A 142,760-nucleotide genomic window follows, 5' to 3' on the forward strand; every position below is an offset into this window, starting at 1 on the left:
GAAAGGATAATTGGAACAATTACATTAGACTAAGCTAAAGCACAAGTTCTTCTGGATAAGGGAATTTATGAACTCAAAGGTAGAGACAGCGGGAGGGAGGTGCGGGGGGACTCTGTTCCCTGAGCAAAGTCTTTTCATAGGCCATATTCATACGGATGCTTCTGAATGTTCAGTTTACAGTCTGATTTCTATTCACGGCCTCTACGAGGCCTTATTTGGTTAACTCCACCTCACTCTGCTCTATAATCCCTCATTTAATTGAAATTGCTCATTTGCAATCCTTTCTCCTCTTTCTTCCCCTCACCCCACTTTCTTTCTTTCTACAGACATTTGTAGCACTTACAATGAGTCAGGCACTCTCCTAGGTGCATTACTTATATTAATTCATTTAATTCTTATAACAACCTTATTAGGTAGGTTTGATTATTGTTCCCATTTTATAGCGGAGAAAACTGAGGCACACAGAGGTTAAGTATCTTGCCCAAGTACAGGCTAATATGTGTTAGAGACAGGATTCCATCCCAGGCAGAATGGCTTCAGAGTCTGCTCTTCAAGCTTCCTGTTTGGGTGTACTTGGTCTCTCAAGCTTAGAAAGCAGGCTTTGAAGACAAGTATCATGGCTCTGATTCTTTTGAGTGCTTCATAGAGCCCAAATCTGTCTTTGCGGAAATCCCAGAGAAAAAATATATTACGTGCTTAAAAGGAAAGGCACAGAATCCTTGAAATTGGTTGAAGAGTAGATGTTCTCCTGTTGGCTGAATCTGAAAACTCGGAAGCAATGGAACAGATTTGGCTCTGGCAACCCAGCCCAGGACTCCTGCTCCCACTTTGTTCTCAGGAGAGAGATGCTCGTGGGCCCTCTCTTTGTTCTATTGAGAATTATCAAAAAGCTACACATCTATTTGAAGATCTGGCACTGTGAACTGGCCACATTGTCCTTTGTTCTGCTACCAACTTGAGGTCTCCATCACTTTTCTAACGGCTCTCCACCCCTCTTTCCCTGCCCTCAAAGACCCACACTTCCTTTTTACTTTCCTACCAATTTTTATGTGTCTACTTATTTGTGCCAATTTGTCTGTACATCCTCATAGTACACATCCGTGTGTGGGAGATACTTGCATACCTGGGTGGCATCGACATAAAATATGACTGTAACCGTATTTACTTATTTATCAAGAGGCAATTTTTTTCTTCCATTTAGAAAAGAGTGGCTAGGAAAAGACTGGGCTTATGAATAAGTATAGTTGCATATGTCAGATCTTCAGCTATTTATTTTTATTTTAACGATAAAACTAAAAGTAGTAATAAGCCCATTTGATTTTTCACTTACATATTAAGCAATATTTTCTTCAATAAAACTGTAGTACATATGTCACTATGTATGCCCTGGTCCTTGTTATACAGTCATTTCTAGGTGCTTTCTCACCATACAGCATAGGCTTTTGTATCAGGTAGACCTTGGTTCCGAATCCTATCTCTGCTATTTGGTAAATGTGACAGTAGGCCAGCTACTTAGTTTTCTGAGCATTTTCCTCATCTGTAAAAATAGAAAACAGCTTTCTATGGTGTTTTTGTGAGAACGAAAAATGAAAGCATCTAATGTAGTGCCAGACACATAGTATGCATTCTGTCAATGTAACTTGTCTTCCTTCCCTCCTACCTCTCTCCCATGGTCGTCCCCCTTCAGCTTCTGGTTTTGTTCTCCTATGGAAACAGAGGGGTGCCAGTTGCTGCCTTGTATCCACCGTCATCCCCAGCTGATTAGGGAATGAATCATGAGCACTGGGGCATCAGTACTGAGATTCTTAGTCTGGGAGCAGATCCCATATGTTCCAGAAGGAACTATGTTAGAGAAATGTTCTCTAGTTGATTCTTCCCTCAATACACAATGGTGACCCTGCGTTCCCTCTCAGACCCAGAGGATCATGACAAACCAAGGGGCACAGAAAGCCCCAGGGTATGGTCTAGGCAAGCCAGAAAACTTAGCTGGTGAGAAAAATTTTTTTGGTACTCATTCTGCGTGGTGGTCCCGATAACCTCCCTGTGAGCCAGAAAGCCAAAGCTCCCGCCTTGAAAACCTAGAAAAACTGGAGACAGATTGCATGGCTAATGGCCTATTGAATCATAAGAATCTATTTTCCCAAAAATAACAAGACAGCTAACAGGAATTGGGAGCCAGTGTGGTATAGGAAAAAGGATGTTGGCATTGTCATTAGATTTTACTCCCTTACTCCCTCTCTCCCACTGTTATAATCTACTGGCCCCTACATCATTTTATTTTCTTTATCCTTGATTTTAGGTCTTTGATCATTATCACTCTTTAAAAACACTTCTGTCTTAATTCTTGGAAATTTTTATATAGACATCAATGGCTCTTCTAACACCCTGGCCTCCCAGTTCTCTGAACCCTCTCCTCCAACAATCTTGTCTTCCATTCTACCGCAATACATGCTCCCATAGTCATGCTTCAGACCTTATCATTACCTGAAACTCAGTTTCATGCATTCCACACTCTGACCACTACTGCCCATCTTTCCAGCTCCCGTTCTCTAGCGTATCCAGACTCCAACAGCCTTTCGATATTGCTGGGACCTCCAATGCATTTGTTTGGATAGTCACACGTTTGCTGTCCTTCACCCAGTGATGTGCTCTCCACCCTCCATACCTACCATAAAGTGCACGGGCAGTCATCATTAGTCAACCCCCCCATCCCTCTTTGCTTTGGCACAGCCACTTGACAAAATCACAATCATGATTAAAGTCAACCTCTGCCTATTCTTCATTTGCATTCCAGTCACTGGAGTGAAGAAAAATACGTATCCTTGCTGACTCACCTTGATCTAAACTCATGACCATAAAATTCAAGTGAGATTATGAGAACTTCCACTTCTGGAAAGTGGAGTACTTTCCCCTGTTCTTCCCACTAAGTACAGCTAAGACACCTGGATGTTATATATAAAACAAACACAAGAAGACTCTGAAAGTTGGAGAGAAAAAGGAATACTGTCTTTAGGTCTGGAAGCCCAAGGAAGGATGCACCAGTGAGTTCCCTGGGTTTTCTTTTTGCCTCATATATGTCAGATTGGGTGCTGGAGAAGCTGGCAACTTGGAAACACCAATGGGCACAGACTTTAAAAAGCCACAAGAAAATCCTGTAGGAAAGGGGCAACCTAGGAAGACAGAAAACTTTTAGACAACCGCTCTACTCCAGTCAAACACTACAGAAAAAACTATGGCTCCATCCCCATCAGCAAAGGCTGAGTGGGGAGTCTGGCCTTCCACTTTCAGTGGGCTGGTATTAGTGGAGACCACGTGGGTAACCTGCACTCCCACCCTCACCCAGTGGTAACAAGGCACCCTTCATCTTCTCTACTACATGAGTATGTTTATAAAGAGAAGGAATCAATGGAAAGGAGGACATTTAACTAGAAGATAAAGTGGTGGGATATCCCAGAGACAGAAAGGAATGGTATGGAGAATGCAGGCTGTGATGTTCATCTTCGATGACAGGAACACTCCTTCCTTAGATACAGGAGGAAGGAAAGGGCAGCAGGGGAAACTGTTGATGTGGAGGAGGTAGAAATTTTAAGGACATTCTCCTCTGGTGACCTCCTGCTGTGTTTGAGGAAGGGAGAGTGAGAGAGGCAGGTGGACATGGTATCCTGTCCATTGATTCCTTCTCTTTATAAACATACTCATGCTTTCCCTATACTTAAAAACAAACAGAAAATGCTTTCCTGTGGACTTTCCTCCCTCAAAGCTTCATCTCATTTCTCTCCTCTCATTTCCAGGCAAACTTCTAACCCTTCGCTATAAGTAGCCTTCCAGTTCCAGTCCCTGTTGTAAATGCTCTTGCTAGTTACAGTGACCTGAATGGAACACAACTTTGACTCCTAGCAGTCAAAGCCCCAATCTACTCCCATTGAGAACTCCATGTCATTTCCACAGCACTCCACAAGACTTCCGCCTTTGACCATGCTTTTCTCTTTGGCTGGAATGCCCTTCCGTCCACTCTCCTTCTAGGCGCAGTTAAATGTGACTTCTTCTAGGAAGTCTTTTTCATCATTCAACTCGAAATTCATGAGCCATCCTCTTTCAAGGGCCTACAGAACCTTGTTTCTTATCTGTATTTTAATACTTTATTCTTTCTGCTGACATATTAGTTAGTTGTCATCCCCATGTCTGTCTTCCTTAAAGAGTTTAGGGAAACCCAGTAGGGTAGTAGGACCATGTTTCGGTCCTCTTTGATTGCCCCTGCAGTATCTAACACAACTTGCCAGTAGTAGCTTTGAGGGTCTTAAATTGATACTTGGAGTATTTAGGACTTTGGGAGTTCTCTGCTCCTCACCAGCTGTCCCACCCCATCCCCACCTGCCCACTCACTCCTTGGTTAGGTAAAAAGCCAGGCAAGAGGCAGGAAGGAACGTTAGGAATGACAGTAGGTGGGAGGTGGGAGATGCAAGTGGCAGGTTGAGGGTGTTTATGGCCTAGCATGTGGAAATGATGCTCTCTCAAATTAATTAGTGCCCATGGGTGATTTACAAAGGGCTGTTGTCTCTACCTGATGCCCTTTATTAGACAAAAGCCAGGCACCCTAAGGGCTCTGCCTGGATGTATGCCTGGAGAATAGAACATAGATTGTACCAACTGACAGGTGCAGCTGAGAAAAACTATTGGCACAATTATCCTAAAATAAGGGATAAGCCAAAAATTCATTTCCTTCTACTTTTGGAATGCATTTTTAACCACAGATTTTCTTTCTTAATTATATCGTATCGAGTCTAACATTAAAATGATACTACTAACATAGAGGAAAACATCAGAAGTATTTAAGACCAAGAGTTCTAATCCTGGTTGGTCAGTTTTCTCATCTGTAAAATGAAAAAATTCAACAAGATCATTTAAAAACTCCATAAAGTTTCCTAATTCCCTGGGCTCACACTGACTGGAGAGGGGACAGCCAATGAAGGCCACACGGGCTAGAAACCAGTCTCCTAACTCCGGGATCCAGTGCCTGGGCTGCAGACCCACCTCTGCATCACCCCTTTGGCATCGACCATAATGGTAAGAATCCCCCAAAAAGTTTGCACACATGGTAGATCTTCCCCCAGGACCAATGTCTGGCGTTGAGAACACTAATCATTACATCTTACGATGTATAGAGACCCTTTGCAGAACAACCTTCCATGAAAAAGAAAGCCTTGCAGCATATCTGGGCCAGTTCAGTCAGGGAGGGACAGGTCCACGACTGCACTCAGTCTCCTGACTCCTGTCTGTGGGACCTTCTGCCATCACTCACCTTCTAAGTCCAATTCGTCTCTCTTAGGACAAAAATCTTCAGTTTCAGCATCTCTAGGCCAGGGCCCAAGCGCCTCACCGCCACTTTCGCGGGAGTCCAGCACTCTTGACTTCACGCAGGCCCGCATGCGGGGCAGGCGAGGTAGGTTCGGCTGCGATTCCGGCTCCCTCTCCTCTCCTGCAGCCGACGGGCAGCGCTCCCTGGCTCGCGGCGCCAGAGGGAGGATGGGGCTGGGGGAGGAGGGAGGCGGACAGCGGGCAATGGGAGTGGGAGGAGGGGGTCCACAGGTTTACTAGACGCACTGCCCGCATTTGCTTTGTTCACACTTGCCTTGGAATTGGGTCGTAACATAAAACTCGCAGACCGACCGCTCCAGCGAGGTCCTCGGGGTGGGCGTGGGGGGACCTGCTCTCTTCCTCGGAATCACTCACTTTCTGGGCTCTCGCTTGTCTGCGATCGCGACAGTGGCCGACCCAGGGGACAACAATTCTCGCAGTTAGAGAAACGCAGGCTGGTCCTCGCGGGTCACTCGCTGGACCGGCTGACGGCGTCTGGGGACCGGGAGGAGAAGCGCCTGGGCCCCTGTGCGCCCACTCGCGCCCTAGGCGCGCCCTGCACGAGGTCTTTCTGGCCTACCTCACACCGGCGCCCGGGTGCAAGGGTTAAGGAGCGTGAGCTGGGGTGGCTGGTGGGGCAGCTCGGCGGCCCAGGCTCTGTCCACCGGCTAAGGAGGAGCTGCCTATGCCAGGGAGTCTGTTCCCGAGTGCCCTGCAGGCATGGGTCCCTGGCCCTGGACAAAGGGTGTGAGGGGAGGCTTGGATCTGCCCGGGTGCAATGCACGGTTAGCTGGCGAGTGTGGGAGACTGTGGTGATAGGGTGAAGGGCCAGGGCAGAAGAGAAAGGGAGGGCTACCTCTGTTCCTCTTGTCTGACTCAGGGTCACCAACTGCCTGAAGTGGACAGTTGATGAGTAACACTTGAGCTGGAAAACGTCCAGCTGCACTTGTGCGCCAGCAAACGGCTAAGGCCATAAACTGATGGCCCGTTGTCTGATGTGTCCAACAGATGGGTGCTGTTCGGATCCCACCAGGTTTTAACATCTTTGAGGCAACACTTAAAAATTGGGAGATTTCACATAAAAAGCTAGTTTTCGAAAGCTTTTTGAAAAGTTCTGGTGGCATGGGCCTGAATTCCCATGTGGAAGTTGCTAGAGTTCAGTCGTTGCTGCCCCTGGGTCTTCTCTCCATCGCCTGTCTGACACCGTGGCTGAATCTCAGCCTTTTATCATTGGCTGTAGCTCTGGCTTTCCAACTGCCTCCACCCATATCCTACTCATGAGCTTTACCTGCCTGGCCCCTGTGGGCATTTTAGTCTGTAAATCCTGTGTTAAGATCCCAGAAGGCAGAGATGCCTTATTTATCTTTGCAACCCAGCCTAGTGTCGTGCCTTACATACAGCAGGCTTTAGTAATTATGCATTGAACTGGTTTGAATTGAGGAGAGGTCTTTTTGCTCAGATGGGGGTGCTGCAACTGATGCAACGCTGGCATCTCCCCAAGCCTTGGTGTCCCTCAGGTGACACAGCAAAGACCCAAGACATTTAAAGCTGCAACTCTGGATCACTTGACTTCTCAGCTGACATTGAGGATCAGGGCAGCCCGCACTTTGTGAACAGCAGATCTAATCTGCCTGCTAGAAAGGCTTCATTCCACCTGGGACGCTTAAGCCCACCCTAGATCTAATCACTAAAGTAGAATATGGGATAGCGAGTACTTGGGGGGGGGGGGTGGAAGAGGGAGGGGGAAGGAAGATGTGTTCTTTTGATTACAAGTAACAACAGCAACAAAAAACCGTCAAACTTTCTTAAGCAAATGAGGGAAATGTCCCATAATTGTCAAGTCCAGGGGGATCTGGATCCTGGTGCTCAAAAGGTGTTATAATGAATTCTTCTCTTCATTTCTTGGCTCTCCTTGCCTGAGTTGGCTTCCATCTGAGGCACTGACTCTTCTAAAACAGTGACAAACCTGTCCTCTCTTTTTTTATTTTTAAAATATGTTTTTTATTGACTTTCTTCTTCTTTTTTTCTTTTGAGGAAGATTAGCCCTGAACTAACAACTGCCACCAATCCTCCTCTTTTTCCTGAGGAAGACTGGCCCTGAGCTAACATCCATGCCCATCTTCCTCCACCTTATATGAGGGACACCTGCCACAGCATGGCTTGACAAGTGGTGTGCATGTCCACACCTGGGATCCAAACCGGCGAACCACAGGCCACCGAAGCAGAACATGCAAACTTAACTGCTGTGCAACCAGGCCAGCCCCCAACCTTTCCACTGATAGCCCAAGGCTTACCTGCTAGGAACGCCAGTGAAAAGACAGCACCACTTTCCAGTGACTCAGCAAAAATTCTGGGCTGACATCCTTCGGAATAACATGAGTCACATGGTCACCATTGAACTCATTACTATGGCCAGCACAATGGAATATTCTAGCCTGAGTAACTGACCCACCGCTAGAGTCTGGATGGGAGGATGGTGAGCCTCTGTGGACTCTATGGACTGAAAATTGGGTAGAGGTGTTTCTTTACACAGAAAATGTTAATACAGGAAACAGATGCTGGCAGGTAAAAACAACCCGTCTTCACTAGAGAACTAATATTAATAAGTTAAGGAAACTGAGATGTTTCAGACTGGACTTTGAGCTGAATGCAGTATCTGGATTGGACTTTGCGTTCTTTCTCTTGGGGAAGAAGTAACTCTATTCCATGTGTGGGACAGAGGGAAGAACTGTGGTAGAGAATGCTAGATTTCTACAACCCATTCTCCCTTCTTTCATATATCCAGCTTTCCTACATCCCCGAGCCTCCCTTGCAATTAAATGTGGTCCTATAATGAAGTTCTCCTCAAAGGAATATAAGCAGAAAGTTTGTATGCAACTTGTGGCTCTAGCCTGTAAGCCTCCTGTGTACATCCTTCCACAGCCAGAGTGACCTTCAAAACCATATGTTAAAGATGACAGTGTCAGTCTGAGCCCCTGAATGACTGTATTTGAATAGAACCTACCTTCTTCTTTCAACCTGGAATGACTGTCCTGAACTATTTAGAGAACAAAACAAACTTCTATGTTATTTGGGCCATCACATGTTGGGCCTACTTATTTTGGCAGTTTGGCCTCCTCTAAGGCATTTGGTACAGGGAAGTTCTTCCTATTATGACACAAAACCTGGAAGTCATAAAGGACAAGACTGACAGATTTCACTACACTACAAAAATGTAAAACTTCTGTATGGGAACAATAAGATAAAGTTAAAGTAGACATGAAGAAAATGTCTGCACAATATATAGTAGGTAAGAGATTAATATCCATTCTAAAAAGAGAGCTTTTGCATAATAAGAAAAGGATTAAAAATGGACAAAGGATATGAATAATTCATTAAAAATGTAAATAGTAACATACATACAAAAATGCTCAATCTCACTAGTAATCAGGAATATAAAAAAATTTTTCTTAAAGCAAAATAAGTATTTTAATACCTTTTCTTTTAATTATTTTTGACTACTAGAATAGTACTTTTAGAGTGCACATAAAGTGTCAATTTGGTTTTCCCTTATTAATTAATCTTTAAAGTTTCCGAAGAAAGGGAAAATTAGAGGGAACAAGGAAAAAAAAAAAGTAAGACAGAACCAGCTTTAGATAAATAGCCATACTATTAAGAAGTCAGTACCTATTAAACTCTAAAATATAGAAACAACATAGAAGGGGATATCTTTTACATTAAGCAAAATGGTCTCTTTCAGACAAGATGGATACTCTCATGAAGGTTTCTTCCTTTCGTTTAATGCACTTCTCAAATAAACAGTCTCATTCACGTCAAGTTCCCTCAAAGTGGCCATTGCAATTCCAAACTGTCCCTGGTGAAATTGTGCTAGTGAGATACATACACTAGTTATAGTGAGAAAACACAAAGGAAGCAAGCATTTGACCCAGAAGAGGCAGGACTTTAGATTGAAAAGACCCCACAAAAACTGCCATGGGGGCCGGCCCCATGGCCAAGTGAGTAAGTTCATGCACTCTGATTCAGTGGCCCAGGGGTTGCTGGTTCAGATCCTGGGCAGGACCTATGCACAGCTCATCAAGCCACGCTGAGGCGGCGTCCCACACAGAAGTAGAACGACGTACAACTAGAATATACAACTATGTACTGGCACTTTGGGGAGAAAAAAACAAAACAAAACAAAACTGCCATGGTCCATAAGGATGGTGCTTGTGCAAACTTGTATCCTGGAACTTGGCCAAAGACTAATTGTCACCAATCAGGAGCCAAACAGACCTTGATTCTGGGCAGAGGAAACCAAACAATCCTCAAGGACACAAAGATAAGACTTGGTCTCTCTTGTCCCCATCTTGGTCAATTTGGATTCTATTTCACAGGGCCCACACTGCTCCCAGACTTTACCACCGACACCTAATGCTTACCCTCTACTGAAGTGTGCAAACGTCTCCTGGATTCAGCAGCTTTTCTCAATATAGCTTATGAGTACCCGCTGATTTTTGCATTAGGACCTGCTGATTATTTTGCACTTCTCAAGGCTGTCAGATGCTTATTCTTTCTCTCTGCTTCCTTTGACAATGTACAGAGTTCATTGACCTCCCCGCCTTCCAAGGACACTGGCCCTGGGCCCTAAGTGAAGGAATGTGTCTGGGCTTGGGGCCAAAGATGGCCACTTCAGCCCTGACTCTAGGGTACAAGTTACAAAGAATGTGTCCTGCGTCATGTTCCCTGTCTGGGCTGGCCACCCCAGAGGGCACCTGACTGAACTTTAGAAACATCCCATCTGTGGGAACAAAAAAGACAGAAGCACCCCATCCGTAGGAAGAAGAAATAACTCAAAGTATCCAAATGTCTGAAACCCTGAATCACAACCTAGAGAAACCTTAGGATAGAAGGACGTCACAGGCATAGAACAATTGGGAGTCTCACTGAGGAAAGGACACTTTGCCTCATACCCGAACAACTGGCACTCCCACCAGCCATACAAACTATTGGGACTTCCTCGGCTGATTGTGGTGTGGATGTTCTAAGTACCGATTTGTTGTTTCCCTTTATCCCCACTCCACGTTCTGTTCCCCTTTATCAATAAACTTTGATTGCTTAAACAACCAAGTAGCCTTGGCGGTACCTGTCATTCCTTGCCCTTTGCAGCTGCGGACAACAGATACAATGGCTTGAGACTATGATAGTTTTGTAGGTAGTACCCTGTTACCTGGTTTTGTTGTAGATGCTGTCTATGGATTTCAGTTTTGCTATCCTGGTTGCTCTGTATGTTTTTAAGGAGGGTTTTGGGGAGATGCGTAAGTTATGCAACCATCATCACTATCTTTTCACTTGTGTCTCTTTTTTGAAAGCAAGGGAGACCTTCCAGCAATATCCCAGTAGACTGCCCTACACATCTCATTATCTAGCTAGAATTATAACCCATGGCCATGCTTAAATAAACCCAGGGACAAGGGTGGTGGTAAACCACGATCAGCATCAAGATCCACTTCCTGGAATTAGAACAAAAAGGGAAGAGCACATAGGCACACAGATGGTGAGTAATGAAACCGAACAGGAATGGGGCTACACCTGAAAGGAAGCAGCAAGGCGGCAGCAGGGACAAGGGAACAGATTTGAGTACAAAATGGTGAAGAGTATTATTTTTCAAAATTGACAGTAATTCACAGAAATGTATTTTACATCATTACCCTACACACACACACACATTTATGTAACTAAACAAGTTTCAAAAACAATACTATATTGGGGAAAAAAGCTAGTAAATTCCAAATATTTTATTAGTATTTAAATACAATATACCAAAATACGTGTAAAAAAGCACAAAACCAAAATTCCATAAAGACTGTATTTAATGTGATGGGTGTGCTTGCTTGTTCATAAGTTCATTCCAGTCTGGGACACATGAAGATAAGGCCACACGCATGTCAGGTGCACTATTGAGCCTATTTCTTTTCTTTGTTTTCAATCGTGTCAAGATTGAAAATCCTAGTTCACACAAATAGGTAGTTGTGAATGGTAATAATAGCAATATACTCTTTCTACTTAGCAATGGAAAGTCATCTTTGATCTTAATCCAAAATGTTGATAAACTTAACGTCTTGTAATAATTCTTCAGTGTGAATGATGAACTGAGGTGCAATAATTCACTCTCTTCTTCGGGCACCAAGTTTAACTCAATTATTGATTCTGGGGTCTGAAAAGCAAATGGATCTTTCACCCAAATATTTTCCTTCAATGATTGAAATTTTTCTTCTGGAAAATAACGATTAAAGGTTTGAGACAAAGCAGTGAGATGCAATAATATCTCTAATTTTATTTCTTTTAAGCAGTCTTCATTAATGATGTTCTCTTCAATGTGTTGCAACAATGTTGGGAACATATAGTAGCTGGGGCGATTACCTTTAAGTCTCGCTTGCCACAACAATAATGTCTTTTGGAAACCTAGAATATGTTCAAGATATTGAAATATATCATTGTTTTTCCCCTGTAGTTTCAAATTTAATTCATTAAGAACGCCAAAAATATCACTTAAATATGCCAATTTTGTTACCCAAATGTCATCTTCAAAAATAGTTGCCAAATGAGATTGCTTTTCAATGAGAAAAACGTAAATCTCCTTCCTGAGTTCATATACTCTGCTCAGGATTTTTCCTTGAGACAACCAACGGACTTCGGTATGAAACAATAAATGGGTATGGTTAACTCCAATTTCCGAACAAAGCATTTCAAGGAGCCGGCTGTTCAATGAGCTTCCTTTAATAAAATTCACAATTTTCACTGCATTTCTCAATACATCCATTAGACTTGGTGGAATTTCTTTAGATACCAAAGCTTCTCGATGAATAAAACAGTGATTCCAAAGAGCATTGTTATGGGTTGCTTCCAACAATTTTTCAATAACTTTGCTATGTCTTCCAGTCATATTTGCTGCTCCATCACTTGAAATCCCTTTACAATGTTTCCAGTTTAATTTATATTGACCAACAATGCACTTCTCTAATTCAGTAAATAAGTCTAATCCGGTTACATGTGAATTTAAATTTAAACAACACAACAGATCCTCTATAAAATCATCTTGCCACACATATCTGACATAAACCAAGAGTGCTGGGCAACTTGCAATATCAGTGCTCTCATCCAGTTGGATTGCAAAATCTATACCAGACTGTAGCCGTGAAATCAGCATTGCTTCTAAATGTTTTGCAATCGTACAGATTCGGCGAGATATTGTATTATCGCTAAGAGGTATAGTTCTTAATTTATCAGCTGATTTATCATCAAAAATTGTACGTACCATATCCATACATGCTGGGAGAATAATCTTTTCAGCAGCCGTGTGAGCCATTTTCTCTCTTGCCACTCGATATGCAACTAAATATGACGATAATAAGGCTCTCTCATTCATAGTTGTGGAACGACTAAGAAATTGTGGTGATAACTTTATGTTATGTCTTTCCTTTTGAAAATGCTCTTCCTCATCTTCCTCCTCCACTTTCACTATCACTATGCCTTCCATCTCCTGTGTAGTCTGGGGACACAAATCTGTAGTATCCTCTGGTTCAGTAGTCATTGTTCAGGTTCAAAGAAACGGCTCACTTGATCCAAAGAGGCTGTGTTTGCAGGGCTGTCCTTTCTGTCCTGGATGTTTTATGAGATCTGTTTTTGCTATCCTGCAGGGTAGAAAAAATTTATGGCAGTATTAAAAAGTAACATTGTATGGCTATGCTGCTAACACCTCATACAAGTGTTCATGAAGACAATTTACTAAATCCAGTGGTGTGACATTGTAAATGATGAACTACTGCCATTTATGTACCTGTGTGCCAGGCACATTTGGTACATGACATACAGAGGTCATTTAATACCCGTGGAAACCTAATGAAGTACACATGATGATTATTCCTATCATACAAAAAGTAGAAGCTAAAAAAGATTAAACAATGTGTCTAAAAACATATAGTTCTTGTGGTAGAGCCAGTATTCAAACGTAAGTCTGAAGCCCAGGGTCCTAACCATGCTGCTACACTGCCATCTAGTCACTCTAAAAAGTGATCTGGTCACTGTTAAAAAGTGGTCACCAAAGGAGGGTTTACAAGATGATCCACTAGGACACAGGGGAAAAAATTAGACCTTGTATTTATATTTTAAAATTATTGAAATCCATTTAACCTTTCCTGATAGCCCTAACTTCTTTTTGTCCCCATCTTTTAGCATTTATAGTGTCATCATTTGTGTTGCTGCTGTTATCTTTATCTTCCAACTCTTATATTTTGTTTGCTCACTTCCTTCAATCTTAGTGATATATCTTCTGAAAATTCCATTCTGTCTCAGGTATTTTGAGGAGACTGAGGAAAATGAATCTTGGTTTTTGACATGTGTCAAAACTTTAAAGGTGGGAGGGAGGAATAAAACATTCCTAGAGGTCTTCACTCACAGTGGCAGAATGAATCAAAACGAAGGGACTCCAAGGAGGTGAAACTCAAAGGTGCAGGGCTGAGGTCAGGAGGCTGACCTGGACAGGCCTGTCTGGAGTGTATTCTTGCTCATATTCTGGGCAAGGAGCAGTAGAAAGACTGGGTTTTACTTTACATTTCTTGAATGATCCCAGCACTCAGTCATCTCCTGCCTTTAGAGTCACTGTCTCCATCACCAGTTTGGTACATAATATTTTGATAGCTTTTACCCTGAAATTTAATTTTTAATGCTTTCATGCCTTATCTTGACTAGATGACTCCTCAGGAATAAAGATTTGTTTTTTGCTTTCATTGTCACCCTTAAGTCACTTAACATAGTTCCTTGCAACCAGTAAACATTTAAAAAATATTTGTTTGCATGAATATAATGTCAACATTTTCTGCCCATTTGTGGAAAGCTCAACAAATTCATTATAGGTCTGGTATTTCAAAACTTGGAATGGAATTTATAAATTAAGAGATTTCACTGTATTGCAACTGTCAGCTTAATTATGAAACATCTGAATAAGAATGGGAAGAATATTAGAGCAGCACAGGTCAAAATACAGAAGTAAATTATGTCCATGGGGAAGTTACTTACGTCTCCCATTACACTGTGTAACCAACCTATTTCTCCAGCAAATAGTAAGGTTTCATTGATCTGCTTCTCCAAAATTTATTTGATCGCATATTATCTGTTTAGCACTGGCCTGTATAAGTGTTTCCTTTGGTCCTCTGCCACTTATCAGCCTCTGAATAATGAAAGTAACTTTCTGTATACTGGTGGCACCGCAGGAAATGGAGATAGGGCATTAGGTTTGACCTAGATGGATTTTTCACTTAAATCAATTCTATCAAAGAATTTCCTAGTTGGAAGGGCCCTTTCACATAACCCAGTTTATTTTACTCAGGACAAATTTGAGACTTGGTGGTGTTTTGTCCAAGCTCATCCTGTTAATCGGTGGCAGACAGAGTGCTTGCAACTGGTTTCCTAATGGCCCAAAGCACTTTCCATTGTGCGGCCACAAAGTCCCTTCCCTACTCACTGCTCCAAGTCAAGCACAGTTGTCTCCCACAACTGAAAAATCCGCCTAGTGTACTAAACCACTCCTTTAAAAGGCCTTCAGAAAGCTCAGAGACTGACAGGAAAAGGGTGAAGTGTATGTAATCTTCTCCCACTGCAACCAAATCACTTCATTCACTAGGCTTCAAACATTCTTTAATCACAACCATTAATGGTGGTGGTTTTGGGGCTGAGCAGATGACATCCAAAAATTTATGAGGCTTAACAAACTTGTCCACTCAAAAAAAAAAAAAAAAAAAAAAAAAAACACCCCGTGGAGCTTGGTAACGTCCACAGTCTTCGTCTTAACACCTGGGGGGCCTAGGAAGCCAGAATAAAAGCCCTTACTGGAAGGACAGGAAATGAGGACAAATGGGAAGCAGAGAAATTAGTCTAGGGTCATTCTGTCCGCGACCTCTTGGGGTGAAAACCGAGGACGAGGGGGCCCAGGCGGGGCACGCAAGCGCCTCGTCCCGGTCCCAGAGACATCTCATCTCAGTCCGGAAAACAAAACGTCATTCCCTTCCCGCGTGGATCTAGGACTGTCTCTGCAGGGAGACGCGCATCCTACGGCCTAGGCTGGGACGAAGGACAGGGTCACGGGCGCTCCTCCACCGCGTCCGGGGGCGGTGGTGGCGAGGGGGATCGCGGAACACAGCCGTCACATCCACCTCCATCCCCGCCCATCCTCCCTGGCCGGACCCACGTCTCACCGTGAACCCCGGAGAAGTCTGGGAGTGCCGGGATAGAAAGGGGAGGTGACTCTAAGGATCAAAGGCCAGTGGACTTGGAAGCAGACCCTGCGATCGCCAGAACCCACAGCCTCACAAAACCCGGAAGTGCGTCACACCTGTCTTCCGGGCCTGTGCCGTGCTTCGGGGTCCTCTCTAGCAACACAGGAGGACTTTACGTTCTTGTTCCCCAATCACTGAGTCGGGCTTTGGGGACCTCTTTCCTCGGCTCAGGTTTTCGCCTCCGGGAAAGGGGGGTTAAGCTTCCCTGATACCGTCCCCCTCAGATTCTTCTATTTCTCCTGTTTTTCTTATTGATGGCAGTAATCACAATAATTCTTATTTTCAAACAATAATAATACTTATTGATTGTGTCTGTGACAGAGGAACTGAAACCAAGATGTAGACAGAGAAAGATCGAAGTGAAGTCAAGGATGAAAGGTTTCACAAAACCCAAGTGGCTGCTTCTCTAGGGACCCTGATTATGTATTGGCACTTGAATGGGCAGTATTTTCAAATACTTGATCTATGGGCAAGAGATATTCTTTCCAATACTAAACAGTTATAAGATTCTGAGCTAGGTGAATGTTTCCAGGGAGTTTTCAGAGTAACAATAGTGGAATTACTATAAGTTGAATTTGAGGTATTGTTGCTCTCAAAGTGCTATCACAATAATTACGACTTTTGACATTACTTTGTGAGTAGTCCAGAAACCTCACCTTCTATAAAACAGTAACTGAGACCTTGAATGACTATGACATGACTCTAAGCTCTGAGACAAGTTTGAGCACAATGCAAGAGCCTACAAAAGGAACAGCCACCTGCTACAGAAGCTACCAATGATAAGGTGATGTTCTGAATAAGCTCACAAGCCCTGAATGTTCCATTCCCTATGAGGGTTGACTGTACTGCGGTTGCCATTGTTTTTCTACTTCCCATACTTCAGTTTGCTCCTTTATCAGTGGCTGGCTTGCTAACCTATGATCCTTGAAGACATCATATTCCCAGAACTTCTTCCTCCAGATACTTCCTTCCATTGTTCCAAGTCATCTCTAAGAGCCATTACATTGTTGTCCATTGTATTTTTCTTTTTTGTCTAAACCAGATTTCTGCTCTCTACCTTACCCCATTCCTACATTAAAGTGCCTAAAGGGTCCAGGAAAGTAGGTTATTGCATATAGCTGGCTCGGTATAAGTTTTATATTTATGTAGTGTGTGTGGCAGGGACTGTGGAGGCCCTTATAATAATTCCATTCTTTGCCTACTGATCTCCTGGCACAAGGAACTCAAAATGGCCTGGTGTCATTATCAATTTACACTTTAGTGGGACACTTAATGTACATCCCAGAAGAAATGTTCTTCCTAAGAATCAAGACCATAACCCACCGGACTCTAGGTTTGGAGATAGGAAGCACAAATTCCACAGGTGGGTTCTTGGGGATGATAGCAATAGAGGCCACTCCTGTTTCGACCCCTTGGTTCCTGTGCCTGTGTAGTTTTTCTATTGGAGACACAATACCATACATATGTACATTATTGGTTCAATGCATATATTGCATCCTGGAGGACAGCTCCTCAACTTCACAAGGTGCCGTATCTTATATCAGCAATTTAGCGGAGTCTTCAACATGCCATTCCACAGTTCTTTCAGGCTAGCTGCTTCTGGGTGACGAGTACGCACCATGAATTCTGTGGTTACAAGCTCAATGCCACACATCCTTGATTATAGAATGGGTTTCTTGGTTTAAGGTATGTCCAGTGGATAAGGCATCCCGTAAGCCCTCAGATGACAGTGCCGGTAGAGGCAAAGCAGTCAGGCAAGACAAATCCACATTGAGAACGTGTACCAATTTTGGGGTGATATTTTACTTCTGTATCTATCCACGCCTAGTGCAAACATGAGCATATGTATGAATGAAGTACTCAGTTCCTTGGGAATAATTGCTCATTTTTTTTTCCTGAGGAAGATTAGCCCTGAGCTAACCTCTGTTGCCAATCTTCCTCTTTTTTACGCTTGAGGAAGATCAGCCCTGAGCTAACATCTATGCCACTCTTGCTCCACTTTATATGTGGGTTGCCACCATAGTGTGGCTGATGAGTGGCGTAGGTCCACACTTGGGATCTGAACCTGCAAACCTGGGGCCACTGAAGTGGAGCATGCCAAACTTAACCACTATGCTATGGGGTGGCTCCCAGACATTTTCTTTAAAGCAATACAGTTTAAGCTAAAAATCACAAATTTTATGAGTTGGTTAATTGTTTCCACCTGTGTCATCTGAAGAACTGTTGAGAGAAATCTTGCTCAAAAGCAAAATAGTAGCTACTGTTTCTCACCACTTTGGTAGGGATTGATGCCTATTGGTGGGACGTGGACTCTTAAAGGGGTGCCTCCTATGGTCTTCTCACTGAAGCAACCTGCCTGAGTTGGCTAAAACTTAGACACAGATGCACCACTGCAATAGTTTACACTCCTCTGCTGCAGAAATGTTTTCCCACCACTTTGCAAATTGGTACAAACTGTGGGGAAATGGCAACTCAAGAAAGAACTACAAACCTATAGCTACCCTAGAATATTAGAAGAGCTGTTGCGAAAGGAGGAAGTAATGGATCATTTTTTGTCCCAGGGACCTCAAAAGGAACAAGAGATAGACATCACCAGGGGGTATATTTCTGTTCAACACAAGAAGTTTCTAACTGGAGCTGTCCAGCAAGCAATGGACTAAGCAGCGCATTTTCTCTCTCTGATGCTGACTCCATTGGGCCCCGGATACTGTGGACTAGAGAGATTGTACCACTGTAGGAAGTTGCATTACATTTATGATACTGAAGGAGCAAAGAAAGAGAAGGCATATCAGAATCTCCGACAGACTGATATAGTTTGAAAAAGCATACAGAAAGCTACACTTTGATTTTTCCTATATTTAACTTGAAATGTCAAATATCACTAAAGGCTAACACTTGATTTGTGAGCTTAAACAAAGGCATAGTATCTAAAGTCCCTTCGAAATCACTCTTTTGATTCTTTAAGAGACTTGCCTGTCCCTAGCAGATCTAGTTGCACCACAAGACATCACATTCTCTAAGGATCCCGGGGTCATAATACCCTAGGGGCTTCTGTTCTAGCACTCGGCCTGTCTCCGTGCTCCGTGGTTTACCTATCCCGGTTTCTGCGGAGTCTTCCCACCAGGAACGCAGCTTTCTTCCAGGCTGTTTCTCTCTTCCACTCCAACTTGCTCCATGTCCCTTCCTTGCCCCAAGAGCCTTAGTAGACTCCGATCCAACGACTTTCTTCGGTCCTCCTACCACCGAAGCGCCGTAATGACTGTATTCTGTAACCCTGTGCTAACTCCCGATCAGCGGACTCATGGAAGTCGGACCCCTAGGTCTGCCATTGCCCCTCACCTCCGACACACACCCACCTGCCTGGCATCACCCCGAGGGCAGTCTCGAGGGTCGGCTGGCGTCAGGGAAGGGCCAGCGGAGGCGCTTTCCCAAGTCCGGAGCTGTCGCGGTCATGATCGGCATACTGGCTACGGAAGCGCCCAGTGGGGTTAGCACGGAGGGAGGGGAAACCGGGAGAAACACACGGAGCAGCCACAGAAGCGAAGTTCCGCGACTCCGAGCCCTCATCCGGGGCCCGCGCCCCGCCCCTTCCCGCCCCCGACTCCGCCCCTTCCCGCTCCCTGGCCGTCAGACTCCGCCTCCGGAAGTGCCACCGAGAATCATCGGCCTCCAAGCGGTCTAGAGCGGCCCTTGGAAGGCTGGGGCGGCCCGGAGACGGAGGGTGTCCGCGGCGGGACGGCCGCCTGGCCCGCCCCTCCGTTCGGGTGAGTCCCCGGAAGCCCTTCTGGGGTCGAGGTGCGGACAGACGCTTGTTTCGCCTCCGAGGGAACGGGAGGAGGCGCCCGGCCCCTGGCGACGGCGGCTTCCGTCCCCAGGAGCGCGCGGGGCCGGGGTGCGAGGGCCTGTTTCTCCTCAGCTCGGGTTCGCCCCGCCGCCCCGCGGGCTCAGGGCCCCGCCGTGAGGACGCGGTGACCGTGCCCTGGGGTGAGCTGTGTCTGTGCGGCCCGCCTCGCTCTTGTGGGGCCGTGTGGTCACCTCACAGGGAAGTGGGAGGAGGGCCGCGCCGGGCGAGGCCTCCGAGGAGCGGGCGCGGGGCCCTGTGTGAGGGTGGCGGAAGGGGACGGAACCCTGTCGCGTCCTTGGCTTTGAAGGACGCCGGTCCAACCTGTTGGAGTCGCGGCTCTTGCCCGGGTTCGTGTCGGGAGTGTGGGAAACGGCCTGCCCCCTGGTCTGAGGTGGCGGAGGGTCTCGGCCCCGAGGTGGGGTTGTGTCAGTCGGGCCCCTTCCGTGCTTCAGAGGGGGCTGACGGAGCGTGCCCAGAGCTCGTATGTTTCTCTGGGTGCGAATTTGAGCCTGGAAAGAAGTTTATAAATTTCAAATATTTTAAACTTTCCACAGAAATCCTTACACCATTAAATTGTAGTCTTGGGAGGTTTTTTTTGTTTTTGTTTTTTGTTTTAAATACCACAAATTCTGAATTAGCAGAGTTCAAACAAATCTGCATACTCGGACCATGCGACTTGGTTCTTCAATATTTGAGACCGGATAGTATCCGCGTTTCCTTCTGTTGTTTGATTTGCGTGGTCCATCGTGGTCAGCTCTCTTTCTTGAGCGTCCACCGTGTGGAAGACGCTTTGTTGAGTCCTGAGGGCATCGGGTGGCGGGGTGCTGGAACTCAGCGCAGTATTTCCCCTCGTCTCACCCCGCAGTGATGGTCACTGTCCTCCAGGACAGGCATGGAGGAGCTTTCGGCCCAGGAAGCAGCGGCATCGCCAGGGGTCCAGTTTCAGTGTTTGGAGATGCCGTCGGAGGGTCTGTCCCCAGAGCCTCAGTTCGTGCAGGACACCGACATGGAACAGGGACTCGCTGGGGGTAAGGCAGAGAGATCACTTACATCCGGGAGCCTGGGGAACAGAGAGGGGCTCCTGGGCCTGGTCTGAGAGGGGCCAGGAACTTCGGTAAGAAGACGGCCCCCAGAGGGAGGTCCCGAAGGGAGGGACAGATGTGACTCAGTTCAGGCTTGGTCTGGGCCCCTCTGTTAAGGACAGCCCGTCTTTCTTACGTGTTCAGCGTGGTAGTCACTCTGCTTTGGCTCTTTTTCGTTCATACATCCTTCACTTCACCCCACTTACCCCATCCAGAATAATTTTAAGATGTGCTGCTTTTGCTGCATCTTACGATCCTCCCCTCGTTTTCACTTCCTCTTAGACTTAGGGCCTCCCCTGCCCCCCTCACCCTCCCAGTTCCCTTCACTTAGTCTCTTTCCTCCATGATGACCTTGCATGCTTTGCCACCTGCCATTCTGTTGCAATTGCAGTGTTTCGTGACTAATCTAATTTCAGTCAAGAAAACAACTCTTTAATTCGTTGGTTGAGCACAACGCCTGTATGAATGTGTACGTGTCACATCATAACTATACAGTATCATTTTCACATGTTGTGTAGATAGGTTGATCTGTCTTGTACTTCCTCCATTTTGTCTCAGATTACTTGCGGCCAACTGCAGTGCCTGAAATAACTTGTGTGTCGGCAACACTGACTGAGTGCTACAGTGTGTAGAGTGCCGTGGGGCATTGTGGGAGTGTGGAAAGGATTTTGAGGAAACTGATGACCATTCTTATTCGTGGAGGCCTACACACTGGTTGCAGAGACAGTGTCCATTCTCAAGAGAAAGGCTTCATGAAGTTTACAGAACAGTGCTTGGGGAGGGTCAGAGGTTTGCTCAATAGCCCCAGCCCCAGACAAGTCACTGCAAGTCTTTATGCTTTGCTTTGCCCATCTGCAAAACAGGTATAGCACTTACCCTTCTGTTAGAGGAATGTCACGTCATGAGGATGAAGTGAAATGTGAGATTATGAGATTGCGTAATAAAATCCTGTATCACGAGTGAGATTGCATAATAAAATCCTGTATCACGAGTCTAAACCTGTAAGGAGGGTGTGCAAGTGCTGCGAAGGAGCAGAGTAAACACATACCTGAAAAACGTTCGTTGGTTTTACTAGATGTGCAGAAGGGTCCCACTGACTTCCTCTTCTGTACGGGAGCCCTGGGGAAGGGCTGCTCTCACTCTTGGCTCCTTTCTCCTCCCTCAGCTCCACCTGTTTCCCAGGTGCCTGATCTTCCCCACGAGGGAAGCCCAGGAGACCAGGCAGCTGCGCTCCTGACAGCCAGGTACCAGGTGAGCTGAGGAACCTCTGCTTTTCAGGGACTATTCCTGCTGATTGAGTGTGGCTCTTCCCTCATCCCATCCATAAACCTTGCCTGGAATATTTTCAAAAAAGTTCCCAGTTTGGGAACTGATCCTCTTCAGAATCCTGGACTTTACATGAACCACCTTCCCATCTGTCCAACACCACCGGCAAACACTGTTCCTTTTTTATTCCTGGTGCTGTGATGGGTGCTTATTAGATGTAAAGACTTATGGAACTTACTCCCTAGATCCTCATCTGTTCTCCCTCCTCCCAGCATAAATACACACTGGAAACCCGCTCTGTATCATCTCCTTCATTCTCTGGCCATGATGTCATAGTGGCCTCATTCCCCAGAGCAGCCAGGCTGTGTTATTTCAGGAGTTTGTGACATTCGAGGATGTGGCTGTCCACCTTACTCGAGAGGAATGGGGATGCCTGGACCCTGTTCAGAGGGATCTCTACAGAGAAGTGATGTTAGAGAATTATGGGAACGTGGTCTCACTGGGTAAGGACTGTCTTTCTTGTTGTTCCGTTTACCTGTTAGGATTTCTTTACTTCCTTGTTTCTGGGTAGGTGTAAGGTCTCTGAGAAAGTAGTGCGTGGCTCAGATTGCAGGTCTTAGAACCTCCAAATCCTGCATCTTTAAGGTTGTCTCCTCTGGGAGTGGGTTTCCTTTGGGGGTTTCAAGATGATACATTCTACTCCTTATCCTCAGTTAATATTTCCTACTTTAGTGGGGCATCTGTGCCCTGTTAGAAAAGAGAAACTTCCTTGTGCTTTGCGTAAATTCTCACTTTCCCTCCCTTTCCCTTTTTTATGAGAGAGGCTCTGGGACCTCCCAACCCACAACCAGATGCTTTCCTTTCTGGTAGTTCAGTACCCCCTTATCTGAGAGTTTCCCGTTTTCTTCAGAAGAAGAAATGCCTTTTTTTAAGGTAGGCTGAAATCCTTGTTGAATAATCCCTCACCTCTTGAGATCCCTAAATTCATCTTCAAGCAGGCAGGAGTTTGAGAGATTTCACTTAAAGGCATGGCTCACTGCAGAGTACGTGTCAGTACATGTCAGTGAGTCACCCAGATGGTAATCCTAAGTAACCTCACCCTGAGCAGCAGAAGTCAGACTTAAACCCCGGTCTCTCCTTTGTTATTTGGATGGGACAGTAGGCTGTGCAATTAGGCAACCTGTAGTGCTGTAGAGAAGCACTGGTGCAGGTTGTTGGCAGCCCCCTTGATGTGAGCATTGCTCCTTTTCCTCTTTCTTTTTTTGCCTGTCTCTGCCTCTGCTCTTTTCTTTTTACATATGTATGGATTTAATCATACTTTTTTCTTTTCTCTCTTTTTTTTTGCTTTGCCTATGCTGGTGGCATCCAGGGTGTTGCTTTGTCTCCTTGATTACACTCAGGATTAAAGAGATCTTCTTATCTGTGGGGAGGCAGCCTACCCACTGGGAAGGTTTTTAGTGTGTTTTCCATTCCTGGTTCTTTGATCTTTGTAGGCATACTTCTCCGCCTTCCCACCTCCCGGATTCATAGTGTGAATTCCTGCCCGGCCCTGAGTCATACCCAAGCAAGTGCTTTCTCTGGAGAAACACTTGCAGTCCTTTCAGCAGGAATCTTCAAGAGATGGCCCAAGTATCGGCTTCCCATCGATATTGCTCGTCCCCGCTCGGAGACTCCTTTTCCACGATTGTGAGATATTACACTTGATTGATGGAATAGATACTCAGGATGCCACCACTATGTAAAATTGCAGCTCCTCAAATGACCTTTGTTACATTTCTAAAGGGGGAAGGAAGCCCTCCATTGCAACCAGATGCACTTTGAACCCTGATTTCTGAGTTCATTCAGAAGCCATGGTTGGTGGTCACCTACCTGTGTTCTAAGAAACCACGAAGTTCAACTCCAGCTCTTCAGTTATGATCTTTTCAGGTTGTTTTAGAATGTGAAACATGCTCTGTGTCCCTCCTTTTCTATAGTGAACACGACCTGCCCCTTGTGTTGCCTAACTCTCCCATGACCCTTGGGCTTTCCTCATAGTTAACATTCTAGTCTTCTCCTTCTTTTAAGTCCCTGTGGCCCCCTCCAAGATCCTACCTTCGTCCCCTTTATTCCTTGTGGTGCTATACAGATTGATGCATTTATATGACCTTTCCTGATAGAGTGTTCCTTAGCTTTGTCCTTGATGGAGGGGAAATGGGAGGGCAAAAGAGTTTAATTTCTTTATTTCAGGGTATCAAATTGAATGTATATTTAACAACTTTGTAAACTGTAAAGTGATATGTAATTGTAAACTACTGTTAATTTTATCTAATAATTACATAATTTCCAACAGTTAACCTGTGTACTTTTTGGAGTAAAGAAACTTCTTAGCAGTTCAATCAGCCTAATTGCGCAGCATGCTATTAGACTGAATTTTATCCCATTTCCTCTGTCATCTCGGTACACACACAGGGCACACATGCACACTCACACGTACAGGGCACAAGTATGTACAAGGGACCCTCCTACTCAACTTGCTTTTGGAATCAAGTCAGCAGCATCTTCTTAGTAATTATTTTTATAGTCCTTAGGAAGTCATTTTCACATTTGTGTGTTCAGCAAACTCCACCTGAGATTTAAGTTTATACACTTAATTAACTTAACGTTTGGTATTGTAAAATAAGGACTTTATAGTTCAATCCCTGACTTAGCAGCCCCACTTTACAGTCACATTGTTTTCCCGTGGCAGTAGCTCTGAGTTGTATTTGCCACAGACCGCAGAACTTTGGTCCTTTGGTTAAGGGCTTCCATTATGTAGTAGTAAATACACAGAGAATGAACAGCTGAGTAAAAAAAGTAGATAAAAAGTCATAATTTTCATGACCAAATCTAAAAGAAGCATATTCTTTTCACAATGAATGAATTACTGGCTTGACGGTATACCCAAAGGGAAGTTATCTGTGACTTAGTGCTGGAGATTAAGACCAGGAAAGAGGCCGGATTGCATTTCACATGGAACAGTGTGGCAGGTGCCCTGTTAGGTGACAGCATTAGAAACATGTTTATCAAAATTCTAATTGGTGATAAGTGAGTTGATAAATCAGGAATATTTGGCACTTAGCTCTTGCTTTTTGGAGTTGATGTCCTGAAGACAAAAATGACTTTATCTAGAATGTCTTTTACTGCCATAGCTATTTACTGTTTATTGAGCAGCCAATATGTTACTAGATGCTATAGATATCTCATGTAATCCTTACCATTACCCTGTGAGCAGGTATTATTCTATTTTATACCTGAGGAAACTGAGGCTCAGAGAAGTTAAGTGATCCACTCAGCGTTGGAGTTAGGCTTGGGACTCAGATCTGACTCTGAAGCACATGCTCTTTTTCACTGCTTTGTGCCTTAGGACAATTAGTCTAACCATCTATGGTGTTTTTTACATTTTTATGGCTCTGTACTCTGATGACAATTAAAAATAGCCATGATAAATCGGACAGACAGGCATAAGCTTATACAGTTTAGGAGCAGAAAAAGTATGCATTCAAGAAGCAGTAAAATTGTCTAGGGATGCATTCCACCATAATAGGTATCTACAGAAGAATGATATTGCTAAGGAGAGATTTTGTTTGTGTATTCATTAAGGACCAGGAAGAAAGGCATGATGCTTCCAGATGGCTAAAATCTTAGTACAACTTTGGTACAGGCCAGAAACCAAATGATGACGTAAATTTTAAATGTTATTTTTAAAGACTAGATGAAGTTAAAAAATAAAATATAATTAGAAAACTGTCAAGGTTTAAATTAAAAAATCAAAAGGTTTTAATATGTAATTTTAGATAGGAAAAATTTAAAGCACATGCATATTTTGAAAGCATGGAGTTTTGGCTTAAATTTAGGAAAAAGGCATTTAGGCCAAAGGCAAGAAAACCTGCCTTAATGCTTTGTGTGATAGATTGGAAAGAATATAAACTGTGGAGTCAGACTTGGGTTCCACTTACTGGTGGTGATACATTGAGCAAATTATTTAAAGTGACACTCATTTTCTTCATCTATAAAACAAGAAAAATAATGTTGACCTTTCTGGGTAGTGCCAAGGATTAAATTAGATTATGTATATAACTACCTGGCTCATGGTAGTTACTTAAATGTTTCTTTGGAAAGGCAGCAAGTGATAGGAGGTATAGATCAGATTTTTTTTTCTTTTTTGGAGTTAATATTGTACCACTTTATTTGAAATGTATAAAGAATGCAATTGTTTGGGTCCATTTATCCTATCTCCCTTTTTTCCCCTCTTTTTAAATTGAGTTTATCATCGTTTACAACATTGTGAAATTTCAGTTGTACATTACTACTTGTCTGTCACCATATAAGTGCTCCCTTTCATCCCCTCTGCTCACCCCCCAGCCACCTCCCCCCAGTAATCCCTGAACTGTTCTCTTTTAGACCAGATTTTTAAATAGAAACAAATTTCAGGAGAATGTTCAAATTATTTCTTTATAGTGGAATTTCCTCAAATTGAATATTGCTCAGACTGTTGCCTAGGGATTTGGATCTTTATTATAGAGAGATTTCCGTTTCTTTGACACAAAGTGATCTTTAGATCCCTTCGAATTAAAACATCCATGATTCCAAATCTGTTGGATCCTGGCTCTCCATGTTCTAATCACTATTTCTCCGTTCTTTTTATTATTTTTACCTTTTACTCCATTGTTTTCTGTTTTCTTTCTGTACATATTTTGGAGGGAGGGATGGATTTTATTCACAATCATTTTTTACTAATAGATTATTTAAAAGCCAGGTAAGCCAGGTTCTGAAATGAGTGTCTGGGTTTGAGCCCTAGTTTCACCAGTTATTATGACTTTGGGCAAGTTACTTAAACTCTCTGAATCTTAGTTTTCCCATTTGTAAAATGGGTAGAATAATAGTTCCTACCTCATAAAGTTATGCTGAGTATTAAGTGAATGAAAGCTTGTAAAGCGCTTGGCATGGTACTTTGCACCTACCAAACGTTTAGTAAACCTTAGCTTAATAGTTTGATACTGATGCTACAAATGATTTTAAGTCTCTATCTCGAACTTTATTCTCTTTTCTAAACTGCTGTCTTGTATCTCTAACTGCCTGCTAGGCATTTTCTTTCTCTTTTTTTTTTTTTTGAGGAAGATTAGCCCTGAGCTAACATCCACCACTGATCCTCCTCTTTTTGCTGAGGAAGACTGGTCCTGAGCTAACATCCGTGCCCATCCTCTTCTACTTTATATGTGGGATGCCTGCCACAGCATGGCTTGACCAGGGGTGCGTAGGTCCACACTCGGGATCTGAACCAGTGAACCCTGGGCTGCTGAAGCGGAACATGCAAACTTTGCTGCGCCGCTGGGCCAGCCCCAGCATTTTCTCTTATACCTTCCTACATTACCTTAAACACAAGTCTAAAATCAAACCCTTCATCCCACATGAAGGCGATCTTTTCTGTTGTGCATACATGATTTAAGTGTAGATATAGAGTAAATAACCAAAATTTGTCTCAGTTATCAAATACTTAGAAACACCTTAATAAATATTTCAAGGTTGAAAGTTGCAAATTATGTTAACAGAATTCTGAGCAGAGTAGTTGCTGCCTCGTACCACATTAATTTTTTTTTTAAACTTGCAGAACTATTTCATTTGAGATGGAGAATCTTAACTAAGTGTCCAAAAGGAGAATTGACTCTGTTATTGCCCAGCAGGAATTCGGAACCACAGTAAATGCCTTTCTTATGTCTGTTCTGATCTCCCTGCTCATAGGCTCTCAGATGGAATCCCAAGAGGGGAGCTGTTGGTTTATCATATTCTCCAGGCCCAATGCCCTTTTAAAAACATTGGTTATCTGTTATATGTTGACCCTTGGGCACAAAATTGGCACTCAATGCGTAGTTCTGAATCAAAAGAAGTGCATGATGCTAGATACACAGTCCATACTAGCAAAGAGTTTATACATCAAGTTGGGATGATAATACCTGAAACCAATTAAAAAAAAAATCTATAAACTTCATTATATTGTGACATGTCAGGATAAGAGGAACAAACAATAAATTTTGTAGACATTTAGTAAGTAGAAGGAGAAGCTTCTGGAGATGAGGGGCTTGAGCTAGATCTTGTATGTGTGCTACTAGGAACTTTCTGAACATGTAAAACTGCCCCTTTGATGCTGTGTTTCTGCCCCCTCAGAAGCAGACTGTCTCTTGCTTTTGTTTTGAAAGAGATTAGATTCTACCAGTCCATTATGCAAGCCAGGGAAAGACCATTTTGTGTGAAGATGCACTTTCCTCACTATGTCATGTTATAGTTAGTTGTTTATATCTGTCTCTGCAGTTAGAATGTAAGGTCTTTGAGGGGGTGGATCTTATCTGCTTGAGCTCTTTGTTCCCAACATACTTTGCATATATGAGACACCCCATAACTGTTTGTTGAATAAACAAGAGTGTAAACTCCTAATGGGTAAGAATGTGTCATGTTATTCTTTGTTTCCTCATGTGCGCTGAAACAAATTGTTTCTTGAGATTGGTCCTTGGAAAATTTTTTCAGTTTTCACTGATTGTTTTGCTGCAGTTTAGCTCACCTTACAACAGGTGCTTTGACTATTCACCTTTCTCCAGTCCAGCGGTTATATTTTGATGACCTCCATTTTGACCAGGTCTAATAGTTGTAGACCAGGTATAATATAAGGATTGATCTATAGGCAACAGATGAAAAGTAATAATGATAATTTCCATGAAGCCAGGTACACACTCATGCACGAATTCCCTTGTGCGAGTAGTGTTTAAATGAATAGTTCTGCTCCCCAAAATCGTCAGCTTGCACCTTAATACACCTCTTTCTAGAGCACAAGTATGAGCTCCTTGTAGAGAGTCTTTGCCCTTCTCACTCTCCAGTCCTTCCTGATGTCTTCTAAGGAATTATGTTCTCTCTCCATTAACTATTAGTTAAGAGAAAAAGTGACTAGTGTGGTATCTGGGGATAAATTGCCACATCCCATTTCCTTCTCTGTGAGCAGGATTTCCGATTTTCAAGCCTGATGGGATCTCCCAGCTGGAACAAGATCTACAGGTCTTTGATCTGGAAACTAAGAATAGAGAAGTCTTAAGAGATGGCTGCTCAGGTGAGTAAGGCAGAATCAATTCAGATGGAAATTTTAGGGAAGAACAGTCCAGTTCTCCAGCCAAGTTGTAGCTGCTTTGGCAGTCAGAATGAGGAGCTCTATCTGTATCCCAGAATGGAGAGCTCTTTCCTTTTCCCTTCAGTTTTTTGTTGTTTTTGTGAGAAAGATTGACCTTTAGGTAACATCCAGTGCCGATCCTCCTCGTTTTTTTGCTTGAGGAGGATTAGCCCTGAGTTAACATCTGGGCTGATCTTCCTCCACTTTGTGTGTGGGATGCCACCACAGCATGGCTGGTGAGTGGAGTAGGTCCACACCTGGGAACCGTACCTGCGAACCCAGGCCTCGTAAGTGGAGTGCGTGGAACTTTAACCACTCGGCCATGGGGCTGGCTCCTCCCTTCAGTTTTGATGAACTCTTTGCATTTATTTGGTCCCTTATTACCCACAAATTGTACTAGGTCCCTGTTCATGTAGCTTGTCCATAATTCTTTTGAACTGTTTCCCTATTATCTCCTTTGAAACACCTTAATTGGTTATCTTCTTACTCTGCTGAACGTGCCCTCTGTTTCTACCACACTGTGAATCACTTGGATCCTACCTCACTGCTCCTATTTATGCCGTTACATCTGCTGTTGAGATTTTGTGCCTGTGTTTCGGAGTAAATAAACTTCTGTTACCCTGGGAGATACTAGATTATTTAGTTTTCTTCTCTCTGAGTTTTATTTTTCTAAGCATAGGTACAGATTACATGTGCATTTTCTATTTATGTATTGAATCAGATGGAGAGACCAGAGAAGAGAACAAGCTGTTGATTCCTAAGCAGAAAACTTTGGAAGAAGTACCTTCATACAAAGTGAGAGTAGGAAGACTCAAAAAGGATATTGCCCAAGTTCCTGAGACTAGAGAAGTGTATAAACCTGAGGACAGATTAGAAAGGCTTCAGGAAATCCTAAGGAAGTTTCTTTTCCTGGAGAGAGAGTTTAGGCAAATAACAATCAGCAAGAAAACCTTCACCAGTGAGAAGAACAATGAATGTGATGAACCTGAAAAAAGCTTCAGTCTGGACTCAACCCTTGATACAGATCAGAGAGTTCTTAGAATACAGAATATTGATGACATTGATAAGTATGACATGAACCTCACCCAGAATTCAGCTTCTGGTAAACATGAACAAATAAATCTAACACAGGATTTTCAGAGTAGTGAATATAAGGAAAGCTTAATGGATCTCTCCCACTTTAGTAAATGTGAGAGCAGTCCTACCACTGAGAAATCCTATAAATGTGATGCATGTGAGAAAATCTTCCATCAGAGCTCAGCCCTTTCTCGACATCAGAGAATTCATACTAGAGAGAAACCCTACAAATGTAAAGAATGTGAAAAATCTTTCAGTCAGAGCTCCAGTCTTAGTCGACATAAAAGAATACACACTAGAGAAAAACCCTATAAATGTGAAGCATCTGATAAATCCTGTGAAGCATCTGATAAATCCTGTAGTCAGAGCTCAGACATAATTCAGCATAGGAGGATTCACACTAGAGCAAAATCTTACAAATGTAGCAATTGTGAAAGAGTCTTCAGTCGTAGTGTACATCTTACTCAACATCAGAGAATTCACAGAGAGATGCCCTGTAAGTGTACTATATGTGGTAGTGATTTCTATAATACCTCATACCTAGTCGAACATCAGAAGGTCCACTGTGAAGAGAAACCCTATGAATACAATGAATGTGGATTGACCTTTGTTAAACATCAAGGAGTTCGTCTCAGAGAAAAGCCCTATACGTGTAATGAATGTGGAAAAGACTTCAGATTGAATTCCCATCTTATTCAGCATCAAAGAATTCACACAGGAGAGAAGCCACATGAATGTAATGAATGTGGAAAAGCTTTCGGTCAAACCTCATGCCTTATTCAGCATCACAAAATTCATAGGAAAGAGAAATCCTATGAGTGTGATGATTACGAGGAAAGTTTCAATCATACCTCAGATCTTGTCCTGCAACAAGAAGTCCTCGCCACAGAAAAAGCCTTTGATTGTGACGCATGGGAAAAGAACCTCAGTCAGAGAGCACACCTTGTTCAACATCAAAGAATTCATACCAAAGAGAATCCTTATGAATGTAATGAACATGGGAAGACATTTAGTCAAGTTCAGGCCTCATTCAACATCTAAGAGTTCACAGCAGGGAGAAATTATGCATGTACTGAATGTGGTACGTCTTTCAGTCATAGCTCAACCTTTATTCAACATCAGAGAATTCACACCAGCGAGAAACCTTCTGAATGTGACAAATGTAGGAAAGCTATTAGTTGGTGTTAAACTCTTAATCAGCACCTGCAAACCCATACCAATGAGAAAACCTGCAAATATATCGAATGCGGTAAATGCTTCATGCTATTTTCGTACCTTAGTCACCATTGCAGAATTCGTACTGGAATAAAATTCCATCACTGTAATGAACGTGAAAAAGCCTTCAGTCAAAGAAACTACCTTGTTCAGCATCAAATTCATTCCATGCAGAAAGCCTATGAATATAATGAATGTGTATGTGTGTGGGAAGATTCAGTCATATTCCAACCATCATTCAACATCAAAGAATCCATACCCGACAGAAGTCATTTGAGTATAGTAAATATGATCAGTCTTTCACTTGGAGTTCACATCTTTCTCATCATCAGAATATCCACACCAAACAAGAACCTTATGTAATGCAAATGGAAAAATTTACTGCCATATTTCAGGCTTTACTCAACATCAAAATATTGGAGAGAAAATTGTTGATTATTTGTGTATGAAATCGTTAATATATAGTCTCAATCTTTGTCATTGCAGAAGAATCTAGTCTGAGGAGTGATGTGGTGAACGCAGTTTTGTTTCTCATGGCATTCTTTTATTTAACACAATAGGTGTAAGTAGGTATGTGTACTTTATTTATGAAACTCATCTAAGCTCTTTTTAATATGGCCTATAAACATTTTTATTTTTCCTGAAATTTGTTCTTATTGTTCACAGCTTCCCTAAGATATCAATACACCAATGTTAAAACATAGCAACTTCTGGAAAGTAGCTGATTTAGGTTTTTCTTGCTATTTTCAGCCTAAGTTCTCTCCAAAACAGACTCTTAAGCCTGCTCATTTCTGAGGACGTTACTTCCTATTCCTTTCTAGCCACAACACTTGAGTTCCTGTTGATTTCTACATTCCTTTAAGCACCTTCAAATGATGGTTTCCTAGTTTTAAGCTTTTCACCAGCAGGTATGCCACCCTTACTTGAGGTTGCTGTTCTGGTGTCTTCTTTCCTAAAGTGAAGCATCTTCCTTTAAAAGAATTGGATTTCCACATCCTGTCCATTCATGAATATGAGGGATTCTGTCTCCCCTGAGTTTGTGGCAGGCAGCTAAACATTTCATGTGATGCCCAAGTTCTTAGCTGCTTTGTCTGCATCCACAGACCTCTAAAAGAGATGAGAAAGACATCAGGGAGTCAAGAAGACTCCTGGTGGCCTAGCTACATTCATTCAGCGCCTATTCTGCACATCTAAATTTAGAATTTTATATACAGGCATACCTCAGACATATTGCAGGTTTGGTTCCAGACCACTGCAATAAAGCAAATATTGCAATGAAGGGAGTCATGAATTTTTTGGTTTCCCAGTGCATATTAAAAGTTATGTTTACACTACACAGTAGTCTATTAAGTGTGCCATAATAGCATTTTGTCTGAAAAAACAATGTATATGCCATAATTAAAAAATAATTTATTGCTAAAAAATGCTAACCGTCTGAATCTTCAGCGAGTCATAATCTTTTTGCTGCTGGAGGGTCCTGTAAAAAAACACAGTATCTGTGAAGCGCAATAAAATGAGGTATGCCTTTACTTCCATTGAAAGCCAGCAAAATGCTCAGGTATGCTTTTGATAGGGCAAAACATAAGAACATACAGTGAAAAATCAAAGAGCTTCATAAGGGATTGCAGCCTTCCAACAAAGGTATTGCTGTTGTGTAAAATTTCTACAGAGAATGTTTCAAGAGAGTGACAGGTCAGTTTCTGGTAAAGTTTTAACCACTACAATTACTTCTTTACCTGTTTGGATTTCCACCCCCAGTGTCCCCTCATCAATCCAAGACAGTATGTGAGGTTTGGGGGCTTTGTGTACAATTGCTTATTCATCATCGCCTATTTTTTTCTATGTGTTTTACTAGAGTCTACAGGCCATGTAAAAGAACATGGGTTTTTTTGATTGATAAAAGTGATCACAAATGTTGGCTTCAGAGATCAGGGTCACTGTCACAACACCCAGCAAGAGATCATGATTCTGTAGATGATGTCAAAGCATTTTACTATATTTTTTCCATCCTAAACTTCATAACATTTTGTGAATAAGACAATTGTTATTTAAAATTCTAGTTGTCATTCCAGCAATTGAGGCCTTCATAGTTCAGATGTTATAATATTTACTAGGGATCTTAAACAAATATATAAAAATTTATTGCTCACTCTATAAGCCTCTTATGGCTAACCTCTAGCATAGTTCTGCCACTATATTTTACCTCTTAGCTGTCAGCAAGCATAGGATCTCATCAGGGCAATGTAGGGAACTAAATGAATTGATTTAAATGTAAAAGCAAATGAAAAGTGCATGTTTATTTTTCCTGTCTATGAACGTGTATACCCTTACGTATGGAGACCAATAGTCACCTTCAGTGATTATGAAACAGATTAATCCCTAAATAACAGAAAATGTAAAAATCAAATATATGCATTTGGTTTAGGAATGTGCTTTTGTACTTCCACTTGAATAAAGGTGTGTTTGATACTCTGAGAATCTGTTTCAAATAAAATCTGAAGGCCTCAGTCAGAAGCATTTTGGAATCTTGGAATCGCCTTCCTGGCTGCAACTCAGTTCCTTCCAGAAACCTGCTTCACAACAAAAATGGATCACTCTGTTTCATACTGATATAAAGCTTACTCTTCTACAGACCTCTGGAACAAAGTCTGAATGTTTAAGATTTAAAGGGTTATTCAGTTGGGATGCTGTTGGCACATGAAATAAGAGGAAATACTTTAAGGTTTCTGTAGAACTAGGCAGAATGTGTTTTCTTAATAAATGAAATAAAACTCATTTTTAAAAATGGGAGACCAAAAGTCTTTGAAGGTAAGTAACTTTAGCTTGCTGGTATTTGATCCAATATAATAGGAGTTTGTGTTCTTGGTTTTTTTAGTCTTGAAGATTGGGTGAGGGAAGAGAAGAAATCTAATAGTTGCAGGACACCTAATTTTATCCATCTTTTTTCTGTCCACCTACCTACACATGTGTGTACATGTTCAAACTTAACCCTCACAACAACTCTGCAAGGGAACCAGCTCCATTTTACAGAGGAGGTTAAAGAACCTGGTAGAGTCACGCAGCAAGTCAGTAGCTCAAAGTCAGGTCTGTTTGACTCCAAAGCTTTCCATCATCATGATGTTGGTATTAGAAACATCCCAGAACCCAGAGACGTTTTCCTGGAGCTCTTCCCTGTTACAGTCCCTGTGATTTACTATTATCAGTTTGCAACTGATCCTAGAGCTCCCTGGGATAATAGGAAAAATCCCAATATCTTTTGAGAGTTAGTCAGAGACTCTCTGCCTTGAAGCACGCTTAGACAGTTTTGACAATGGCAGGCCACAGGTCAAAGCTCCCAAATTTCTGTCTCCTGACAAGATACCCCGACTCCCGCCACTAGATTGACATTTCCATTTTTCAGTGCCCAAATGAGCACTTGATTTTTTCTGCCAACTAGAACTTGCTGATGGACATGTGCCCTTACTAAGATTTACTGTCACCTCTAGCTATGTTATAGCAGTGGAGCAAAGCGGGTAATGGGAAAATGAAGTTTGATTGCTAGGTTTTTGGCTTGAGCCAAAGAGTGGATAGAGGTACACTGGAGAGATGGAGAACACTGGAAAAGTAGCAGGGACAGTATTTCAGGCAAAAGAGAGAGCATGTTAGGAGGCCTACAGATGAGAGGGTATGGTATTATCAAGGTTGTCAGTCAATGAGCTCTGTGGAGAAATGCCTCACTCTGGGAAATAGTATGTGAATAACTGAGGAGTTTAAGAATGAAGTTGGACAGAGGCCCCTGGGGTTTCAGCAAGGCACCATGGAATTCCCACATCTAAAAATGTAACCTTATCTGTTCTTTCTTTCGTTCAGTAATTCAAGTGCCAGGCACTACGATATTCAGCCCTAGCCAGTGGATACAGTTAACCTAATCAAATGGATTAAACCATCAATTGAGTAAATACTAAAACAGATTAGAGTAGTCAAAGCAATGACATCCAAGACTATAATTCCTGAAAGGCACTCCATTGCAGGAGTCATCTCTGACATCTGACATCTCTCTTGTTTTTCTTCTAACATTTGTATCATATGGCATCACATCTTACACTCCCTGCAAAACACAAGTGCATGAGGGGAACCAATGTTTCATCCAAGACTGTAAGAATGATTTCAAACAGATGGTGCCCTGTACAAATCAACAAGAAAATACGTATTGCAATTTTTTATTTTGCTGACATGTCCTGTCCACTCTCTCCACTCTTAGAAATGGCTAGACTCTTATATTTGTATTTCATTCATGTTTATAAGTTTACAGCTTGGGCATAAATACAAGCATCTGTCTGCCTTTTTTTCTTTTCCACAGTTGCTTATATTGCAAATCTCCACCCAGTCTTCCTCCATTATCCTTTCTGGGTGAGATTAGATGCCAGGCTCTGGTTTGAATGGACCAGGGTTCAAATGCCACCTCCAGTTGCTTACTAACTGCAGTGGCTGGCATGTAAAATCGTAACAAAGTACTAACTTCATGAGATTGTTGTGAGGATTAATGAGATAATGTCATTTTAGGTGCTCCATAATTGGTAGCTGTTATTTCTGAGTTTAGCAGGAAACTCCCCTTATCATGAACAAATCATTTCTTTAACTTTTTTCCTGCTTAAATCAAATATGCCCCTGGCAAACCTGTACTCCAGGCGCAGTAGGGTGTTTGGATCTTGACCCTATCTGTAAGGCTTTTCTTCCTTTCAGTCAATTGGTACCAATATGTTCCGCCTGCTTGTTTATATACTCCAGGCAAACCTGGGAGGGGCTGAGTTGAAGCGACATAGGGAGAGGGGGACTGGCTGGAATCAGGGCATAGATAAGGAGTTCTGCCCCAGTAGGGGTCAGCCTGGCCTGCTATCGTGAAGAAGGGAGGTGGGGATGCGTAATAAAGGCAGGAGTCGAGCAGAGGAGTCCGGGGGGCAGTGGGATGAGGAAGGAAACAAACTAGCTCCCAGGTCCACTTAGGCGGTGAAGGCCAGATAGAGAATTCTGTTCCATCCTCCCTCAATCCCTCCTTGGGGAAGGACAAACTCCGAAGGAAGCCCCCTATCCGCACGCTGCTCTGGACCCTAGAGAACCTGCGATCAAAATTAGACCTCCGAGCTGCCTAGATGGGACCCGGAAGTGCACGCCGAGAACCCGAGGTTCCAGCCATCCTCCTGGAGGCCCGGGTCGTTGACCTTGGCGGAGCGGGCGGAGCGGGCTGAACAAGTGAGTGTCCGGGCGCGGCGACCCCGGGCGCGGGAGGAGGGTGCAGGGGTTGCGTTGTCGCTGTGGGAAGCCCAGACTGCAGCGGACGACTGTGGCCGACGGGACTCCTGTGGGGTTGGGGTGGGGCTGCAGGAACCTGCTTGGTGTGCGGGTCGGGGACCCGGGCCAAAGGCCGCCCCCAGGTGCTGCCCGCCCCCAGGGCCCCGCCTGCTTGGAGAATGAAGCTCATACCTTCTCCTGGGTTGGGAGCCTTTCTTGGGAAAACTTTACCCACCGTTGCCCTATACCTGTCCCCTTCTCCCATCCTTTCCTGAAGTGACTGCTCTGACCCTTGGGGCGTGTTCTGAAGAATTTTTAGAGAAGATCTTGGCTTTGGAGTGGCAGCAGGGATTGGACCCATCCCACGGAGAAGCTGCTTGAGCAGATGTCCCCGGAGTCCCTGTATCCATCCCCTGAGCAGGAGCTTCGAAATAGCAAGGGTGAGGAGCTGCCCTAGCTGGCTTATCTTTGTCTAAACTTTGTCCTTCCAACCGCGGCCTCAGAACAGATGGACACGATTAACCTTATGCTTAGAATTGTCCTGGTGTAAGAATACTGATTATTTTTTATCATCTGAAGCTCTATTACGTGTAAGTAAAGCCTGTAACGAATGTTTCCTCTCTGACTGTGGAGCAAACCTGCAGCAGCACTATCAGGGCACATAGTCTTGAGGATCTGTCATTCCAGCACCTGCCAGCTTGCTGGCCTGTGGGGAAGCTCTGTAAGTGTTGTGTGAATCAATAAATGAATGAACCCGGCCAAGTATGTCCCATACCCCAAATAACAGGAAGAGTGGGCTCCTCCCCTTACTCTACCTAAACTGTCTTTCATCATTAGCGAAGGTACCACCCAAGGTATAAACTCCAAGAGGGTGCCTCGCCTATGGAGTATGATGGACAAGCCAGCCACCTGCTGATGGAAAATGAGGTTAAACTATAAATATCAACATTCTTATTTCAATCTGCCATCCCACTATTATCTAGTATATGTCTGGCCATTAAAAAAATGAACTTTGGATTATTTAATTGGGGACAAAGGTTTAGATAATCCACATCATGGATATTGAGGTGGCTTATGTTTGGGGAGATTTTCTTTTACACAGTTAGCCTTATAATTCTGTTTTCAGGCTAATTTTTAACTCAACAAGTATTTATTGAGTTATTAGTATGAGGTGCTGAGATTAAGTTGAAGGAAAACCTAACCTTTACACATCCACAAGCTTAGAGTTGAGTTAGAATAGTTAACTATGAGCGGCTTCAGGACGATAAACAATGTAGAAGTTCGCAAGAGGAGATCCTTGTGGATTGGTATTGGCCCAGGAAGCTTTAGAAAGTCATGAGTTTGGCCTGCAAAGAATTTCAAGTAAGAAAGGAATCAGGTTTTAGATAAGAGGAGATAGATCCTTACCAAGGCTTTCTGCTGCTAGTCTTTCTAAGAGGCCAACTGCCCGTATTCACTTTCCTAAAACACTCATTTATTCATGTTAGTTCACAGTGCCCACTGCATTCAGTCCATACTCTATACCTGGCACTCAGGGTCTTCTGCAGTGTGGCCTCAACCCAACTTTAAAGTCTTAACTTCAGTGTTCCCCAGGACAAACACAGTGAGATGAGTGTGTCTGCACAAGGTAATGCTGAAGACACTGCACTACCCACCGTTGTGCCTGTGTGTCCTTTTTCTCACATGCATCGCTGTCTCCTCCATTCCCTGCCTCTCCAAACACCACACATCCCAGCATCCCATGCTTGAAGATTCAGTGCAGGACACCATCCTCCATGAAGCTTCTGAAACAGACTTGGGGCTGTGAGGAAGGAAACTAACAGATGCAAGAGACATTTACATGTAAACCTACAGGACCTGGTGGCTGATGGAGCATCAGGGCGAAGTTGGGTACAATCACCTTTGTTCCCTTCACTGTCATACCTCTTTAGAAAAAAATCTTCACCGGTTGCTGTTATCTTTGGAATTGGCATTCACTTCTCAGTGCAGGGCACTATTTTTGGTCCATCAAAACTGATTATATCCAAGTTGGCAGTGGCTTAACTAAGGAATCCACTGGACACATTTTTTCAGCCCTAATTTTTTTGACCCCTTAGTGTTTTTTTGTTGATGTGATCACTCTTCGTTGCAACTCTTGTTCTTTGGTTTTGGAAGCACCATTTTCTCCTGGTCTGCCTCTTGCTTCCTCAGGGCCTTTCCCACTCCTGTTCCTCCATCTGTTTCTTAAACAATGATTTTCCCCAAGGCTGTTCTCAGCCCTCTTCTCTTCTCACTTCTGTGGGTGATCCTATCCCCTTCCATGCCTTTAGTTACTACTATATGCTTCTCTTGCTTCCAGCTGACTCCTGAATACCAGGTATTCATAGGTATACATCTTTTTTTTTCTTTTTTTGCTGAGGAAGATTTGCCCTGAGCTAATGTCTGTTGTCAATCTTCCTCTTTTTGTATGTGAGCCACAGCCACAGCATGGCTGCTGATGAGTGATGTAGGTCCATGCCCAGGAACCAAACCCGGGCTGCCTAAATGTAGTGTACCAAACTTAACACTAGGCCACTGGGGCTGGCCCCATAGGTGCACTTCTGCACTCATCCTTTTCTGCCATCCCCCACCTCCCTACCTTCTAATGACCACCTTGGTTAATTTTAGTAACTGGTTTTCCCAAGCTGGAAAACCTGGAGTCATCCTCTACTATTCTCCTCCCTCTATTCGGTCAGCCACCAAATCCTGTCAGTTTTTATTCAGAAAGGACTGATTCTGTTGCCTGTCACTGCCGCATCCTCAGGTTATGCCCATATTTTTCTTGGATTGTTGACACATCACATTGTTGACACTCTACATTGTCCTCCCCACTACTGCCAGATGAACTTCCTGGGAAACAGATTTGGTGATATTATTCTCCACCTGTAGAATAAAGCCCAATTCCTGAGTGTGGCTTGTATGTCTCTTCATTATCTGGCTCTCCTCTATTTTTCTGCCACATCTCCTGCTTCCTGCCCACGCATAGCATACATTTCAGTCAGACTGAAGTTTTTTCACTACTCCTTAAACTTAGTATTCCCTTTTATGATTCTGAGCCTTAGCATATGCTATTATTTTTATCTGGAATACTCTACCTTGTTGATCTTGATCAAAGTTCAAGACCCAGCTCAACGTCATTCCTTGAGGGTGCCATCCCCAAGTCACCGAGGTAGGGGTTGTCATTCCTAATTGTGCTTTGAAGCACTGTTTTAATCTCTTTACCAGTATCTTGCACATAGTAGGTAGTATATGTGTTTGTTGATTGGTTAGATCAAATAGGAAGTCTGTTAGTTTCCTAGGGCTGCTGTGACAAATCACCACGACTGCGTGTCTCAAAACAACAGCTGTATTCTCTCACAGTCCAAGAGGGCCACGCTTCCTCTGAAGGCTCTGGGGAAGAATCCTTGCTTGACTCTTCCTAGCTCCTGGTGGCTCCCAGCAATCCTTGGTGCTCCTTGGCTTGTAGCTGCATCACTGCAGTCTCTGCGTCTATTATTACGTGGCCTTCTTCCCCGTGTGTTTCTGTGTCTGAATCTTCCTTTCTTTTCCCTCATAAAGATACCAGTCATTGAACTTAAGGCCCACCCTAATCCACTATGACCTCACCTTAACTAATTACCTCTGCAAAGACCTTATTTCCAAATAAGGTCACATTCTGAGGTTCCAGGTGGATATGAATTTTGGGGGCACTATTTGACCCAGTACAGGAAGCATTGCTCATTTCTTCTGCTATTAGAAGTAAATGCACTTGGGATCACACAGCTTTGTAGTTAAACTACTTGAAGAACTGCATAAATTTCCCCCTCCCTTTAAATTAGAAGCAGATCAATGAAGAAACTTTTTTTTAAACCTTCATCCACAGGGACACATTTCATTTGCCTATTACTTTAGAAGGCAGCTGCTCTCTTCTTCTGCTTCTCCAGCTGTGTCTCAGACTGGCCCCTGTCTGCTGAGGCATTCCAGGGGGTCCTGCCATTTGCCAGAGTTTGGATCCAAGTTTTTGATATTTCTTTTATAAGTGGCTCAGACCCATGAGGAGATATACCTCTCTGAATTCTATTTGAGTCTCAGTCCTAAAGACTCTTTATAAATGGTCTATTTGGGACCCCCAGTGATTTATAGATTCTTCTCTCAATGGAGTAGAACCTCCTTTTAATGGATTGCTGGGAAATAATCAGGAGCATTTTAAAGCACCTAATGTGTGCAGAGTTCTTTGCATAGTACTGGGGTTGGAGAAAAATGGAAGACATTTTTTACTCTAGAGATGCTTTCAATATAAATTGAAGAGAATACACACACGAAACTAAAAATATTTATAAGGAGAGGACCGAAGACAATGTGATTAAGTGCCGGGAGGGAGGCAGGAACTGTATCCTTTAGAGATTCAAAGGAAAGAGATCACTTCTGGCTTGGGATTGGAGCAGGGTTAGGTTTCAGGGAGGAGGCTGCCTTTGAGCTGGACCTTGAAGGGTGAATAGGGTTTCGATAGGTGAAGTTGGAAGGGAGGTTGTTCAGAGGTGGAGGGAGAAGGAAATGCCTGGGGATATAATGGTCAGGAAACAGTTCAAATTAACTGGAGCATGGAGAAAATGTGATAGAGGATGAGACTGAAAAGGTAGAGTGGAGTAAGATTGTGGCAAATGAGTGCAGGCCAAAGAGTCCAGATTTTATTTGGCAGATATTGAGGTATATTAGCTTTCTTTAACAGGAGGCTAGCAGCTGAGCATTGTATATTAAGGAAGAGAATCTGATTTGTTTAGTGTGATGCAGGAAGTGAAAGGAGATTAGGATCTGACTTTAGGACATTAACAGTGATAACAGGAAGGCAGGGACAAAAGCAAGAAGTCTGTTGTACTAGAAGCAATAGTACTTGTTTACTGAGTGCATATGTGTGGGGGCAGAGAAGGGACTCACTGCTTGTTGTCGCCTCCCCGCCCTTTATTTTGAAAAATGTTAAAGTTACAGGAGAGTTGCAAGAATATTATACCAAATACTCATACAACAAAAGGAGGAGCAGGTTTGGACATGTTGATCTCAAGAGACTGGTATGAGAGCCATGTGGAAATGTCTTTTAGATTATTGGAGATGCTGCAGCTGGTTTACAAATATCCCCCATCTCAGTAGATGGGAACATAATCCCTCCAGCTACTCAAGCCAGAGAGAAACCTTTGTTTCTCTCATATTCATATCCATATCCATCAGTAGATGCGACCATCAACATTTTTTTCTGAATCCAAGTACTTCTTACTACCTCCGCTGCCACCATCTTGGTCCAGGTCGCGATCATCTCTCACCTGGATTGTTGCAGTTGCTTCCTGGCTAGTTGTCCTGCTTCTCCCGTTGCTCCCTACAGGCTCTACCCACTAGCAGCCAGCGTGATCCTGTTAAAATGTCAGATCTTGTCTTCTGGTCAAAACCCTCCAGTGGCTTCCCATCTCACTCAGTAAAAGCAGACCTCTTATAGCAGCCTACAAGGTCGTGTGTTCTCTGATCCCCTTGTTATGTCTCTGATCTCATTTCTTACTACTCTCCCCCTTGCTCGTTCTGCTCCAATTACACTTGCCTCCTTGAACGCCCAGGGCCTTAGCACTTGCTAGTTCTGTGTGTAATGCTCTTTCCCAGATACCCTTATCTCCTTCGAGTCTGCTTAAATGTCATTTTTTTTATCCTTCTTTGACCATGGTATTTAAAATTGCACCCCTTCTGCCCACTCCCTGCCCTGGGCACTCTAATCTTTGTTTGCCCTATAGCGTGTTTGTCACCTTCTGATAGTATGTAATTAACACAGTCTATTATCCATCTGCCCTACTAAAATGAAAGGCCTTAGAGGGCAGGATTTTTGTCTTTTTTGCTCACTGATGTATCTCAGAGCCTGGAACTGTACCTGGCATTTTGGCGATCAGTGAAATGTACTGAATGAGTGAAGTGTCATAGGACTCTTAAAGATGAGAAGTATTACAGGAGCTATAGAAGGGTCACCTTCAGCTTCATGGAGAAGGTGATGCTGAACAGGCCTGAGAGCAGTAGGATTTACATTCTTGAATTTGTCAGGCGGCCTGTTAAATCTCTGGCAGTGGGCCAGATAAAAGGCACATCTTCTAGAACATCTAAGCCTTCACATGTTGTGGAGAGAATGAATAGAGTGGTTCAACAGACAGTAGAAAAGGCTTTGTAGGGGAGAAGATCAGAAGGAGGCTGGAAAGACAGGTAGGGGCCAGGCCAGGGAGATAGAAGAAACGCTCATTTTAATATTTGCCTAAGCTGAGTACAGAAGGCACACCTACTGCTTTATGAAGAATTCCAAATCCAAGTCCTGTGGAGGCATGCCAGGGTACCGCTCTCACTTGTACATGAGCCGATGGAGACACTGTCTGTTATCTGCTCTTTCTGGTGTTTCATCTTATTTAATGAATCCAGTTTTGAAGGGCTTCTCACTTTAGCTGCTCCAAGCCCTGTGGGACAGATCTGGCAAATTAGAAAGCTCTAGAGTTGTGCTGTCCAATAAGATAGCCATTAGCCACAAGCAGCTAATAAATTGAATTGGATTAAATTAAATGCAATTAAAAGTTCAGCTCCTCAGTTGTGCTAGCCACATATCAAGTGCTCAGTAGCCACATGTGGCTGTTTGCTACTGTGTTGGGTAGGGCAGATGTGGAACATTTCCATAACCACAGAAAGTTCTATTGGATTGTGCTGTTCTAGGTATCAGTGGGTGACCCGAGTTCATTATGGTATCTTGCTAAAAAGATTTGGCCAGCCTAGCTAGCATTTAGACCTGATTAATGTCTTTATCAGTCTTTGAGTACCTAACTTGTTAGACCTAGTCCCTGCTCTCCAGGAGCTTGCAGTCTGTCTAACACATCAGGTAAACACATGTGCATGGGGATGTAAAAACACGAAACCAGTAATCCTCTCACATCTGTTAGAATGGCTGTCATCAAAAAGACAAGAAATACGTGTGTTGGCGAGGATATGGAGAAAAGGGAATGCTTGTGCACTGGTGGTGAGAATGTAAATTGGTGCAGCCACTATGGAAAACAGTAGGGAGGTTCCTCAAAAAATTAGAAATAGAACTACCATATGATCCAGCAATCCTGCTTCTGGGTATTTATCCAAAGGAAATGAAATTACTATCTTGTAAAGATATCTGCACCTCCATGTTCACAGCAGCATCATTCACAATAGCCAAGACATGGAAGCAACCTAATGGATGAATAGATAAAGAAGATGTGGTATCTATACACAATGGAATATTATTCAGCCATAAAAAGAAGGAAGTTTTGCCATTTGCGACAACATGGATGGACCTTGAGGGCATTATGCTAAATGAAATAACTCAAACAGAAAGACAGGTACTGTATGATCTCACTTATATCTGGAATCTAAAAAAAACAAAAACAAAAACAAAACTGAATTTATGGATACAGAGAACAGATTGGTAGTTGCCAGAGGTGAGGGGTAGAGGGTGGGTGAATTGGGTGAAGGTGGTCAAAAGGTACAAATTTCTAGTTATAAAATAATTAAGCCCTGGGGATGTAATATATAGCATGGTAACTATATTTAGCAATAATATATTGTATATTTGATAGTTGCTAAGAGAGTAGATATTAAAAGTTTTCATCACAGGAAAAAAAAACCCCAATATCCAAATTCAACCTACAGAAGATGAAGGCATATCTGGAGGTGGAGAACAAGTATAAATATGGTTCTGTGATGATATCACAAATAATTACTAAATCCCTTAAAAGCAATAACATTTCCTAGTAAAATCAGGGCTGTGCATGTTTCAGGCTTTCACTGCTGATGGAAATGCTGCATTGGGTATTCCTCACCACCCCTTTCTTCCAGAAAGATCCCTCTAAGCAGAGGACCTACTTTCTCTAATATCACTGCAAAACAATCTTTCTAGCTTCAGTAAGCCATATCTAGTAAGTATAAATGAGAGGAGAAATGTGTCAAAGTAAACAGGAGATGTTTTTCTATCATGTCTCCCTTAGATGCAGCTAGGATGCAGATTTTTTTTTTTTTTTTTTTTTTTTTGCAGAGGAAGATTCACCCTGAGCTAACATCTGTGCCTATCTTCCTCTATTTTTCAGTATGTGGGCCACCAGCACAGCATGACCACTAACAGAGTGTTGTAGTTCTGTGCTTTGGAGCTGAACCCGGGCCACTGAGGCTCAGCACGCTGAACTTAACCACTAGGCCACTGCGGCTGCCCCCAGAATTTGTATTTTCTTTGAAGAAGAAGATGATTATCCCTGAGCTAACATCTGCCACCAAACCTCCTCTTTTTGCTGAGGAAGATTGGCCCTGAGCGAACATCTGTGCCCATCTTCCTCTACTTTATATGTGGGACACCTGCCACAGCATGGCTTGATAAATGGTACGTAGGTCTGCACCTGGGATCTAAACTGGCGAACCCCAGGCCACTGAAACAGAGTACATGAACTTAACTGCTACGCCACTGGGCCGGCGCCTAGAATTTGTTTTAATATTCTCTGAGAGTTGAAATCGATTTGGAAATATTTCTCTCTACCCCGTGCTTTATATTTTAAACAACTTTTCCTTTTATTCTTCCCTCCCCTCTGCTTTATCAGATCCTCTTGATTTGCACTATTATAAAGGTGCATGTGACGTCTGAGTGTGTCTCTGTTTGTGAGTGAGCATGTGAGGCATCTGTGTGTAGAGAGAGATTCTCCACAGGAGTGAGGAAGGTCTTGGTGTCCGATTATGTGAAGGAGTCTTCCATTACAGCAGAGACAATCCATGTGGCCAGGGTACCGTGTGGACAGAACCTCTGGGGTGAGGTTCTCTTCTGTTTATCCTCTTCAGTCCCTGCCACTCCCCACACCTAGTCCCCATCACCCTTCCTAGGTTCTGAAATGATCCCACTTCCCTCAAACTCTGCTTTCCTTTTCTGCTGATCCCAGTGTATCTGTCTGGTTAGCTCCTTCATATATAAATCCTAACTTCAGCTTCCCCACCACTTTCCCCCAATTTGCTCAACTTGTATCCATCTTTTCCCTATATGGCAGGGCCATTTTTCATACTTTTTTGAATTAGTTACTTGTGGAATTCTTTGATGATCCAGTTTTCCACCAGGAGTTTTTCTTGTTACATTTATCTTTTTTTATACTTTCTGTCAGATGGTGAGAACTGGATTGAGGATCAGTTAATTATAAAGCAGAAAACTCTTGAAGTGGGGATACGACTGCATGAAGGATATGAATGTGAACAAAAATGAGAGGGAGCCTGTGAATGTGGACAAAACTTTGGTAATATCGCAAACCTTATCCAACAGCCACAAACTCTTACTGAAATCTCCAGTGTGTAACATATGTGGAAAATTATTCAGGCGGAACTCTTACCTTGCTCAGCATGAAAAAATCCACAGACAAGAGAAACCTTATGAGTGTCATGAATGTGGAAAAGCCTTTGGCCACAGTTCAAACCTTTTTCAGCATCAAAGAATATACTGAAGAGAAACCCTATGAATGTAGTGAGTGTGGGAAGACCTTCCGGCGCACCTCACACCTCACCCAGCATCAGATAATTCATACAGGAGAGATGCCTTACATGTGTAACGAATGTGGAAAAGCTTTTGGTCGGAGCTCAAGTCTTCTTCGACATCAGAGAATCCACACTCGGGAGAAACCCTATAAATGTACTGCATGTGGGAACGCCTTTAGTCAGAGCTCAAATCTAATAGAACATCAGCGAGTTCACACCAAAGAGAGACCATATGAATGTAATGACTGTGGGGAAACTTACAGTCGTAACTCGCACCTTCTTGAGCATCAGAGAGTCCGCACAGGGGAGGCTCCTTATGATTGTAATGAGTGTGGGAAATCTTTTAGTAGGAGTTCACTCCTTATTAAACATCATAGAATTCACACTGGAGAGAGACCCTATGAATGTCGTGAATGTGGGAAGGCCTTTAGTCGGAACTCCCACCTTGTTCAGCATCAGAAAACTTAGTGGAGTCAAACCCTTTGAATGCAAAGAATGTGGAAAAACCTTCAAGTGTAGTTCCTACCTTATTGATCATCTGGGAATCCATACAAGGGAGAAACCATGAATGAAATGAAGGGGGTCAAGCCTTTGATCAGAGTTCACCTCTTATTGAACATCAGAGAACTTGCGCTGGCGAGACACCCTTTGGGTGCAGTGAGTGTGGACGGCCTTCAGTCCTAGTTCAACTCTTATTCAGGCCCGAAAGTCTGCATAGTGGACAAATCTCATGTGTGTGTTCAGTGTATGAAAACCGTTAGGAGTTCTCGCTTTGTTCAGCATCAGCAGCTTCACTTTGGAGGAATGATGGATAAGGGAAGAGCCTCTTTTGTGTTGAGAGTCTACACGAAAGGGGCATTAATGCAGCACCACAGAGGTGATGACTAAAGTGGAACCTTTCGCACTTCTTTTATTTGATATGGATGATCTACATCAGAGGGAGATTCTATGCTTTGCATTTCAAATCTCCATAGACATCCTTCGAAAATGGGATGAGTTAGGTCCATTCCAGGGGAGAAAGAATCAGAGAATTCTGGATTCAGACTCATAGATCAGGGAAGCAGTAGGGTGACCTTTGAACCCAATAGCTTTCCTTCTGCCTCATCTGTCCTGTTTGTTGTAACTGTAGATGGAAATGTCTCTTGGGTCTTCTCGGGCCAATATTTCGCTCCTCAGTGTCCTGCAGACTACCGAATCTCTTTTTGTTTTATATGACATAAATGCACTTAATAAATGAGCAGATTTTCTAAGCCAAATAATTTCTCAGTTTGACAAGTCATGATTTTGTCATGGGTCAGCTTGGGTGGGCTGAATTGCCTTTGCCAGGATTCCCCTTCTTGTATGTTTTAGAATTCCCTTTCTTGTATGAGTAGGCTCCAAGGAGATTCTTGGGAGATTTGGAGGCAGAAGAAAAGCAGCAGTTACTTTATAGCTCACACACATTGTTGCTGATCTGCCGGCTCACCTGTGAGGCAGCCCTGGGGCCTGCAACTGTTCCACCTTCCTCTGGATCCTCCTGTGCCCTCACTGGGCCAGGTGTGTGTGTGTGTGTGTGTGTGTATCTCCTTCTGGTTCAGCTTCTGTGTGTGTGTATCTCCTCCCGGTTCTGATTCTCCTGGTTCTGCTTCTCTGATTGAATCCTAGCGACACACATACTTACTATCCTTCTGACAAATACACGTTTATTTCAAGTTTAGGTAGAAAGAAATTGTAAACTTCTGGCCGTTTTTTAAAAAAAGAACCTCAATAATAATTTTCAAGATTTCCTATCAGAAAAAGCTACCGTTCAAACTCCACTATGACAAAAACTCCATCATAACCTGAGGCAGAGCTTCACTACCATGTCATTGTTGAGGAAGAAGTTTGCAAAGCAGTTGAATAGTGTGATACCTAATTGATTGATAAAATTTAAAAAAAAGCTTTTGAGCACCCATTTACCATGAATATTTTTTTTTTTAAATTACTGAGATTTTTATTTTTTATTTTTTTTCATTTTTTTCCTTTTTATCCCCAAAGCCCCCCGGTACATAGTTGTATATTCTTAGTTGTGGGTCCTTCTAGTTGTGGCATGTGGGATGCTGCCTCAGCGTGGTCTGATGAGCAGTGCCATGTCCGTGCCCAGGATTCGAACCAACGAAACACTGGGCCGCCTGCAGCGGAGCGCTGGAACTTAACCACTCGGCCACGGGGCCAGCCCCTTACCATGAATATTTTAATCATTAAAAGAAGTTCCAAAAGTACCTCTACTAGGAATAGTAGTACATTATTAGATTTATTCTAGGTATCTGAGAGAACTCCTTACTTTGCTGTAAATGCTTATTTTTGATCTGAAAAAATCAGATTACTTTTCCTCTAGTTAGTCTGGAATAGTGATTATCTAAAAAAATGAGACTTATATCATGGACTCTTGAAAGTTGCCTCTCTCCTGTGGCCTCTGTGCCTGGTCTGGTGCTGTGCACGCAGTAGGTGTTCAGTGGATGGCTGTGGGATGAATCTGTTTACTGGAAACCACAGTTGTCTTGTTTGTGTCAACTCTCCTCTGCACTCCTCCACCTTCCTTCCTCCACCATCCCTATAGGTGATTATTGACAGTAAGGGTTACCTTGCTGTCTGGATGTCCTGAGTATGAACTTACACTCTGTTAGGTCAGGTCTGAGGTCTGAGCTACTGTGCCCACTTACTCCACTTGGCATGTGACCCTCCACAAATCCTTCTCCCCTCCTTACACCACAGAAAGGGCCCTTTCCTTCTTGGGGGGGTCTGAGAAGATTCAGGAATGAGACAGGGCTTGATGAGCTGGGTGTGAAGGTGGGGCAGGATGCTTACCGTCAAGAGAAGTATTGCACGGAAGGGCACCCCAGGACAAGGTAAGTGTGCAGGGTCACATGCCAGGCCCCAAGGGCAGAGGCCAGGAAAGGGGAGAAAGAGTTTGCCTAGCAGTATCAAAAGCACTAAAGAGGGGCTCTGGTTCTTTGGGCACAAGTATTACTAGTGGACAGACTAGTTCACTGAGCTCTTAGATCTCACTCAGGTGACCAACTCAACCCAATTTGCCAGGACTTTCTCAGTCCTAGCATTGAAAGTCCCACATCCCAGAAGATGCTCAGTCCTGCGCATATCACGATGGTTGGTCACCCGAACCCATGGTGACCCCATCTCCCTGCCCCCCTCATGGCTCTTGGCGGCAAGAAGACACAGTGAAGCGGGAATTGTCAACTTAGGTTGCATACTGGAATCACCTGGGGAATTTTCAAGGTACTGATGCCTCGATCCTAATCTTTGAGATCCTATGTATTTGCTGTTGTGTATGGCCTAGATATTGGGATTTTGTAAGTTCTCAGGTAATTCTAATGTGCAACCAAGGTTGAGAAGCTATACAATAGAGGATATCAACTGTTCACAGGTGCTGAGAGAAGGACACAAAGAGACCACATAGGATCGGGTGGGTTAGTCATTGAGGGCTAGCAAGAGGGCTGGGCTGGGAGTATGGAGAGCATCAAGGGCCTGTGTGAAAGGAGAGAGAGGGTGTCCCTGGCTAGGTGGCAGGAGTGGTGGGAGGGGACCCTTGCATTGGGGTTGGAGCCAGCTGTTGGGTAGATTCCCTGAGTAGCTGGGAGCAGGGGCCTGCTCATTTCCCGGTTCTGTTATACAGTAAATCTATGGTTTGGGCCTTTTGGGTTTTCCCTTTGGAGCTCTGGACCAAGGATGCACAGAGCATGGGGGAAGTCAGAACTGTAGACTTCAGCCCTAGCTCAGGGGCACTCCACCCCCTTTTCCAGCAGGCATTTCCCTCTTTCCTTGCCTGTCCCTCTACTCTAGATCTGGAAAAATATGAAAATGCTTACGGAGGAGGATATAACCTAAACTATGCACACATTCCAAAATTTCCAGTCGTAGGAGGGGCTGGCCTGGCAGTCCCTAGCCCTACCTGTACACAGCCTTCAGCCCCACCGGGTGAGAGGCACTTCATGGGCTCTGGTTGAAGAGGTAGGAGTCTTTGGTCAAAGTGGGAGACAGGAGGAGGAAGGTGAGTTTTGGCACTGGCGCTCAAATGTGACTGCTTTAATCTCACCAAAGGCCCTCACAGCCCTCAGGATTAAATCCTACAAGACCCTCACATCCCAGCTCTGCCCACTGACTTCTCCAGTCCTCTTGTGGCCACTCTTCTCCCAGTCATTTTGAATTTTGTCAGATCCTTGAAAGCAGTATTTTTCAAATGTAGATAAAAAGCCATTAGTGGGTCATAAAATTTATTTATCATAGTATGTTGCTACCAGCACTAAGGGTAAAAGAGAAAAGTAGGAAGGACTGGATAGAATAGAAAACATCCGTGCGCACTGCACATAATGAAGGCGAGTGAGACTGCTGCTCCGTGTGTGCACATGCGTGCGCATGTGTGTGTGCTTGATGTACAGTGTTTGTTGCTGCAAAGCAGGTGAAAACCTCTGCATGATGCAATTCCCTTTCAGGAATGAGATTCTGTCTAAATGGTGCCTCCTTGGCAGGTCTTCCCTTGAACTGCACTGTTCTTGCTGTGTGATTCCCATGGCATGCTATAATTCCTTTGTGCTCTGATCACATTAAAAAAAAAAAAAGATTTATTCAGTTTCCTATCTTCTGTGATAGACTGCAAGCTCCATGAGGCAGGGCCTGTGTGCCCCTAGCATCCTATCTGTCAGATACTGAGTGGCTGAATGATAGACCTGAGTTTAGGTTCCAGCTGTGTGTGTTCTTAGGCAAGTTCTCTTTTTATTTTTTCCAACTTTTTATCTGAAAGATTTCAATATACAGAAAAGTTGAAAGAACAGTATAATGAACACCCTATATATCCTCCACTTAGATGAACAATTAGTAACGGTTTTTCCATATATGCTTTCTATCTATCTATGGACATTTTTTCTGACATCATTTGAAAGTAAGCTCATATATAACCTTCACCCCTAAGTACTATGGCATGCTTCTCCTAAGAGTAAGGTTATTCTCCTACATAATCACAATACTATTAAGATCCCTAAGAAAAAGAATTTAATTCCATAATACTATCTAAAATGAAGTCCATATTCAAATTTTTCCAAGTTTCCCCAAGAATGTGTTTTATAGCTATTCTAGTTCAAATCAGAAAAAAACAAAGGTCACATTGCATCATTGCATTTGGCTTTGTGTCTCTTTAGTTTCTTTTAATCTAGAACAGTTCCTCCACTTTTTTTTTCTTTTTCTGGTAGGGCCTTGACTTTTGGAGGAGTCAAGAACAGTTATCCTTTAGAATTTTCCACAGAATTTATTTCCCTGTTTTCTTGTGGTGGTATTTAACTTTCTTCTCAACCCCCTGTATTCCCTCTAAATTGGAATGAGGTTTAGAGGCTTGATTAAACATTTTGGCAAGAATACCTCACAGGTGATGTCTCCTTCAAGCTGTGTCACCTCAGGAGGCACATGCCAGATCATTCCACTCTAAGTAGCGCCATTTGTTCACCTGTTTAAGGTAGTGACTGCCAGATCTCTCCTGTGTGAAGACACGTTTCCCTTTTGCAATTAGTAAGTAATTTGCAAGGATGATCAACTCCAGCACCACGTGAAGAATCTTTTCCTCTACCCTGAGGTTTTTAGCAACCATCCATGATCGTTTGGGCAGGTTGTTCACCTGAGTCTCAGTCTCTTCATCTGCAATGTGGAGATAATAATGCCTGTCATTTGGATTTGCTGTGCAATGACATTTAAAAGTATTATATGAACACATATGAAAATGCTGTCATGGTCAGCCATAATTTCTCCCTTCTGAGAACACTATCCCCCTTCGTTTAAGAAAGTCCTCCCTACCTTCCTCCAAATATGTGGTCCAGATGCTGGCTTCTTAGATGACCCTACCTGTCTGGCTTCTATGGGGCACAGCCAGCTCATCTTCTTTGGCCAGGTAGAATGAGCACGTGACTCAAGCTGAGCCAATCAGAATGCTTCCCCGGGAAATTCTGAACCAACTGTGGTAGGAATAGGGTGAGGAAAACATTCTTTTTCCCTAATGTGAGGATGTGAGTCTGGAAGTTGACTACTTCCCCTACCACCTGGAGAATGAAAGCCTATTGGGTGGAGGAGATCAAAATTATGTCTTTGAGATCAGGCCAGAGAGGAGTTGTCCAGGGGTCTTCCTGGCCTGGCTCCAGTCCCTGCCAGCTATACCTCTGCTCTGCCCCAGCTATGCCAATCAAGGCCCTCTCTTGCCTGAGCACCTTACAAACTGGGTTCTGAACCTTATGACAGAATCTGAATAGCACAAGGCCTGTCACGTGCCTCTCAGGATAGGTGAGTAGATAAATTAGTGGTCCATGCACTCTCATCCCATCCTGTTGTCTTTGAATATGTACGGGCTAGTGGGGAGGTGTGAGGAGGTGCCAGCCATGGTTCTGGCTTTTTAAAATCTTAGGAGTTATAAATGCATTTCCTTGGTGAGCATAGACTCAAAGCAAGGGGGCTGGTGACTTACCCAGCCCCAAGTGTGGCCGCTCTTGCCACTAGAACCAACCCCCCAACCCAGATGCCCACAGCGGGAAGCCAGTTCTGTCTCCATGGAGTGCCCCGCCTCCTTTGAAGAGTTTAAAACACGCCCGAGTGGTGAGAGGGGCAGACAGCCTTGTTACAGGAGGGCAGAGAAGGGAAGATGAACGAAAGGGAGGCCTGAAGGAGACTGGAGCGCGTGCTCAGGACAAGCGATGGGAGAGCCTGGGAGTGAGGGTCTTGGGGGCAGGGAGTGAACCAGCAGGGTCTTGGGGAGGCAGGGAGACTCAGGGCTTCTTCCAGGCCCCGTTTGTGTAGCGCTATCTCCATGCAGGATCAATGGAGAAGTCTTGTCCAGGCGCTTCTTGTTGGACCCTTTCAGCCATCCAACAGGAGGAAAGACTACTATCATTCCCGTTTCACAGATGAGAAAACTGACACCCAAGTAAATTACCCAAAGTCACCTCGCTGGTAATAGCAGAGCTGGAATTCGAATTCAGATCCGGCCAACTCCAGATTGCTCCACCCCTACCCCGTTCCGCGCCCGGCTGAGCGGGGCCTGGACCGTCAAAGACCCCGAGGCTGAAGCCGGGTTCCCGCATCGGATGAGCAACGGGGCTGCTGTGCCGAAGGGTGAGTCCCCGCCCTCCTCCGCGGCCCCAAAGGCTCGGTGGGCTGTGCCAGGAAACGGAGCATCCCCGGGCCGGTCCCCGGGGGCAACGGAAGCTCTGGACAGGACCGCCGGCCAAAGGTGCGGACTAGGGGCCGGGGGCTCGCCCCGCCGCAGGGGGCTGGCGGGGAGCGAAGCTCTGCCCGGGAGACTGGGAGACCCCGGCGGAGGGAGGGGTGACCAGTGAGGGAATGAGCCGAGGTGGCTGCACGGTCCGGAGGGAGAAGGCGTGGAGAAGCCCCCACATCCCAAGGCCCGAAGTAACCGAGGAGCCCTTGGGACTAGCAGGGCGGGGTCTGGGGGTAGATGGCCAGGGGCGTGCCTGTCTCTGGGTCTGGAAAATGTCACTGTGGCTTTGGGGCCAAGGAAGGGCCGAGGGGGGCGGCAGTCAGCAGGAAGGAACCTCTGACCAAACCTCCTAGGTCAGTTTGCAGCCCAAGGAGCCACAAATTCCTGGTGGGAAAGGGGAGTGAGGCTCCCCGCGGCCCAGACGGTGCCTTCCAGTCTCTTCCCCATTCCAGCCCAGGATGCGCTTTATGTCGCCGGCTCTTCCATTGCCCAGTATGGTTCCCAGCTGTCCCAGGGGTGCGCAGGGCCTGGACAGGTGACAGGGCTGCATTCAGGCTGCCGCAGGGGGCTCAGGTCTGAGGGGCCCCCGGATAGAGGAAGCTCCACCCGGGCCTGTGGTTCTCAGATGCAGGTCCAGGCTCCACGGAGTCTGCAGCTCTTCTACTTTCCAGGGTCATAGGTCCTTTCTAAAATAATTAAAAACAAGTAAATAATAATAATTAAAACAATCGGTGATAGTAGATGACAGTTGTTTTGTCTTGGATGCCTTTGACAAAATAAAGAGTTGGCAGTCCTGTGTTCCCCCATTCTCTCTGCCTTTCTCACACATCCACATGAACACAACTGTTAGAAAAAATTCGCTGGTTCCACTAAGTCCAGATTTGGGAATCAGCGACTGAACCGCTAGCTGTGGGCAGCCGGTGAGGTGGGAGGGGCATCCATGCAGGATGCTGGTCCCTATCCCCGCTCTGATGGACTGTGGGATCCAGACAGGTGATCCTTCTCTCCAGCTAGGTTTCCTTATCAGTACATAGGGATCTACAAATCCCCTTTGATATTGACATGTCTGTGGTCCTTTGAATCTGGCCTATATGAATGTGTCCCCAAAATTGCATATCTCTGGGGCACAGTCGTCCCGTACCAGCGCTGAGGGCTGTGCCATGCAGGGCCCCGGCCTATCCCCAGAGGGGACCCAGTCCTCCTCACTGGAGAGCAGCCAGGCCCCGGGGACAGACAGGCCGTGGTGCACTGGGGCATGCCTGGCCCCACAGTAACACCAGTCAGGGGAGAGGAAAGCACTGTACCATGTGACATGTTTATGTGTCTCTCTCCCCAGTAGTTGCCAAGAGCCTGGAGTTCCTGTCCTTTTTTCATCGCTGAATCCCCTCCATTGGCCTGACCTGGGCATGGGGCGTCCAGGAAGTGCACAATTAATTTTTGTGGAGGGAATGGATAATGGTTGGTGGCTGGGAGGGCTGCATGGAGTGGACAGGACCAAGCTGAACTTTGCAGGAGAGGTGGGATTTAAAAGGCTTGGAGGAGCAGAGAGGGCACCCCCTGGGATGGAACCCAGGCAAGGAGGCTGGAGGTGTTTGGGGATGACTGCTGTGTTCCAGGAGCTGAGGGAGTCATGGCCAGGGCGGAGTCAGGAAGGGTGGGTGCTTGGGGAACTTTATAAAAGGAAAACTGAGAGGATGAGGAAGGCTGATGAGATGCAAATGGGGGACAAAGGAGAAACCAGCATGAGCTCCAGGCTAGAGTTTGGGTGGTAGAGAGAATGATTGAGGTCGGGAAGACATTAAGGTTGGTTTTGGACAAGTTGAGGTTCAGTGGGGGAACAGGAAAGGGTTCAGACCAAAATGTCCAGGGTACTCCATCTCATCCAGAGGACAAGGGTCAAGAAGTAGCCATGACTCCTACTCGGAGAGTCTTAGCGCTAGGTTTAAGCTCAATGCTCTGGTCCAACGGACTTCATCATTTTAGAGTAAAGGAAAGCGAAGCAGTAAAGTTCAGGTGGCTTGTCCATACAGCCTGGAAAGTGGATAGAAGATCGAAAGGGGTGCTTTGGAGAAAGGGAAGGATAAAAATTTTCAGGTGGGAAGGAGAGAAACTAGTGAATGACAGAAAGGAGGAGAAAGCACCTTAGAACATTTCCAAAGCACTCTAACAGCATGCAAAGAGGCAAGTTGTTTGTCCATTTATAAACAGCATATTTGGGTGGGAGATGCGGGAGGGCACCCACACCTCTGCCCTCTGCCATTAGCTTGTTCTGCGGTAGTGGTCAATAGCTGAAGTGAAGGGATCTACCTTGGGGCCATAGAGAGGGCTGGGTGCCCGGGCACTGAGCACAGGTGTTTGCATAGGGTGTGGAGAGCAGAAAGAAGTGCCCTTACACTGAGGGCCTTGTCTTCCACACTCACCATGCACAGCTTGAAACCTTGGTACTGCCAGGCATGGCCCTGCTTAGGCGGGAGTCTCCAGGCCTGCCTTTGGGCATGACTTGAAAAGGACTGCTGTCTTAGGGTGCCCCTCACCTCCCTTGTCACATCTCTCACCTCCTGATGTCCCCCTTCTGTACTACCAGGTGGCCAGGGTCATCACAGTGCCATCACAGGCATCTGGATGCCTCCCAACCAGGCCCGCCCTCCCTGCAGCACCCCAGGCTCCCAATCACCTCCTCTCCTTCCCACCTTGCCTCTCTCCACCTCAGGAAAACTCATTCCTTAGGGCTGCCAGGCTCGCAAAGGCAGTGAGGAAAACAGACTGTGGAATAAATCCGGTCTTAGGTTGTGAATGGCCACTAACCCCTTTTCCCACAGGGATATTTGAATTTTAAGAGAAATCTACTCCCCTCATCCTCCAACTTTAACCAAGCACCTGAGCCCCAAGCACTATGCTTGACCCCTTGGTATGCATGATTTCATTTGGCCCTCCTACTGACCTCACTGGGCAGGTGTCACAGCCTCCCTTTCCCACATCGGGGACCCAAGCTCCTGAGAGTTTCAGCAAGTTCTCCAAGGTTACATAGCTAGCAAGGGATAAAGCTGGGACAACAGTCCCAGGCTTCTAAAGCCAAGTGCAGCCAGCACTTATCTTCCACGTCGCAGGTGTTCATTCAAAGGAAGACATCTTAATGACAGATGGTAGTGAAGGAGAAGATGTGAGGGATCCTTCACTGAAGGCCTTGGCCTCTGGGCCCAGAGGGTACCTAGGGCTTCAGGAAGCTCTGTGAAACTCTAAAACTATTTGTAAAACTTTCTATTTGCACATCATCTGCTCATTTTCAGCGGAGGGCTCCTCCCAGCCAGGTGGACCTCTGTCCATCTAAAACCCGGGTCCTGAGGCAAGAAGGCCAGTCACTGAGTAAAGGTACTTCAGACCCTGGCCTTAATATCTGCCCCGGTCCTCATTCTGAAATCTCAAAAGGCAAATAACTGACTGCAAGAGAGGGTGGTGGAGAGGTTCTTCTGTGGCCAGTGGGTGAGTGTTTACAGAATGACCTGTTAGAACTTTAGTGCTGGAAGAGGTCTTGGGCATGGCCCAGTCTATCCTCTTCATCTTACAGAGGCAGAAATTGGATCTCAGAGAAGGGACCCCACGTGCCCAAGATCATCCCCTGAGTTAGTGGCAGAAAATCTGTTATGCACTTTTTACGCCCACCGAAGAGGTGTGAAGGCTGTAGAGTTTATCGAGGCAAAGAAACAAACATTTACGGAGTGTCACTGATGTGCTAACATTTCTGCAGGCGTCATCTCCCTCGCCCTGTGCTGCGTGAGAATTCGGAATAGATGCCCCATCTCTCACTCTTACTTTCCCTTGCACAGGTGATGCTGACTTTAGAGGACAAGGACATGAAGGGATTCATGTGGGCCCCAGCCCCAGCCTTGACCTCCCTGGGCTACCTGCTCATGCTGGTGGTCTTCATCTCCCTTTTTGGGTGCGGCTGGTGAACGAGGAGTCCCGTGAAGTGTTTTCCAGGGGCCTGTTTGAGAACTGCCTCCACATCAAATGCTGGAAGCTTTGACCCTTATCTGGTAAGGAGAGATGGAGGCAGGGACTAGGGAGAGGGAGATGGGGCCTGTGTGGGGACTGGGGAGTGACAGAGGACTGGTTGGGGCAGAGAGGACAAAATTTAACAAGCCTTTAAGGGCATTTTCTCTGAGCCTCCACTCTCTTGGCGTTAGAGGAAAGTAGGCAACTGGGAAGAGGTTAATAATGTCAGGCTGACCACTAGAGTCAGGAGCACATGTGTCAGCAACACAGTTTATTTCTAGGGTAGGAGTGGTTCCACCTAGGATGGGGGAAGGTCCCGGCCTACTCTTTGAGGCTCCACCATCTCTCAGGGCTGCCCTTAGCCTAGATAGACAGCACCCTTTTGGATGGGTACAGCTCCTGGTTAGCAGAGTGCAGGCTGGATTTCAGCCCCTACTTGTCTGTCGGCCACACACCTGTCCAGCTGTGGGTGGCAGCTCTGCAGATAATGTGCTCAGGCCTGGGTACCACATTTTCATGGGAATGTGCACAAATATATGAGTTCAGTAGACTGTGAAGGCACTGACTCTCAAGACCATGTTTTACAAGGAAATTGGGGAGGTCATGAGGATGTCTGTCTTGGAAAAGAGGTGACCCTGGGAGACTTTGGTGCTATCTCCTGGTAATAGGAGAGGAGAGGCCACCTGGGGGAAGATGGGCCAGACTGTGTGAGCTCTTTGATCCGGGGTTCCTCAACCTTGGCACGACTGACATTTTGGGCCAGATAATCTTTGTTGTGGGGCTCTCCTGTTTCTTGCAGGATGGTTAATAGCACCTCTACTCTCTTCTACCTACTAGATGACAGTAGAACCTCCCCCCCCCCCCCCCACTCCACCCCAGTTGTGACAACCAAAATTACCTCTTGGCATTGTCAAATATCAGTTGAGAACCACTGGTTTAACCCAAGGTAGATTCTAGGATATCTGGGTCTTCAGCACACCTTTATTACTTTATCCTACCCCTAGCTGTCCATCTCTGCATGCTTTGGAGGGTAATCTAACTCATTTTAATGTGGGTCTGAATCATGCCAACAGTAGGAGAATGAATCACCCTGTCTTCAAGACTCTGGCTTTGCTATTTTGGGTCTGTCTGTTTCACTCTATTCACCAGGATGATTAAATAGGAGTGTGGGGGTTCCCCACAGAGTTCAGAACATCTTGACCTTACAAAGTTCTGATTTTCCATGGGTGACTTATTTCAGTGTAACCAATACAGATGTGATTCTTCACATTTCCACAGGCAACAAGTTTTATCATGAGAGTTTCATTTTCTGTTGTTTATTAAAACCACCGTTTTTCCTAAGTGGATGACAGATGCATGGTTTCCCCACATGATTTGATACAACCAGATTCACATAATAATATTTGTTGAGAATTAGTGATTTCAGTATCTGAAATTGTCCATCTAATTTTTTTTCATTTACTTCCATGTTGTTGGGAACAAAATGGTGGGCCCAGAACATTCCTGGTGGCAAAGTGTCAGGGTCGGAGCCTTGGTCCCAGGCCAGGCTTTAGGATCCGAGGGTGGCAGAGCTCCAGAGGCCGTCTGTGCCCAGGCTCTGTGGGGCTCTGCCCTTGTGGGTCAGGGTGCCCTTCAGTGTACATCGTCCTTGGCCGCTTCTTTCTGCTGTCTGCAGTTGTCTTGTCTTTCCTCACCACCTTCAGCATGTGGTCCTTTGCTGCTCAGCTCTTTCTAAGGACCCGGAAGCACAACTTTGTGTCAGCCTTCCTCAGCTTCCTCACAGGTGTGGAACTGCAGGCAAGCCTTGGGGAGGAGTCCAAAGGCAGGGAATCTGTGATGGTCTCTGTGATGTCAGGAGCGAGAGAATTTTTAGGGCCCCTCTCCTCTGTTGCCTTCTCTGTGAAGCAGCCCGCCCCCATACCCACCCCTCAGGATTTACTATGCCTCTCCTTTAGGGCTTCTCAGTTGCTCTGTACCTGCTTCTAGCACAGCCCTTACCATGTTGGCTTGGGGTCATTGGTCTGGGAGTCTTTTTACCGTAATCTCTATCCCAGTGATTATCATAGACTCTACCACAAGAATTATAATAGAAATATATAATATAAGCAAAATATAAATATTTCTTGTCTGAATGAATGGAAGAGACCATCTCTGCCGTTTGGAACCTTTTGACTTTGGGAGGCTGAGCAAGGCCCTACCCTGGGAGGCTCCCATCAGATGGAGGAGGTGGAACACTCAGCATGGGAAGACCAGGTTGAGTTTCATTGAAACGTCACACCCAGACGGCCCACCTGGAGTCAGCCCAGGGCACGGACACAGAGGGTACCCAGGAAAGGGATTTCTGATTACCGGCCCCTGGGAAGTGAGGCAGATGGGCTTTGAGACGAGTTGGGGAGCAGGGTGAGATAGGCTTGTGCAGTGGCTCAGAGAGGGCAAGCGTTGTGGGCAGGACAAAGGAGCCTCCATGCAGGAGTCACACAGGCTGTGGGCCACATGGCTCTGTTTGGTTAAATCTGAGGAAGGCTGGAGCAAAGGCAGGAACCACAGGAGGAGAGCAAGAGTACCCCTTTTATCTTTACATACCATGACCATCTAAGCTCTTAATCTTCTCTGATTTTGTCCCTACCCCTAACTTCTTCCCATTATATTAACCTGACCCATGATCATAATCTATTTTAACTTGATTTTTATTATACATTGAATATATAAAAAGTATTTATAATATATCCTTAAGAAACAACTAGTTAAAAATAAACTGTACACCCGTATTTCCACCATATAGTTTAAGAATTAGCCTTATTTCGTCAAATCCATTGTTTGTAAGTTACTCCCTTATTTTATGTACCACTAAGAAAGAAAAGTTGATGCCAAGTATAATTCTTGTAAGACACAGCCTCATCTCAGAGATGTTAAAATGTGAAAAAAATTGACTTGTCAAAATTAATGAAATATGGTGGAACATTAAGTATCTTTGAAGTCTTCACCCCTCAACCATGTAGCTTTTCCTGATCTCATCCTCTTCTCTCCTTTCAAGAACCAATTATTCTGAAAGTTATGTTAATCATATTTACTACACATATAAATATCCTTAAACAATATATTATTTAGTTTTTCATGCTTTAAAACTTTGTACAATCATACTTTATTTATTCTTCTGGAATTTGCTATATTTTATCAACATTATAACCTTGAGATTCTTCCATGTTGATATGAGGAACTAAGCTTTATTCATGTTTACCACCTTAAGTGTTTAGTTGTATAACTAAGCTTGCCTGTAAAAGAATCACGGTATTTTTCTAAGGGAGAATTTTAAGCTCATGATTCAGTTTTTTTTAATGATTATAGGACTATTCAGGTATTTTTGTATCTTCTTGAGTCAGTTTTAGTAATTTATATATTTCTATAAATTTATACATTTTATCAGTTTTAAAATTTATTGACATAAAGTTACTCAAAATAGTTTCTTTTTTAATTTTTTAATTTGTGCTGCATCTGTTAGTTATGTACTTTTTTCATACTGAATTTTCTCTTTTTTCATTACCAATTTTGTCAGAGGTTTATCACTTTTTTAGTCTTTTCAAAGAACCAGCTTTTAGCTTTCTTGAACCTTCATATTTTATGTTTATTTCCTATTTAATTTTTGCTTCTTATTTTGAACTTCCCTCTCTACTACTTTTTTGCATTTATGCTGCTATTCCTTTTCCAATTTGTTAAATCAAGATCTAAACTCATCAATTATATCTTGTTTCCTGAGCAGGCATTTAAAGCTTTAATTACCCTCAAAGAATTGCTTTATTTGCGTCTCCCATTTTGATGTATAATATTTTATGTTATTGTTCTATTTAAAATATTTTCCGATTTTCCTTATGATTTCTTCTTTGATCCATGAATTATTTTAAAGTATACTTTTAAATTCCCAAGCATAGAATTTTTATTGTATCTTTGTGTTAATAATTTTAATGTAATATCAGTTTGATGATAGATCATGGTCTATGTAATCCTAATATTTTCAGATTTCTTGAGACTTGCTTTATAGCCTACTTTGAGGTCCATTTTCATGTTTCATGTTCAATGCAACCTTTTACCTATAATCATTAGATCAAGCTTATTTATTATATTGTTTAAATCTTGATTTAGAATTGTTATATTTTACTAGTGAACTGAAATTTTTATCATTATGCTGTGATCCTTTTTATTTCTAGTAATGCTTTTTGCCATAAAATCTGTTTTATCTGATATCACTATAGCTACTTATACATTTTTTAGGTTAGTATTTGCCTATTAGATCTTTTAATCTTTTACTTTAAACCTTTCTCTGTCTTCATGTTTTGGACATCTCTCATAAATTGCTTATGATTTTTTTCCCTCTAGCTTTATAATCTTTGTCTTTTAGATGAGCATTTAGTTGACTTACATATATTGTGACTAATGATATATTTGAATTTTTCCTACCACCTTAATTTGTGCTTTCAGTTGTTTTTTCTGCTGCCAAACCCCCCACCTCTCTTGCCTTGCTTTGGATTGATTGAATTTTATGTATATAATTCTCATTACATTTCCCCCCTCTTTATTTTGAAAATTATATGGTCTACTTGTGTTTGTGTAGTTGTTACTCTTGACATTTTAACATGCTTACTTAACAAAGTTGAAACTTAATCATCATATTTAGTCTCCTCAGAAATAATACAAGGACCTCCTGCCCTCCTAAGTTATATGCTGTTTTGTCCAATGTCTCAGTTTCTTCTAGTTTTTAAAAAAATTCTACACATTTGGCATTATTATTATTTTATGCATTTAATATTTGTTTGTTTAAATTTACCACATATTTTGCAATTTAGTTGCTTCTCAAAGCTTCTCAGACTTTCTGTCTAAGGTCAGTATCCTTCTGCCCGAAATACATCCTTTATAATACTTTTTAATGAGGGTCAACAGAGATACACTCTCTCATATCTTGTTTGTGTGAAATTATCTTTCTTTCATTTTTGTTCGTTAAAGTTAGTTTTGCTTGGACACACGTTTTTAAGTTGACGGTTGTCCTCCCAGCATTCAAGATATTATTCTGTTATTTTCCCACCTCCATTGTTGTTGAGAAGTTGGCTCTGTAAAAATATCACTCTTTTTGAGGAAATCTTTCTTTTCTCTCAGACTTTCTTTGGTATTTTGAAGGGTATGTATATTTGTGTTATGGTTTGTTGCGTGAACTGAATCTGAGGAGTGGTGTCTTTCAGAATTTCTAGAACGCTTTTATCTTCTCCCAATTTTCTTTCCTTTTTGGGACTCCAGGAAGACATCTGTTAGATCTTGTTACCCCATCCTGCATGTCTCTTGATTTCTCTTTCATATTTTCCATCTCTTTGTCTTTCTGGGCTGCATTCTGAATAACTTACTTAGATGTATCTTCAATTTCATCCATTCACTTTTTAGCTGTGTCTGATCTGCTAATTAACCTATCTATTAAGTTTTTATTTCAATTTAACTAGAAGTTGTATTTCTCCTAAATCTTATCATATTTTATACCCTCTTTATCCTTACTTATATTTTAACCTATTCTCTAAATATTGTTTTATTATAATGTTAAACATACTTCCCTTGCATTCTGGTCTTATAAGTTTAACAACCTAATTATTTGCAGGTCTGACTCTATCCACTGCTGTTTCTGTAGGCTCTCACTTGTGGTGTCTTATTTCTTGGTATGTTTTGTGTTTTTTGGTATGTGTTTGACTGTGGATGCATTTTCCTTGGAATTTTTTTGGTGGAAGCTTTTTGAGGCCTGTATTTAAAGTGTTTCCTCACAAAAGGATTTGGGAGAGTGATGTCAGCATCATGGAGATGTGAGATGCTCCCTTTGTCTCTCCCCTTCAATCTACATCTAGTAAAATATCCATAACTCAACAATAGCTCCTCTGCCCAAACACTAGGATGCTGGAGAGATCTACATATCTGTACATCTGAAGGTGGGTGGGTTGGAACACACAAAGGAGGTGGAACTGGGGGAACAGTGGAGGCAGTGCCTGCAATCCTGGCCCCCTGGCCATGGTAGCTGAGCCTGCAGCCCCAGGGAACCTGGTGGCAACAGCAGAGGCAGCACACAGGACTCCAGCTTCCCAGCCACAGCAGTGCCTGTGGCCACAGGGAAACAGGCAACAGCTGCAGTGGGGCCTGTGACCCCTAGCCACAGTAATGCCTGTGACTCTAGGCCACCCCCCTGCTCCCCGGTGTAGCAGTGGTGCCTGCAAACCCAACAACTCCAGATGTGGTGAAGGTGCCTGCAACCCTGGCTCCTCCACCAGCTTCCTCCTTCCCCTGCTGTGGGACCCTGGATGTGGTGGAGGTGCCTGCCAAGAACATACAATGGAGAAAGGAAAGTCTCTTCAATAAATGGTGTTGGGAAACTGGCCAGCCACATGTAAAAGAATGAAACTAGACCACTATCTTACACAGAAATTAACTCAAAATGAATTAAAGACTTGAGTATAAGACCTAGAAGAAAACTCCTAGAAGAAAGCATAGGTAGTATGCTCTTTGACATCAGTCTTAGCAGTATGTTTTTGGATATGTCTCCTCAGGCAAGGGAAACAAAAGCAAAAATAAATAAGACTATATCAAACTAAAAGCTTCTGCTTGGCAAAGGAAACCATCAACAAAATGAAAAGACAACCAACAAATGGGAGAAGTTATTTGCAATCATATATCCGATAAGGGGTTAATATTCCAAAATATATAAAGAACTCATATAACTCAACAACAAAAAAGCAAACAACCCAATTAAAAAATGGGCAGAGAATCGGAATAGACATTTTTCCAAAGAAGACATACAGATGGCCAACAGACACATGAAAAGATGTTCAACATTACTAATTATTAGGGAAACGCAAATCAAAACCACAGTGAGATACCTCACAGTTGTTGGAATGGCTATTATCAAAAATATAAGAAATGACAAGTGTTGGAGAGGATCTGGAGAAAAGGGAACCCTCGTACACTGCTGCAATGGCAATGCAAATTGGTGGAGACATTATGGAAAACAATATGGAGATTCCTCCAAAATTAAGAATAGAACTACCATATGATCCAGCTATTCCACTTTTGGGTATTTATCTGAAGAATATGAAAACACTAACTCGAAAAGATATATGCACCCCTATGTTCATTGCAGCATTATTTACAATAACCAAGATATTGGAACAACCTAAGTGCCCATTGACAGATGAATGGATAAAGAAGATGTGGTATATATATACAAGGGAATACTACTCAGCCATAATGAAAGACAAAATCGTGCCGTTTGCGACAACTTGAGTGAATCTTGAGGGTATAAGCTAAATAAGTCAGAAATAGAAAGTCATATACGAATTTCATATTATTATTTCATTCACACGTAGAAGATAAAACAACAACAACAAACACATATATACAGAGAACAGATAAGTGGTTACCAGTGGTGAAGTCGGTAGGGGAAGGATAAAATGGGTAAAGAGGGTCAATTGTATGGTGATGGATGGAAACTAGATTTTGGTGGTGAGAACACTGTAGTGTATACAGAAGTCAAATTATAGTGTCGTACACGTGAGACATATAATTTTGTAAACCAATAGTAGCCCAATTAAAAACAAAGTGGATTTGCATTTGCTTCTGCTTGGTGTTTGGGTGTACAACTAGCCTAGGATCACAAACAAAATACATAGGCATTGTGAATTTAGCTTTAGACCCACATAATAGCTAGCCTGTGTTTACAAATTCTCAGTCAATACAGGTAACTTTGAAGTTCCAGCTTTACGTGGCAGACTCTTATTAAATTCCCCATCTTCTCAGGCCCTGGGCTTTTTCTTCTACTTTTTGTGCCCCAGATGGCCAACAGAATGGAAAATCAGATCACCTGGGCTGAGTGTATATCTCCGAGGTGAAGGCTAATTGTGGGCTTGCTTAACTCTTTAGATTCCTGTTTTCACTATGGTTTTGGCTTTTGAGAATATCTTACTCTGACGCCAGCTTGGCATTGCATTAAAAAATTTGTTTCTAAAGAAATATTTTATTTAGAATTTTTGCTGTTTTTAGTGGGAGAGTATTTAGTCTGCCATAATGCTGAAAACAGAAGTTGTCCTTTATCATAGTCTTATCCTTAATACAGCATTTATTATTCACTCAAGATATATGCGTTATTTCTTATGAATATTGATTCCCTTTTCCCTTTCTTTTGCTTCTTGAGTTGGGCATCAAGAGACCTGGGTGTTGTGTTTCACCTTCTTCTCTTAAACCTTGTTTTCTTACCTATTAATGGTTAGACAGTTGCTAAGATGCCTTCTAGCACTGGCCATGGTTCTGTGATTTTACCCATCTATTTGTGTACCTGGTCTTTTGATGCATTCTGTCTTTCCTTCTGTCTCTGTAATACTCCAGGTTGGAGGGGAGAACTAGGGAGGATAGGTATAGCTCAGAGGGAGTCGCAGTAGACGAGAGAGTTCCTGACCCCTAGGGCATGGAGCTCAGCACTCTCTAACCCGACCCAAACTTTTGCTGTTACCTAGGTGCCATCTGCCTCTTTCAAGAATCAGCCTGCCTTGGCTGCCATTTGTTGCCCATTTCCCAGAATATTGAGGAGACCGAAGGGATCCTGCACCTGGTAAATCTGGAGAGTTTGGGAGGATAACTGAGCTCAATACAAAAGGAGACTTTGCTGAAGGAAGAAACAATTGTGTAGCCCAGGGTAGTCAGTCCTCTACGCTTCGTCAAGCTGTGTGAGTATATGTGTGTAGGTGTATGTGGCTCCCCCTTGTCCGCCAGTCTCTGCTGCTTCTGATGAGCTTCTTGGGTGTCAGATCAACCCTCCACTCCCTCATACTCACAGGGATTCTATCTTGCTCATATTTGAAATTTGATAAAAGATTTTTTAATTCTTCTGAGCTTCCTGAGTGGTTTATTTTTGCAGGTGTTTTCAGTAAAAGGAGGAATATTGCCCATTAATCCATACCAAAAAAAAAAACAAAAAAAAACCAACAACAACAAAAACCACCCCCCAAAACCCCAAAGCAGCCTGGAGGGCAGGAGGGAAGGTAGGAATATTACAAAATGATCAAGTGAAGTGAGCTTTTGTAAAACAAAAACTGAACAGAATATAACGACAACAGAGGGTGTTTGAGTTAGTGATATTAAAAAGAAAAAGCGATGTCCCTAAACAAAAGCATGACTCAGTACAGGAAACTTTCCTGAAGCACGTGTTGGAGGGAAGGGTTGGGAGTGGTTAAAGGTGAAAGCTTGCCCAAGATTGAGCTCCTAGGTCTGGAAGTCTGAGCCTAGTGAGTTTATGCCTCTGAGGAAAGCATAGGCAAGTTAGCCAGTCAACACATCGGCATTCCATCCTTTCACTCGAGCCAGAGGCCTCTTGAGGGCACCTCTAAAGTGCTCCCCTTCACAGCCCTGATGGTGCTTACAGACTGGTGAGCACTCAGCCTCCCAGTTAGGATGAGTATAGCTGGAAAGTACAAATGCTTTGGGGCAGTGGGGAGGCTAGAAATTGACCCAAGCCCTCTGCTGGCTTCATATCCACTCTTCATCTCAATGATACCAAGTAATAATGCCTCCCCACGTCTCCCTCTAAAGAACACATATGTGGAAAAAGCTCTTAGAACTTAAGCAGTGCAACTTCAAAAACCAGCTCCCTGTAGGGAGCCGTGTATGTCTTTCTGGAGAGGAGATGTGATGGACACGGCTAGAGTCAAGCGGGCTCTGTTGTGACCATTAAACAGTGTTCATCAAAGGCTGACCTTGTGCAGTGCACCATGGGGTACACAGAGGTATCAGAACCACTTCCTGTTCTCCAGAGGCTCAGACTCAAGCAGAAAAACTAAGAGATATACACTTTAAAAACAGCCAATAAGTGTTTTAGTTAGATTATTTTTAGTTTCTTATTACATTCCCTTCAAAAGGTGTCTTGAGAGTTTCTTATAGGAATATGGTGACAGCTTAGTTCCGGTCTTCTCACTTTTCCACCTAAAAACAAAAACTATATAGGAACTATAATTGTCAGTGAAACTAAGGATAGAGAAAATCTTCAACCTCTAAAATAGGTAACTGTGGCCCACACCACCCTAAACCTGCAGAACCAGGATGGGAAGCCACAACTGGGAGATTAACATGGTGGGCACGGTGGGGTGAGTCGGAGAACATATAGTGGTGGCGAATTCCGAAAATCATGAGCAATTATTAACCTTCAGGTGTCTGAGGAGGACCCACCCTGAGAAGGAATGGCCATGGACAGGACAGTGAGGAAACATGATGGGGCATGTGTGTTGGAGAGGCAGAGAAGGCATGGAACATGCCTGGAAACCTATAAAGGGAAAGATGTAAGAAGGCACCACTTGTAAAAGAAAGATCACCTTGGAAGGCAGATAATAATATCATTTGATAGAATTGACTGGTGGAGAACATAAGTAAGTAAGTGGTAGTACAAGCCTTCTGAACCCAGTTAGGATATAAGGGTCAGAGGAATCCTGGCCAAGTGGGGAACTATATATTGAAGTATCCCTCAGCGTAGCAGTGGAAGGAAGAGCACTCACACTGAGAGGGTGGGATCATTCCGCTTACCTGACGCCCCTTCCACAGTATCCTCCTGCAAACAGCTGGGCCAGGAAAGTCAAACTCATTCAAGTAGAAGAGTAAAACAGCATTATCAGTACAAAGGTGTTATAAGAAAAAGCAGAAAGAGAAGCAAAAGTCTGGATATGAAGAAAACTCAGCAGAAAATGGTTGCCACAATGTGGAGGAAAATTATAATCCAACATTCCAAGATAAATTTAAAAAGTTAATGAAGCAATTGCAGCTAGGAAAAATAAATCCCACAAATCAGAATTATAGGAACTTAGAGAAGAAACATCCTGACCCCAGAAAGTGAGGGCCAGATAACGGGCGGATATAAAATGGGAACTGATCAAATTCAAGAAAGAGCTGGAAAAAGTCTAAAGAAGACTAAAAGACTAAATTACAAGACTTAGAAGACTAAATTACAAGAAGCACCAGAGAGAATAGATACCAGAACAGTAAGAGGTATAAAGGATAAGAATAATAAATGTGCAAAAAATGAAATAAAGAAATGAAAAGGATTAGAGAGAGTGAAAGCTATAAAAGACAGGTAAAGGAGTTCCACCATGTATAAAATTGGAGTCCCTGAGGCAGAAAACTGAAATAAAGGAACAGAACAAATATTTAAAACTAAAATTCGAGAAAACTGATTGAAATAAAGTTCCTTTCTATTGAAAAGGAACCTACTGGAAAGGAGTAACATTTACTTGGGAAAATTGATGCAAGATGCTCAACTTCTACCATGGGGCAGTGCTTTGTTTTTTACTGGAATAGACACTCTGGAACAAAGCACTGCCCTATCATGGAAGGCCTGGAGCCTCTGTACTTTCTTTGTGCACAAATACTGGCATACAATGCAAAATTACTAGACATGCAAAAATGTGACTGAAGAGAAAAAAATAACCAATAGCTAAGCAGATGCAATGATGATTCAAATATTGGGGTTAGCAAACACAAACTTTAAAATAACTATTATTAAACTATTGTTAATATGTTAAAGAAATTAGAATAAAAGAAATGCAAAATTTCAAAAACTGGAGAAAACGCTACTGAAATGTCATTTCTCCATTTGAGATCTGCAAAAGTCAAAAGTTGGATGCAACACATTCTGTTGGCTAAGCTGTGGGGAAACAGACACTGTCATATGTTGCAAATAGAACTGAAAAATGATATAATCCATATTGAGGGGAATCTGGCAATGTCTGCAAAACTACAAAAGTGTTAATACTTTAAATCAACATTCTCAGTTTAAGAATTTATCCAACAGATACACCTGCACACATATTTAAAAATGATATAGGTGCAGGGTTATTAATTGCTGCAGCATTTGTAATAATAAATGATTAGGAGCAAGTCAAATGTCCATCAATAGGGGACATATTAAATCAATTGTGTTACATCTACACCAGCTTAAAAGAAAATGAGGGGCCGGCCCAGTGGCGCAGCAGTTAGGTTCGCACGTTCCACTTCAGTGGCCCAGGGTTCGCCAGTTCGGATCCTAGGTGCGGACATGGCACGCTTGACAAGCCATGCTGTGGTAGGTGTCCCACATATAAAGTAGAGGAAGATGGGTGTGGATGTTAGCTCAGGGCCAGTCTTCCTCAGCAAAAAAGGGAGGATTGGCGGCAGATGTTAGCTCAGGGCTAATCTTCCTCCAAAAAAAATAAAAGAGAAAATGAGACAGATATCTATGTACTGATATGGAATATTTTTGAAGACATATCACATGATAAAAAACAAGGTATCAGTGTACTTCCTTTTGTGTAAGAAAGGGGGAGAAGACAGGAGAAAATATATGAATATTAGTATCTGCAAATAAATACTTGAAAACTATACAATAAACTAATAAATCTTTAGAGATGGGGGTAGATTAGGGAATGGGGTGGTGGAGTGGGCAAAGGCAGGAGCAATAATTCTGTGTGTAACTTTTTATATGATATTGATTCTTGAATCATGTAAATGTGTTACCTATTCAAAAATTCGTATGAAATAAAACATTCATATTAAAATTAACAGAAACAGAGGAAAAGATAAAAAAAGCCCATTCATAGGAAAAGAAATATAAGTAAGTAGCTTATGAATAATAGTTGACTTTACTCATAATTAAGATATGCAAATAAAAATAGGTCACTATTTATTTCACTTGTCAGATTACAAAGATGAAAAAGTTTGATGAGATCCAGTGTTGATGAGATTGTGGAGAAATGAACATTATCCCCCACTATTTGAGGGAGTGGAAATTGGTGCAGGCTCTTTGTAGGATAATTTGGCAACAGCTGACCAAATTCAAAATGCATGGATAACTTTTAGAGCCAACAATTCCATGTACAGGAATTCATCCTTTAGGTTCATTTGCAAAAGGTGCACAAGGAATTATGTATAACAATGTTCATTCCAGATTTCTGGTAAATCCTAATGTTGGAAACAACCTCAATGTCCACCAATAAGCTTCATAAATCATGGGAAATACATGCAGTGGAATACTGTGCAGCTGGTAAAAAGAATGAGGTAGATCAGTATGTGTAGACATGGAAAGATATTGTTTAGTGTATAAAAACAAAGTGCAGAACAAAATACAGCATGGTTCTGCTTTGGAAAACAAAAAGGATATGCATTTTATGCTTAGTTTGCCTATAGCATTTCTGGAAAAATTCCTGAAACCTGCTTCATGGCCTCATGCTAACCTCTGACTCCTCAGGCCTCCTTGTTGGTTTCCAGCCCTCCTCTCTGCTCAGTTTGGACTCTGTGGTCACTCAATACAACATTCTCCCACTACGGCCCTCATTTCCGTCCCCTTGGCATTCTCTCATAATAATCAATATTGGTTTAACTCAGCTGTTTGTTTTCTGCAGATCTGCCCCTAGATTGCACAAACAACTGTATGGATTGATTCTCTCAGTTGTTTTGTTTTCAGTCTCACTTGAGTATTCAGTGTGGCTTGACAATCTTTCCATGCACCCTACAAATTTTTCCTACATCATTCCTCACAATAGATATTCCAATTTTTGTTTTTTTTAAGATTGGCACCTGAGCTAACAACTGTTGCCAATCTTCTTCTTTTTTTTTTGCTTTTTCTCCCCAAATCCCCTCAGTACCTAGTTGTATCTTTTTAGTTGTGGGTTCTTCTAGTTGTGCTATGTGGGATGCTGCCTCAACATGACCAGATGAGTGGTGCCATGTCCACGCCCAGGATCTGAACCAGCAAAACCCTGGGGGGCTGAAGCGGAGCGCACAAACTTAACCACTAGGCCATGGGGCCAGCCCCCCAGATATTCCAATCTTAACCCCATTATTTAAGCTCCAAGCCTATCATCATCTCTTGTACTCTCACCAGATAATATCACTGAGAAAAGAGGCCAAGAATGAACTCCTTAAACTTCTCTCTAGAATAACTTTAAAATAATCTACATGAGGGGTGAGCAAACTACAGCCCTTGTGTCAAATCCAGCCCTGGCTGTGAGCTAAAAATGGTTTTTACCTTTTAAAGGATTGTGAAAATGAAGAGGAGTATGCGACACACTATGTGTCGTGCAAAGCCTAGGATGGTTACTATCTGGCCCTTCACAGAGAAAGTTTGCAGAGCTCTGACCTACACCATCACCCATCTTTGATTCTTTTCTTCCCAATTCAGAGGAGCCCCTTTCTCCTGGCCAAGGCTGACCTGGAGACCTGTCATCTGATCCAGTCTCCTTCTGCCTTTTCCAGAATGCCCTCCTCTCTGTGTCTCTCCATGGCAAGCCGAAGACTGGTTTTTGATGTCACTAGATATAGTTCAGTCTTCCAAGACAGATTGTCTGAGCCAGTCAGGCAGTTTCTTGGCCCTGGATGACAAGGTTGTCTCATCCCTCTTGGAGGTGAGTGCATGTGAGTGGATGAGGAGGATATCCGACACTATTTCCAGAAGGGATTGATAATATAATTTGTAATATAAAAGAATGAGACCCTGTGAGCCCAGCTGGATTTTGCCCCCGCATGTGGTATAAGGTATGGACCCAGTGTTCTCTCTTTCCAGATGACCAACAAGTGGTCTACTTTTTCAAAGTCCGTTTTTTTGATATGAGATGTGGACTTGGTCATTTAGTAAATTATTCCATCTTCTCTCTCATCCTCCAGATGCAATCAGTGTTCAAACCTTGCCTATGTTGCTTCCCAAATAGGTTTCACATCTACACCCTCCTTGCAACCTCCAGTCTCACGGACTGCCTCCGTTCCGTCTGGTCCTTTCTCTCCTGGATTGCATTATTTAGCCCCACAGTCCGTCTTCTCATCTCCCCACCCTCCTCCTCTCTCGCTCAGTCTCTTTCGCAGGTTTGTTTCTCAGTACCGTCTTTTCTAAAATCTATTCCTTCCCGCGGCTTCCCACTGCCTTCGGGTTACCCTCCGAATTACCTAGTTTAGCCTTCTGCTCTAGCGGCTCCGATGGTGTGGGAATGCCGTCATTCCCACCCCTCGCTGGGCACCTCGTGCTCCCTCTGCTGGGGACACTTACCTCACTGGTCCACCCTTCAAATCTGAGCTCAGGTTGCGGCTCCTCCAGGAAGCCTTCCCTGACTACCCCGCCCCTCCCCTCACTACCCGGGGGTCGTGGCCTCTTTTATGTGAATTTATAATCCTCGGTGCTTCCCTCTGTCACCCCCGGCCCCCACACCTCGCATAAAATACCGCAGGCGCGGAATAAACACGTGTTGAACGACTGGACTCCAAAGCTCCGAAGGAGGCACCGTGTCCTTCCCACAGAGAGAAAGCGGGTGCAAAGGAAAGGAGGCGCAGAGGGGCCTGAGCCTCCAGGAGACGAGTTAGCCACGGGGACGAGCGACCATCGAGACGATCGACCTCCGAGAGTCCTAGAGAGGAAACGGAAGGGACCCCCCTTCCTTACGCACCTGTCTGACAGTGTTCGCAGCCCACTTCCGGTCCGCCGAGGGCGCGGGCCAGCTCGGCGCGCGTGCGGGGCCGCGGGTGAGAGTCCGGTTGGGGCCGGGCGGGGCGGCGGGGTGGAGGTGGACGGGCGCGGGGGCCGAGCTGTGGTGCCGCTGCGGGCCTCGGCGGCGGCGGGGCTGACGCTGCGGGCGGCGCGTCTCCTCGGAGCTGCCTCCCGCGGCGCCGAGGCCTTGCGGGTCGGGCGCGGGGGTCCGCTCCGCGGTCGGCTCAGGGTGGAGCGAGGCCGATCCCGCGCGGCCAGGGGTGGCTTAACGCGGGGGGCTCCACGAACCCGAGACCTTGAACCGAGGCGGAGCTCTGAAAAGTGAAAGTAGTCCTTTTAGAGCGAGGCGTGACACGCTCGTTTAAAGAGCAGTTACGGGACGCCTTCTGTCTGTCAAGTGCCAGGGATGAAAAATGATCGCGGACCTTTCTTGCCTTCGGGGAACCTGGTAGACGGAGACACATTGGTAAATATTTGCGCCGTAGTGCGATCAACGCAGTAGTGGGTGGAGTGAATAAATGCAGTAGCTGGGAAGTCATGAAAGAGAAATCTCAATTGATGCAGCAGAGAAACTGAATAGACTGAAGGTGTAAAATAGGTTTAAGAAAGGTAGATAAATAGACAAACACCCGATAGGATATTAAGCGGAAGCTCGGACGTGCCTCCTGCCGTCTGCTTATTCTCTGCTCCATTTAGAGTGATCGTCCCCCGCTCTAAAAGCCGAGCCCCTTACCCGCTTTGGACTTCCAGGTCGGTCTTCCCATCCTAGGTGCTCCCCCCGCTCCCATGGGATTAAATAGTACTCATCCTTCAGTTTAGTGCAAGCCTCTTCTTTGTCACGGGTACTTGAACCTACATGAACTTTTCTGTCTTTTTGGCTTCCCGTGTTTCTCATCTGTACCACAGGTTTTGGGAGGCTGACCTTGGTCTGCAATCTAACCTCTTACATGTTCAGGTTCTTCACCTGAAAAGTAGGGAGAGTTGTCCTCACCATACAGAGTTGTTCTGTTTATGAGAGTATGTGTTCGCATGCTTTCTAAGTGGTAAAGCCTCCACAAGCTAGAAATCTTCCCATCCATGGTAATAAGGTGTGTATGTTGCCCTGTTGTTTTCTTTAGGATGAGCACACCGTCGCACCCAAGCCACCAGCAAGTCTATTGGTTTTACCTCCAAAATATATGTTAACTTTGCTTCTTTGCCACCACCCTGATCTAAGCCCCTGTCATCTTCTGCTTGGACAGCTGTAAGTGCCACCTCCGTCTTGTCCCCTCTAATCTATTCTCTGTTGACACACCACAGGCAAAATGGCCTTTGTGAAACATGTAGCTGCCCACTACAGTGAGAAATGAGTAAAGCCCATAATTCTCACTGTGGTCCAGGCCCTGGATACTCTGGTTCTGCCTGCCTCTGCCACTCTTCTCGTGCCCGTCACTCACTCTGCTGAAGCTACACTGCACTTTGGCTTGTTCTCTGACCGGCAAGTGATTTCTAGCCTCAAGGCTTTTGCCTGGACTGCGCTTTGAATGACTGGCTCCTTCGCATCCTTCAGGTCTCAGCCCAGGTGTTATCTCTTCAGAAAAGCCTTTTTCAAGTTGTTCATCCCCCATTAACAAAGCACCATACTTACTTCCTTTCTATAACTTATCTCCATTTCTAATTTTAATTTATTTGCTTACATTTGTTTTCTTCTGTCCACTGTGTTAGTATATGAGTTTCAAAGGGCGAGATGCCTTGTCTGTCTTCTTCTCTATTCTGTTTCCAGTTTGTGCAGGTCTGGCATATATATGTGTTGAATGTATATTTCCTTTAGTGTTGAAAGAGGGGGTCCTGGTGACTGACGTAGTTATAACCTATCTTATATTATTCTCTGATTGTAGCGTTCTCTCCCTAATGAAATCCTAAGGTGTTTGTGGGTGTAAGCTAAACCCTACACGTTTTCTGTTTACTCTCTGCACATACTGGGTGGTTAGCAAATACTGAGTCACGTTCACATGATTTTCAGGATGTATGTTCAGTATTTTGAAAATTCCTCATAGAAGTAATTACCGTGTTCTCTAGTAGAATATTCATTGATGTAGAGACAGAATTGGAATGGACTGACGTTTCCTAGGTGTCTCACTTATGTTGTCATCACTGTCTCTGTGGTCTTCCCAACAGACCCTCCGTCTTCTGGGAGGAAGTGTGAAGATGCTTAAAGAGCATCCAGGGATGGCGGAGGAGCCTCAGCAGCAGATGAGTGTTCCTGTGGTAAAACTGGAGAAGGAGTTGCCGTGGGGCAGGGGAAGGGAGGACCCTAGTCCTGAGACTTTTCGTCTGAGATTTCGGCAGTTCCGCTACCAGGAGGCAGCTGGTCCCCAGGAAGCCCTCAGGGAACTCCAGGAGCTCTGTCGCCAGTGGCTGAGGCCCGAGCTGCACACCAAGGAGCAGATCCTGGAGCTGCTGGTGCTGGAGCAGTTCCTGACCATCCTGCCCCGGGAGTTCTACGCCTGGATTCGGGAGCACGGCCCGGAGAGTGGCAAGGCCCTGGTGGCCATGGTGGAGGATTTCACGGAGAGAGCGTTGGAGGCCAAGGCGGTGGGTGAGAAGGGGGTCCCAGGTCTTGCTTTCTTGGTGCGGGAAGGGGAGATTTAAAGAATGGAAAGGTTTGAGGAAGCAGTGGGAGTGGATGGGGCATAGAATCTCCCTCCTCTGCTCCCAGACTCCGAGGTACTTTTTGGAGGGTAGTAGAGTTTTCGGCAAGAAAAGCCATTCCCAGGGAAGCTACAGGGCCTGTGGAAGGGCCGTTAGCTTCCTTTTTGGTCATCAGGGCTGAGGCCTGGCCATATTTCCCTCGTGAGCCTCAGGCCCAAAGAAGGCAATTGGGATCGATTTCAAAGTTCCTTGTAGAACAGTTCTTCTTTGGGCAGAGATGCATATGGGAATGCGAGGAATTCCGCTTGGTGAATGTGCTTACCAAGAGGAGTTGTCTGTGACGGTGTTGTTTCCACGTCTGGGATGTCAGTGCAGATGGCTCGCATAGCACTTCTTTGGGGGTGTTCTGGTGACACCAAGTAATTGCACCTCAGATGCTTCCTTGGGACTCTGGCCACGTCTCTGTCACTGTCTGGTAGTACAGTCACCTGATTGTAGGCTGGGAAAGAAGAGAGCAGGACTGAATGTTACTGTTTTGCTTGGAATTAACCATCTTTAGTTTCTCCTCCTTTTCCCACTGCAGTTACTCCTGACTTCCTGTGTAATTCTAAGAATGTTGGGTTTTTTTTTTTGAAGTAGACAGGATGGGCTTGTTTTTGTGAGTGTGTCTCAGAGTGAGTTGTCCTCATTTTCCTTGCTATTTTTGGAGCAACTTTTTCTCACTAGCTAATTCATTGCAGAGTCTAGGCTTTGTAGTTTTTGATTTCAACGTCTGTAAATGGGGACTTTTTTTCCCCTAGTGGTGAGCATGTTGGGCTAAAGTTTTCAACACAGCAATATTTAGGCTTTCTGTGATGTTATTCTTGGTGGAATTTGATCAGTAACGAGGCAGGCAGAAGGGACCTTTGCAAAATGGCATGGACACAGAAAAGTCGTGCAGAGCCTGATAAGAGGAGTTTATTTCTTTCCACCTTCTCGCTGATGTCCTGGGGAAGTGCTGAGCTGGCTCGTGCTTCGTCTCCCCTGCAGCTCGAATGATTCTTTCCTTGGCTCTCTTTTTAGGTTTTAATTCGACTCCCTTCATACTAGCCTCACCCAGGCCTTATTCTAATAGGTGTTGGGAACTGTTCTTAGGTTCCGTGCCATGTGCAAGGAGAGCAAGAGGAGACAGCACTCTGCAGAGGCCCTTGGGAACCAGGTGTCCAGCTGGGGCCAGTGGAGGTCAAGCCTGAGTGGGGGATGCCCCATGGGGAAGGAGTTCAAGGCCTCAACCAAGGCACCGAGGAGCAGCTCAGTCAGGACCCTGGAGATGGAACACGGGCCTTCCAGGAGCAGGGTAAGATGCAGACACTAAGGAGGTGAGAGCACAGAAGACAGTGCGTTGTGCCCTCCCCTCCCGTCTTCCTTTTCAAACCCAGCAATTGATAAACTAAGTTACCTGCGAGGTGTAATTCTGGGTTTTGATGGCTACTTCCTTGACTTCAGTAGTTAACAGATGAAGTGAAATTGTTTTCTATACCCTGACTCTCCGATTTCTGCAGGGGATATCTGAGGTCATGCTCGCATATCATTTCTTCTCTTCTTTCCCTCACACACCTTCTAGAAACCACCAGGAAATATGCAGCTGACATGTAGGAATATTTTTTAAGTGGGCAGACAAATCGTATCCTTAAAAGTTATATATGACTTTTTTGTTATTGACTCTCAAAGGGGGTTGTTCCCAGAGTGTGACCAGGGAGCGTGAATAGCCTTCAAGGGACAGAGAATGTTGGGTTGGGACCATCTTCCCAGCTGAGGGTAGGGGACACTGAAACCCCTGTCTGTCTAGAGTCTCCTTACGGTTCCTGGGGTTCTGTGTGTCAGGCAGTGGACATCTTTGAACACGCTAACTGCAAGACAGCACTAATCCTTCTCATGCTTCTTTTCCCCTGCTCAGCTTTGCCAATTCTTCAGGCTGGTCCTGGCCTCCCCCCAGTGAACACCAGAGAGCAAGAGATGGCAGCTGGGTTCCTTACAGCTGGATCCCAGGTGAGCTGTGCCCCTGCCCTTCTGGGGACCATGACGTTGCTCTGAATGAGGTTCACCTTCCCCAGATTTCTCTGCACAACAGAATGCCATCCACAAAGTTGAATTATTCTCATGTTCTTGTTCACATGGACATGACAACTTCATTTTCTCCATTTTTCCGTCCTCAGTTGTTAATTTGAGTTGTTATGCCTGGATGTTAGGTCCAGTTCACTTGTTTGTATTGCTCTTTGCCCTTTTTTTTTTTTTTTTGAGGAAGATTAGCCCTGAGCTAACATCTGCCGTCAATCCTCCTCTTTTTGCTGAGGATGCTTGGCCCTGAGCTAACATCCGTGCCCATCTTCCTCTACTTTATATGGGGGATGCCTGCACAGCATGGCTTGATACACAGTGTGTAGGTCTGCACCCGGGATGTGAAGTGGCAAACCCAGGGCCGCTGCAGCGGAACGTGCGAACTTAACCACTGTGCCACCGGGCCAGCCTCGTGACTTTTTTTTTTGGTTGACCTAGTATTACTCTGTTAATTGTGAGGAGGAAGACGTTATTGACAGAAACCCCACAGGTGTGATCTAGGCCATGGTTTTTGGCCAGGACATCAGTAACCCTTTGTGGACAGCTTTTGTGGGGATACTTCTGCTCTGCTCTTCCTCTGGACCCCTTCCTCCCCTCATGTCAGCAGGAATGTAGCTGACTCATGGGGGCTCCAGGGGCACTGAGCAGAGTGGTCTCCCTGGCCCCTGCTCTGACTCCACCAGGAGTTCTGGCCTTGTTTGCGCTTGTTGATCTGACACGAATGGGGATAATGAGAGCACAGATTGGGCACTCTTGCCGCGTGCATGGGATGCTGGGCATTACCAGGGAGGTGGAGGTGGTGGATTTCTAGCGTGACACCTTTCTGAAGGGGACAATGAGTCTTAAAGTGAAGAGTTCCTTGTAGAAGGAAAAAAGAAGCAAGTCAAGTCTGATCTAGCTAAAGCAGTATTGAGCAAGGCCTGGTGCCTGTGCAATTTCCTGTCCTGTTTTCCAAGGACGTGGTTTGAGGAGGTGAAGAATGACAGCAGTGTATTTTAATTTGTCAGACCCTCCCCTTCTGCCATCATGGTTCTTTGTCATGGTGTCATGAATGGAGATGCATTTATTTTACCAAGGCCTTGTTCTCAAGACAGAACTTGCCCAAATGTTTACTTAACTCTTAGGGAAATCAGTTCCAAATGAGGGGTAAATAGCAGCTCCCAGGCTCACAGGGTCACTTAAGCTAGAAGATTGAGTGGAGGAGATCACAGTGTGGAAATTGGATGCTTGGTTGTTAGGGCACAAGCTAAGCTGCTGCAGCAAAGACAAAAATACAGTGGCTCAAACAGTTCCTTACTTCTCAGTCGTTCAACTGTCGAGGGGTACCCGTCTAGGGACCCAGGTCCTTCCAGTCTTCTTGCTCTGTTCTTCCCTAGTGTGTCCCCTGTGGTCTCTCCTGCATTTAGACTGCTCCTACTTTGGGATTATTTGTTTATCCATAGCAATTTCCTGTTGTTTCAGGGGTTGGGCCCATTTAAGGATATGGCCCTGGCCTTCCCCGAGGAGGAGTGGAGGCACATGACCCCAGCCCAGATAGACTGTTTTGGGGAATATGTGGAACCGCAGGACTGCAGGGTCTCACCTCCAGGTAAGACTGTTTCCATCCCACTGGTAAGAAACTGAGGGGTTTTGAAAGCTGAGTCGGGATTCTTCCCCTGCCTCGGATTTCAGAACCTGGTGCTACTGACAAAGGAAGGAGATTTCATGGCTGACGGTTAGACAGCTCCAGGGAAAGAGCATGGACCAGCAGTGTAAGGATCTGGCTGGGTGCTTTCCTGTGTCAGGAGAGGAGTGGCCAAGTCGGGGAGAAAACACCAGGTAGTTATTCTGGCCATGACGAGACAGGTTGGTCATTAGTTCCCTGAACATCTACTCTGTGTCTGTGATTGAAGGGCATCAAGGGCTTGAGAACAAGAGAAGCATCAGAAAAAGGGTCCTCTGATCTCCTTCATTCGGCGAGTACTCCTTCCTGTGAGCAGGCCCCACGTTAGTAGCTTTGTGTTGGGGCGGGACTAGCATGTGTGAGACCTTCGGAGCACGCAGTGTGTGTGTAGAGGAGGGCACGAGGACACACAGTAGGACTCTAGAAACGGGAGAGGTCAGGGTGGGCCTGTGTCACAGAGCAAGCAGAGCCTTTTTTGGGCCCATCTCAAGTGGTGGCTGGGTTTTACCTGGGGTTGGCAGCAGTGAGGACATGGTCATCGTACACGAAAGGAGCTCATAGGAGGAGCAAGAGCAGCAAGAGAAAAGAGGAGGAAGGAAGAGTGAGCGACAGGAAGTGCAGGGTGAGGGCCCCGTGGGGAGAGCTGCAGGGGCGCTGCAGGGGTTGGGCACTGGTAGAGTGAAGAGCAGTGTGGAAATCTGTGGGTTGAAAGGAGGGAACGGTGGGGAGAGGAACAGACACGTGGCTGGTGCTGGCCCGCTCTTTCATTCCCTCTATTTGTCTTCCTTTTATAACTTCTTTGTAAGTTCGTTGCTGACTCCTCCGCTGTACTGACCCCACCTGGTCTTCTCTTACCTCAGGATGTTGAGGGTTGAGTGAGAGTATCATTGTACCTCCTTCAGGACATGAGACAAGGCATCCTGGCTCCGCCACTTGCTAACTGTGACCTTGGGCATCTCATGTGACCTTTTCAGGTCTCAGTTTCCTCAGTCCTGAAACAGGGATATTCATAGAACACTGTCTTCTGGCGTTGTGAAGATTAAATGAGACGATAAATCTAAACATTTGGTAAACAAGGTAGTGTTAGATTCTTTTATTAGTCATATAAATATTATTAAGTGATTATTCTACAAGTCAGTCAGCATTCATTTAGTCACCCAAAAAATATTTATTTGGCACTTACCTTGTGGCCATCACTTTACTAATCACTCTGAGGAGTTAAAATTAAAGGCGCTTGCCTCTGCAGTGCTGCTGAAGAGCCCAAGGGCATGTAATGGTGGTCATTACAGAGTGGTGCAGGGGCAGTAGTGGAAGGGGCTTAGGAGACCTGGGCCCAGTACAACGGTGTCACACCATGACAAGGAGGTGTAAGATTTCTGTAATGGTAAAGGATGTGGAAACCCTCAGAGACAACCGCACAGCACAGCAGCTTGTGCAACGTGCCCATGTCCCACCTGGAGGTACCAGCATCCCAGCGCCTTAGTCTCCTTCAGGGATGTATCTCTGCCAGCACTGCTACTGTGTGGGGGAAGGATTCTCCCTTCCCATTCCCAGAGGGTTTTTACAGCCTCCTGGCCATTTTTGATTGTTCTGGAGGCTCTGGCGGTATGTTTGTCCTCTTATCCACTCACTGTTGCAGACAACCCCAGCACTTCCCTGAGTGTTTGTGCTGAGGCTCGCTGAGGTGAAGGTCCGTTCCCGAGTGCACCGTCCATTAGCCATCTCAGCCTTCAGGTCTTCCTGAGATTCAGTCCTATGTAATGTCAGCTCTTGTGTTGACAGCTGTGTAGGAATGGGCCTGAGAACATAAACTCCATAACATGTAATACCTAGCTCATATTCACATTTCCCCAGGGTCCAGTTAAGGTTCATGCATTGCGTTTAGTTTTCATTTTACTATTCATAACATCTCAAAACTGGAAATTGTCCAAATGAATGTCAAATTAATAAATAGATTGTAATGTATTCTTACAATGTAGTACTATTCACCAATGAAAAAGAATGTAGTGTAACTGTAGCTACACACCACGATATAGGTGCACCTCACAAGTATAATAGTGAGCAAAAGAAGCCAGAAACACTGAGTGAGTAAGTTACATAAAGTTCAGGAACGGGCAACAATACTTTATGGTAATAAAGTCTGGATAGCATGTTACCCTGGGGTGGGATATAGTCACCGGCTGGGATGGGAGAAGGATTTCTGGGTGGTGGTAATGTTGTTTCTTGAGCTGATGCTGTTCACATGGTTGTGTTCATTATGAAAATTCTTTGACCTCTACATTTATGTTTATGTTACATTACATTTACGTTATACTTGTACTTTGTGAAAAGTTCATAATACAGAAGAATACATCCTAGCTGATAGCTTGTCTGTCATATTTTATCAAATCAGGAGGCATGTGATATCTGTTTTCTTTTTATCTTTTTTTTTGGTGAGGAAGACTGTTGCTGAGCTAACATCTGTGCCAATCTTCCTCTATTTTGTATGTGGGATGCTGCCACAGCATGGCTTCTTGAGCACTGTGTAGGTCCATGCCTGGGGTCTGGGCCTGTGAACCCTGAGCTGCCAAAGCAGAGTGCACGAACTTAACCACTACACCACCAGGCTGGCCCATTCTTTTTATATTTACTCTTTTCCCCCTTTAACCACCACTTGCCATTTCCTGTTTTTTTTCCTCCCTTGGCTTCTTTGCTCCCTTTTCTCTCCCCTTCCTCATGTTCTGCTATAAACCGTTATTCTATTAATTTAGAGAGAGTATAAAAGTGATCATAGGAAGGACTTCTAGAAGGATCAAGTTGGGACATTTCAGTCATAATAAATATGCTCATGTAGAGGCAGTCTGGTACCCAAAACGTCAGTGACAGACTGGGTTTATTCATTCATCCAGTAGTCATTAAGCATCTTCCCTGAGTCAGTCCTGGGCCAGGCTCCTAGGAGACCCAGATTAATAAAGCCTGGTTAGTTGGAGGGAGCAGCCTGAGCAGGGGCAGCCAGGGAAGCAAGTATATTGGGAATGCAGAGAATTGCGTGTGGTTCACCATTGGTGGAACAGGTTTGTAATCACTGGGGAAAACAGAACATTGTGATGAGTATGAAGTAGCATTTACAACGATGTCACATAAAAATAAATGTAGCATTAAGTGCTAATTGAGTACAAATGTGCTGAAGGACCCAGGGTAAGGGAATAATCAGGGCCTGTTTCTTAGAGGGAATCATGGAGTTAGATCTCAAAGGAAACAAAAGTGTGAAGTGATGCGGGGTCGGTGAGCCACGGAGTTGAAAGAAAGATTTCTTTAGACTCTTAAGATCTGGCAGTAGTGCTCTTTTATTTAGAGAATAGTATAGAATAGCATGGGGACAGGACCCATGGGCAGTCAGAGCTTCTGCTGCCGCCGCTTCTGCTGCCTCCGCTGGCATGGGGACAGAGCCCATGGGCAGGCATAGTCGCTGCTGCTGCCCCCGCTGGCATGGGGACAGAGCCCATGGGCAGGCAGAGCTGCTGCTGCTGCCCCTGCTGGCATGGGGACAGGACCCATGGGCAGGCAGAGCTGGTGCTTGGGGACAGGACCCACGGGCAGTCAGAGCTCCTGCTGCTGCCGCTTCTGCTGCCCCCGCTGGCATGGGGACAGAGCCCATGGGCAGGCATAGCCGCTGCTGCTGCCCCCGCTGGCATGGGGACAGGACCCATGGGCAGGCAGAGCTGGTGTGTGGGGACAGGACCCACGGGCAGTCAGAGCTCCTGCTGCTGCCCCGAGTTGAGGGTTAGGGCTAAATTTAAGGCATAGGTATATGATTCATCTCTTTACAAGACAAAGGAAAGAACATGAAAAAAAGTTAAAATGGTATCAGTGCAGGTGGGGTCTGGTCATTGGGTGATCCCATGACTTTTAGACAAGAATCAAATCGGATTAAGTAAAGGTCAGAAGCCACCACCCTAAATCAGTTACATGAGATTGCCAGACAGCAACCAACTTAAGTTCTTGCCTCTGGCATTGATTAAGAGCTTCCAGAGATAAGACCATCCCCCCTTCTTCCTGGCACAGAGAGGGAGGCATCTTCACAGATAGAGGTTTCCCTTAGAAATGTAAATGTTTCCCAACAAAGGGGCAAACAAATTCCACTCCTTGGAGCCTGAATCTCATCTGTAGTTTTAAAACTAACCAGCCTAAAAATCCTCATCATGAAGTAGTAGAAAAGTAAGGGCATTACAGTTTGGCAGACTGTTCTGTAAAAAGGCGTGGAGATTGTCTTAGTCTTCGGGCTGCTGTAACAAAGTATCGTAGACTGGGTGGCTTACACAACAGACATTTATTTCTCACAGTTCTGGAGGCTGAGAAGTTCAAGATCAAGTTGCTGGCAGATTCATTTTCTGGTGAGGAAATCAAATTCATTTTCTGGCTTGCAAATGGCAACCTTCTTGTCATGTCTTCACCTGGCAGAGACAGACAGAGATCTTGTGTCTCTTGCTCTTTTTATAAGGGCATTAATCCCATCACGAGGGATCATGCTCACATGACCTCTTTGTGTGGTACAGAGGGTGAGCTGTGGTTTCTCCTCTTGTTACAAGGACGCTAATCCCATCATGGGGGCTCCACCCTCATAATTTCACCTAATTAATTCCCAAAGGCCCCACCTCCTAATAGCATCACAGTGGGACTTAGAGCTTCAGCCTATGAATTTGGGAAGGGATGCAAACAGTCCATAACAGATGGAAGGAAGGAATGTCTGGTTTTTTGAGTCAAAAAAAGTAAAATTTATTGAGGTTGTTGGTCAAAGGGAAAAAGAAGGAATTGTTAATGGGGTACCCTTAGAAGCCAAGTTCTAACATAAATTTCCTTTAATAGCTGCTACAGAATCAGTCTGTATCTCCTTTGTCCTGTAGGCATTGGGAGCAAGGAAAAGGAGGTGAAAACCCAGCAGGCAGACCTCAAGGGGGCGCTTGCTCGGGTGACGTCAGAGAGGTTTGGGGAAGCCTCTCTCCAGAGCCCTGAGCTTGGAAGAACGTGTGAGCAGGAGCCTGCTAGCTCTGTGGGAAACGTGCCAGGGCCGCCGCCTACCCAGCATGGCGTCATACCCCTGCCTGATGACCTCAAGACCCACAGCTCCTTCTGGAAGCCTTTTCAGTGCCCCGAGTGTGGAAAAGGCTTCAGTCGGAGCTCAAATCTTGTCAGACACCAGCGGACCCATGAAGAAGAGAAGTCCTATGGCTGCGTTGAGTGTGGGAAAGGGTTCACTCTGAGAGAGTACCTCATGAAGCACCAGAGAACCCACCTGGGGAAGAGACCGTATGTGTGCAGCGAGTGCTGGAAGACCTTCAGTCAGAGGCACCACCTGGAGGTCCACCAGAGGAGTCACACAGGGGAGAAGCCCTACAAGTGTGGTGACTGCTGGAAAAGCTTCAGCCGGAGACAGCACCTTCAGGTGCATCGGAGAACTCACACTGGGGAAAAGCCCTACACTTGCGAGTGTGGCAAGAGCTTCAGCAGGAATGCTAACCTGGCTGTGCACCGGCGAGCCCACACCGGGGAGAAGCCGTATGGGTGCCAGGTGTGCGGGAAACGGTTCAGTAAAGGGGAGCGGCTGGTCAGACACCAGAGGATCCACACTGGGGAGAAGCCCTACCACTGCCCTGCCTGTGGGAGGAGCTTCAACCAGAGGTCCATCCTCAATCGGCACCAGAAAACTCAGCATCGCCAGGAGGCCCCGGTGCAGTAAGGGTGCCCTGTGGAACTGCTCCTTTTTTGCTAATGGAAGGTGTGGAGAAGGCAGGACCTTCCAGGACCCCAAGGTGGAGGAAGACCTCATTGGAGGATGCATTCATCTTTATTCACTGAGGGACTTTGGGGGGTTGTTGAGGAGTGATGGGGTGCAGAAAGGCCTTTTGACCTGTTTTCTTTCCACTCATTCTCCAACAGGAAAAGGGCAAGGCCTGGTGTATTCTGAGTTTCCAGAGAGCACAGCTCCTCACGTCTCTTATCCAAGTGGTGCTAACAGCTTTTCTTACCATCTTTTGGGGAGACAGTATCCTGAGTTTCAGCTCAGGCTGAGGTTTTTCTCCTTCAGTGGGATGTTCATATCCACCTCTTGAGCACGTCTGGTAATCAAGGCCAAGTTTGGTCCCATGTTGGCAGCTTGAACCTCGTTTTCCTGAGGGCTGTATCCTGCCTGCAAGATCGTTAGCTCAGACTCTGTCTGCCTTCCTCCCCCTACTCTTTTGCGTTTAACAAATATTTATTGAACACCTACTGTACGCCTGGTCTGGGAATACAGTGGTGAACGAGACAGATGAGACCTGGTTCTCCCAGAACCTGTGCTGTGGAACTGGAAGCACATGAAACCCTTAAGAACTGAGAGTCACTCTAAGTTATGTCTGTGGTGAGTGCCATGTGAGGGCGTATCCTCGAGCTCGCTTGTTCTGCCCTGCCTGCTCGAGTGCTGGATCTTCCCTCCCCAGTTCAGATCGCTCAGGCAGCCTTGTTTACTTTACTTTATTTGTAGCCCCCTTGTCTCTGTAACATTCTACGCTCATCTGTAAAGTTTCTCTATCCCATTATTCCTTGTACTATAACAACTGTCCCCACATCTATTAGGAAATTAATATTTTGCTATTGATCACTGAATAAATGTGAGAGTATTTTAAAAAACATTCAGTTCTGTATAAAGGTCTAATTAAATGAGTCTGAAAGATGAACTGGTATTAATACCCTACACTTGATGGCACTTTACAGTATATAAAGTGCTTTTCTCTGTATTCTCGCTTGATTCATCCCACAAATCTTCACTGAGGTCCGATAATGTGCCAGGAACTCTTCTAGGTGCTCAAGATACGTCAGCGTATAAACTGGGACAATCCCTGACCTTGTGGAGCTTACGTTTTAGCGAAGGTATTTGAGCTTGAGACTCCCCCAGGTGGCGCGCGGGGATGCTCCTGTGAACCCTCTGGACCTGGGACCCGAGCCTGTGCCTTGGTCCTGTCAGCTTCTTGCCCTGAAATGCATTTGCCACCTATTGTTGCTGAATGATCTCTGTCCTCAGCACATCTAGGTCCTTATCATCTGAGAGGTGCTTGGGATCCGGAATGCCAGCTGGAGATGATGAGATGGTGGCAGCCTGTTTTGCGTGAGTGCTAATTTAGGAAAAATAAAGATGTCTGTAGGCATTAAAAAAAAAATGTTTATTTAAAAATAAGAAGATGCAGTATTTGTAGCTGTGTTTCACCTTTCCTGTGTTATTTTTGACATCACTCAAGGGTTTCCTCTCAAATTCTGGAAACTGCATAAGCAGCGTGGACTGCGCTGCAGTGTGGTAATGCTGTGTCTGAACGCTGGCTGCTGATGAAGTTAGTCTCTTGACAGTGTACGAGAAGTTGCTTTATCTTTTGAGAGTGCACTGTAATTGCAGGATGTGATTTGTCTCGTGGTGCCTCAATATTCTTTTACTGGAATGTTTTTTTCCATTGTAACTAAGATAAATGGTGGTGATGTTAACACAGAGTTGCACGCTCAGTCCACTTTGAAACACATTATTTTATCACTCATTTCTTGGCAGAGAGCCCTGGTGTTTAACACTAATTTAGCAGATGACCTCCTGGCCTCTCAGCTCTCCCCACGGGGCTGCACTACCCAGTTTGTCTCTGAGATGCTTAGCTGCTGCTACTGCCCACCAACGTCGAGGGCCAGATGCAAAATCAGCTCTTTTCTTCCCATTTCCCACACAAGCAAGGCTTACAGCCACCTGGCAGCCAAACCCAATGGTAGGCTTTGGCTAAGCCTCTGGCTTCTAGTCTGTAGGCCACGGGGTCTGACCTGGCCTGAGCTTGGCCTTCTCTAGGAGGTCCGTGTTACAAAGCTAGGGGGGAGCATGGGGCCACCATGGGCTGGGAGTTGCTCACCAGAGCTCTTTCTGTTTACCTGGGTAAATTGTAGATGCTCTTTGGTCATAGGCTTAGCCAATAGGCCTCTGGGTTTTCAGCCAGTTGGAATCCCTTGCTAGAAGCTTCCGTAGGAGTTGGGTAGGAGTCTTTCCCTCTTGGGCTCCCCTGTGTGCTTTGAGACCAAAGCTTACGGATGATGCCTCCAAAAAGCCTCAAAAGAGAATTTCTCCCATGGGATTATAGTAACTTTATTTTTGATATCTATTCAAATGTCAAATATTGTTTTCTGTATTTTTCTAGTTAGAAATTTTTTGATAGACAACTTCAGACATGTATAAATGAATCCTCATATATTCTTCATTCAGCTTTAACCATTATAAACTCATAGCCAATCTTGTTTCATCTCTATCTCCGCCTCCTCCCCATCTCCCTCTCTGACCGAAGAATTATGAAACAAGTTTCAAATGTTGCTGTTTATACATATTTCAGTGTGTACCTCTAAAGCGTAAGGACTCTAAAAAAATAACCACAATACTATTATACCTAAAAAAATTAACAGTTCCTTCCCAATTAATGTGTTTAAGAAAATCACATAATTTATTAAAAGCTTAAGATGCAAGATCCACAAATTGCAATTTGTTGCTTTGTTTTCTAAGTCTAATAATCTATAGTTCCTATCCTTTTTTTCCCTTTAAATTCATTCATTGCTACACCTGGATTATTTATCCTGTAGAGTTTGTTACATTCTGCATTTTGTTGTTTGCAAACCCATGGCATTATTTAATATAGTTCTCTCCCCTCCATATCAACTAAAAACCTATAGGTCTAGAGGTGTAACCAGATTCATATTTCACATTTTGTCAACACATCATAGATGGTGGCATGTCTGGTTGTTTCTCGTTACATGATGTTAGGAGCCTACATCCATTTATTGCATTAATTCTATAAATGATTCTTCATTGATTACCTGGAATGCTTTTGTAACAAATTTCCCCTTGTTAACCATTAAGTTACTCTTAGATACAGTTTGGAGAGGGAAGGAAATGCTGGATTCTTCCTTTACTGTATTTCCCCGTTTTCACGACGATGATCTGGTTGCTTTGCTTCCTTTAAAAGTGATCATTTTTTTTAATCAAAATGCATTGATGTGTTTAAACCAGTGCACTGCAGTTGTTATTATTATTGATGCTCAAATCATTTCACCTCTGGCTAGTGGGAACTTCTTCAGCTTGGCTCCTGATTCCTTTTGACACAACCCTAATCATCTTCGATAGTTTCTTTCCTTTCAGGGATGACAAGATGTTACAAGCTCATCTGGTACAAGCTCATCTTTTACATTTCGTGCCACTTTTGAGAGTGAAGGGAAGTGCTATTAGTTATGTCAGGACAGTGGTGTAAACTGGGACTCCAGGGCAAACAGGGACATTTGGTCACCTATATGCAGCCCTCATTGTGTGTAATTGGGTGTCACAGTTCCTGTAAGTGGGGTAATGCTGTGTGCTTTCAGGGCCTGGCTGCCTGTTGCACATGCCTGTGCCGTGCTGCTGTGATGTTGAGGAAGGGTGCCACTCCCAGGGGTATGACCTTTGTAAGAGAAACTCCTTTTTATCCTCTGCGTGGTGATAGACCCAGGTAACTGTCTGCCCAAGGTCTGTCCTGAGGAGCTATTGCCTTAAAAAATTGCTTCTCAAAATATATGCCATACATGTTATCTGCAGGCTGATTAACTGTGCTTAAATACTTTCAGTATCTCCTTTATCCCAGCCTAGAGGCATTTAGAAGAACATTTTTTTTTTTTTTTTTTAATAAGCTGGTTTCAAGTTCCGTCTGTCTCCATCCTGCAACACAAGTTGACTTTATCCACTTCTAAGACAGGAGAGTGACTGGCAGAACATGTTTCCCTAGAACTTGCTCGCTTCTCAACCTTGGCACTAGTGACATTTTGTGCTAGATCATTCTTCGTTTGGGAGGCTGTCCTGGCTGTTTTGTGCATTATGCACTGTAGGAAGTTTAGCAGCATCCCTGGCCTCAACCTACTAGAGGCCAGTAGCATCTCCCAATTGTGATGACTAAAGATGTTTCCAGACATTGCCAAATGTCCCCTGGGGGGCCACATTGAGCCTAGCTGAGAGCCTCTGCTCTTAGCATTCAGGATAATAGCTGAAGTGAATTAGATGACTTAGCTATTGAAAGAAAGCATTGGGATTCCAAGGACTGGAGCTAGTTCCTGCTAACCTTAAAGCCCTGCCTACATTCTAGAAAACAGGTGTTTTACTAGACATTACTTGGGTTGAATGTAGTATTGCCGAGCAGAGCCAGCAGCTCTTGAAGTACAATCTGGGGATAGGGTCCTGGAAATCTATAACAAGCAACTCAGGTGGTTCCTATGCAGGCGGCCTGGCTCGTGGCTTTGGGTTCCTTTCAGGCAGGCACCTGCCACGAAGCCTCTCCATCACAGTGAGCTTTTGCTTGTGCATAAGGGGCGCCACTTAAGCTCAATGCTGCCAGTTTCAACCTTTTTCCCTCCATAGGAAGGTCTTCAAAGGCACACAGTAGACAATAAATATTTGAATGAATGAAAGCCCTTAATTTTTACCTTTTTTGGTAGCTAGAATCCTCTCGTGAGGGTGTCTTAGGAGGAAAGAACTAGAGCAAGTTGCCCCTGTGGCTCTTCCGATCTGGCAGTCATCTCTAGCTGTTGTGCCACCAGTTGCGGTTATATTGAATTCACTTAGAAATTCTACAGGCCAAAGAAATTCATTTGGGCTTCCTAAAATTTTGTATTCCTGTCTTGCCTCTTTTTCTTTATGATGTCAGTTAAAGACATGCTTCTAGATGTGTCCAACCCATCCCCAGGATTGACACGTTTTGATAAAAATTTCAGTAAAAATCTTTTATGACATGGGGATGGTAGACAATGTTCTTCCATGTGTTTGCCACTGGGAATTCCAACTGCTTGGAGAGTGAGGATGGAGAGGGTTGGGTAATGCAGGTGTTGTGCCTTGAGAAGCAGAGGGACTTTGGAGAAGCAATTTGGTTTTCTGGAAGAGCAAATGGCTCCTGTAAAAGGGCTGCCATTGCTGCCACATGTGCTAGTCACAGCTCCATCTAAGTGGCCAGAGACAGGAAATGCAGCAAACCCAAGAACCTGCTTCATGTGTTTCCCCTTCTAGTTAGAATACATAGCCTCTTGAGAAGGAGTAGATTAGCTTTTAAATAGAGACTGAGAAAAGAGGTGGTAGAAGTCTGTCTTCGCTGCCTTTTTTTTTTTTTTTTTTAAGATTGGCACCTGGGCTAACAACTGTTGCCAATCTTCTTTTTTTTTTGAAGGATTGCGTCTTTGCCTTCTTGACTCCCACCTCCAGGAGCCATTTCAGTATTATACTATCTCCATGTCTGTGAAAAATGTTAAGTGAATCTGGGTAAAGGATATATGGATATTTTGCCCTATTCTTATTGCAACTTTTCTGTAAGCTTGAAATTATTTTCATATAAAAATTTAAAATGTAAAAAAAGAGAAGAATCAACAGGATTTACTAGTTATTATTGTGGGAGGAAAAGTGTTCCAAGCCCTTGTCAGGTGATAATTGCCCTGAGATGGGAGTGGGAGAGCGATGCAGCGTGTAACTAAGGAGATGTACCGATTTAGTCACACCTTGTCTTGCACAAGAACTGCAGGTTCATTCCCATCCTGTTTTCACTGTTTGCACGGTTGCCAAAGCTCGTTCACATGTTGACTGAGAGGACTGGTGCTGGCAGCTTCCTTCCTTTCTGGAAAGTCCCATTTTCAGTGGCTCTCTTCTTCCTTCGTCTTGGTTTTGTGTTGGTGTCCTCACAGAATACTTTCAACTCGCCAGCTGACCATTTGCTTAAGGCTTTGTGGGCTTTATAGCTGCCTTCAGTTATGTTACATGTCCTGTCCCAAATTAGAGACCATCCTTCTAAAAACTGCTGGTCTTAGGCCATTGCTTCAGTGAGCATCTTTGGTAATTAATTTATGTTCTGCTTAATGCACATACGCAGATATCTGTGTAGGCATTCAATCTCACAGTGTTTTGGAATTATTTATTTCACAATTTGTAATTGGTGCTCAAGACAGACCTCTACAATGGCAAAACTGATGATCAAATAAATGAAATCTGGAGCAGTAACTGGTTTGGGCAGCAATGAGTTAAAAAAGTCTAATTTTAGGATTATTGGATATGAAATAACAGTTATTCGGTGTCGGGGACTGGTCTTTAGATGGCAGGTCAGGCTTGAAAGCCCAGTTTTATTTTCTGTAAATTCAGCTGATGTGCTGGGAATTAGGCACCCAGAAAGCCTTAGCTCAGCACCCCTAGTGTGTTTGAGAGTTTAGGTACCACCCAGTGACCGTGGGTGCACATCTGGGAGCTCCCCCAACACCAGGCCCTAAGGAACCTCACAGGAGCTCAGCTCCAGCCCACATCCAATATCTTCGGGTACTGTTAGATGAGCAGGAGCGGTTACACCCAGAGACCCACAACATTCCGGTGTTCTCACCGTTCCCTAGCTTCTCTGCCCTCGCCCACTCCACAGGTGCCCCAGATACCTCTCTGGGAAATCGCACCTGGCTCTGATCACACCTCTGCGTTGAAGTACTTTATAGTTCAGGAAACTCAGGGGAGCAGTAGGGCAGGTAACTAGATGGCAAGGGGTTTGACTCTAGAGGATCATTTCTTCATAGAGTAATGGCACCTGATTCAAAAGACATAATCCAGCTCCATTGCCTTAGAACTTTCCCTTGCTTTCCATGATACTGCAGAGGACATTGCTGCCTCTGGGTGACACTCAACACTCAGTAAAACCAGCTCAATCAGCATGCTGATTTGTATTTACAGCTTTGCTGGTGGTGGAGTCTGCAAGTCCCTCAGTCAAACTTAGTGCTCACAATGAAAACTATCCTTAGGATATTCCAGATCGAGGTTTTGTCCTTCTTGCTGTTAGATTAATTAAAGAGGGAGACCCTTAGGTTGAGGTGGTTCTGATACCTTGGTAGCCTATGTAAGCAAACCAAAACGTAAGCTTGTAAATGCCTCAAGGTTAAGAAATTGAAACTTAGGGACAGCCCACCACAAACAGCCAACTAGGCTTTCTCATGAGGCATCCTTAAGCTGCAGCCAGATAATTCCCTTGCTTTGTCTCCGTGTCTTCTCTATAAAGGTCTTGCCCCTACCTCCTGTGGGTGGAGCACCACTTCTGGTTTTTTCCGGTTTGATGCTGCCTGACTGGAATCAGTTTTTGCTTAAATAATCTCTTAAAATTTTTAATATGCTTCATTGTCTTGTAACAATGCTTTTCAACAGAGATTCTCAGAGTGTTACCTGAAGACCGCTTACGTCAAAATCACCTGGGGAACTTGTTGAGCATGTATTTGGGGATGGAGCAGTTTTCCACCGGGACTTAGGAATCTGCATTTTACCCAACTCCTCAGCTGATAGTAATGCACCTAAATTTCGAGGACGATTGCTCTACCTTGTGGAACATTGTGAACACAACCTGAAGTCGTCCCCACGAGCCCAAAGCAGATCGGAGATGGCCGTGGAGATAAGCAGCCAGGAAAGATCTTCCTAGCAAAGCGCTGTTTTACTGCTTTCAGCTGGGAGCCGTTGTAACACACGAATCTCTTCAACGATACAGGATAGTTACATCCTCATCTCTCACTAGAAAAAGACTTCGAGTTTTTCGTTTGGTAGAAATCCATTCACTGCTGTCTCAGCACTCAGCACAATGGCCAGCTTATTAAAGGTGCTTAATAAATATTTCTTCAATGAATCCGTGCCCTTTGTAGTGGTTAGCTGAGGTCTCCTTCTCTGCCTGGTGCCCCCTCCCTAATTTTCTTGGTTGTCATTGCTCTACTCCACTTTCACGTTCTCGTAGTTGGGGAGGCAGGTGAAGTTCTTTCCTTGGGGCATCCCAAGAGTGCAGCTCTGTGGAAAATGCATGAATTCTGATAGACATGAGGTGGTGCTTATCCATGACTAAGTGCTGGGCTGGGCATGGAGAGCACAGCAAAGCAGGTGTGATGGAGCTGGGAGAGGCGAGTGTGGCAGAGGATTCAACAGAAACTCTTTTAACAGAACGATATCTGTAAATTGTTCTGAAATCTGTGTCAGTAAGACTTAGCTTTAACAATATCCTTTTAAGCAAACTGATAGCTCTTTGTTTTGCATAACTGTAGAGGAGAACTCAGAAGGGGTTGAGGGCATCGATGGGGAGACCACTGAAATAATACAGGAGAGTCTGGGAAAGAGCACAGCCTCCATGACTGACTGAGAATCAGTCCCAATGCAGAGGCTGGGCTCAAGAAGACTAGACTGGATTCTAGATGGTTTGGAATCTCTATTCAATAAAAATATCTTCAGTTTTGCTTTCTTTTGAATGAGGTGTTGTTTTCTCTTATTTTATCTTGGCTTCTTAGTAAAATGTCTTAAGATGTAATTGTTTTGTGCTTGACTAAAGTAAAGGAATGTCTTGATTTGTTGAAGGAAAAGGAAGATAAGGGAGAGGACACTTGGGAGGGGAAGAGTGAGTGCAGGGCCATTTGGGGATTCCACTGTCACTTTGTGTTGGGAGAGGTCATCGCAAAGGGCATGTATGCTTTATTATGCATAGATGGCAAAGATAATTGTCCTTTCTCCCTCCACTTATCTTTTCTTAGTTTTAATATCTATTTCCCAGCTACCCTCCTACCCAAAATGTTCCATTGTCCCACGTAACCTACTTTGTTTACATGGAGCTTACTCTAGGAGTCATCTAAGGGGAGAGCCATTTCTCTGCTACAACTTTGCTGGACCATTTCATGGTCAGGATCACTCAGTTCATCTGGGAAACACTGATACTGGGTCTTACCATTGGATCCTTACTCAGTATGGATTATATTCTTGTGTTTCCTTTTCCTTTCCTAATTTAGTGAGTGTAGCAGCAAAATAGATAAAAGGAATTAGTATAATCCTAAAATAGAGATAGATAGCAAAGACATGCAACTTTCCACTGAAGACCTTTAATAGAGATTTCAATCAGTTTCTTATCTCTTAGTTTGGATGTGGAGAAATTGGAACCCTTGTGTACCGTTGATGGGCATGTAAAATGGTACAGCTACTATGGAAAACAGTCTGGTGGTTCCCCCAAAATTAAAAATATAATTACCATATGACCCAGCAATTCCACTTCTAGGTATATATCCAAAAGAATTGAAAGGAACTAAAAGACATAGTTGTACACCTATGTTCATAGCAGCTTTATTCACAATAGTCAAAAGGTAGAAGCAACCCAAGTATCCATCAATGGATGAATGGATAAAGAAAATGTGGTCCATCCATACAATGGAGTATTATTCAACCTTGAAAAGGAAGGAAATTTTGATGCATGCTACCATGTGGATGAACCTTGAAGACATTGTATTAAGTGAAATAAAAGGATTAGTACTGTATGACTTCATTTATATGACGTACAGAGGGTAGTCATATGCATAGAGACAGAAAGTGGAATGGTGATTGCCAGAGGCTGGGAGCAGAGGGAATGGGGGAGTTGTTTAATGGGTACAAAGTTTCAGTTTTGCCAAATGAAGACTTCTATGGAGGGACGATGGTGATGATTGCACAACAACTTGAATGTACTTCATATCACTGAACTGTACACTTTAAATGGTTAAGATGGTGAATTTATGTTAAGTGTATTTTACCACAATTAAAAAAAAGATTGAAAAATATGCTTTGTCTTTATCAACTTGGAGCATCATTGGTGACATTGATGAGAGAAATTTCAGTAGCATGGTGGGAGGAAGCCAGATTCTAGGGGGTTGTGAATCTCTCCCTTGAATTCTAACTCATGTGAACAAGTACCTACTTGAAGTTTGAATAGGCATTATCTCCAACTTATCGTATATAAAACCAAACTGTTTATTCTCTTTCCACTTTCCAAACCTCTTTCTACCTTGTCTTAGTGAATGGGTCCTCCATCCCTCCAGTTCTTTAGGCCAAACGGCTCAGAACCCTCCCTCTCCTTCCCTACATCCAAACCATCCAGACAGCAAATCCTGTTGGCTCTACTTTCAAAACGCAGAGTCTGGCAGCTTTTCACTACCTCCAAAACTTTCAGATCTGAGCCGCCATCTTCTGTCTTGGACTATTTTAGTAGCCTTCTAATTAATCTCCCTGCTTCTGTTCTTTCCTGTCCATAGTCTCTTCACCATATAAGAAGCAGATAATCTTTAAAAAATACAAATATGATTATTTCACTTTTCTGTTCAGAACTTTCCAAAGCCTTCCCTTCTTGGAGTAAAAGCCAAAGTCCTCACTTAGCTAACAGTTCCTCCTGGAGCATGGTGGCCAACATGTCAAGAATGCTCGCACTTTGGGGCTGGGCTCTTATTGTTCTCTTTGCCTAAAACCTGCTTTCTCAAGATCTTTGCACAGTTTTCTCTCTCTCTTCATGTGACTATCTGTTCTGAGAGACCTTCCCTAACTACCTGCGATGTTTTAAAAAATATGTCTGCAAATTCTTTGATGCTCTTCCCATCAAGATGTAGAGTCTAATTCCTCTCTTCTTGAGTATTGTCTGGCTTTAGTGACTCACTTCTAACAAAACGTGAAGGCAGTGATGCTGTGTTACCCCTCAGGCTAGGTCATAAAGGGCGATACTTGGGATTCTTGCTCTTGGAATAGAGCTGCCATGCTGCGAGGAAGCCCACGTCACATCGACAGGCCACACAGAGGTATTGCAGCGACAGCCCCACCTGTGGTCAACTGACAGCTGGCATCGACTGTCAGACATGTGAGTGAGGAATCCTTCAAGGTGACTCCAACTCGAGTCCATTTGACTACAACCACATGAGAGACCCTGAGGGAGAGTTGCCTTGTCAGCCCAGTCACCCCCAGAAGTGTGAGAGAGAAATGATTGCTGTTACTTTAAGCCACTAAGTTTGGGTGGTTTGTTATGCAACAATTGGTGACTGAAGTGCAACCCTACCAATCTCTAGTTCCTAACCTGGATTTATTTTTCTTTGTAGCATTTGCAGCTCTCTGACATATTGTATGTGTATTTGTTCTTTTTTTTCCTGCTCTCCTTCCTGCTGCCCTCGGACAGCAGCCCTCGGAAAGCAGAAACTTTGTTTTGTTTGCTGATATGTCTGCAGTGCCTAGAATGGTACCTGATAAATAATTATCCCTCGAGCTCAAGTTGTATTTGTTAAATGGAGGTACCAGTAGCCTTCTGGTGTGGAGAAGACAGCCAGTGTGAACAGAGAAGGTATTGGAGTGAAAGTGTTATAGGACTTGGAAAGTGCCATGAAGATTTTTTTTTTCCTTTTTCTCCCCAAAGCCCCCAAGTACATAGTTGTATATTCTTCGTTGTGGGTCCTTCTAGTTGTGGCATGTGGGACGCTGCCTCAGCGTGGTTTGATGAGCAGTGCCATGTCTGCGCCCAGGATTCGAGCCAACGAAACACTGGGCCGCCTGCAGCGGAGCACGTGAACCTAACCATTCGGCCACGGGGCCAGCCCCCATGAAGGAGATTTTTATTATTCTTGAAGATACTTCCACTTTCTTACTAGTGGCCCTTAATAATGCTATTTAAAAAATTTGGATAATGGAACTGTTTCCCTCCTTTTTTTCTTCTTAAACACTTTATTTTTTAAGTAGAAAGAAACATTCTGGTGTGTTCATAGGATTGGGTTTATGCTGCCAAATCTGTAAGGGTGGCTGAGCTTCTGAGCTTTTTATAGTTGACCTGTGTGCAGGATGAGGAAGAGAATGGTCCTGCCCATTTGCCCCTCTGCAAGCAGCCTCCAGATCAGCACTGGAGCTCTGACAAGGTGTTCATTGTGAAAGAAGGATTACCTACGCTCTTCCTTGGAAGAGACGCCTGAGAGCCAGAACGTCTCCTTACAACCCACCGATGAACAAGGTAAGTTGATGGTCTTTCATATTTATTCATTGCTGTCCCTCTCTTTTTTGCCCTTGCTCATTTTTTTTTCTTTTTACTTTGGAGCCAAACCATTGTATTATTCACCGTAACAGGAAATTAATATTAAAGGAAGACCTCTTCTCCATATTGACGTCAACTTTTCTTCACATCATTTTTACATGTTTGGCATGGATTTTGTCGCTTTTATTGTGGTTTTATGTCAGAGACCCAGGGAAGCCTAAATCTGGCCCTGGCAATCTTCCCAACTCCTGAGGGCTCCCAAAGAAACAATATGCTCAAGGAACAATAGCAAACTGTAAGCCACAGTACTACTACATTAGTGTCTGAGTTATACCCAATAACCTCCATCGTGGGCTCACTGGTAAAAGGTGAGCTGGAAAATAGTTTAGGCCTACCTTGCTTCCCACTTTCAGCCCCAAATCTGGATTGAGAACCTGCATGCTCAGACACGGTGTGGAGGGAGAGAGAGGGGTGACTGGACCCCAACTGGGGGCTCCATGCAGACACATGAATAGAAGAGGACTACTCAGGGGCCAGATGGAAGGAAGGGAGCTTCATCCTGGATGCTGACACTTTAGGGCACGCTGCCCTTCATAAAATATGGACCACTGAACTCCCTGGGCTCTGACCAAGCGGATTGATAACTCTTTTTCCTTGGAGGAGACGGGGAGATATAAAAGGTATTGGTTAAGGCAAAATCATGGAGAGAAAGGTCATCAGTGCTCTTTCTCCAATGTTTGCTGTCATTGTCATCGTCATCGTTGTCGTCATCCATAGCAGGATACTTTTATTGAGTCATTATTTTAAACCAAGCAACATGATAGAATCTTCTGAGGATGAGTTCATTAAGATGGCCAGGACCTTTTATAAAATTTAAAAAGGACCCAACAATCCTGTTTGGAGTGGAGTTGGGGTGAACAGGATCATGCAAAGCGGAGTATGAGAAGGGCTGTAATGGAATGTGAACTATGTGGAGTTCCAGAAGAGAGAAAATACTTCCTTTTGGCTGGGGAGATGAGGTAGCTTCATGAAGGGCATGGTATTTTATCTGAACTTTGAAGGACAACTAGAATTTTAATAGAAATGGGCAAGATGGGCCTGCCGGAACAGCATGAGTAAGGACTAAAAAAGCACAGTGTGTTTGGTAGAATGGCGAATTTCAGATGGACTGGAGTCAAATGGCTGGTAATCAGAGGGGCCAGAACTAGATGCCAGTTGTTATGACTTTCTGTGTGATGCTCTTTTCAGCCCCACCACACTCCTTGCAGCTTGGATACTACTGTACTGGACAAGAAGCCACATACAACTTCTCCAGCCATAAACTCATTTTTGTGAGGCTTTTCCCCATTGTCTCCTTCTCCAGGTCAACTTGTAGAGAAGCACATTCATAAGGATTATGATGGCCCATTCCCTTTATGTTCTTTATACCTAGAGAACCAACTCTAAGTCTAGCCTCTCTTCTCTGTTTATCATCTCTTTCCTAAGGAAAAAAAAAACCCATATAAGCAGGACAGTGTGGGGTCTGCTTAGGTGCTCAGCTGAGACAGTCACTACAGGCATTCTGATACAAGTAGCTAGAGCTGTGGGACTCCACCCAGCAGGATCCAAGGCCAAGAGTGGGACAGCTTCAAGGAGGACTCTCAACCTGTCCTCAGAGCTAGGTTTAATCCAGAACATGGGGATGATGGTTGAGGAAGTGGGGGTGCAGAAGAGTTTGGAAATTGGGATGCATGAGGGGTAAGGATTTGAGGAACTGTGGGAGTGAGTGAGGGCTCTCAGAGGACATCCTTGTGGCATAGGCTATCAGCACAGGTCACAGACTCTTGTGAATTCACCTTTTTCACATGGAACGCACAGCCTTTTCAACCCTCTCCAGAAGATCTGCAGGTAAAGCTCATTTGCATCTGTTTATGTGGTTCTATCTTTAGGGGAGAGTTTATTCCCCTCTCAGTAGTCTGGATAGTCTACAGGGGCCAAGAAATTTCAGACTTGCAAATTACTTGTGGAGCAATGAGAAGATTTCCTGGCTATGGTGACAACCCACGTGAGTGAGGTCTGTGTTCCTCCTGCCCTCTCTGTGGAGCCTGTCCCTGGGGTTCATCCTCTTCCCAGCATAAAGACCCTGAAGGAAACTGTGCTGTCACAACCCACGGGATAAAACCTTCACGCTGAACAGTTTCCATAGAGCTCTCTTCATGTCCTTGTTCCTCAGGCAGTAGATGAAGGGATTCAGCATGGGGGTGACCACCATATACATCACTGAAGCCAGCGAATCCTTATCAGCTGAGTGGGAGGATGAAGGACTCAGGTAGACTCCTGTGATGGTCCCATAGAAAAGGATGACTACAGTGAGGTGGGAACCACAGGTGGAAAAGGCCTTTTGTTTGCCACGGGCAGATGGGACCTTGAGCACAGCAGACACAATGTAGCTGTAGGAGACTAGAATGCCGAAGAAGGGGATGAGGACGATCAAGCCCCCCACCAGCAGAATCATGAGCTGGTTGAGGTGGGTGTCGGAACAGGAGAGCTGAAGCAGGGGAACAAGGTCACAAAAGAAGTAAGGGATGACATTGCTGGCACAGAACTCCAGCCGAGCCATGAGGAGGGTGTGTAGCAGGGAGTGGAAGTTGGCAATGAGCCAGGAGCTCCCCAGCATCAGGGCAGAGGTTTGCAGACTCATCGTGGTGGAGTAGTGCAGGGGGTGGCAGATGGCCGCGTAGCGGTCATAAGCCATTGCTGTCAGGAGGAAGTTGTCCATGTTGGCAAGCAAAATGCAGAAGTAGATCTGGGCTAGGCAGCCGCTGTAGCAAATGGACTGAGTCTGTGTCTGGATATTCACAAGCATCTTGGGGACTGTGGTGGAGATGAAGCAGAAATCCACTAGGGAGAGGTTGCTGAGGAAGAAGTACATGGGCGTGTGGAGGTGGGAGTCTGAGCCAATGGCCAGGATGATGAACAAGTTCCCTGCTGCCCCAACCAGGTATATGACAAGGAAGAGCCCAAAGATCAGCTCCTGTTCCTCGTTCTGGCTGGAGAGCCCTAGGAGGATGAACTCAGAGGCGCTTGTGTGGTTTCCTCTCTCCATGGTGGACTGGTTCTGCTGGAAGATCCAGACCAAGCACAGGCTATAGAGAGGGTGGAGGTGCCTGTGCCTCCCTCCTTCCCTCATACAATCCCTCAAATCACATCCGGCCACATCTCTGTTTTCCTTTGGTACAAACCCAAAGGAAGGCTCTCTACCTACCAAAGGAAAAGCTTCAACCAGGGGGTCCTGTGGCCCCAACAGACCCCAAAGTCAAGGTTTTAGTTATTTCACCACCAAAATTCTGCTGATCCAGAACCCCACAAAACCCCATGTGCCATCCTTCCAAGGAGAATCCTTGTGACATATGGCTGGGTACTCAGTGGTGGCAACAATGAGTGGGTTTCTTAGGGTGTCTTAACCCCCCAAATTTCCATCATACTCTCATTCTTTGAGCAACTGATGTTGTTTCAGTGTTAAGTAAAGACCTATAGAAATGTAGTTTTCTCCTACTCCCAGTAAGATTGCAACCTGAAGGCCCTTTCTATACAGAATTCTGGAACTACAATGGCACACATGTAGAACCAGAGGGTAGTATTTGTAAGTATACTCTTTCCCCACAAACCTCCTTCTCCTTCAATATTTTATCTCCCCTTGGTCCTCCACCCACATAGAGCCAGGGCTCAGGGTGTTCTGGCTGCCACTTGTCACCAACTTCGGGCTACCTTGGTTCTGGGGATGATGCTGTGGCATGGAGTAGGTCAGAGCAAGCCTGGACAGAAGAGTCTGCTGACTGGGACAGCTCAGCCAGCCCTTCTGTCTGGGCTTACCCAGGAAGACACTTGTCTCTGGGGGGTAAGAGTTACCCCTGCAGATAACAAAGAGAAACTACAGGTGTAACGTTGCCCAAAGTAACATAGCCAGCAGCAGGGCAACATATGGACCGCACTAAGTTGGAGTTCATAACAGTTCAGTGCGAGCTCAGCTGAAGCTTCATTAGATATAATATAAATTATGTTCCACTGCTGCACAAGACATAGTGTGTTGGGATTTGGGTCCTGTGAGAATGTAAATCATAAAGAGGGAGGGGAGAAAGAAGGAACTGTTAGTTCTTTCTTAGTTAGTGTTACTGATTAGTGTACTGATTGGTGACTGGGGAAATCAGCCTGGAAAAGCTCTGGGAGTGGGTTTATTGCCACCTGAGAACTGGGCAGGGAGTGAAATGGGGGAAATGGTCCTGTGAGGCTGATTTTGCCCACGCCACAAATTTTGTGAGGTAGAGCCTGCTCAGAGCAAAGGAACTTACCAGTGCAACAGTGCAGGGTAGAGCAGGAATGGAGATTTTGGCTGTGCAGCAGGTCCCAGTTGTGTTCTTGGCCTGTGTTGAGAGCTATGCCTTAGTATGGAAAATAAATGGCTCATTTTGAATTAGTGTTTTATTGATGCGATGTCTTTAAGGATTCAAGTATTTGGCAATCCAAAGGCAGGAATTTTGGGTAAAGGACAAACGAAGATAGAAACACGGGAGCCTAAGAGGAGAGAAGTCTGGTGAAAAGTAAAAATGAAAGAAAACATATTTAATGTGGTTGAGATCTTCATTTAGTCATTCCTGAGTAAAAGGGCGCTGTACTGGGTGATGTGAGAGATAAGAAGACAATAAAGGACATTGTTCTCATTCCCAAGAAGCTTCTAGTTGAATGTAAAACCTTCACTTGGGAAACAGCCCTTAGACTAGAGAGCTAGCTCAATTATTGAGCTCCTGCTGTCAGTGTATACAGGGCTAGGCACGTGCATATATGAGCATGCGTTTAATTTAATCCTCACAAAAACCTATAGAAGGTAGGCATTAATATCCTTATTTTACAGATGAGTAAACTGAGACTGAGAGGGTTTGAATAATTTCCCCCGAAGACATCAGGATTTGATTCCAGGTCAGCTGATTTCAAAGTAGTGCTCTTTCAATTTCACTGGTTTGGTTCTCTGAGAAAGACCGAAGAAGCGCTACTGGGTGAACTTTAACTTGGGGCGTCTGTGTGCATGGATCAGGGAGTCCTGAGTGACCAGGATTGGGACTGGAGAATGTAGAGCAGGTTTGGTGGGGCAGGGACACGGTGGGAGAGGATCTCCTGAACTGGGACAGAGGACTTGTGTGGCAGCACAGATTCTGAGACTGATAAACACGTGTGAGCGGGAGTGGTGATGTGAGTAGTGACAGAAGTTCTGTCCCTTCCTTGACTAATACTCCTTTCAAACCAGGGTGACTCCATCCTCTCTTTTCCTTCCCATCCTCCCCCTTCCCTTGAGATGTGGGACAAGAGAATTTTCTTGTTACTACTTCCACTCGTTAGGAAAATACTCTTCCCAAGCACTCCTATTTTAAGAACACTAAAGCTAAGAAAACCTAACTTAAAACGGAAAAGATTCTTTCCCCTAGCTCCTGGATCATTACTATAGTTTTAAAAATCCACCCCTGATGCACATTCCTCTCCAGGTGTCAGCTCATTTCTCTACCCCTCCTTTCCACAAAAGACCTCAAACTGTGGTCAGTGCTCACTCTCTACTTCCCCTTGTCCCATTCTCTCATGAAGCCCCCTTTTCAGGCTTCCCAACCAATCGCTGAAGCTTCCCTTGTCAAGGCCACCATTGCCACGTCTGAGGTTAGTTCTCAGGCTCCATCTTACAAAACCCAACAGGCCAGGGTTGGCACAGTCGGGCACTCCCTCCTTCTTGACACATGTTCTTCACTTGGTTTCGAAACAGTTTTGTTTGGCATCTCTCCTGCCTCACTAGTTACTCACTCTTGGTGTCCTTTTCCTGTTCCTCCTCATTCTTCTGACCTCCAGCTGTTGGGATGCTCACGAAGCCCCATCTCTTCTCTGTTTACACTCAGTGCTCAAGTGGTCTCATTAATCCCAAATCTGTAAATACCATCCAAATGCTGAAGACCTCCAAATTTCTATCTCCAGCTTGACATTTTCCCTTGAACCTCAAGCTTATTTATGTCCAACTGCCTGCTCCCCGATGTCTAACAGGCATCTAAGCCCAATTCGTCCCAAACTGGGTAGCTGATTTTCTCCTCCTCAAACCTGCTGCTTCCTCGGTCATCCCCATCTGATTCTTTGGATTACCCAACCCAAAACCTTGGCATCATCCTTGATTCCTCCTTTTCTTACTGCTGTCATCCAGTATGTTGACAAATCCTGTCATCTCTACCTTTGAAATATATCCAGAAGGGCACCCCTTGCTCCCTGGGTCCACTGCACCTTCATGGCTCCAATACTCATTATTTTCATCAAGTTTATTGCAATACTCTTTTAACTGGGCTCCCTGTTTCTATCCTAGTCTTCCTGCAACAGTCTGTTTATACACAGCAACCAGAGTGAACATTAAGAAATGTAAGTCAGATCATGTTGCTTCTCAGCTCAAAAATTCTCCAATGGCTTCCCATCTCACTCTGAACAAAGCCCAAAGTCCTTACCAGATCCCACAGGGCTATGCATGACTCAGACCTTTGCCCTCTCCTGATCTCACTTCCTTGTGTTGCTCCTCACTTTCGGTAGGCTGGCTACAATGGCCTCCTCACTGTTCCTGGACACATCAAGCATGTTCCTATCTCAGGACTTTTGCAATTGTTATCCCTCTGCCTGGAATTCTCTTCCCACAGTCCTTTACTTCATTCTGATTTCTGCTCAAGTGTTGTCTCTGTTTAGGGTTTCCCCAACCAGTACTTCTGTCTCTGTCTTCTCAGCATTTTGCTTTGTTTTTATTCTCAGCACCATTTATGTATCATCTATCTACTCAGCAGTGGGAACAACTATCTATCTATCTATCTATCTATCTATCTATCTACCTACCTACCTACCTACCTATCAATCATCTATAGTTCTGTTTTTCTAGAATATGATCTCATGAGTGCAGGGACTTTATTTTTATGTATCACTGTATTCCCAGTTTCTAGAACCATGCCTGGACTATAGGAGATATTCAATCCTTTTTTGCTGTTGTTGAATAAGTGGATAACTGTTCTTAATGTTCCCCTTTCGGACCTTCTGTCTTTGAGGCTGGGCGAGACCTTGGAGATAGTCCTCCTGCCTCTTATATCAGCCTAGTATCTCCCAAATGTCAGTCATATTTATGTATCGCCTGCCCTATTGTTTCCTTAATGCTGTTCTTTAATTCACTAATTTTGTTAATGAAATTCATTAAAAAATTTGTATATCACAATACATAAGAAAGCAGTGTCACTTACTGGATTTTAGCTAGATACCTACAGAGATTACCTACAGAGACTTCTGAGTTTGAAACCTACTTTTTCTTGGTTAAAAAAGGAGAATGTAGTCGTGCAGAGGAGTTAAGGAAATAGCACCAATCTGAGTATTTCTCTGAGAGGTAGTCAGAAGGGTTGAGAGAGAAGTCAAAAGGGAATCTCATTCTCACCTTGATGTTTGTCTCCTTTTACTACCTAATGCCAACTTTCAGAGCCCCCTAGGTACCGGCTCTACACTGTCGGGAACACTGCACTAACCCATACGTACCTGGACTCAGACACCTATTCATTTAGGTCTGATTTTTGTCCTGATCCTTGGGCGGCCAGCACACGGATTGACCTTGTTTTCTGACGTCAACAGCAGTTCTGCATCTCTCTCTGGCGACCACCGCGGCTCTGGGGTTTGTGTTAGCTTGAACACTCGACCTGTTTTCTGAAAGCCCAAGTGGTGGAGACAATGCTTGTCTTTGGCTTTGGGGTCTTTATGTTTAATTTTCTCCAATGATTGAGCTGTGATTAACTCTGCTTAAATAATTTAGAAGGGGAAATGACAAATTAAAGATGCTGGCCAAATATAGGTAATAAAATTAAAAATAGAAACAAAGCACATAGAAAAAATAATTAGCTTAAGTGGAAATCTGATAATTGATTCTTTGAAAAATAATTGATAAATGATATCAATTTTGATAAACGAGTGAGAATGAAAATTATTCAATTCAATTATAGGCTAATACATCTTATCAAATAAAAATAGATGGCTACTTACAAATATATAAAATATCCTCAAAGATGCAAAAAAATTAGAGAACATGAATCCAATACTAATTGAGAAAGAAATTTAAGTTATTAGATAGTTTCTAAAAGGGCATCTGACTCCAGTGAAGAAAATCTTCTGACTTTCTAAGAACCCATAATTCATTCAGTAATAAGAAAATTAAAAAATATAGAAATTATTGAATATTAGTAATCTGTAAAATGGATAAAGTAGTAATATCTGCTTAAAGGGGTTGTTGTGAGGATTAAGTGAGAAAATACCCATAATGTGTGTAGAACAGGGCATTGCACATAGTAAGCATGCTTTGAACTTGGCTATTATTATTACTGTTACTATCATTCAATTAATTTTTAGAGGCAAATGTGATTTTAAACCCAAACTAAACAAAGACAATGAAAGGAATATTTTAGACCAATGTTGTTTATAGACATAGATTCAAGTGCCCCAAATAAAATATCTGCAAACTAAGAAAACAACACATTAAAAGAATTAGCTGTTAAACTCAAGAAAATTCATTAACCTAGTTTATCACAAGCAAAATATCAAAATAATGTAATTAGATCCAGATAAGGCATCCAGATAGATTTATCATAACCTTATAGATTAAAACTGAAAACGTTAGGAGTGTTTTTTCTTAATACGATAAACTAAAACAAGAGTCAACATCATGTTTATTGAAAACAAACTTTTTCCCTAAGAAGGAGAACAAAATATGGGTGTTCTCTGTTATCATTCCTTATTCAATATTTTGGATGTGCTGGTGATGACTATCTGAAAAGAAAAAAGGAATGAAAATATAACTTTTTGCAGAATGTCTATCTTATAACTAAGCTATTGAAAGAAATGAAGTTATTGCTAAAAATAAAGTTAGCTGAGCAGACTTGCAGGCTACAATATCACACAAAAATTAGTAAATTGACTACTGATATATCAACAAGTAACCACCAAAAAAAAAAAAGCAATGAAAAGGTGATTTCATTTCCACTAATGATGAAATTGGAGATTTGGATTTTAATTCAACTCAGAAAACAAAATATTAGTTCAAAGAAAATTATAATGGATAAAGTAAATGAATGTATAAGATAGATTCTAATTGAAAGGTTTAAATATATTTAGACTATCATACTTTCCAAGTAAGTCTATAGATGTCATTATTAATAATAAATTAATAAATATATACTCTATAGCAGGTGCTGTCTTAAGTACTTAAGCATTAGCGTGTTAATTCTACCCCAAACTCTATAGAGAGGTCCTATTATCTAACTTGTAGAGGTTTACAGAGATTAAGTAAATTTATATAAATGTAGGAATTTTACATTTGAGATGGTACAGTAGGAAACAAATCATACGGGAAAAGAAGATAATTTGTTCAAAGATATTTGTTGAAACAGTATTCTTAAATTAAAAAAAATTTGAAACAACCAAATGTTCGAAATAATAGGAGAATAGCTTTGCAACTATGATGTATCAATGCAATGGAATACCATACAGGTATTAAAAATGAAAGAATGTGTAAACTTCTGGATATTTGTCTATGATATAGACTTTGAAAGCAGAACATAAGATAGCATGTACACATGGATAACATCTATGCCAGAATGTTTGTATATCCACCAACGAAAATAAGATGTTAATTTGGAGAGTAATAGGAACAGTTTGAAGTTTAATTTCCGCTAGTTTTTTCCCTGCTAAGTTGCTTACATTCAATGTGATGTGAAAATTAGGCCACTGTAGGTAGTCACCTGCTCTGCTTCTGGGCCTGTCTTAGCACCAGAAAACATTTTCAGGTGTCTCTGCCAAGGATAAGCGTTAGGAGCGGTTGGGATTACTGAATAGGCTTCCATACTGGGGAATGAGGGCGAGGGCTGAGAGAGGTTGTCGAGGAATCTAATCCTGTGTGACTTTTATGAATTCTGTACTCTGCTTTCTTCTCTGTAAAGTGATGAGATTGGGTCCCTAGATAGTTTCCAAGGTCCCCTACCTGTCTCCGGTTCTGCTTGTCTTTGAGAAGTGGAGGAGGAGGAGATATCTTTAGGCTTATACATTTTGGGGCGTTGAGAGAGGAGCGCCTCCTGCCCCCACATTGGCACTGACCTGTCTAGTTGTTCTGATTTCTGCCAACCCCGCCTGAGGAACCTGCCTCCTCCTGAGTTGCTCCTCCTTGCTAAGGAGGGATGACAGCTCACAAGCAGCCTAGAGCTGGAGACGCAACCCTGGGCCCCATGGAAAGCAAGATGAGGATCAAGTTTGTGGGTGGAAGCCCCAGTGAGCAAGGAGGCTGAGAGAGCAGGGCTCCATTCCCTGATTCTTGGGCCAAGGAGAGGTGTGTGGGCCTCACACTTGGATTATTTGCAGGGCTACTCTTGGCCTCTGGGGAGCAAGACCCAAAGGCATTGTTAAAAATAAAGGTGTGGTATTTGCCTTGGGTCTGGCTGGGCCCAATTCTCCTGAGCTCCAGCACATCATCTCCATAGGGTTTTTCTCTTGGAAAGTTATTGCTTTCAGTGGTTCAATTTGTCACTTTTATCTACAGGGGAAATCTCAACATTTTATTACTTTTTATCTTTAGTCTGGGGAATTCATCTTGTTTATTCAGTCAAATCAGAGCTCCAGTGTTCATGTTGATGGTCATTTTTAAAGAATTGTGATGAAATGCACAGATTGTCAAATTTACCATCTTAGCCATTTTTAAGCGTATAGTTCAGTAGTGTTAAGTACATTCATATTTTGTGCAACTAATTCACAGGACTCTTGTCATCTTTGGGGCCAAGGAGAGGTGTGTGGGCCTCACACTTGGATTATTATAACTGAAACGTTGCACCCATTAAACAATAACTCACCATTCCTCCCTCTCACCAGCCCCTTGCAACCACCCTTCTACTTTCTGTCTCTGAAATTGCATACTCTAGGTACCTCTTACAAGTGGAATCATACAGAGTTTGCCCTTTTGTGACTGACTTATTTCACTTAGCATAATGTCCTCAAGGTCCGTCAATGTTGCAGCATGTGTCAGGATTTCCTTCCCTTTTAAGGCTAATATTCCGTTGTGTAGATATAGCACTTTTTGTTTATCTATTCATCTGTCAGTGGGCACTCGGGTTGCTTCCACCTTTTGACTATTGTGAATAATGTTGCTATGAACATGGGTGTACAAAGATCTCTTCAGGATCCTGCTTTCAATTCTTTTGGGTGTATACCCAGGTGTGGAATTTCTAGATCATGCGGTAGTTCTATTTTTAATTTTTTGAGGAACAACCATACTGTTCTCCATAGCAGATGCACCATTTTTCATTCCCACCAACAGTATGCAAAGCTTCCAATTTCTTCACATCCTTGCCAACATTTATTATTTTCTGTTTTTTCCACTTATTAAAGTTTATTAGACACAAAGAAATGAATCTGGAGAGGGAACATCAATAAATATAAAATGCCTGTGAAACACTGGGGGAGTCACAGACTACAGTGTCAGTGAGACTGTGAGAGGATGGTGGGGGCCCTACGGCTTGGATGCCTCTACGTATGAGTTTATGGGTCAACGGGCTAAACCTTTGTCCTGAGGAAACTCAGTGTGCCAGCACAAGTTGAAAGGGTGTGAATTCAGTCGTAGGTCTTGAGGAGAGATGTGATGCCAGAGTTCTCAGATTTCTCCTAATGGCTGTTTTTGGTTTCTGTTTGTTCCTTCCCTCTGTGCTTGAATAGTTTTATTTTTAATTTCTATCCCAGCAATGCAAAACATGAACAGATAAACACCTCATCAAGGCAAGCAGTCCCCCCTGAAGGTGGACTTGCCTTCGTCTAGGGCCTCCTTAATCATGATAATTAAAACCTTTGTAATTATTTTATACAACTGGGAGGGACGTGGTACTGTTATGTTTTTTTTTTTTTTTTATGGTAGCCATCCTAATGGATGTGAGGTGGTGTCTCATTGTGGTTTTGATTTGCATTTCCATAGTGATTAGTGGTATTGAGCATTTTTACATGTGTTTCTTGGCCATTTGTATATCTTTGAAGTCCTTTGCCAATCTTTTAATTAGTTATTTTTTTAATTGTTAACTTGTAAGAATTCTTTATATATTCTAGATACCGAGCCCTTATTAGACATATGATCTGCAAGTATTTTCTCCCGTTCTATAGGTTGCTTTTTCTCTCTATTGATTGTATCCTTTGATGCATAGAACTTTTAATTTTGATCTTCAAATTATCTATTTTTTCTTTCGTTTCCTATGCTTTTGGTATCATATCCAAGAAATCATTGCCAAATCCAATGTCATTAAGATTTTCCTCTATGTTTTCTTCTAAGAGTTTTATAGTTTTAGCTCTTACATTTAGGTCTTTGATCCATTTTTAGTGAATTTTTGTGTGTAGTATAAGGTAACGTTCCAGCTTCATTCTTTTGCATGTGGATATCCAGTTTTCCTAGCACAATTTGTTGAAAAGACTGTTCTTTCCTTATTGAATGATCTTGTCAAAATCGTTTGACTATATATATGAGGGTTTATTTCTGGGCTCTCTATTCTTTTCCAGTGGTCTATATGTCCATCTTTATATCAGTACCTCACTGTTTTGATTACTGTAGCTTTGTAGTAAGTTTTGAAATCAAAGAGTGTGAGACCTTCAACTTTGTTCTTTTTCAAGAATTTTTGGCTATTCAGGATCTCTTGAGATTCCATGTGAATTTTAGGATGGATTTTTCTATTTCTGAAAAAAAAAGCCGTTTGCAATTTGATAGAAATTGCATTAAATCTTTAGATTGCTTTGGGAAGTATTGACATCTTAGCAATGTCTTACAATCCATGAAAATGAGCTGTCTTTCCATTTGTTGGTGTTTTTAATTTCTTTCAGCAACTTTTTTAAAAAATATTTTATTTTTTCCTTTTTCTCCCCAAAGCCCCTCGGTACATAGTTGTACATTCTTTGTTGTGGGTCCTTCTAGCTGTGGCATGTGATGCTGCCCTCAGCGTGGCTTGATGAGCAGAGCCATGTCCGAACCCAGGATTTGAACCAATGAAACACTGGGCCGCCTGCAGCGGAGCGCGCGAACTTAGCCACTCAGCCAGGGGGCCAGCCCCTCTTTCAGCAACTTTTTTGTTGTTTTCAGTGTACAAGTCTTTTGCCTCCTTTGTTAAGTTTATTTCTAAGTATTTTATTCTTTTTGATGCCATTGCAAATGGAATTTTCTTAATTTCCTTTTCAGACCATTCATCGTTAATATATAGAAACATAACTGACTTTTGTATGTTGATTTTGTATCCTACAATTTTGCTGAATTGGCTGATAATTTGTTATATTAATTTTTTAATAGAACTAATAAGTTCTAATATTTTTTGGGGTATATTTAGGGTTTACAACATATAAGTTCCTTTCGTCTGGGAACAGAGATAATTTTATTTATTCCTTTCCAATTTGGTTACCTTTTATTTATTTTTCTTGCCTAATTGCTCTGGCTAGGAGTTCCAGTATAATGTTGAATAGAAATGGTGAAAGTGGGCATCATTGCCTTATTCCAGATCTTAGAGGAAAAGCCTTCAGCTTTTCAATATTGAGTATAATGTTAGCTGTAGGCTTGTCGTATATGGCTTTTATTATGTTGAGGTACATTCCTTCTATACCTAATTTGTTGAGAGTTTTTATCATGAAAGGATGTTGACTTTTGTCAAATTCTTTTTCTCGTCTGTTGAGATGATCAAGTGATTCTCCGCCCTTCATTCTGTTAATGTAGGGCATCACATTGATTGATTTGCATATGGTGAAACATCCTTGCATCCCAGAGGTAAATCCCACTTGGATCATGGTGTATACTACTTTTAATGTGCTGTTGAATTTGTTTGATATAATTTTTGCATCTATGGTTGTCAGGGATATTGGCCTGCAGTTTATTTTCTTTTCATATTGTGTCCTTGTCCGGCTTTGATATCAGGGTGATGCTGCCCTCATAAAATGCGTTTGGAAGTGTTCCCACCTCTTCAATTTTTTGGAAGAGTTTGATGATTGGCATTAATTCCTCCTTAAATGTCTGGTAGAGTTCACCAGTGAAACCATTTGGTCCTGGACATTTCTTTGTTGAGAGATTTTTGAGTACTGATTCAATCTCCTTACTAGTTATAGGCCTATTCACATTTTCTATTTCTTCATGATTCACTCTTGGTAGGTTATATGTTTCCAGGAATTTATCCATTTCTTCTAAGTTATCCAATTTGTTGGTGTATAATTGTTCATAGTAGTTGCTTATGGACCTTTGCATTTCTGTGCTATCAGTTGTAATGTCTCCTCTTTCATTTCTGATTTTATTTTTTGAGACTTTTCTTTTTTTTTTTAACAAATTTTATTTTATTTTTTTTGAGGAAGATTATCCCTGAGCTAATATGTGCCACCAATCCTCCTCTTTTTGCTGAGGGAGACTGGCCTGAGGTAACATCCATGCCCATCTTCCTCTACCTTATATGTTGGACACCTTCCATAACATGGCTTGATAAGCAGTGCATAGGTCCACACCTGGGATCTGAACCAGCGAACCCCAGGCCACTGAAGCAGAAAGTGAGAACTTTGCTGCACCACCAGACAGGCCCCTCTTTCTTTTTTCTTAGTCTTGCTAAAGATTTGTCAATTTTATTTATCTTTTGAAAAAACCAGCTTAGTTCTGTTAATTTTTCTCTATTCTTTCAGTCTCTGCTTCCTTTATTTCTGCTCTGATCTTTGTTATTTCCTTCCTTCTAACTTTGGGCTTAGTTTGTTATTGTTTTTCTGGGCCTAGAGGTGTAACATTAGGTTATTTATTTATGATCTTTATTCTTTCTTTTTTTAAAAAATTATTTTAATCAGGTCATAATGGTTTATAACATTGTGTAATTTCATTGTGTAATTATTTATCAGTTTCTCTATAGACTGCATTGTGCTCACAACAAGTAGTATAATTTTTATCTGTCATTGTACATATGTGCCCCTTTACCCGTTTTCCCCACCTCCCAACCTCCTTCCCCTCTGGTAACCACTAATCTGTTCACTTTATCCATTGTTGGTTTATCTTCCATATAGGAGTGAAATCACGCAGTGTTTGTCTTCCTCTGTCTGGCTTATTTCACTTAACATCATATTCTCAAGGTCCATCCATGTTGTTGCAAACGGGATAGTTTTGTCTTTTTTATGGTTGAGTAGTATTCCATTGTATATATATACCACATCTTCTTTATCCATTCATCAGTTGAAGAGCACTTGGGTTGCTTCCACGTCTTGGCTGCTGTGAATAATGCTGCAATGAACATAGGGGTGCATCAATCTCCTTGAATTGTTTATTTCAAGTACTTTGGATAAGTACTCCGTAGTGGGATGGCTGGATCATATGATGTTTCTATTTTTAATTTTTTGAGAAATCTCCATGCTGTTTTCCATTGTGGCTGCACCAGTTTGCACTTGCACCAGCAGTGTATGAGGGGTCCCTTTTCTCTACATCCTCTCCAACATGTGTTATTTTTTGTCTTGCTAATTATAGCCATTCTGACAGGTGTAAGGTGATATCTCATAGTAGTTTTGATTTTCATTTCCCTAATAATTAGTGATGTTGAACATCTTTTCATGTGCCAATTCGCCATCTGTTTATCTTCTTTGGAAAAATGTTCATAACTTCTGCCCATTTTTTGATTGGATTGTTTGTTTTTTTGTTGTTGAGTGGTATGTGTTCTTTATATATTTTGAAAATTACCCCCGGTCAGATATATGATTTGCAAATATTTTCTCCCAGTTGGTGGGTTGTCTTTTCATTCTGTTGATGGTTTCCTTTGCTGTGCAGAAGGTTTTTAGTCTGATGTAGTCCTATTTGTTTATTTTTTCTTTCGTTTCCCTTGCCTGGTGAGACATGGTATTCAAAAAGATGCTGCTAAGACCAATGTCAAAGAGTGCAATGCCTATATTTTCTTCTAGGAGTTGTATGGTTTCACGTCTTACATTCAAGTCCTTAATCCATTTTAATTTTACTGTATGGTGGAAGATTATGGTCTACTTTCATTCTTTTGCATGTGACTGTCCAGTTTTATCAGCGCCATTTATTAAAAGACTTTCCTTTCTCCATTGTAGGTTCTTGGTTCCTTTGTCGAAGATTAGCTGTCCATTGCTGTGTATTTTTATTTCTGAACTTTCAATTCTGTTCCATTATCTGTATGTTTGTTTTTTGTGCCAGCACCATGCTGTTTTGATTACTATAGCTCTGTAGTATATATTGAAGTTGGGGATTGACGCCTCCATCTTTGTTCTTTTTTCTCAGGATTGCTTTGGCTATTTGGGGTCTTTTGTTGTTCCATATAAATTTTAGGATTCTTTGTTCTATTTCCATGAAGAATGTCATTGGGGTTCTGATTAGGATTGCATTGAATCTGTAGATTGCTTTAGGTAGTATGGACGTTTAACTATGTTTATTCTTCTAATTCATGAGCATGGAATATCTTTCTGTTTCTTTATATCTTCCCCAATTTCTTTCAATAATGTCCTACAATTTTCAGTGTGTAGGTCTTTTACCTCTTTGGTTAAATTTATTCCTAGATATTTTATTATTCTTGTTTTGATTATAAATGGGATTGTGTTCTTGACTCCCCTTTCTGCTAGTTAGTTATTAGTGTATAGAAATGCAACTGATTATTTTTTTGAGGAAGATTATCCCTGAGCTAACTGCTGCCAGTCCTCTTCTTTTTGCTGAGGAAGACTGGCCCTGAGCTAACATCCATGCCCATCTTCCTCTACTTTATATGTGGGATGCCTACCACAGCATAGCTTGCCAAGCAATGCCATGTCCACACCCGGGATCTGAACCAGCGAAATCCGGGCCACTGAAGTGGAATGTGCAAACTTAACTGCTGCGCCACCGTGCCGGCCCCAGCAACTGATTTTTGTAAGTTGATTTTGTACCCTGAAACTTCGCTGTAGTTGCTGATTATTTCTAATAGTTTTCTGATGAATTCTTTAAGGTTTTCTATATATAGAATCATGTCATCCACAAACAGTGAGAGTTTCACTTCTTCCTCTCCAATTTGGATACCCTTTCTTTCTTTTTCTTGCCTAATTGCTCTGGCAAAAATCTCTAGTACTATGTTGAATAGGAGTGGTGAGAGTGGGCACCAGTGTCTTGTTCCTGTTCTCAGAGGTATGGCCTTTAGTTTTTCACCATTAAATATGATATTGGCTGTGGGTTTGTCATAGATGGCCTTTATTATGTAATTTCCTTCTATACCCAGTTTTTAAAAAAAGATTTGCCCTGAGCTAACATCTGTTGCCAATCTTCCTCTCTTTTTTCCATCCTCAAAGCCCAAGTATTTAGTTGTATATTCTAGTTGTAAGTCCTTCTAGTTCTTCTATGTGAGCTGCCCCACAGCATGACTACTGACAAGTGACTGGTGTGGTTCCATGCCTGAGAACCAAACCCAGGCTGCTGAAGTGGAGCATGCCAAATTTTAACTGCTAGGCCAGCAGGGCTGGCCCTATGCCCATTTTATTGACAGTTTTATCATAAATGGATATTGGATCTTGTTAAATGCTTTCTCTGCATCTATTGAGATGATCATGTGATTTTTATTCATCATTTTGTTAATGTAGTGTATCACATTGATTGATTTGCATATGTTGAATCATCCCTGTGTCCCTGGTATAAATCCCACTTGATCAAGGAGTGTGATCCTTTAAGCATTGCTGCATTCAGTTTGCTAGTATTTTGTTGAGCATTTTTGCATCTATGTTCATCAGTGATATTGGTCTGTAATTTTCCTTCTTTGTGTTATCCTTGTCTGGTTCTGGTATCAGGGTAATGTTGACCTCGTAGAATGAGTAAACATTCCATCTTCTTCAATTTTTGGAGTAGTTTGAGAAGGATAGGTATTAAATCTTCTTGGAATGTTTGGTGGAATTCTCCAGAGAAGCCATCTGGTCCTGGACTTTTGTTTTTTTTGAGGTTTTTGATTACTGTTTCAATTTCCTTACTTGTGATTGGTTTATTTAAATTCTCTATTTCTTCTTGATTCAGTTTTTGGAGGTTGTATAAGTCTAAGAATTTGTCCATTTCTTTTAGATTATCCATTTCTTGGCATATAGTTTTTTATAGTATTCTCTTATAATCCTTTATATTTCTGTGGTATCTGTTGTAATTTCTCCTCTTTCATTTCTAGTTTTATTTATTTGGCCTTCTTTCTTTTTTTCTTAGTGAGTCTGGTTAAGAGTTTGTCAATTTTCTTTATCTTCTCAAAGAAACAGCTCTTAGTTTCGTTGATCCTGTCTACTGTTTTTTAAGTCTCTATTTCATTTATTTCTACTCATTTTCATTATTTGTCTCCTTCTGCTGACTTTGGACCTTGTTTGTTCTTCTTTGTCTTTCTTTTTATTTATTTATTTATTTATTTATTTATTTTCATGTTTCATTGTGTTTTATTTATTTATTTTTTTATTAATGTTATGATAGATTACAAGCTTGTGAGATTTCAGTTGTACATTTTTGTTAGTCATGTTGTGGGTACACCACTTCCCCCTTTGTGCCCTCCCCCCACCCCCCCTTTTCCCTGGTAACCACCGATCAGATCTCCTTATCAATATACTAACTTCCACCTATGAGTGGAGTCATATAGAGTTCGTCTTTCTCTGACTGGCTTATTTCGCTTAACATAATACCCTCGAGCTCCATCCACGTTGCTGTGAATGGGCCAATTTTGTCTTTTTTATGGCTGAGTAGTATTCCATTGTGTATATATGCCACATCTTCTTTATCCAATCGTCAGTTTCTGGGCATGTAGGTTGGTTCCACGTCTTGGCTATTGTAAATAATGCTGCGATGAACATAGGGGTGCAACGGACTCTTGAGATTTCTGATTTCAGGTTCTTAGGATAGATACCCAGTAATGGGATGGCTGGGTGATAGGGTATTTCTATTTTTAACTTTTTGAGAAATCTCCATACTGTTTTCCATAGTGGCTGTACCAGTTTGCATTCCCACCAACAGTGTATGAGGGTTCCTTTTTCTCCACAACCTCTCCAACATTTGTTGCTCTTGGTTTTGGATGTTTTTGCCAATCTAACGGGTGTAAGGTGATATCTTAGTGTAGTTTTGATTTGCATTTCCCTGATGATTACCGATGATGAACATCTTTTCATGTGTCTATTGGCCATATTCATATCTTCTTTTGAGAAATGTCTGTTCATGTCCTCTGCCCATTTTTTGATCGGGTTGTTTGTTTTTTTGTTGTTAAGCAGTGTGAGTTCTTTGTATATTATGGAGATTAACCCTTTGTCGGATAAGTGGCTTGTAAATATTTTTTCCCAATTAGTGAGCTGTTTTTTTGTTTCAATCCTGTTTTCCCTTGCCTTGAAGAAGCTCTTTAGTCTGATGAAGTCCCATTTGTTTATTCTTTCTATTGTTTCCCTCAACTGAGGAGTTATAGTGTCCGAGAAGATTCTTTTGAAACTGATGTCAAAGAGTGTACTGCCTATATTCTCTTCCAAAAGACTTATTGTCTCAGGCCTAATCTTTAGGTCTTTGATCCATTTTGAGTTTATTTTGGTGTGTGGTGAAAAAGAATGGTCAATTTTCAATCTTTTGCATGTGGCTGTCCAGTTTTCCCAGCACCATTTGTTGAAGAGACTTTCTTTTCTCCATTGTAGGCCCTCTGCTCCTTTGTCGAAGATTAGCTGTCCATAGATGTGTGGTTTTATCTCTGGGCTTTCAATTCTGTTCCATTGATCTGTGGACCTGTTTTTGTACCAGTACCATGCTGTTTTGATCACTGTAGCTTTGTAGTATGTTTTGAAATCGGGGATTGTGATTCCGCCGGCTTTGTTTTTCTTGCTCAGGATTGCTTTAGCAATTCGCGGTCTTTTGTTGCCCCATATGAATTTTAGGATTGTTTGTTCAATTTCTGTGAAGAATGTTCTTGGGATTCTGATTGGGATAGCATTGAATCTGTAGATTGCTTTAGGTAGTATGGACATTTTAACTATGTTTATTCTTCCAATCCATGTGCAAGGAATGTCTTTCCATCTCTTTATGTCATCGTCAATTTCTTTCAAGAAAGTCTTGTAGTTTTCATTGTATAGATCCTTCACTTCCTTGGTTAAGTTTATCCCAAGGTATTTTATTCTTTTCGTTGCGATTGTGAATGGGATTGAGTTCTTGAGTTCTTTTTCTGTTAGTTCATTGTTAGTGTATAGAAATGCTACTGATTTATGCACGTTAATTTTATACCCTGCTACTTTGCTGTAGTTGTTGATTATTTCTAATAGTTTTTCTATGGATTCTTTGGGGTTTTCTATATATAAGATCATGTCGTCTGCAAACAGCAAGAGTTTTACTTCTTCGTTACCTATTTGGATTCCTTTTATTTCTTTTTCCTGCCGAATTGCTCTGGCCAGCACCTCCAGTACTATGTTGAATAGGAGTGGTGAAAGTGGGCACCCTTGTCTTGTTCCTGTCCTCAGAGGGATGGCTTTCAGTTTTTGTCCATTGAGTATGATGTTGGCTGTGGGTCTGTCATATATGACCTTTATTATGTTGAGGTACTTTCCTTCTATACCCATTTTATTGAGGGTTTTTATCATAAATGGGTGTTGGATCTTGTCGAATGCTTTCTCTGCATCTATTGAGATGATCATGTGGTTTTTGTTTTTCATTTTGTTGATGTAGTGTATCACGTTGATTGACTTGCGGATGTTGAACCATCCCTGTGTCCCTGGTATAAATCCCACTTGATCATGGTGTATAATCTTTTTGATGTATTGCTGTATTCGGTTTGCCAAAATTTTGTTGAGGATTTTTGCATCTATGTTCATCAGTGATATCGGCCTGTAGTTCTCCTTCTTTGTGTTGTCCTTGTCAGGTTTGGGGATCAGAGTGATGTTGGCTTCATAGAATGTGTTAGGGAGTACTCCATCTTTCTCAATTTTCTGGAACAGTTTAAGAAGAATAGGTATTAAGTCTTCTTTGAATGTTTGGTAGAATTCTCCAGAGAAGCCGTCTGGTCCTGGACTCTTATTTTTGGGGAGGTTTTTGATTACCGTTTCTATTTCCTTACTTGTGATTGGCCTATTCAGATTCTCCATTTCTTCCTGATTCAGTTTGGGGAGATTGTAGGAGTCTAGGAATTTGTCCATTTCTTCCAGGTTGTTCAATTTGTTGGCATATAGTTTTTCATAGTATTCTCTTATGATCTCTTGTATTTCATTGGTATCTGTTGTGATTTCTCCTCTCTCATTCCTAATTTTATTTATTTGCGATTTCTCTCTTCTTTTCCTGGTGAGTCTGGCTAAAGGTTTGTCAATTTTGTTAATTCTTTCGAAGAACCAACTCTTTGTTTTATTGATCCTTTCTATTGTCTTTTTTGTTTCAATATCGTTTATTTCTGCTCTTATTTTTATTATTTCCCTCCTTCTACTGACTCTGGACTTTGTTTGTTCTTCTTTTTCTAGTTCTGTTAGGTGTCATTTGAGGTTGCTTATGTGAGCTTTTTCTTGTTTAGTGAGGTGAGCCTGTATTGCGATGAATTTCCCTCTTAGGACTGCTTTTGCTGCATCCCAAATGATTTGGTATGTCGTGTTCTCATTTTCATTTGTCTCCAGATAATATTTGATTTCTTCTTTAATTTCTTCAATGATCCATTGTTTGTTCAGAAGCGTGTTGTTTAGTCTCCACATTTTTGCACCTTTCTCTGCTTTTTTCTTGTAGTTGATTTCTAGTTTCATAGCATTATGATCAGAAAAGATGCTTGATATTATTTCAACTCTCTTGTATTTATTGATGTTTGCTTTGTTTCCCAAAATATGGTCAATCCTTGAGAATGTTCCATGTGCACTTGAGAAGAATGTGTAACCTGCTGTTTTTGGATGAAGTGTTCTATATATATCTATTAAGTCCATCTGGTCTAATTTTTCATTTAATTCTATTATTTCCTTGTTGATTTTCTGTCTGGATGTTCTGTCCATTGGTGTTAATGGTGTGTTGAGGTCCCCTACTATTATTGTATTGTTGTTGATGTCTTCTTTTAGTTCTATTAAGAGTTGCTTTACAAATTTTGGTGCTCCTGTGTTGGGTGCGTATATATTTATAAGTGTTATGTCTTCTTGGTGGAGAGTCCCTTTTATCATTATATACTGTCCCTCTTTGTCTTTCTTTATCTGTTTTGCTTTGAAATCTACCTTGTCTGATATTAGTATAGCGACACCTGCTTTCTTTTGTTCATTATTAGCTTGGAGTATTGTTCTCCATCCCTTCACTCTGAGTCTGTGTTTGTCTTTGGGGCTGAGGTGTGTTTCCTGGAGGCAGCATATTGTTGGGTCTTGTTCTTTGATCCATCCTGCCACTCTGTGTCTTTTGATTGGGGAGTTCAATCCATTTACATTTAGAGTGATTATTGAGATGTGGGGGCCTACCACTACCATTTTGTGTCTTGTTTTCCGGTTTTCTTCAATTTCCTTTGTTTCTCGTCCCATGGTTTAATCTGTTCTGATGAAGAGCTGCTACTCTCTGTTGTTGTCCTTCTACTTATCTCCTCTGCTCTTGGTTTTGTAGCCCCTTTCCTTTTTTGGATTTTTCAGGAATGAGGGTTTTCCTGAGGATTTCCTGAAGAGGAGGTTTTGTGGCAATGAACTCCCTTAATTTTTGTTTATCTGGGAAAGTTTTTATTTCTCCATCGTATTTGAAGGATATTTTCGCTGGGTAGAGAATTCTCGGCTGTAGATTTTTGTCCTTCAGATTTTTGAATATATCATTCCACTCTCTTCTAGCCTGTAAAGTTTCTGCTGAGAAATCTGCTGATAGCCTGAGGGGGGTTCCTTTGTAGGTTAGTTTCTTTTGCCTGGCTGTCCTTAGTATTTTCTCCTTGTCGTTGACTTTTGCTAGCTTCACTACTATATGCCGTGGAGTTGGTCTTCTTGCATTGATAAAGTTTGGAGATCTATTGGCTTCTGTCACCTGAAGATCCATCTCTCTCACCAGATTTGGGAAGTTCTCAGCCATTATTTCTTTGAATAGGCTTTCTGCCCCTTTCTCCTTCTCTTCTCCCTCTGGTATACCTATAATCCTTACGTTGCATCTCCTAATTGTGTCTGATAATTCTCGGAGAGTTTCTTCATTTCTTTTTAGTCTTACTTCTCTCTCCTCCTCTGCCTGCAGCAATTCTATATTGCCATCTTCCAAATTGCTAATTCTTTGCTCCATATTATCGGCCCTACTGTTCAGTGCATCTAGATTTTTCTTAATCTCCTCTATTGTGTTCTTCATTTCCAATATTTCTGTTTGGTTCTTCTTTATCGTATCAAACTCTTTTGTGACATAGCTCCTGAACTCGTTGAGTTGTCGGTCAGAATTCTCTCTTAACTCATTGAGTATTTTAATGATGGCTGTTTTGAAGTCATCATCATTTAGGTTATGTATCTCATTTTCTTTGGGATTGTTTTCTGTGTATTTGTTATTTTCCTTCTGTTCTGGAGATTTAATGTATTTTTTCATATTGCTTGATGTTGTTGATTTGTGCCTCCACATAGAGATAGAGTTTAGTTGCTCCTTTCACTTGTTTCTGCTGCTGCGGTGGGGGAGCAGCTGTTTATACTGCACCAACCAGGAACCCTATCCGCAGTTGCTAACTGGGCCTGGGCCCCTCCTCGTAGTCACAGTGGTCCTTTGGATTCCCTCCTCTGCCGTGGGGGCCGTCACAGGGGGGCTTCAGGCTGCTGGTGCCTACTGTTGCAGCCCACCTAGATGTGCTCCCTCCTTGGGGTCTGCAACGGTGTTATGGGCTTTTCCAGCGGCCAGGGGTAGGATCACTTATATTTGTCGCTCCGTCACTGTCGGCACCCACAAAATCTCACTTGTCCACTATGGGTTGCAGGAGAGCTATTGGCATCTTCTACAGTCTGTGGTTAGTTCACCTAGCTATGCTACTTTTGTCCCGGGGTCTTCCAGCCTTGTGGCTGCCAGATGGGTGCTTTCTACTAGTGCTGTGCAGAGGCTTTCCCTGAGGCTGCTGTGAGCCTGTAGGGTTTCCCCCTAGGCTACGGAGCTGGGTCACTGGAACTCCACCCAGCCCCAGTCCTGTTCCCCAGGAACTTGGGGAGCCCTTTGCCCTGTCTTGGGGGATAGCCGGAGATCCTGATTTCAGTGGTAGCTGGTCAGCTGCTGCCCTGCCTGACATTCTCCTCTCCGGGACCCTCCCGGTGTTGTGGATGCTGGGCGTCGCCCCTCCGCTAATAGCAGACAGAGAATTTTGTCTGCTGCCCGGGCAGAACTCTGGAGCTTCCCCTCCGGGGCGCAGAGCCGGCCTCTGGAGCTTCACCCAGCCCTAGTCCTCTCCGAGATCTCCAGCAATCCCTGGTCCCACGGAGCGGGCAATGGCAGCTGGGGGTCACCTCACCCTCTGGGGTTCTCTCCGGGACTTTCCTGGAGTTGTGAATGCTGGGAGTGGCCCCTCCACTAATGGCAGACAGAGAGTGTTGTCTGCTGCCCGGGCAGAATTCTGGAGCTTCCCCTCCGGGGCGCAGAGCCGGCCTCTGGAGCTTCACCCAGCCCCAGTCCTCTCCGAGATCTCCGAGATCTCCGGCAATCCCTAGCCCCACGGGGCGGGCAACGGCAGCTGGAGGTCACCTCGCCCTCTGGGATTCTCTCTGGGACTTTCCCGGAGTTGTGGATGCTGGGCGTAGCCCCTCCGCTAATGGCAGAGAGTTTTGTCTGCGGCCTGGGCAGAACTCTGGAGCTTCACCCAGCCCCAGTCCTCTCCGAGATCTCTGGCAATCCCTAGCCCCACGGGGCAGGCAATGGCAGCTGGGGGTCGCCCCGCCCTCTGGGATTCTCTCCGGGACTTTCCCGGAGTTGTGGATGCTGGGCGTGGCCCCTCCGCTAATGGCAGACAGAGAGTTTTGTCTGCTGCCCGGGCGGAACTCTGGAGCTTCCCCTCCGGGGTGCGGAGTCGGCCTCTGGAGCTTCACCCAGCCCCAGTCCGCTCCGAGATCTCTGGCAATCCCTAGCCCCACCGTGCAGGCAGTGGCAGCTGGGGGACCTCCGTACCCTCAGCGATTCTCTCTGGGACCCTCCGGGTGCCATGAACACTAGGCAGGATCTCCCCGCCAATGGAGGGGAGAGACTCTCCCCGCGGGCTCAGGTGTGTAACTCTAGAGTTTCCCTCTGCGTTTAGGAGTAATTGCGGGGGGTTTAGGTAGGGTTCTGGTCACCTGTTTCCACTGTCGCTCCTCTGTTGTGTGCTCGCTCCTGCCCTAGATGTGTGTTGATCTTCTGGGGGCGTCCGTTGGAAGAAAGCCGCTTGCAGGTACTAGGCTGTTCGGTCGGGGTCGGAGAGTTTTCACCTATTTCCACATCCTCCCGGAGGAAAGTCCGTCCACCTTCCGATGTATAGTCGCGTGGGTCTCTCAGAGGTCCTGAGATGCTGTCTGGATATCCTTTGTTAAGCGATAAGTGTCCAAATAATTGTAGACTCGAAGGGGGAGAGACAAAGAGGACTACTCATGGCGCCATCTTGGATCCTCCTCTCTGTTCTTCTTTTTCTTATTCTGTTAGGTGTAGTTTAAGATTACTTATTTGAGATTTTTCTTGTTTGTTGAAGTGAGCCTGTATTGCTATGCGTTTCCCTTTTGGTACCACTTTTGCTGCATCCCATAAGAGTTGGTATGCTGTATGTTCGTTTTCTTTTGTTGCTGGGTACTTTTTGATTTCTCCTTTGATTTCTTCATTGATCCAATTATTGTTCAGTAGCATGTTGTTTAGTCTCCACATATTTGTGACTTTTCCAGCTTTTTTCTTGTAGTTGATTTCCAGTTCATAGTGTTATGTTCAGAAAAGGTGCTTGATATGATTGCAATCTTCTTAAATTTATTGAGGCTTGCCCTGTTTCCCAACATATGGTCTATCTTTGAGAATGTTCCATGTGCACTTGAGAAAAATGTGTATTCTGCTGTTTTTGGATGGAATGATCTATATATATCTATTAAGCCCATCTGATGAAGTGTTTCATTTAAATACACTATTTCGTTGTTGACTTTCTGTCTGGATGATCTATCCATTGATGTAAGTGGGGTAATGAGGTCCCTATCATTATTATGTTGCTGTTAATTTCTCCCTTTTGTTCTGCTAATAGTTGTTTTATATCCTTTGGTGCTCCTGTGTTAAGTGCATGTATATTCATAAGAGTTATGTCCTCTTGGTGGAGTGTCCCTTTTCTCATTATATACTGCCCCTCTTTGTTTCTCATTGTCTTTTTTTCTTGAAGTCTGCTTTGTCTGATATAAGAATGGCAACACCTGCTTTATTGTGTTTGCCATTAGCTTGGAGTATCATCTTCCATCCCTTTACTCTGAGCCTATGTTTGTCTTTAGAGCTGAGATGTATTTCCTGGAGGCAGCATATTGTTGGGTCTTGTTTTTTAATCCATCCTGCTACTCTGTCTTTTGATTGGAGAATTCAATCCATTTAAATTTAGAGTGACTATTGATATATGGGGGCTTAGGGCTGCCATTTTATCTCTTGTTTTCCCATTGTTCTATATTTCCATTGTTTCTCTTCCCTTGTATTTCTGACTGCCATTTCGGTTTGGTGGTTTTCCTTGGTGGTTTTCTCAGTTTTATCTTTAGTAATGATTTGTGGCTCTGCTCTGATTTTTTTGTTTAGTGGTTACCATGAGGTTTGTACAAGGCATTCATAGATGAGATAGTCCATTTTCTGATAGCCTTTTATGTCCAGTAGCCTAAGCAGGTTCCATTCCTCTCCTCTTCCCCTTCTGAGTTATTGTTGTCACAAATTATCCTATTTTGTGTTGTGTGTTTGTGAATAAATCGAAACGTTTATAGTTATTTTTGGTGCTTTCCTTCTCTTTATCTTTTATGTTATAATTAAGTGTTTGCTAACCTGTTATTGTAGAGAGCTGCAGGTTTCTGATTTTGTCTGTCCGTTTATCTCCTTGCTGAAAGCTTTGTGGACCTTTGCCTTTTTGTTTCAGATATGAAGGCTTCCTTTATCATTTCTTGTAAGAGAGATCTAGTGATGATGAACTCCCTCAGGTTTTGTTTATCTGGGAAAGCTTCTACTTTTCCATAATATCTGAAGGATTGTTTTGCTGGATAGAGTATTCTTGGAAAATTTTTGTCTTTCAGTATGTTTAATATATCATTCAATTCTCTCTTAGCCTATAAGGTTTCTGCTGAGAGATCCATTGAAAGCCTGGTAGGTGTTCCTTTGTAAGTTATTTTCTTCTGCCTTGTTACTCAATATTTTTTCTTTGTTTTTGACTTTTGCCAATTTTACTATTATATGTCTTGGAGAAGGTCTTTTTGCATTGATGTAATTAGGAGTTCTGTTGCCTTCATGTACTTCTAAGTCCAGTTCTTTACCCAGGTTTGGGAAGTTCTCAGCTGTCATTTCTTTGAACAAGCTCTCTGCTCCTTTCTCCCTCTCTTCTCCCTCTTGAATACCTATAATCCGTATGTTGTTTTTCCTAATTCAGTCAGATATTTCTCAAAGAATTACTTCATTTAAAAAAAATCTTAGTTCTCTCTCCTTCTCCACTTGAAGCATTTCTATATTTCTATCCTCTAAATCACTAATTATTTCCTCCATAACTTCAGCTCTGTTGTTAAAGGATTCTGTTTTATTTTTTATCTCACTAATTGTGTTCTTCAAATCCAAAATTTCTATTTGTTTTTATTTTAGTCTCTTTGGTGAAATATTCCTTCTACTCATTAATTTTATTCCTGAGCTCATTGAACTGTCTTTCTGAGTTTTCTTGTACCTCACTGAATTTCTTTATGAGAGCTGTTTTGAATCGTGTATTATTTAGATTGTAAATTTCTGTGACTTCAGGGTTGGTTTTTGGAGACTTGTCATTTTCCTTCTGTTCTGAAGTGTTACTTCATGGTGTTTAATGAACTAATCCTTTGCTGATGCATTTGTGGTAGTATCAGGTTGCAGATTCCACCTGCTACTGCTGGGGGCAAGCAGGAGCTGTGGTTCTGATCGCACCCCATCTGGTGGAAGTTGTGCAGGTTTGGTGGGTGCTCCTGAAGGCTGGGATATCATTTGTACAGATGCACAGGACTGCTGCTGCCTCCTCTTACAGTCTTACTGGGGTGTGTTCCCCCTGGTGGGGTCATGGCAGCATTGTGGGCACACCTGCTGGCCAGGATAGCGTTTGCACATGCATGCAGGGCTGCTGCCACCACTTCTTACAGTTGTGCTGGGGTGTGTTCCCACTGGCAGGGCCACAGTGGCATTGTGTGCACTCGTGTGGGCCATGATAGCATTTGCCCACAGTTTGGGCTGTCCCTGCTTCCTCTTACAGTAATGCCAGCCACTGTGAGAGGACCTTTAACCTGGCTCACTGCTGCCAGGGGAGGGGTAGGGGCGTGATCACCTATTTCCTGCTTCCCAGGGACCCAGTCCATCTACTGTCAAATGTACAGTTATATGGGTCTCTCAGGCATCCTCTTGTGCTGTGTGGGCATCCTCCGTTGGTCAATGAATCTCCATTTGGTTGTATTTCAGAGGGAGACAGACAAAGGGATGAGCTCACTCCATGTTGCTGATGTCACTCTTAGATCACTGGTTTATTACAAAAGACTATAATGCAGGAACAGCCAGGTGGAAGAGATGCATAGGGAAACGTATGTGGGAAGTGTTCAGAACTTCCATGCCCTCTCCAGGTGCCACTTATCCCAAATTGCCATGTGTTCACCAACCTGGAACCTCTTCTTCTTTCTTAATGTAGGCTTTTATCACTATAAACTTCCCTCATAACTGCTTTTGCTGCATCCCATGTTGTATTTTTATTTACGTTTGTCTCAAGATATATTTTGATTTCCCTTATGATTTCTTCTTTGACCCATTAATGTTCAGGAATCTGTCATTTAATTTCCACATGTATGTGGATTTTCCAGGTTTCCTCCTGTTTTTGATTTCTACTTTCATACAATTGTGGTTGTAAAAGATGCTTGATATGACTTCAATCTTCTTAAATTGTTTAAGATGTGTTTTGTGATCTAACATATGATCTATTCTGGAGAATGTTCCATATGCACTTGAGATGAATGTCTATTCTACTGCTGTTGGACGGAATGTTCTATATACGTCTGTTTCGTCCATTTGGTCTAAAGTTTAATTCAGTTCCAATATTTCCCTATTGATTTGCTGTTTGGATGACCTATTCATTGTTGAAAGTGGAGTATTGAAGTACCCTCCTATTATTGCATTGCTGTTTATTTATGCTTTCAGATTTGTTAATATTTGTTTAATATATTTAGGTGCTCCGACGTTGGGTGCATGTATAGTTACAATTGTATATTCTCTTGATAAATTGACCACTTTATCATTATGTAATGACCTTCTTGTCTATTATTACAATTTTTGACTTAAAGTCTATTTTCTCTGATATAAGTATAGCTACCCTTGCTCTTTTTTGGTTTCCATTTAGGTAGACTATCTTTTTCCATCCCTTTACTTTTAGCTTATGAATGTTCTCAGGGGAAATGAGTCTTTTGTAGGCTGCATAATTGGGTTTTATATTTTAATCCATTCAGCCTCTATGTCTTTTGATTGGAGAATTTAATCCATCTACATTTAAAGTAATTATTAATAGGTAAGGACTTATTATTGGTATTTTGTTAACTTTTTTGCGCATTTCATAGATCCTTCGTTCCTTTCTTCCTCTCTTGCTATCTTCTTTTGTGATTTGATTTTCTCTAGTGGTGTGCTTTGATTTCTTTCTCTTTCTCTTTTGTATATCTACTATAGGTTTTTGCTTTGTGGTTACCATCATGCTTATATATAACACCTTATAGCTATAACAGTCTATTTTAAGCTGCTAATAACTTAACTTCTATCACATACAAAAACACTAGCCTTTTACTCCCTCCTTCCCCACATTTTATGTTTTTGATGTCACAATTTACGTCTTTTTATATTGTGTATCCATTAACAAGTTGTTGAGCTATAGTTCCTTTTAATACTTTTGACTTTTAACCTTTATACTAGAGTTAAGTGATTTATATACACCATTATAGTATTAGCGTATTCCGAATTTGACTATATACTTTTCTTTAACTGTAAGTTTAAACCTTCATATGTTTTCATGTTATTAATTAGCATCCTTTTATTTCAGCTTCAAGAACTCTCTTTAGCATTTCCTCTAAGGCAAATCTAGTGGTGATTAACTCCATCAGCTTTCGTTTGTCTGAGAAAGTCTTTACCTCTTCTTCAGTTCTGAAGGACAGCTTTGCTGAGTAAGGTATTCTTGGTTGACAATCTTTTTCAGCACTTTTTATATATTATCCTATTCTCTCTTGGCCTGTAAGGTTTCAGCTGAGAAACCTGCTGATAGCCTTATGAGGGTTTCTTTGTATGAAATGAGCTGCTTTTCTCTTGCTGCTTTCAAGATTCTGTTTTTGATTTTTGACAGTCTTATTATAATGTGTCTCAGTGAAGTCCTCTTTGGTTTTAATCTGTTGCTGACCTGAGAGCTCCATGTACTTAGATGTCTATATCTTTTCCCACACTTGGGAAATTTTTAGCCATTATTTCTCTAAATAAGCTTCCTGCCCCTTTCTCTCTATCTTATCCTTCTGGGACTCTCATAATGTGAAGGTAGTTTTGCTTGGTGGTGTTCGTAATTCATGTAGACTTTCTTCATTCTTTTTCATTCTCTTTTCTTTTTTCTCCTCTGACTGCATAATTTCGAATGATCTGTCTTTTAGTTCATAGATTTTCTCTTCTGCTTGATCACATCTGATATTGATGCTATTTCATTTTTCATTTTGTTCATTGTATTCTTCACCTCCAGAATTTCTGTTTGGTTCTTTTTATATGATTTCTCTCTGTTGAACTTCTTGTTTTGTTCACACATTGTTTTCTTGATTTTATTGAGTTGTCTGTGTTCTCTTGTAGTTTGCTAAGAATTATTTTGAATTCTTTGACAGTTCATAGATATCCATTTCTTTGGGGTCAGTAACTGGAAAACTATTGTGTTCCTCTGGTGCTATGATGTTTCCTTGATTTTTTTCTGTCTTGTAGCCTTGTGTTCATGTCTGTGCATTTGATGGAGCAGTCATTTCTTCCAACTTTACAGACTGGTTTTGGGTGAGGAATACCTTCACCTGTGCCTGGGTGTGAGGGTGCTTGCTGGGTAGAATGTGGCAGTTCCAGCTCTGGGGAAGGCCCAGTGGCATAGTCTTTGTACAGCTCCATCAGCTGAGGTCAGAGTTGATGAAGATTGCAGCGGTTCTCAATTGTCAGTGCTGTAAATGTCTGCAGCAGCTGTTGGGGTCTTCAGTGGTGAAGGTCATGAAGGCTACTGGGAACCTCCTGATCTCTTTTTCTCCCACAGGCTATAATAAGGCTGAGGGTATCCCATGGCTGTGGGTATCCCTCTTGGCACTATGTCCAGCTTCTGGGTGCCTTTGCATTGGCAGTGACATTGGTGTCTGATGTGTGGGTGGCCATGTGGCAGCTATGGAGGAAACAGGAATGCAGGTGCTCATGAGAATAGTAGCTCTAGGTTCTGGAGTGCTGGATAGCCTGAAGTGGTGATAGCACTGTTGCCTAGACACTGGCACTTGCAGAGAAGAAACAGAGCCAGAGTCTAGAGTGCAGGTACTCACAGAGTGACAGCAGCTCTGGAGTCCTGGGTGCTGGCTAGCCCACAGTGGCAGTGGCTCTGTTGCATCAGATGTGAGCTCATACCAAGTGGAAACAGAGGGAGGGCCTAGAGCACAGGTGTGTGTGGAGTGGCAGTGGCTTTGGGGTCTCTGTGTTGGCTGGCCTGCAACAGCAGTGGTGCTGGTACTTGAGATGTGAGTGCACAAGGAGCAGTCACAGAACTGAGGTCTGGAGTGAGAGTGCATGCAGAGAGGCCATGGAGTCAGGGTGTGAAGTGTGGATAGGCAAAGAAGTCATGGCTCTGGGGTCTAGAGCATGTAAAAGATTAAACGGGACCGACAGCCCTGGTCCCATTGTGGCACAACAGCAACTCGTTCTGTGGGGATGTGGCAGCATCTTCCTCTTTAGGGGTGTCTGCCATGGCAGTGGGCTGTTAGTTACCTCAGTGGCAATGCTGCCAGCGTCCCCTGCAAAACAGGCCATTCAGGGTTGTGCTGATGAACACTATGGGAACCTCCACTGAGAAAGCTGTGGGGAGTCTGCAGTTCTTGAACTAAAATCTATTTTATCTGATATTAGTATAGCCACCCCTGCTGCCTTTTGGTTTTCATTTGCATGAATATCTTTTTCCATCCTTTCACTTTCAACCTATGCATGTTGTTAGACCTAAAGCGAATCTCTTGTAGATACATTATAGCTGGATTCTATTTATTTTACCCAATCTCACAATCTATGTCTTTTGAATGAATACTTTAATCCATTTATATTTATATTTAAAGTAATTACTGATAGGGAAGGACTTGCTATTACTGTTTTGATGTCTTCTATATGCCTTAGAGCTTTTTTGCCCACAGTTCCTGCCTTACTGCCTTCCTTTGAGTTTGGTGGATGTTTTGTAGTGACATGTTTTGATTCCCTTCTCATTTCCTATTGTGCATATTCAACAGAGATTTTCTTTGTGGTTACCATGGGGCTTACATCAAACATTCTAAAGTTATAACAATCTACTTTAACTGCAATCACATAAAAAATTTCTATTATAGCTCCACAGGACCCCCTTATGTTATTGATGTCCTAAATTACATCTTTATATAGTGTGTTCCCATTAATAGAGATTTATACGTATTTTTTATGATTTTGTCTTTTTTTGTGTGTGAGGAAGATTGGCCCTGAACTAACATCTGTTGCCAATCTTCCTCTTTTTGCTTGAGGAAGATTGTCACTGAGCTAACATCTGTGTCAGTTGTCCTCTATTTTTTTTTGTTGGATGCCACCACAGCATGGCTTGATGAGCAGTGTGTAGGTCCATACCTGGGATCTGAACCCTCAAACCCCAGGCTGCTGAAGTGGAGTGTGCTAACTTAACCACTATGCTACCAGGCCGGCCTCATGATTTTATCTTTTAAATCCTATAATATAGTAAAAAGTGGAGTTACAATCCAAAGTTATAATAATACAAGTTTTTATGTTTGTCCATATATTTACCTTTACTGGAGAACTGTATATTTTTGTATGGTTTTGAGTTACTGAGTAGCAAAAAGAAAAAGAGAAAGGAAAATCCATTTCTTTCCACCTACCAGAGTCCTAAAGAATGGTACACAGTCCCTGCCTCCTTTCTGAGAGGTATTTGAAAATTCTGGTCTCTGTAATTGCTAAAGTAACTTCCAAAGCCTGGGATTTTATTTATGAAAGTCCCCCAGAAAATTTAATGGGTATGAACCTATTACGTTTCCATCAACTTCCATAGTACCTTTTCTTAGGTGATTATAGTGTCTAGGAATGCAAGTAACCGCCTTTTATGCTCTACTTCAGTGGCTACATTCCGGGAGAATTGAAACTGTCAAAGAAATCTTGACTTTGGGTGGCAGGCACTAGAGTTTTCCTACAACAGTGTGTTCCTGGGGTGAGCTGAATTCATATTCTCAACCTGCCTGAACTATTCTGATTATAAGAGAACTTCCTAAGGTTCTTGTGCCAAGTTGAGGCCATTGTTTAACATTCAACAAGGATTATGCCATTGAGGCACTGCTATAGGAAGACATCAGATATCTGTTATCGCTCGTCACTTGATTTGAGTTGCAACATATTCCATCTGCCTGCTGACCTTTGCCACCACATCTGCTTTCTCATCTCTCTATCTCTGCAGTGTTGGAAGTTTTGAATTTAGCTCGTGGACTCCTAGTACCTGGGCACTGAGAACATAGAGTGCAGCCTCCTTATGTGACAGACAGGAAGTTGAGAGTGGAAGGGTCTGGCCGACAGTCAAATGAGTGAATGACAGATTGGAGTGGGACTCTGGGGTCACAACTCCCGGGATGACTTCCGCCCAACAAGACTGTTGCAGTTGTCCCTTCATTTTATCCGTAATCTCATGTCTTGTCTGATGTGGCTGTTTTCTGCTATCTACTCCCTGCCTTCTCCAATGCCCCATTCTGTAGGTCACTCTGACTCAGAGATCTTCTGTGGCCCTTGACCATATTCTTAGAAGCAATGTTTAGCCTCAGTTTACAAAGCTGTTCTGGGTGAAGCCAATGGGAAGCCTGGGCCTAATACACTTGATATTGTCATCTCCTGACATGTGTTTTCCACTTCTGGAGGTGGCCCCTGCTTGAAAAGAGCTGACCTAGAAGTTCAGACTTGACTCTGGCTGACCTTGGAGTGCTCACTCAAGCTCTGCCCTGTTCCTTCCTCCTCCATCTTTCAGCACCCTAGTCATGTTCTGTTCCAACCCAAGATTGCTGTATGTTGTCTCCCTGCATGGACTTTGTCTTTGAGGATTGTGCTGGACTTCATGGAGAGAGGTACAGGTCCTTGGGAGTAGCTTGAAGGCTCTGGAAAAGGAGGCGAGGGCAACATCAGCAGTTGGCAGACAAGGAGGAAAGCCTGAGCATGAAAAGACCCTCACTGTCATCCAGTGGGATAAGCAAGTCTTCCTATGCTGTCTTGCCAAGCATGCTGCTTGCTAGTGGAGAAATAAAAACAGTTTTATGTCTATCAAGATTTTCAACCAATTATCTATTACTTTCATTTTCCTGAGAATTTTGGGGTTATATGCTCCAGGTAAAAAGGAGAAAGGGGAAGGAAAACTAACATTCAGTTTTGTGTGTATTGAAGTAGATGCTTTTGGTGCCTTCACATATCCCAGCAGAGAGTTTCCATGCCGAGGGCTTCCTGTGCTTCAGGGACTCGGGATGCTCTGTGCCACTGACACATGCTTAGCTCCCTAAGGGACAGGCAGGAAGTGCTAAGTGGTTAATGCCCAAAAGAACATACTGCTGAGCACATAGTAGGCCTTCAGTAAAAACATCTCATGACTGTTTTTGGAACACGTGTTGGAAAACCACGTGGACTCCCACCAGCACCACTCATCCTTATGTCATTTGGGCGTTCTCCAATACCTGCTGTCAGGAGGTTCACCTGAATCTTACCCCTGGGAGGTCAGCAGGAAAGTTCTTGTGCAGGCTTCTGTTTAGACCCACAGACTTTTCTTGAGCACCACTCTGGGTCACACACGAGATGTCCACAGTTTGGTGGGGAAACATGAGACCCATGAACAGACCAATTCAATATGGCAGGAGTTCAGCCCTGGTGCTTTGGGATCGCAGATAAGGAGCACTTGTCCCCAAAGGGAGTTGGGAGGAGATGACACTTGATTGAGTCTTTTAAAAATTTATGTAAAAAATCACATTATAGATGTACATGCTTTATAACATTGAAGAGTCCTAGAAGGTTTATAACAAATCTAGAGGCACCTTGCCCTACCTGATCTCCACTCTGATTTTTCCCTCTAGAATTTACTTTCCATCTGTTTAGTAGTTTCTTCTGGTGTTTGTTGCTGTGTCATTAAATGACATGCTTATACTCCTGTTTCTTGATTGCTCTGGAAGATGAGAATTTAGGTTTCTGATATCCTCCTTGCCTCATACCCACTTCCCACCTTCCCAAACCAGGGATAGGGATTGGATTCCTAATCAATGTGTGCATCAAAATGACTTAAGTTCTGGGTAGTCACTGTTGAGCCATGTACACTTCTATGCTTCTGCTTTTGTCTTGACAACTTTTCACTTTTTTTGGAATCACTAATTCTTTTTTGTAATTCAATGAGTTTTCTATTTCCCGTCATCTGTTTTCTACCAAATTGTAATTCTGCTGTTTGTGAGTTTAAGCCCTCCCAAGACTGTCTCCTTGCTTCAGTCCAGGCTCCTTACTTTAGTGATGTCTGCAGGAGTAAATTTAACCAAAGAGGTGAATGTCCCAATGACATTTTTCACGGAAATAGAACAAAGAATCCTAAAATTTATATGGAACAACAAAAGACCCCAAATAACCAAAGCAATCTTGAGAAAAAGGAACAAATATGGAGGTATCACACTCCCTGATTCAAAAGTATACTACATAGCTATAGTGTTCAAAACGGCATGATACTGGCACAAAAACTGACACACAGATCAATGGAACAGAATCAAGAGCTCAGAAATAAAACCGAACATCTATGGACAGCTAGTTTTGACAAGGGAGCCAAGAACATACAATGGAGAAAAGAAAGTCTCTTCAATAAATGGTGTTGGGAAAACTGGACAGCCACATGCAAAAGAATGAAAATAGACCATTATCTTCCACCATATTGAAAAGTTAACTCAAAATGGATTAAAGACTTGAATATAAGACCTGAAACCATAAAACTCCTAGAGGAAAACATAGACAGTACACTCTTTGACATCAGTCTTAGTAGTAGCTTTTTGAATACCATGTCTCACCAGGCAAGGGAAACAAAAGAAAAAATAAATGCAACCATGTCAAACTACAAAGTTTCTGCACAGCAAAGGAAACCATCAACAAAACGAAAAGACAACCAACAAATAGGAGAAGATATTTGCAATCATGTATCTGATAAGGGGTTAATATCCAAAATATATAAAGAACTCATACATCTCAACCACAAACAACCCCGTTAAAAAATGGACAATGGATCTAAACAGACGTTTTTCTAAAGAAGATATGCAAGTGGCCAACAGGCACATGAAAAGATATTCAACATCACTAATTATTAGAGAAGTGCGAATCATAACTACAGTAAGATATCACCTCATGCCCGTCAGAATGGGTATAATTAACAAGACAAGAAATAACAAGTGTTGGAGAGGATGTGGAGAAAAGGGAACTGTCATACACTGCTGGTGGGAGTGCAAACTGATGCAGCCACTATGGAAAACAGTATGGAGATTCTTAAAAAAATTGAGAATAGAACTATCATGTGATCCAGTGATTCCACTTTGGGGTATTTATCCAAAGAACACAAAAATGTGTATGTGAAAAAATATTTGCATTCCTGTTTCATTGTAGTCATTCACAATAGCCAAGACTGAGAAACAACCTAAGTGCTCATCAATGGATGAATGGGTAAGGAAGATGTGGCATATATATACAAGGGAATACTATTCATCCATATAAAAAGTGAAAATCTTGCCATTTGCAACAACATGGATGAACCTTGAGGGTATTATGCTAAGTGAAATAAGTCAGAAAGAGAAAGACAAACACTGTATGATTTCACTCATATGTGGAAGATAGACAAAGAAACACATACATGAGGAAAACAGATTGGTGGTTACCGGAAGGAAAGTGGGGAGGGAGGAGGGCAAAAGGGGTAAAGGGGCACATGTGTATGGTGACGGATGGTAATTAGTCTTTGAGTGGTGGACACGATTAATCTACACAGAAATTGAAATATAATGATGTACTCCTGAAATTTATGTAAAGTTATAAAGCAATGTTACCTCAATAAGAAAAATAAAATGAAAAAAAAAAAGGACACCAGTCATTCAGTTAAGGTCCAAAGACTCCAATATGACCTCATGTTAACTAATTACATCTGCAAAGACCCTGTTTCCAAATAGGGCCACGTTCTGAGGTTGCTGGTGGACTTGAATTTTGGAGGGAACACTATTCAACAGAGTACAGGAGGGAATCTGGACGTCTAACTCTTTCTTATACAGACTTTAACAACCCTCTGTTGTCAGCCTCACTTACACCTTCTGATTTCAGACAGACTTGATACATTCAGTTCCTGAATCTTTCTGGGCCCCAGAAGCCTGTCTCTGCTTGCTTCTGGTCTCCCCAGTGCTGCAGCCTTCAGCTTGAGCTTTCTCTGCTCTGCCGTGTTGTCATGGAAGACATACGGTGATCATGGGCCTAGACTTTGAGGCCAGAGTCTGGATTTAAATCCTTACTCTGTGGCTGTGTGACTTTGCCCAAGTGACTTACCTCTCTCTGCCTGTAAAAGAAGGGTAATAATGAGTACCCACTGCATATGGTTGTTCTGAGGACTGAGGAGAGTGCTTAGAAAGTGTCTGGCATGAAGAGCTTTGATGACTCTTGGCTACAACTACTTGTTGCATTCAAACGTTTGGTGGCTTTTATCTCCTCTCTGGTTGTCTTTGTCTCTGTGGATTTATGCCTTTTAAGAAAGCCCTTTAGTGTACTTTACTGGGGCTTCAGGTGGCTTCGGAGGTAAATGCCCGTGTTCAATCTACCATGTTTAAGTTTCTGAAGGAATCTTATAGATGAGGAGGCATTTGGGAGAGAATTAGGCAGGCAGAGCAGCCTGAGCAAAGGTGTGGAGCTCAGGGTGGAGCTCGGGGTGTGCAGGGACCTGCAAAGACTCCAGTCTGACACAGCATGGGGTCTGAGGAGGCACACTGGGAGCCTAGCTGGGCGTGGTCACCTGTCACCTGTAGAAGACACAGGCAGTACTGGACTGAGGGAGTGGTCAAATTTGAGGGCGCCCTGATTAAATGGGCAAAGGTGGCCCTCTGTAGTGAGGTCTGTGGGAGGCTGTGGTTGTTGCCTAGGTCAGAGATGATGAGGGTCTGACTAGGGCAGGGAGAATAGGGAGTGAGGAGAGGTGGAAAGTTTGAAAGATATTTAAGCTCTTAAAAAATATTGCTAGTTATCACTTCCAAAATTTTATAACGACAATTCTTAAGTACAGAAATTGTGAACAAGATGGAAAAAATTGTTTAGTAACAACCATGTACCCACCACCTAGACTGAAAAATTAGCATTTTGCTTTACTTGCTTTATCATCTGTCTCCACACCTCTATCCATCCATGGACCCATTTTACCTTTTGACTCATTTTGGTGTAAGTTACAGAATAACACTTTGCCCCTAAACATTGCAGCATATGTGTCATCTTAGATTGAGACATTCCTGATTTTTAATTTTTTTTCCAGTTAGCAAAAACCACTTTTTTCTCTATTCTCTTAAGGAACTATGATTTATAGCAAATGTAAAAAAAATTGAGACATTCATCTTTTTCTCCTTGTCTGAGCCCTCCAAAACGTAAAAACTCCTGATGAGTAAGTATTCTTATTCTCATGGCAATATGGTTGTTTGCATAAGTCCAATAAGAATCTGTTCTTCTTAGAACAGGACACAGTTTGAAACACTGGTTGTATTACCAAGGTTTTGAATGGAACATCATATTTGAAAAAAAACATACGAGCTGGGATATAACAAGACAGCTTTTGAGGAACAAAGGTCGACATTCTAGAATAAAACCACTTGGAAATATTGGCCTGGTAACTTGCTTATGGGTTCAGTGACCTGGTAAGGTTGAGCAAAGAATGTTGCTCCCTCTGGCATGCACAAGGAACCTCAATATTTGGGGGAACCTCACAAACAGAGGGATTCGCCCAAATATGTAGGTACTGCAGATGGAATCTGATGACAGGTCCTTTGCTGGGCTTTCCTGGCCTGGAGAGGCCTTTAAAGTTTAACCTGGGATTCCTTATAAGGTTCCAGCAAAGCAGATTTAAAAGAGCCTGTATGATCAATTACTATTCTTGCTGTACTTATGTAAATAGTTATGCCAAATTTACTAAAACTAGGCTTATTTTGCAAACCAGTTAGTCTTAACTTGGCTATGTCTAGTAAAATTAAGGATAATTTTAGAGAAAAAGATTATGGTTCAATAGAACCTATAATACGCATTTGTGGATATTAGATTTGGTTTTGTCAATTGTCTTTAAAATTTTTGTTACATCTGTTAACTGAACTATATCCTGAATTCTTTTGGCCTCCTGAAATATCCGGCTACAAACCTCCAAACTAACAAACTAACATAATGATGGGTTTTTTTTTCCCCATCATTTTCATTTGGAGTCATTGAAAACTAAATCTGCCATTTTTCCTACAGCCTTGCAAAGTGAAGCTGGAGAACCTAATATAAACTTAAGAGAGATTCATGTCTACTGCTGCATAAACCACTCCAAAAACTACCTGAGTGCCCAATGACACCATCAGAGGCATTTCAAACTGTCAAAGATGCTTTGACCTTGACTTCTAGGAATCTTGATTGGCTGCCTCCTGGCCTCAAAACCAGTTTATAATTTGTTCCAACCATTAACCTTGTTTTTCTCTTTTTGTTTCTCTAGAGAAACTTCTTATTAAATAGCTGGTTACTTACTTACCTGATACAGGCCTAACTTTGGGAGCCCACTTGCATCACCACCTTATTAAAAGACTGGTTCAATGAGATGATGCAACCTACACCCCATTTCAGCAGGAAGTAGCTAGATCGGTCGCCACCCCAAATCCCTCAAGATTGAGGGATGAACATAAGATAGGGGGGAGTTGATACCGACCTTGATATCAGTTTCCCTACATTAAAGCCAGCACATATGGGGTTAAAATCAAAACACTCATTCCCTGCTTACTCTCTGGATTTCTGGCTCCAGAATCCACTGTTCTCTATGGAGACAGACACCACCAAGGACAAGCACCTGGATGCATTAACTCCTCCCCACAAAGAGATACGGGCTGGTGGGAAAGCTGCTGACCAGCAAGGTCATGGGTTCCCTCCTCTCTGCAAGTCATCCCAAGGCCAAAGACAGGCTGGTGGGAAAGCTCCGACAAGCAAGGCCATATGTAGGGGAGGTAGGCCCCTCCCCGACCTAAAACCCCAAATAAAAACCCTTCCTTTTAGCTTTTCAGGTAGTTTGGGATTTCACCATTAGCTGCCCTCTCTCCTTGTCCAGCACTGTGCAATAATAAAAATTCCTACTTTCTTCCACTACCCCCAGTGTCAGAGATTGGCTTTCTGTGCAATGGGCGAGTGAACTCACTTCAGGTTCGATATCAAAAAGGTGGAAACAGGGCAAATCAGTGGATGAATAGATAAAGAAATTGTGGTACATACATACAATAGAATATTATTCAGCCATGCAAGGAGTGAAGGACTGACACATGTTCCAACAGAGATGAACCTTAAAAAAATTATCCTAAATGAGGGAATCCAGACACAAAGGCTACATATTACATGGTTCAATTTATATGAAGCATCTAGAATGGGTAAATCTAAGAAGACTGAATGTAGATTCATGGAGGCCAGGGGCTGGGAGAGGAGAGAGAGGGGAGAAACTGTTTAATGGGCAAGGGATTTTCTTTGGTGGAATGCAAATGCTTTAGAACTAGATAGAAATGGAGATTGAACAACATTGTGAATGTACTAAATGACACTGAATTGTTCACTTTAAAATGGTTGATTTTATGTTATGTGAATGTCACCTCAATAAATTGTTTAAATCCTGGAAATGTACCCTAACAAGTACAAGACAGGACAATCTGGTACCTGCCAAGCCCAGTGACTTGTTCCAGAGGCCCTTTCGAGTCTCCATCCTCCTGCTGACCCGTCCAGGGCCGAGCCTTGGCCTTAGGAGCAGAGGATCCCTAGCTTGGCCTGTGATCTGATTACTTTCTATTAGCACTAAAAACGGTTGGCTCGATTTAGACAGTGTCTTTGCAACCAAGAAATGACTGACATACTTAACAGTGATAAAGACAGTAAGCTAGGCCATTCTCACTTGTCTTCTTCTGGCCAAACACTCCTGTAACCATGGTAGTGCAAGCAGAGTGTCACCTTCTCTGGGCAGCTCAACCCTCACCCCCAAATCCCCGCCCCTCCAGCCCAGGCAGCTCTACCTCTCACTTGTCTCTGCCTTCCCAAAGCTCTTGATGCCTTTGGAGGTGTCTGCTCCCTGTGGAGCACCACACCTGGGTCCTCTGCGTAAGCACCTTTCGTGATGGTCTTGTTTACACTTTGCTCCCATGGTACTTGATAGCACCAGGACAGTGAAGACCCAATTCAGATGGATAGAGAGGGCCCATGGCCTTGTGCACCACAGTGTGACTGGTCATAACAGGACGTCTTGTGCTGGAGTTCAGGAGTGAGCTGAACTTGGCTGGGCAGGACCCCTGAAAAAGTCACTGGGCTTGGCAGGCACCATGGTGACATGTCTCCTTGGGAACCCCTTGGAAGTGATATGTGAAAATGACGAGTGTTTGTTTATTTTTTGGAGAGATGGTTCATTACTTCCATCTGCTTGTCAGAGCAGCCTGTGTACTAACCAGTGATCAAGAACTCCAGCTTCTAAACCTAGGTGATCTCTGTTGAATGAACCATTGGTCCTGTCCTTTCCATACTGCCTCTTGCTGCCTCATAAGGGAGAAAAATATTTAATTTTTTCAATGGTTTTCGAACTGTTCACCCTGGAAGCCACAGGTGGATTCCTGACAAAACAGGTAGTAACATTCTTTCCATTTACAGCAAAAGTTAACTGATGGGATTTTCTTTATTTAAAAGACATTATTCTGAGATGCCAATGCATTATATGTGCACATGGTTAAAGATTAAAATGGAGGTAGAAGAGGCAAGTGCTTTTATACTACGGAGATTTAGGTTTTCTTAGGTTTTCTGGTAGATAGTTCAATCAGATTAAGGAAATTACCTGCTATTAGTAGTTTAAGGTTTTTTTAATATCATAATTGGGAGTTAAATATTATCAAATGCTTTTCTAAAACTATTGAGACAATATGACTACTTTTTTAAATTGGTTAACTTGATAACTGATATTTATATTTTTCCTCTGTTAACTGCCCTTGGGTCCCAAGATCAAATTCACTGTGGCTGTGGTGTGTCATCACTGTTGCATTTGGTTTGCTGCTAATTTCTTTAGTTTTTTTTTTTTGAGGAAGATTAGCCCTGAGCTAACATCTGCCACCAATCCTCCTCTTTTTTGCTGAGGAAGACTGTCCCTGAGCTAACATCTGTGCCCATCTTCCTCTGCTTTATATGTGGGACGCCTACCACAGCATGGATTGACACCCAGGATCCAAACTGTTGGCCAGATGCCTCCTTTGGTTCTCCTTCCACCTGGGCCTTTCCATAAGGCAGCTCACAATATGGAAGCTGGCTTCCCTCAGAGAGAGTGAGAGAGGATGGCCAGGAAAGAAGCCACAGTCTTTTTAAACCTAATCTCAGACATGGCATCCCATCTCTTCTGCTATATTCTAGTCATTCAAAGCACTTGATCCAGACCACAGCAAGGAGAGGGGATTACACAGGACATAGCTACCAGGAGGCAGAGACCATTTACAGCAGTCTTAGAGGCTGTGACCACAGAAGTGAAGCCAAGATAATCTGCTATGTCACATAAAATCAATCCAGAGAATTGAAGAACACATCATGCCCAGCTCATTCTATAACGGAGTCCTGCCAGTGACCAACTAAGTGGACCTGAAAGTGGATCCTTCCCCAGTCAACACTTTTGCTGTGACTGCAGCCCAGCTGGACAGCAGAACTTGTAACCTCATGAGAGAGCTTGAGCCAGAGGTACCCAGCTAAGCCACACATGGATTCCTAGCCCAAGAAACTGTGACATAATAAATGTTTGTTATTTTAAGTTGTTACATTTTGGGATACTTTGTTATATAGTATTAAAAACTAATTTACCTAACCTGCTCTTTGGCCACTTGTTCAGTTTCAGCCACTATAGCAGGGACAACCTTGGTGTGGATGCCACCTTAATTCGTGTAGGTGTAGCCTGACAGTGACTTCCAACTTAGTAAATCCTGTAATACAAAAGTTTTGGAAAGTTAGTCCTCCAGGGGAAAAACATTTGACCAATGGGAAATCAAACGAGTGGATACCTTCTTTCCCCTTCCTTTCCTTGGATGGACTGTCCTAGAAAGAATTGCTTGCTTTTGATATCAAATGTTGGCCAGGTTGATAAGGAACCCTTGTATAGGTTCTCCTTCTTTCTCATGCTTTATTCCAATTTTCCTTCACTCTTGCCCACTTGGGATCATATTTACAAATAAAATAGTAGCACAAATGCCTGTCCTTAGACTCTCTTTTTGGAAACCAGGATAAGACATATTTGTCAATTTCCTTCACAGACAGATGAGGACAACAAGCCCAGGCATGCCCAAGGTCACACACTTCCAATGCATCAAGTCCTGATGATTCTTTGTATTCTTATCTTTCAAAGGAGGAAAGAGTCTAGAAAGAAAGAAGGGCAAACTGTGTCAATTTACTGCTACTTCACAGTATGTGTGTGATTTATAACTCAGTATTTCTCTGTGTGGTGGTTTGTTTAGTATCTCTCTCCTCCTTGCGTCTTCCTGAGGTCAGGGATCCTGATTCTTTTATATTCAGTCTTGGTCTATGGCCTGAACACAGCAGCCATGGAGCCTAAGCAGCATACAATGACACTGGGGAGAGGTGCCCCCTCCTCCAGGGCTGAGAGAGAATGTCCATGGACCTACCACTTTCCTCACCACTCTTCCACCAACAACGAGGCCTAGCCATCAGAACTTAGCTGACACCTGGTTACCCCAAGTCGACAAGATCAAGGTTTGTCCTACTGAGAAGAGTGGTGGCTCAAGAACTGAGTTACAGATACATCAATCTTGTTTTCATTTCTTTGCACACTCCAGATCGTGACCTATGAAACTTGAATGAAATGTAGAAATTATTCTAGCCCATACCAGCATCAATTCGCTTGACCAGTGGAAGTCAGGACAGGCTTCCCAAAGAGGAGCCACTGGCCTAAGAATATAAAAGATCAGGAATGTGAGACTGATGGTGATCTTTGTGTCACTGAGTCGCTGACAACTTCCATCTGTACTGATATTGAGCCTAATGCTTCCCTGAATGTTAGTTGAGATTCAACTTTGACCGATAGCTAAGGAGACTGAGAAAGCAGATAAGGCATTCTCTGTTGATGAGGACACTACGTTTTTTCATAACTGTATAATTACTTTGACTTGTCTGTACTGTAATTATCTATTAATTTGTCTCTATCTTCAACCTGAATAATGTCTGGGTCTTGGTCATATTTTTACCCTATTTGGAACAGAGCTTTGAAAGTACATGAGGAGCCCATTAGTATACAAACAAGTAGATGAAAGACACAGGGTATGTGGGGTGTTTTTCCAACACGCAGTGTCTTCCTTCAGACAGTCAGCACAACTGTTGGTATGGGAATCTCTTCATGTTAGGTGATCCATTCTGTGGAATGAAGGCGCACAAAGATCATGCTTTCCGTTATTTCCTCTTGCAGAGCAAGGCCATTCGAACTGGGTAGCACATGGTGCTGGCTACATTTTAGTCCTAAGGAATGATTAGCCTCTCGCCCTTGATATACATCCCCACCAGCTGGACCAGGCCCTGAGGTGACTAAGGGCAGGCAGAGGGTCATATTAGGGTTAGTTACAAAATCACTGTAGCTGAGCATGCATTTTGGAGGAAGATGAATGCATATTAGTTTTCACGGAGGCTTTGTTTCCAAGAAAAGAAGAATGGCTTTGTGTTTAGATGAAGGAATTAAATTGTCCATAGTTATCAGATGTTACTCCAGTCTTTCCTTCTTTGGATGTATACTGTGTACTTCTCTGGTTGGGAGCATAGAGGGCAGATCCTACCCAACAACACCCTTAGATCTTCTTGACTTGCATCTGTCTTTGTTCCTGCTGAGACAAGGTGGAACTCTTGTTCTGGAAGACCCATGGGATAGCTGCTGTGGGAATCTCCATGGTGATAGGAACCAGAATTTTCACCAGTTTGCTCTTTCAGCCTTGGGTCTCATTAGTCCCCATAGTGGCCCTTACCAGGAAATGGCAAACATTGAATGTTGGTGTCTCAGAGCAGCAGCAGCCTTTTCAGTCTCCCCTCCTATCAGCTTATTTATACTCTGTTGTGATCAACTG

The 142,760-nt window shown here is 43.2% G+C and overlaps 5 protein-coding genes, 1 long non-coding RNA gene and 1 pseudogene across 32 annotated transcripts; 4 read left to right on the forward strand and 3 right to left on the reverse strand.

Moving 5' to 3' along the window:
- Window positions 1–11,114: 11,114 nt before the first annotated feature.
- LOC103566992 (uncharacterized) lies at window positions 11,115–20,403 on the reverse strand. Its single transcript, XM_008543569.2, has 3 exons — window positions 20,368–20,403; window positions 19,022–19,644; window positions 11,115–13,025 (listed from the first exon to the last, which is right to left on the reverse strand). Exons 1-2 carry the CDS (start codon window positions 20,401–20,403, stop codon window positions 19,066–19,068), a joined length of 615 nt encoding a protein of 204 aa, XP_008541791.2. The 3' UTR covers window positions 11,115–13,025; window positions 19,022–19,065.
- Window positions 19,201–33,792, forward strand: ZNF655 (zinc finger protein 655). Of its 17 annotated transcripts, none has more exons than XM_008543572.2 (6): window positions 19,302–19,429; window positions 20,375–20,537; window positions 21,757–21,842; window positions 22,234–22,360; window positions 28,864–28,968; window positions 29,747–33,792. In XM_008543572.2, exons 2-6 carry the CDS (start codon window positions 20,402–20,404, stop codon window positions 31,141–31,143), a joined length of 1,851 nt encoding a protein of 616 aa, XP_008541794.1. In that variant the 5' UTR covers window positions 19,302–19,429; window positions 20,375–20,401; the 3' UTR covers window positions 31,144–33,792. The 17 variants fall into 17 exon arrangements, with proteins under 17 accessions (XP_008541797.1, XP_070423642.1, XP_070423645.1 ...); XM_070567538.1 differs by having other exon boundaries at window positions 19,370–19,460; XM_008543573.2 differs by having other exon boundaries at window positions 19,371–19,649.
- A 2,720-nt stretch (window positions 33,793–36,512) lies between these two features.
- On the forward strand, window positions 36,513–94,827 carry ZSCAN25 (zinc finger and SCAN domain containing 25). Of its 11 annotated transcripts, XM_070567584.1 has the most exons (11): window positions 36,513–36,546; window positions 36,863–37,025; window positions 65,860–66,069; window positions 71,615–71,763; window positions 72,067–72,868; window positions 73,952–74,076; window positions 74,991–75,407; window positions 76,599–76,800; window positions 77,401–77,492; window positions 79,023–79,149; window positions 84,108–85,871. In XM_070567584.1, exons 7-11 carry the CDS (start codon window positions 75,021–75,023, stop codon window positions 84,938–84,940), a joined length of 1,641 nt encoding a protein of 546 aa, XP_070423685.1. In that variant the 5' UTR covers window positions 36,513–36,546; window positions 36,863–37,025; window positions 65,860–66,069; window positions 71,615–71,763; window positions 72,067–72,868; window positions 73,952–74,076; window positions 74,991–75,020; the 3' UTR covers window positions 84,941–85,871. The 11 variants fall into 11 exon arrangements, with proteins under 11 accessions (XP_070423685.1, XP_070423687.1, XP_070423694.1 ...); XM_070567585.1 differs by lacking the exons at window positions 36,513–36,546; window positions 36,863–37,025; window positions 65,860–66,069; window positions 71,615–71,763 and adding an exon at window positions 73,232–73,299 and having other exon boundaries at window positions 72,812–72,868; XM_070567587.1 differs by lacking the exons at window positions 36,513–36,546; window positions 36,863–37,025; window positions 65,860–66,069; window positions 71,615–71,763 and having other exon boundaries at window positions 72,761–72,868; window positions 74,991–75,411.
- On the forward strand, window positions 36,887–46,730 carry LOC103553276 (zinc finger protein 3-like; annotated as a pseudogene).
- Window positions 50,347–73,156, reverse strand: LOC139074849 (uncharacterized). The gene is made up of 2 exons (XR_011524702.1): window positions 72,793–73,156; window positions 50,347–54,027 (listed from the first exon to the last, which is right to left on the reverse strand). It is a non-coding gene; the product is annotated as an uncharacterized lncRNA (long non-coding RNA).
- On the forward strand, window positions 57,169–66,166 carry TMEM225B (transmembrane protein 225B). Its single transcript, XM_070568924.1, is given in 4 exon segments — window positions 57,169–57,265; window positions 57,268–57,375; window positions 58,971–59,306; window positions 65,860–66,166. Coding segments are annotated over 4 exon segments (714 nt in total). The 3' UTR covers window positions 66,033–66,166.
- Window positions 94,828–99,183: 4,356 nt separating the features above from the next.
- On the reverse strand, window positions 99,184–100,128 carry LOC103553275 (putative olfactory receptor 1F12P). The gene has a single exon (XM_008523762.2). It carries the CDS (start codon window positions 100,126–100,128, stop codon window positions 99,184–99,186), a length of 945 nt encoding a protein of 314 aa, XP_008521984.1.
- Window positions 100,129–142,760: the final 42,632 nt, after the last annotated feature.

Source organism: Equus przewalskii, chromosome 12 (genome assembly GCF_037783145.1).
Source record: "Equus przewalskii isolate Varuska chromosome 12, EquPr2, whole genome shotgun sequence".
Taxonomy (NCBI): domain Eukaryota; kingdom Metazoa; phylum Chordata; class Mammalia; order Perissodactyla; family Equidae; genus Equus; species Equus przewalskii.

Excerpts from the sequence above, each read along its gene's own strand:
- ZNF655 (XM_008543572.2), top strand. The coding sequence starts at position 20,402 with ATGGAGGAGCTTTCGGCCCAGGAAGCAGCGGCATCGCCAGGGGTCCAG. Across the intron at positions 20,538-21,756 it reads GGAACAGGGACTCGCTGGGG|CTCCACCTGTTTCCCAGGTG; the intron begins GTAAGGCAGAGA and ends CTCCTCCCTCAG. Across the intron at positions 22,361-28,863 it reads TGGGAACGTGGTCTCACTGG|GATTTCCGATTTTCAAGCCT; the intron begins GTAAGGACTGTC and ends CTCTGTGAGCAG.
- LOC103566992 (XM_008543569.2), bottom strand. The coding sequence starts at position 20,403 with ATGCCTGTCCTGGAGGACAGTGACCATCACTGCGGG. Across the intron at positions 19,645-20,367 it reads ACAGTGACCATCACTGCGGG|GGCACGGTCACCGCGTCCTC; the intron begins GTGAGACGAGGG and ends AGCTCACCCCAG.
- ZSCAN25 (XM_070567582.1), top strand. The coding sequence starts at position 73,240 with ATGAAAAATGATCGCGGACCTTTCTTGCCTTCGGGGAACCTGGTAGAC. Across the intron at positions 73,300-74,990 it reads TGGTAGACGGAGACACATTG|ACCCTCCGTCTTCTGGGAGG; the intron begins GTAAATATTTGC and ends TCTTCCCAACAG. Across the intron at positions 76,801-77,400 it reads ACGGGCCTTCCAGGAGCAGG|CTTTGCCAATTCTTCAGGCT; the intron begins GTAAGATGCAGA and ends TCCCCTGCTCAG.
- LOC103553275 (XM_008523762.2), bottom strand. The coding sequence starts at position 100,128 with ATGGAGAGAGGAAACCACACAAGCGCCTCTGAGTTCATCCTCCTAGGG.